The sequence below is a fragment of the Nyctereutes procyonoides genome, unplaced genomic scaffold (assembly GCF_905146905.1).
Source record: "Nyctereutes procyonoides isolate TBG_1078 unplaced genomic scaffold, NYPRO_anot_genome, whole genome shotgun sequence".
NCBI classification, from domain to species: domain Eukaryota; kingdom Metazoa; phylum Chordata; class Mammalia; order Carnivora; family Canidae; genus Nyctereutes; species Nyctereutes procyonoides.
The window spans coordinates 8,024,446-8,168,624 of record NW_026575046.1 but is presented as its reverse complement, the minus strand read 5'-3'; the positions used below and the strand labels follow the sequence as shown (position 1 = coordinate 8,168,624).

General features: G+C 33.3%; 1 pseudogene; it reads right to left on the bottom strand.

Annotated features, from left to right (window-relative positions):
* Positions 1-31,935: 31,935 nt before the first annotated feature.
* On the bottom strand, positions 31,936-136,804 carry LOC129509727 (GTP-binding protein SAR1a-like; annotated as a pseudogene).
* Positions 136,805-144,179: the final 7,375 nt, after the last annotated feature.

The window sequence follows — 144,179 nt, the reverse complement described above, 5'->3', positions numbered from 1 at the left end:
TTTAGAGAAATTTTAGACAATACCAATGAGAAGAAGGTATAGAGTTCCCACACACCATCTTCCCCCACACATGCATAGCTTTCCCATTATCAACATCACTCACCAGAATGGTACTCTTTTTTTTTTTAACCAAATATGACCTACATTGACACATCATAATTACTCAAAATCCAAGGCTTACCTTAGGTTCACTCTTGGTATTGCATACTATATGGTTATGAACAAATGTATAATATATATCCATCACTATAATATCATATAGAATATTTTTTATGCCCTGAAAATCCTGTGATCTATTATTTTTGCTTTCCTCCTAGGAAACTCTTGATCTTTTTATTATATCTGTATATCTGTCTTTTTCAGAATGTCACATAGTTGGAATCATACAGTATGTATCCTCCTCAAATTGGCTTCTTTCTCTTAGTAATATGCATTTAAAGTTCATCCATGTCTTATCATGCATGATAGACATGCATGCTTATTAGCTCTTTTTTGTGCTGCATAATATTCCATTGTCTGGGTATAACACAGTTAATTTGCTGATTCACCTGCTAATAGACATCTTGGTTGCTTCTAAGTTTGACTGAATAAAATCTATAAGTATCCATGTGCAGTTTTTGTTTGGGCATACGTTTTCAACTACATTGGGCAAAAATCGAAGAGTGTGATTGTTAGATCACATGGTAAAAGTGTGTTTAATTTGTATGAAATCACTAAATGTCTTCTAAAGTAGCTATGCCATTCATTGTGTACTCCCACCATCAATGTATGAGAATTCAAGTTACTACATATTCTCATTAGCATTTGGTGTTGTCAGAGTTCTGGACTTTGACCATTCTAACAGGTAATGGTATCTTGTTTTGATTTTAATTTCCCTGATGACATATGTATGGAACACCATTTCATATACTTATTTGTTTTCCGTATATCTCTCTTTGGTGAGATGTCTGTTAAGGACTTTGGTCCACTCTTCAACCGGTTGTTTATTTTATTATTATTTTTTTTATTGCTGAGTTTTAGGTTCTTTGTGTATTTTCACAAGTATTTCTTAGTTCTTTTCCTTTCCCTTTTTGTGCAACAGTTTTACCAGAGAGAGTTGGATTTGAATATTACCCTTTCCCAGGTCACTTAAGCTCTGAAAACACTCCAGCAGGTTATGCTCTAGTTAACCACTTGAAAAGACATATTTAATTAATTTTCAAGATTATGCTGATTGAGAAGAAAAGTACAATCAATAATATTCCAAAAATAATAATTAAAGTGTGAAGTTATATATATATATATATATATATATATATATATATACACACACACACAAATTGAATTAGAGGTCACTATTTACAAAAATAAGATATAACACCCTGGGCTTAAAATGAAATGTCCTTTTGAAAGCATTAAAACAAACAAATAAAACCAATAACAAAATGTTTTGCATGATAAAATATAAATGAACAATATTTTTTAATTGCTTCTGATTTGGAGAAAATGCTAAATAACTTTCAAATGATAGGCACCTAGAAACTGTCATTTCACAAAAGCATGCAGATTCTTAGTGAAAAAAAGAGTTTCATTATCTATTCAATGGGCTAATATTGAAAACATTCAGTTTAGATCAATATGTAGGTAAAGTTATTTTCAAAATTTATGATTGGGGTGTAAATTGCTAAAATTCTTTTTGAAAGGTAATATGGTAGTTCTTTTCTCCCTTTGTGCAATTATTTGTCACCCAAATATTACTTTTATTTATGAAAATCAACTTTAAAAATATATACATGAACAAGTGTTAAAACACCTAATCATAGATTGAAAGGAGGTTAAGTAAAGTATTTTAACAACTTCCATTATAAGTTACTGCATTGTTATTTTTTTTTTTTAATTTATGATAGTCATACAGAGAGAGAGAGAGGCAGAGACACAGGCAGAGGGAGAAGCAGGCTCCATGCACCGGGAGCCTAACGTGGGATTCGATCCCGGGTCTCCAGGATCGCGCCCTGGGCCAAAGGCCGGCACTAAACCGCTGCGCCACCCAGGGATCCTGCATTCTTACTTTTTTATAGTGGTATTACATTCACTACCTGGACAAAAATATAATAAATGCATTTTTAAAATATATATTTTATTATATAATAAAACAGAAATAGAAATGCAATGTAAATGAAATAAATTTGTAATAAATGTCAGGTTCCACTTATGAAATGATTGGAAACAGTCTAGTTGACAAGGGTTAATAATTAAGTCAATCTGTATAAGGAGCTCTCAATTTACAATAATAATACCAAATTAATCATATACTGTACTATCATAAAAATTGCAAAGGAAAATGAAAATATTGGTAAATTCTTTTCTTTCTTTTTATAAAGATTTTATTCATTTATTCGTGAGAGACACAAAGAGAAGCAGAGACATATGCAGAGGGAGAAGCAGGCTCCTTCTCCCATCAGGAGCCTGATGTGAGACTGGATCCTAGGACTCTGGGATCATGATCCAAGCCAGAGGCACTCAACCACTGAGCCACCCAGGTACCCCAAATTATTTTCTTTTTAAAAAAATTATTTAATTTAGAAAAAGAGAGGTCGAATTCATGAGTGGGGGGGCAGTGAGGCAGAGACAAAGGGAGGAGAGAATCTCAAGCAGACTTCCCACTGAGCTTGGAGCCCCATGGTGTTTCTTTCTTTTCTTTTCTTTCTTTTCTTTTTTTTCTTTTCTTTTCTTTTCTTTTCTTTTCTTTTCTTTTCTTTTTTCTTTTCTTTTCTTTTCTTTTCTTTTCTTTTTTCTTTTTTCTTTTCTTTCTTTTCTTTTCTTTTTTCTTTTTTCTTTTTTTTTTTTCTTTCTTTTCTTTTCTTTCTTTTCTTTTCTTTTCTTTCTTTTCTTTTCTTTTCTCTTTTCTTTTCTTTTTTCTTTTCTTTGCTTGCCAGAGTCTTTTACTATTTTTTAAAAATATTTCATTTATTTTTTATTTGAGAGAGAGCAGAAGCAGGGAGTGGGGCAGAGGGAGATGGAGAAGCACACTCCCTGCTGAACAGGGAGTCAGATGTGGGGCTCTATCTTGGTACCTGATCAGGAGCCAAAGGCAGTTGATTAATGAGCCACCCAGGAGCCCTTAGGTAAATCCTTTTCAATCTCCACAGAGACTAAACATCTTATTTATTATAGATGGTAGAGTATCTTTTATGAATTCCTGATGAAAGGAAATGGATAGTAAATAGTTAATGAAAGTCCAACTCTATGGAAGTAATGAAGGACTTGGGACTACAATTATATTAATTTTTAGTGAAATATATCTATCAATCTTGATTTTTATTTTTACTTCTAAATTTTTTTCCTTGAAGTTTTAAGAATTCTTTCAAGTCTAAACTTTGATAGTTGTATAAGTCCTGTTATTTGCTATAAACTAAGTGTCTTCTATATAATATTATATAAAATTAGAATTCTTATTTTTTGTAGTAAATCTTTTCCAAATAATATTCCTAGTTTGAACAATCTTTTGAAATAGCAGAAAAAAACAAACAAACAAACAAACAAACAAAAAAAAACAGACAAGTTTGCCCTAAAGATTTAGGTAGACAAATTCATGATATCATCATCATGTTATGAAATGCTTTCATAATGTGATACAGCTGGATGGAAGTTGAACATAAAAGGAAGTTGATTACTTATATTATTTTGATTTTCTAAACAGATGTTTCCTTGTGGTAAATCACATTTTAATAATAGAGAAGGAAATGAAAAATGTAGTATTTCAAGATACTTACCAGAATTTTGCCAAAATCATTTTCATCATTTCAAAATAAGTGTTTTACCTTGAAATTCACTCATTGAATAAATATTTGCATCATTACTAAACATCATTATTGACTTACAGAACTGTCTGTATTATATATTTGAATCACTCATTAATTCAACAGCTAATCACAATTAACAGTGTTACAAATCATAAGACATATTAAAGTAATTAATGGAATATAAATTAAAAGATGGCAAAGGATTCCAATAAATAGTAACATAAAATTATTTTAAATATTCCCTATAAATAGTTGCATTTCAGTTATTGTCCTAAAATTAAGATTCTTGGAAAAAGGTATTTCTGTTAATTTCCTTTATTCTAATCTTTTTGAAAGTAACAAATAAAACAAAGGATCTTTTCAATACTGAATTAGGGATATAGTTTGGTTTAGAATTAGCATGCAATTAGTAGAAATATCCAGAAAATATAGGCATGAAAATGCAGGTCTTTATTTACTGTGAAATAAAGAGAACTATAAAAGTACACAGTCCAGTTCTGGGATAAATGAGAAATTTCACTTTTTCCTAGTACAATTGTTTTTTTTTTTTTTTTTAATTTTTATTTATTTATGATAGTCACAGAGAGATAGAGAGAGAGAGGCAGAGACACAGGCAGAGGGAGAAGCAGGCTCCATGCACCGGGAGCCCGACGTGGGATTCGATCCCGGGTCTCCAGGATCGCGCCCTGGGCCAAAGGCAAGCGCCAAACCGCTGCGCCACCCAGGGATCCCCCTAGTACAATTGTTATATATCCAACCTTTTGGCTGAACTCTATGTTTATTTAAAAAGAGGAAAAAAATGCTCAGTTTCAATGGATAAAATCACAAATATAATGAGGGATTTGTGTGTTACTTTTTATCATTTAATTATAATTTATTTATTTTAATGATCTCCTAGCACATTCAACATCCAACAGAGTTCCCAGAGTGGTTATTGTGATTTTTCCTGTTTTTTAATCTTTTTTTTTTTTTTTTTAATTTATGATGGTCACAGAGAGAGAGAGAGAGAGAGAGAGAGGCAGAAACACAGGCAGAGGGAGAAGCAGGCTCCATGCACTGGGAGCCCGACGTGGGATTCGATCCCCGGTCTCCAGGATCACGCCCTGGGCCAAAGGCAGGCGCCAAACCGCTGCGCCACCCAGGGATCCCGATTTTTCCTGTTTTTAAGAGTAATATTGCTAATGTTTTATGATCATTACTATAGTCAACTACACACCTTTTTACCCCAGCCCATGCAACTGTTAGACACATAACATTGCTAACCGAAGCTTTGCCTTTTCCAACTTTCAACATGTATGTTCAACTATACACAGCATAATGACCTTTTGACCTCAAGGTATTTCAGTTCATTGGCATTTCTACTTTATTTACACTTTGTCTTCATTCATTTCTCATCTATTTTAGCATTTCTTGTCTATCATTTCAGTAATTATTTTATTGACATACAAAATTCTTATTCTCTCTGTCTTTTTCTCAAAGTTTGGCCTGAAAAATTTCAAGTCTTGGTGATTTCTTTTTTTTTTTAAAGAGCTTATTTACTTATTCATAAAAGACAATGAAAAAGGAGAGACACAGGCAAAGGGAGAAGCAGGCTCCCCATAGGGAGCCCGATGTGGGACTTGATCCCAAGTCAAAAGCAAACACTCAACTGCTGAGCCACCCAGGCGTCCCATGTCTGGGTGATTTCAAATCTTTAACTTTTGCTTATATTCAAACAATTTAATACTGATGTGGAAAGTCGCACAAAAATTTTGATGTTTTCTTCTATAAACTCAGAATAGGCACAATTAAATTGACCTGCAACTTTAGTAATCACACCTACTGTCTCTATATCTGGCTGGGCTATTTTTTTCACTTTCTATGGTAAGTTTTCAAATGGCCTTTAGTTTTTTCCAACTTCTATTTCCCCAGACTTCCACTCTGCCTCATAGCATACAACCCAATATGAAAAATGAAAGCCGTCAGTAACTTGCAAATCTCCCTGTTTTCAATCATATAAATCTTACTACATTCACACTTATTTAATCTCTTTACTTTTATTATAAAGGAAGAGCTCATCTCTACCAGCATCTGGATTTAACTCCTTCTTCCTCTTCAAGAAATTCTCAATGCTAGTGTCCAGAAACCTTGACAAGGCACTGTGTTAGTTAGTTCTCTCATTTTCTGTAAATTGTAGCTTTTATTTTTTGCTTCTCAATTTCTATTACTTTAAAAAAAACTATATGTCTCATCATTTTTATCATTAAGATATCAGTTATAATATAGAACAGAGACACTGAAAAAGTGAATTTAATTTAGCTTTGTCCATTAAATGGGAATGGTTGCAATACTCACCAAGAATATATAACAATTATTAACATATGCACCTAACATCAGAGCTCTAAAATGAATGGAGCAAACTTTGACATAATTCAGGGGAAAAACATGTTTACAATAATAGTTGTGGACTTCAAAACTTGACTTTCAATAATGCATAGAACAGATAGAAAAGCAATAAGGAAATAGAGGACTTGGATAACACTGTAAGATAATTATAGCTAACAAACATACTGAATACTCCACCCAACAAGAGTAGAGAACACATTTTCTCCAGTGCACATGGAACATTCTTTAGTATAGACCATAAGTTAGGTAACAAAACAAGTGTTAATAATTTTCAAAATACCAATTCGGCTGGCTACTATCACAAAAACAAAAACAAAAACAAAACAGAAAGTGAGTTTATCAAGGGTGGGAAGAAATTGGAAATCTTCTGTATTTCTGCTGGGAATGTAACTAGTATGACATTTTCTCAAAATAATAAATATAGAATTACTAAATGATCCAGCAAGTATATACCCAAAAGACAGTAGTGACTTAAGTAAATATTTGTACATCAATGTATACAGTAGCATGATTCATAGCAGGCAAAGGTGAATATATACCAAATATCTATTTGCAGTTGAACAGATAACCAAAATATGATATATACATACTAATGAATATTATTCAGACTTTCAAAAGAAATTATTTTATATATGCTGCAACATGGATGAACTTTGAAATATTATGCTCTGTGAAATAAGCCATCCAAATAAGGACAACAAATGTATAATTCAACTTACAAGACGTACCTAAAATAGTCAAATTCTTAGAGAGTAGAACATAGGTTACAAGGAGTTGGGAGGAGGTTTGGGGAAAACTATTGTTTAGTCATTTGGATGATAAAAATGTTCTGGAAATGGATGGGGTGATAAGCACATAATAATGTGCATGTACTTAATGCCACATTATTGTGAACTTAAATGTTTAAAATGCTTAATTTTATTTTATGTAAATTTTACTACAATAAACAACAGTAAAAATGACAGAAATCAGCAATCATAACCATTTATGTGTATTGCCCACAAATCTATGGGTTAGTTAGGCTCTTTTTCTTTTTCTTTCTTTCTTTCTTTCTTTTTTTTTTTTTTTTTTTTGAAGATTTTATTTATTCATGAGAGACACACAGAGAAGCAGAGACACAGGCAGAGGGGGAAGCAGGCTCCAAGCGGGGATCCTGATGCTGGACTAAATCTCAGGACCCTGGGATCATGACCTGAACCAAAGGCCACCCTGGGCTCTTCTTTGATCTTAGCTGGGCTCAGTTAAGTTTACCCTGTGAGTCAGAGATGACTTTCCCAATGTTAGACATACCTTCTCATATGTTGTCTGGTTGGCGAGGACCACCAGAGTGACATCGCTCATTTTATGTTATCTCTTATTTTCTAGCAAGCAAGTCTGGGCTTTTACTCATGGTGGAGAAAGGGTCTATAAAAGAAATTGGAAGTGCACAGTCCTCCTAGGGCCTGGGTTCAGAAATATAACATCTTTCCTACACATACTGTGTTAGTCAAAGTAAGTCACAAATATAGCTCAGATTCAAGAGATGAGAAACAGACTACACTTTGAGGACAAAACCTTTGAAATCAAATTTTGAAGAGATGAATAGAAGTAGTGTAGAATTGCTGCTAATACAATAATGAGAAGTCATCTTTTAGTATTTGGCTAATATATGACTTTGGATTTTAAAAAGTATTTTAATAAATAATATTCTCCTGCACTTATTTTACTACTCCTTTCCATTTTTACTATCAGGATTTTAACAGTGTTATGACAAGCAGTTCACTGCTCCTTTTATTTTTATGTTCTGTGGTAAGGGCTATTTGTTTATTTAGGATCAGCAGTACTGAATCATAAAATATCTACATTATTTTAAAGATTATGAATTCAGTTTATCCTATATCTTCTTAACTTTTTATTAACTTTTCATTTTGTGAAGTAATTTCCCAAGTTTATGTTTTTATAGAGATTTTTCATGTCTACTTGATTAGACTCTTATACACATTTATATCAATCTATATGTTACAGATAAATACCTTCTAAATACACTTTATATTATAGATAAATATATTAGAAATATAATGTATTTATCATAGTTCATATAATTTGTATAACATATTACATACGGAAGATATCATTTTTATTTCTATGTATGCACATGTAACTTATAATGTGAGCCCTCAAGAATTGACACTCAAAATTCTAATGCCATGCCTATTTTTAATTTGTTCTATTTTCAGTTCATTTTATTAGATACTATTAGGACAGAATTTGAGCAGTCCATTATGCTAGAGAATAAAGAGTTTGGAGAAAATGAATGTATTATTTTGTTCATTTTCATGGAGTTTTTTCACCCCAATTCTTCAAAACATAATAATGCTATTGTAGAAGGCTATCTATCAGTTGCCAATTTGCAACTTCAAATAGGCTACTCCACCCTTGGAATAACATTTGAGAAATACATAAATTACACAGCTGATATATAACCTATCCTTTATTGTATTAGAACATCATGCTATCAATCCACTTTCTCATTATTTTAAAAGAAAAATAGGAATGTCAGTCATATTTAAAAGATTTATCTCTTAGACTATTTCTGAGTTTAAAAAGATTTTTCCTATACTTTGGAAATCATATAGGATTGCATACGTTTGTGTTAATTTTATGTGTCCTATTCTCTGATCAAAACTTCTTTTGCTTCTCCCTCTGCCTGTGTCTGTGCCTCTCTGTAGGTGTGTCTCTCATGAATAAATGAATACAATCTTAAAAAAAAAAAACTTATGTTTTCCAAATGCTTTGCTTTAATAACTCAGTTGCATCTATTTCCCACATTAACGGCATTGCAATCCATTGATCCTATAAACTTTTAACTTCATCTTATGCTCTGGTATCTTCTCCATACTTATTCAGGTTAAATATATATATATATTTTAGTTTACCTCCTTCTCCCTCACCTCTTAATCTTGGAATTGCCCTTTTCTCTTCTCTATTTACACTTAATCCATTAAGTTTTCTTTAAAAAAAGAAAAGATTTATTTATTTGAGAGAGAGCAAGCACAGGGTGGGGAAGGGGTTTAAGGAGAGGGAGACAGTCTTGAGACTACGCAATGAGCACGGAGCTGGACTCAGGGGCTCGATCTCAAAACCCTGAGATCACAGCCTGAGCCAAAAACAAGAGTTGGACGGTTAACCAACTGTGACATCCAGGCACCCCCATTAAATTTTCTGATCTTGAGTGATGAGGGAACAGAAGGCTAGCTGAGGACGAAGCACAAACTGATACCCTGCAAACCAGCCTCCAGATCTGGGTGGGATATCAGTGACATTCCTCTGGGAAGCTCCAACTCTCTTAAGTTAATGTCTTGCTAGAGGGAAAAAACGACCTTAATGTGATAATGGCAAGGCCTCCAGTATCTGTGAGTCCTCTTTAGCATATGAAAATCTTTCTGAAACCTACCCTTTCCTCACCTCCCCCAACTCCCAAGTATATAGTCAACCATCCTTCACAACCTTGAGGCAGCAGCTCTTTCTGTCCATGGGTCCTGTCCCTGTGCTTTAATAAAATCATCATTTTGCACCAAAAATGTCTCCAGGACTCTTTCTTGGTTGTCAGCTCCAGACTTCACCCCACCAAACCTCACCTATTTTCCAAAACTATATCAAGAATCATTTGTGTATCAGTATCTTCCAGGTTTGTATTTCCAGTTTAGGTTTGTTTTTCCTGAACACCATATTCACAAATACAACTGTCTGCTTGATACTGCTGCTTGGATGAATAGTAAACATTCTGAAACACAGCACATCCAAACTGAACTTTTAATTTTTCGTGGAAACTGGCTAGTAAGCATCCATCCCTATCTCGAATGATAACTCCATCCTTCCATTTACCTGGGCCAAATACCTTGGAGTCATTCACAACTGTTCTATTTCTTCTCATCCTGTATCTACAAAGCATTAAGAAATATTGTCGGTTCTTATGTTACAACATATTCAGATTCAAACCACCTCTTGCTGTCAGCACAACTGGCACTATGAGTCAAGACATCATCAAGTCTGACTTGAATTATTTCAATACCTTTTTAGCAAGTGTAATCTATTCTGTTATTGCTTTCCTACAGTCTATTTTCAACAGAGAAATGAAAATGATTCTATTCAAATTCAAGTCATTTAGGGTCTTAGGTAATCTGGCTTCAATTTCCATCCTCATTATCCTACCCTTTTGGACTCTTACTACTTTCTCTGTTTCTTCCATATTGTTCTCCTTATTCTTTTACCACTCAAAACAACTCCCACCTTATGGCTTTTCCACTAGTTGCCTTCTCTGCCTGCAGTGATCTTTTCACAGATAGGATGCTGGTAACATCTTCCTTTCTTCAAGTCTTTGCTAAAGACTTGCATTATAATGATACCTAATTCTACATGTTATTTAAAATTGCAAGTGTCAACTGTTCCATCTGCCCAATCATTTGGTTTTCCCAATACTTCATTCCAGGTTCTATTGTTTTTTCATAGAATGTATTGTTTTCTAAAATACTGTATAATTCACTTATTTTCTATATCTATGATGTGTTTGTCCTCTCCTAAAATGTGAATAAAATCAATAGTGATCTTTAGTGTTCTGTTTGTTTTACTAATATATCTATACCAAGAATTTAGAACAATGAGTAAGACAAAGTTGTAGGTCAATTCGTATTTGTGGAACGGGACCTCAGATCTCTGATGGTGGAGCGCTGTCTAACTGGAATTGACATCAGAACTTTGAAGTTGGGGTTCCATGGGGTTGAGAATCTATCCTTAGGAAGGAGAGGGCATTTGTAATGAGGCTATATCATGTATATTCTTGTGTGGAGGCACAGCATTTGAATCATTTGTCAGTTCCGGGTATAATGGTTTTTAAAATTTATTTTATTTTATTGTAATAAAAGCACTTAACATGAGATCTAGCTTTTAACAAATTTTTAGTACAGTATTGTTAACTACAAGAACAATGTTGTACAGCAGATCTACAGGGCTTATTCATCCTGCATAATTGAAACCTTATGCTCATTGATTAGCAAATACAATCAACAGAGTGACTGGGCAACTTACAGAATGGGAGAAAAATATTTGCAACCTATATATCAGGTAGGAGTTAATTTCCAAAATGTATAATAAACTCCCAAACTTCAAAACAAAAAAACAACCCAATTAGAAAATGGGCTAAAGGTTTGAATAGAGATTTCTGCAAAAACAAAAAACAAACAAAAAACAAAAAAAAACAACCAACCAACCAACCAAACAAAAAACATATAGTGATTTGGATGACATAAAGTAGACAGGGATAGCACAAAATTCTACTTCCTCCTCTCACCCCTCAACCTGCCCCAGCAGTTAGTGCCTTCTATTAGTGGAAACCAAGAGGTATTCAACTGGCAAAGATAAATATGGTTTGTTGACATTTGGGCATAGCATCAGATTGTAGAATATACAAGGTGATTTTCACACGTTTGGGGTTGAGAAATAATACTTTAATTTCTGAAAAGATCTAGCTGATGAAAAAGCCAGCAATTTGAGTAGTCAAACCAAAAAATATAAGACAAAAGTTGGTGGAAAAAAAGCAGAGTTATTAAGGAATATTTACTTTGTGTAAATAATATACATGAATACATATTTTACCACACTAAACATTTTTTAATATTAAAAAATGTAAATACAGTTACTGTGTTCCCCAAAGTTCAGCACTTAACAATTCCATTCATCAGCACTGTTTTTTATATTCCACATTTAGCTTCCATTAAAGGTCAATATAGAATTTCAGTTTTAAGTCTTATGTTCTATGATTTTGAGCTTCCTAATGATGTGCTTAAATGTTTAATGTCATAAATATTTTAGCTTTATAATTGGTTTCAATTTTTAGCAGATAAACTGTACTTTTTTTCTGTCTGTATTGCATTTAAAAGGGTTTGAAAATTGACATATTATTTTTGATGAAAATATATCAGAAATAAAAAATAGTATCCAGAATTGACAAGAAACATGCATCCCCACATTGCACTACAATTAAGTGTTTTTATTCTTCATGCCTTTATTTAAGGAAGTTAATCAAACAATGTCAATAATTCTGTTTCCTGAACTATAATTAGAGATGTCCTAAAAAACTTTATGTTAAATCATCCCCACTGCAATTTTACTATTAAAAATTAGACTAGAAAAAATTGGGTTTAAATGTCATACGGTTGAGGACTGGTGGATTAATTATGCTATGGTGATGATTCAATATATATAATTTTACATTGCCATTATAATTAGTTTAAAAACATATTGCCAAAAAAGAAAACACTCATGCTAAAATATATGAAAAAAATTATAGAAATATGTCTATATATACCATTTTTGAAGAATAAAAGAATACATTATGTTTTTTTTAAGAATACATTATGTTGAACGTGAAATGGTTCCTACATTCAAATGGCATGACCTTCACATTGTTCAACCTAAGAGATAGCATATGAGAAATAGATTGATTAAATGTGATTGTCTTCAATAAATACTCTAAATTATCTTGTCTAAAGGCAAATTACTTGGGTTTAAGTACAAGATTGCTGATTATTCAATAGGATGCCTTAGTTTTCTCATTGTCAAAGCTAATGAGGACAATAGGACACATTTCATAGTGTAATAAAAAATGCATACATAGCCCTTAGAACAGTGTCTGGAATACATTTGCCTTTCTATATTAGCGAAGTATTTTATTTTTTCCTTTATTTTCTGCAATGGGCATATATTATTCAGTAATAATATTATTCAATAATCACAAAGTATTTTTAAGCATCAAGTAAGTATTTTAGCCATATAGTGTCATCAGGCAAAGGGAGCTATGGTAAAATTAAGTAGCAGAACCCACAATGTGATGAAGAAATGTATGATGTGGATCAAAGACTAAGGAATGGAACGGCTAGGACATATAAAATACCATTGCCTAGTTGAGCACAAACATGGGGGAATAATATGGTTAAATAGCAGAATCACATAAGGGATGTTAGTCTATTGGGTTTCTCAACCTGGAGAATAGCGTCACTCAAGGCCAGATAATTCTTTGTTGTTGTGGGGTTGCTTTGTGCATGCTTTAGCCACATCTCTGGACTATAACCACTAGATGACAGTAGTCCTCACCACCCACATGTTAGGGAAACCACAACTGTTTCCAGACATTGCCAAATGTCCCCTGAGGGCTTGGCAAAAATCATCCTCTTCCCAGCTGAGAACCACATGTAGACTGAAATGAATGTATCAATGTTTTCTGCAATTGAGGATAATTTTAATTAGTGATATTTGAGCAACAAGGTTGAGACTGAGAATTCTTAGAACTTATTTATAGATACTCTGATCTAAGAGATAACATTCCAGTTTGTATTTGAGACACAAAATGAGACCTGATACAGAAACCGGAACAGAAGCAATTCCCAAGTTTGTCCTTTACATTCTTACAATGAGGAGGCTATTCTTAAATATAATAGTTATTATTTGGAGATTTTGTTTGCATAAGTTTTCTCTTAAAGGCACAAATAATATGTCTGGAAGTGTAAGTAGATTATTATAAAGACATGAATGAAAGAACATTTTCAAGTATTTTTATAAATAAATATGAGAATTAAGATGGTTTCAATTATTGCCTATGTAGGCAAAATAATTTAAAGGCAATCAGCTTAATGGCTGTACATGCTACATGATGCATTTGCACATTGGGAAGGAAAATCTATTCCATACCATTTAAATCTATAGAAAACCAGAATAAACTACTAATTCGAAATACAATTTTTCACAATTTTTACATGTTATAGTTTATTTTCTCCTCTTTTTCATCTAATTTATGAGATTCATAAGTTCATAAATGCAAGAGAATTATACACTTGGAAATTAAGCAGGTAAGTTCTTTTAATCTTTCTACTCATGGCATTTAGTAAAATTCTAACACATTATGGTTGCTTAATAAATAGTTGTTTAATCGATTTGTTTTGTTGGAGAGTATGAACTCTGCCTGCTTAAAATTTTGTTGTTACCATGGGACAGCTGGGTGGCTCAGTGGTTGAGGGTCTACCTTTCACTCAGGGGGTGATCCTGGGATCCGGGATCAAGTCCCACATCGTGCTCCTTGTGGGGAGTCTACTTCTCCCTCTGCCTGTGCTTCTGCCTGTCTCTAAGGAATAAATAAATAAAATCTTTAAAAAAAATTCTGTTTCCTCTTAAAGTATGCACTGAACTCAAAATTATGTGAAAAAGTTTTCCTGAACTTCCTAATAAAGCAATTCAAAGGTTTTCTCTTCCATCCATTCTTCTTTAACTCATGGGCTATACTCTGGACATTTAGGTGCTTTGTACTGGTTCTCCTATTGATCTTATCATGCTTAGTCATTTTTGTCTAGACTTTTGTCATGAGACTGCCTTTTAACTTTTCCAATATTCTTATTTTTTTAAGATTTTATTTATTTATTCATGAGAGACACAGAGAGAGAGAGAGAGAGAATGAGTGAGAGAGAGAGAGGCAGAGACACAGGCAGAGGGAGAAGCAGGCCCCATGCAGGGAGCCCGACGTGGGACCGGATCCCGGGTCCCCAGGATCACACCTTGGGCTGAAGGCGGCACTAAACCGCTGAGCCACTCGAGCTGCCCCAATATTCTTATTATTCACCTTTATCTTCTCATATATTTTACCAAAATCCCAAACACACTTCAACAAACAGTACACAGATTATACATATATATGCAATATTGATTAAATATGAAACTGAAGATTAAAGTTTTTCTGATGAATCATCAGAAGACAATCTTTTCATAATTTCTTTAAAGTTGTATCCATATTTATAAAAGTCTATAATAGTCCCTGCTACTAATTGGAATATTCACCCTGGTTCTTCACTTCTAACTGGAGTTTTGCACATTCTATATGATTTTTTTTTTTTGGACCGATGAATTATGAGGCAAAGTGACAAAGAGGAACTTTTGGATAAATCTTAAGTATCATAGATTTCAGCTCACCTTTTTTGTTCTGACCCTCTACTGTAAGAGCAATATTTCTGAAATAGTGTTTTTTCTTATCTTATATCATAAAAAGAGAAGATATGTTGTTCTAGGTCAAGCCTAGCTCAGTTGAGCTCACAGAGCCCAGCAGACTGTAGAAGAGAGATAATTAAACAGAAAACCTCTTGTGAAATGAACATGAAATATTTGATGATGAAAGCATTGGAGTTTTGGGATTATATTTATACCGCAGGATCTACTGTAAACTAGCTAAAATAAGCCCCCATAGGATCTTTTAATATTATTTTAATATTCTAGAATTTTCCCTTCCTCTTATGTCATGATCATAAATTAAAAATTAGAAAAAAAATATAAAAACAACCCTACAGGCATTAACAATTAATTTATTGCTAATCATACATTTGATAAAGCATATGATATTTATTATACATATTTTGAAACACTGTTTCTGATCTCTATCAAGACAACTCCTATGAAGAATGTGGGTAATTTATTTTTCTAATAACTACTATAGATGAAATTCTCAAGTTTAATCCATAGATTTGCCCTTGTGACAAATTCAGTAATTTGAGAGCCAGTGTTAGGAAGAAAAACTCATTTCCAAGAACAAGACTCTGCTAACTTGCTTTTAGGAGAAATGAAATCATAAACTTGACCTGGAAAAAATAATCACTTAAATGATTTGATCAGATTTCTGATAGTATGGTTTCTCTCTACATCTTGTGTCAAATAAAACCTCCATTAGGGGATCCCTGGGTGGCGCAGCGGTTTGGCGCCTGCCTTTGGCCCAGGGCGCGATCCTGGAGACCTGGGATCGAATCCCACGTCGGGCTCCCGGTGCATGGAGCCTGCTTCTCCCTCTGCCTGTGTCTCTGCCTCTCTCTCTCTCTCTGTGACTATCATAAGTAAATTAAAAAAAAAAAAAAGAATTTAAAAGAAAAAAAAAACCTCCATTAACTTTTAATATGATCAGATGATAGCTGACTACAAATAATGAATAGTGATATTAGTGATACAAATATTTAGACAGTGGGGTTAAATAATTCTTGCAACTTTTTTTTTAATGGCTGATTTTGTTTTTCTTATCTTTATAAGCTCAGACTTTCTTCTTAACATTTTATAGCATCTATGTGTAGGTCTTTGAATTTCTAAATATTGATCACAGACCGATAATTTTCTCAGGTTTGGGAAGGACATTTATAACCTATCTAGTCACATTTTATTAAAGTAGAGAAGCTGATATTTGCCTTTGAAGGCATCACAAACCTGCTGTACAGTAGTCTCAAATGACTTGATGCCCTGGTCATTATGAAACCATCTTCTTTATACTTTGTAATATTCTTCTCTTAAATATACTTTCTTTGATATTAATAAACCCATTCCATCTTTTTTCTGGTTAGCATTAGCAACGCACATTTTTTTCTATTTTTTATTTTAAGTTTTGAATCTTTATATGGTAAGCTTTATGTAGGCAATGTACAGTTGATATTACATTCCTATCCAATCTGACAATCTCTTCCTTTTATTAGCATGTACATACCATTTATATTATTTATTTATTTATTTATTTATTTATTACCATTTATATTTAATGATTACTGGTATAATCGGTTTTAAATCTACTATCTTACTCTTTGGTTTCTAATTGTCCAATCAGTTTTTGTACTTTTTTTTCCTTTTCTGGTTTTGGAAGAAATAGATATTTTGTATGATCCCATTTGTTTTCTTGATGGATTATCAACTACAATTATTGTGTAGTATTTTTCTGTATATTTATAGAATCATCATTGTTTTCTCAGTCTAATTTTAAGTGATATATACAACTTTACATATATATAAGAACCTTAGAGGGATCCCTGGGTGGCGCAGCGGTTTAGCGCCTGCCTTTGGCCCAGGGCGCGATCCTGGCGACCCGGGATCAAATCCCACATCGGGCTCTCGGTGCATGGAGCCTGCTTCTCCCTCTGCCTGTGTCTCTGCCTCTCTCTCTCTCTCTCTCTCTGTGACTATCATAAAAAAAAAAAAAAAACCTTAGAATAGTACACAACTATTTCTCCTTTCTCAGTCTTTGTGCATTTGCCACATATTTAACCAATATATATGTAATATTGTCATTTTTTATTTAAATAGTCCATTATTTCATAAAAAGATTGTTTTAAAATCTTTATATTAATTTATTTCTTAAGATTTTCCAGTGCTCTCCATTCTTCTGTACAGAGCCAGACTTCCATCAAGTATGACAAGCATAATATTCCATGTGTATGTAGAACTTCCTTTATTTCTTATAGTTGGCGTCTAATGGTGATGAAAGCTTTTGGTCTTTGTATGTTTGAAAAGATATTTATTTCACATTTGTTTGTGAAGGTATTTTCCCGGGGTAAAGCATTCAAAGTTGCCTGATGCTTATTTTTACTTCAATATTTTAAGAATGTTATTTTATCATCTATCTTACATTTTCTTCAATGAGAAATCTGTTGGATACCTTTTTGTTCCTTCAGATCCAATGTCTCTTTTGTGTTAGCTGCTTTAAAGATTTTTCCTTTTGTCACTGTTTTTAAAGAGTTTGATTTGATAATTTTTTTTATGTTTCCTGTACTTTGGTTTCAAAGAGATTCATAGGTATATGAGTTTATGGCTTTCATCAGAGTTATCAACATTTCAGATGTTATTTCTTCATTCAAAAGCTAGATGAACTTTCCAGAGCAGTAGGAATAAATGCAAAGATTTTTCTAATTCCTCTAAATCAGTTTCTCATTCTCCAATGAGTCATCTTCATTAGCACTGAAAACTCAATTTGGGACAGTAAGCAACTAAATCCTAGTAAATGTTTTATCCATGGTATCCTACAGAAGTATGTCTCAGGGAAAGTTTGTCCAGAGGATAAAGTTGCAATATAGGAGTCAGGATTGAAAGTAAGGAATTCTGGGATGGTTTCATCTCCTGAAACATAGAGATGTGTAGTGGCAAAATGGAATATGGGAGGGGTTGAATAGTAAGAAAACCTTTTCTTCTTTAGTAAGCATTGCACTCTCTGCCTCTTCATCTCTCTGTTGCTTCACGTTTCTAGTGAAGACCTTGATTTCCACCTAGAGTGACCACAAATTTTCTTCCTTTCAAGTTAGTGTAGATTTGCCTCTCTGAAACTACTAACTGAAATACTTGAAAAAGAAAAGGAACTTCTGCCCATTCAGGATGAATCTAGGACAAGTTATCTTGAAAAGTTGGGCCTGAGGCAGCACATCCAACCGGCAAGAAAGCCCACTAGATTAAATATCGGTAAACATTCTTCCCAGTATTCAATCTGTGACTACCTCTCCAAACCCTCCTTATTAATAGGCAATACTGTTTGCTAATCATCTATTTGATTAACATGTTTATTGTCAATTTCCATGAATTTCCATCAAATAGCAATAACTGTTCTTAAAGACCCTTATCCTTCCTGTTTTGGAAATTTATGTTTCTTTCACCCTGTCTTCTTATCTTCAGCACCATAACTGTCAAAAACTGTGACAGGTGTGAAATTTTACTCCACTTGCAAGCTTACAATTTAACCTGTCATGGTATAATTATGTTGGTGGAAAACACAAGACTCCTAGATTATGAGCAAAAATATCTTTAACAGAAATAGCAGTGGCCAATGTATCAGCATTTTTACTGGTTCCGCAAGCCCCAGGGCTTTAAGGGTAACATAGAAAAGGAAAGACCACAGACACAGTGGATTATATTACAGAAGTTTAGAGAATTCAAATCTTTTAGAATGGGCAATAATATATAGTTGATTCTTGAACAATGTGGAGGTTCGAGGACCAAGCCTCTGAGCAGTCAAAAACCCACCTATAATGTTTGAATCCCTGAAAACTTAAGTACTAATAGCCTACTATTGACTGGAAGCCTTACCCATAGCATAAATAGTCATTTAACATTATTTGAATTTATATGTATTATATACTATATTCTTACAATAAGGAAAGCTAGAGAAAGGAAAATGTCTTCAAGAAAATCCTAAGGAAGTTTAAAAATTATTTATCTGTACATTTTATTGTATTTATAAAAAAGAAAATCTATTAATAAGTGGACTTGCACAATCCAAACTCATGTTGTTCAAGGGTTAACTACCAGCTACACTTGATTTTAGTTGTATTTTTGGAAAATTCCATTTATTTATTAAAATTGTACAAAAAATACTTGACTCCAAGAATGAATTACCATAATTTTCTAGTCTTAGTAAGCAACATTTCACACAAATGATTGATCATCCTATTTTAGATAGTCAGCCATGATCATTGCGGGGTGTCTAGTAATATTGCCTTCTAAATGATAGTAATCAAAAACATACAAAATTATAAAATATATTTTTTAGGTAGATGTAGTAACCCCACCTCTTCCTATTGTTCTAAAAGAACACACAATCTTTGCAATTCATAGAAATTCTGGGCAACATGTATAAAAAAAAGAGTAGTTGGAAAATTTTTAATGAGAGTGATCATTCTGGTAAGTCATGTTTTTATATTTCACACTTCTGTTATCCATATTGGTGGAGACTTCTATGCATCAGTACTTTCTAAATTGAATATCCATAGCCTTTACTATATATGATAATTGCTCATATATTGTATTGAATGATTATCTGGCCAACCAAATGTTCAAAGCCTTTATAAGATTTTTCCAAACCAATGAGGAGTCTTCTGCATTGAACATGCCTTTAGGATAGAATTTAAAATAGTTTCATTGATCCAATATGCTCTTCTATCTTGAAACACAAATGTACCTTCTACTTTGAAATATACTGTTTGGGAAAAACTAGATAAGAAGGAAAAGGAGGAGGAAAAGAAAAAGAAAAAGGAGAAAAAAAAGGGAGGAGGAAGAGGAGTTATCAAAGGTAATATGTATGTATAGAAAGGTACATGTATATATTTTGTTGCCATTTTCACAATTATTTCTGAAAAACATTTATAACTAAAGAGTACTCTTCCCCATAAAGGCTTATCGACAAATGAATTAGGAAATACAGAATACTAAGCATTTTCTTAGGCTCTATACCAGGCTTATAATCATGAATTTGGACACTATCATATTCAGTCTACACTCATACTTCTTCCTTTCTCCTTTTCAATCAACCGTCTCTCTCTCTCTCTCTTTTTAAGAATTCATTCATTCCCCTGAGAAAGAGGGTGAGTAGAGAGAGAACATGAGCAGGGTCAGAGGGAGAGGGAGCACGAGACTCCTTGGCTGAGCAGGGAACCCAACTCTGGGCTTGATCCCAGGACCCTGGGATCATGACCCACGCTGAAGGCAGATACTTAACTGATTCAGACACCTAGGCCCCGGCTCTCTCATTTTATGCTTGCCAATTTGCTACATTCTATCATGATACTGTGAAGTCGGGGACCATATTTGATTCATTTTAGTCATATTCCAGCCCATGGAATTATGTTTTTTGTTCAGCAATCATTAAATATATGATAGATTTAAAGTGACTGAAAATGCCAAATTCAAAATCTTCTATTTTGCCACAAAAATGTAGAATACCTTGCCAAATGGTTCCTCTCACCATCTGCCCCATTTGACTAATAGAGACACTCCAGACGATGGTCAGGATGAAAACTTAAACAATACTTCTGTGGCCAACATATGTGGTGAATGGAGTGCTTAATTTTTGCAGTTTACTCTTTTTAATAGAGCAATATTAAAATATATTTTAAAATATTTTAACTAGATTATGTTGCTTAACAGAGAGCTCATTAATGATAATATGCTTTATTTAAATAGAGTAGTTGAAGGACAAAGTAGGTTTTTATATCTATAGAGAGGAAACCCTGTGAAGAAAATAGCGTGACATGTTACATTCCCACAGAAAACATTAGACAACATGCATTTTCAAGAGGCTTCAAATGTCGTAACATAAATGCAGAGACACCCTCAATATGACTGTAGTGTCTTAAACCTTGTACACTAATGTTCACAGCAGCAGTATTCTTGATAGTCCAAAGGTAGAAAACAACACAAATGTCCATCAGCTGATGAATGGATAAGCAAAATATCTATCCATACAATGGAATATTATTCAATCATAAGAAAGAATGAAGTGGGGCACCTGGGTGGCTCAATGGTTGAGCCTCTGCCTTTGGTTTAGCTTGTGATCTTGGGGTCCTGGGATTGAGTCCTTCATCAGGCTCCCCGCAGGGAGCCTGCTTCTCCCTTAGCCTATGTCTCTGCTTCTCTCTGTCTCTCCCACGAAAAAATAAATAATATAAAATAAAATAGAAGAATGAAGTACCGCATGTAGGTGGACTCATGAAGTTCAAACCTGTATTGTTAAAATGTCAACTGTATTTACTATTTGCTCCAGTGGGAAAAATGATCCCTATCTCCAAAATCTGCTCACCATTGAATTTTCCTTGAAAAGATAGTCCAAAACATAGGGCTATCAGATCTTCACCTCAAAAGACATACAATATGTGAGAAACCAGGAAGAATCATCTTCCAACATTAGTATGTCTTAAAACTCACTAATCTTTTCTTTTTTAGTATTTATCTGTTTTAATCTCTTGCAGTATACATTAAGTATTTTTATATCTTCCATATATTTACTAAATATGTTCCATTTTTAGCTTCCCAAATATATAAAATAAAGTTCTAATGCCTCTTTGAATGCCTCTGTCTACTAATTTTGTCATCTGTGTTATTGCTGATCAGTTTGAGTTCATTGATTTTTCTCCTCGTTATGGATTTTATTTCCCTGCTTCTTTGCTTGCCTGTTAATTGTTATTGGATGCAGACACTGTGAATTTTAACTTTATTTTGTATTGATACTTTTACATTTCTATAAATATTCTTGACATTTTTTTTCTAGGACTTGGATAGACTTATTGAGAACAAATGGATCTTTCCAATTCTTGACTTTAAGATTAGTCAGTCCCAGAGCTTCATTTGTCTAGAACTAAATTTCTGCACTACATTGGCAAGGCCTTTTTTAATACTCTGACTGATGTTACCTGAATTATGAAGTTTTCTATCCTAGCTGTTGGCACTATTCCCGTTCTCCTGTGTATTCTATTTTCTGTAATTATTTTAGTTGGTCCTTTTCCCTGCTTTGGAGAGATTCTTCAAATACATGTACTGATCACTCCCCTGAATTCCTGAGGACTATTCAAAATAACCCTCTGCAGTCCCCTGACGCCTGGGCATCTCTCTCTTCTATGGTACACAGTCCTGTTTACTTTAGCTGCCTTGGCTTGCATACACTACAAGCCCCATCCCATCACCTTAGGGAGATTTCAGGGCTCCTTTGTTCAGTATCCTAGAACATTTTTCTAGTCCATAAACTGGGGCGTTTCTAAAGCTTACTTCATTTGTTTCAGGTTTTACAGGGACAGTTAGCTGTCCTTCATTTCCTGATGTTTGATATATTAAGCACTGTTGTTTTCATATTTTTTTTCCCATTCTTTTAGTTGTTTCTGGTGGGAGAGTAAATCTGGTCCTTGTCACTCTATCTTGACCAGAAAGTGAAATTCTAATTTGCCTTTTGAAAATTTAAACATGCCTTTAATACTAGCATCCAATGTTTCCATCTCTATCTAACAACTATATCTGTTATCAAGGTCAGAATTAATCCTTCCCACCTATAGACACGTGTCATATTTTGCATAGAATTGGACAATTTTATAATAATACTCATTAACTTGCACCATTCTATATTTAATTTGTCTTCTCCCATCTCAGTTTTAAGTATCTTCTGATATGAGGACAGGTATTTATTTATTTATTTATTTATTTTCATTTATTTATTTATTTTTATTGTCCACACAATTTGCATGTAGTAAATTATCTGAAAATATTATCATATTGAGTTAAGCGTAATCATTCATAATCAGTAGTTAGAAAGTATAGAAATCAAACCCATGGATATGTGACAATATCCAAATAATAAAGGAATATAAAGAATAAATTTGATAATAAACAAAAGTGGAGCTCCATGGTCTGAACCATTTGAGGTTTTTTTTTATCATTTTTATTTTATTTTTTCTTTTTTTAACCATTGAGTTTGTACTAATTTTTACCTGCATCATATGTCTTAACTTTCTAAACTTTAGTTTCCAGATTCCTTATTTCTAAAGAAAGACTAAAATACTTTATATTTTATAGTCACTTTGGATTGACAAATTAAGGTAATGCATACAAATAACTTAGCCTTGTTACAGAGGAATTTTGAATATATTCATGCTATTATTAGCAGGATATTTTGGGTATGAGTGACAGAAAAAAATAAGTAAAAATCATTTAAAATTCAGCATTGTGTTTTTCCCCTATCATGTCAAATCCGGAGGTCAGGAAGCTCCATGGTTAATTATTTCGGCAACTCAATAATGCCATCTAGGGCCAGACTCTCTATATTTTCACTGTCCCCTAGTTGCATGTGGGATTTCACATTTAAGTTTGTCTATTCATGTTCACAAATGGGTGTCACAGTTTCATCAATCACGTTCTTACCCGATCACATTGAATGGCAGGAGAAAGACTAATTTTTCCTTGTACATTTGTTCTTTGCAATGAGAAAAATATCCCTTTCTTGAGGAAACTCAGCAGATTTTAATCCATGCAGTATTGGTCAGAACTTCTTCGCATGACTATTCCTAGACCAAATGGACAAAAACAAACAAACAAAAACAAAAACAAAAAACAACAACCCTGCAATTTTCTTGAAAGGTATTAGACTCAGCCTTGGTTTAGTGGAGGGAGTCTAAAATCAAGTTTGAAGATGGCAGATAGGCAGGCAAGTTGTTAGTCACTTTTTTTTTTAATTAAAACTAAGTATATAGCAAGTAATAAAATCTTTCATTTAGAAACATAAAAAAATGGCAGAAGTGTATTGTTTCCTAACATTTTTCTGAATGCCAGTGCTTTTTATGTTTTTCAACCTAGCTTACTCATGATTAAAATGCAATGAAAATTATGTAAGGTAAATATGCATTGCTATAGTAATACATTTTTATTAAAATTTAATGAAAAAAAATCTGAATAGCACAATAAGCGACAATTAGGATAAATGTGCTTTGCTATGCATATACTTTAGTAAATTAAAAATAATCTTTATGGAAAATACCTATTTTTCTGCCTTGGCATGGTATTGCGTTAATACACTCAGGCTGCCATGATAATATACCACAGACTGTGTAACTTAAACAACAGAAATTATTTTCTTAAAGTTCTGGAGGCTGGAAGTCTAAGATCAAAGTGCCAGAAGATCAGGTTTCTCCTAAGTCTTATCTCCCTGGCTTGAAGATGGCAACGTTCTTGCTGTGTCTTCAGATGTCTTTTTCTCTGTAAATACATCTCCCTGGTGCCTCTTCCTCTTCCTATGACACTAGTCAGATTGTACTTGGGCTTCCCCTTTAATACCTTATTTAATCTTAGCCTCCTCTTTAAGGGTCCTATTTCCAAGTAAAGTCATGCTGGAGGTTAAAGATTCAACATATGAATTTTAGGAAAACACGATTCAGTCCGTAACAGTTATATGTACTTCTCTACGTTGACTGAAGTTGCTACTCATCCCTAATCTATTTTTGTGCCTATTTCCAATTTCCAAACTGTATTTTATTCATCTACAACACATTGTAAAGACAAAGGTGGGTGGGAGATTATATACTTACATTTCCTTAATCTAAGTTAAAAAAGGATATTTTTATCAAAAATATTTCAAAAGCACAAATACAGTTTAAAAAACTTTTCTCACCTATCAAAAGTCACTAGTACACACAAACTGCAATACTTTCCATCTTTTCATTACAGGTGTTATAATGGTGAGAAAGAGCTTTTCAGATATCAGAGTTTTTGTCTTCATAACCCCCATGACTACTAATCAGTCTGGATTTTTTTTCCCGACATTGTTATTTAATTTAAGGCATTCTGGACAAAGTGCTTGAAACAACTTTCTTGCAAAATCAATTCAGTAAGAATGAAATCCTCAAAATACACTTCAAAATGAAAATTATAAACCAGTGCTTTCTTCCTGACTGCATTCAGCAGTAAAATATTAAATGGAACATTAAGAACAACAATTAAAGAGCTTAGCTTTTAAGCTGTCTGGTGGTGTGTAAGATTTGGTTCTTTATTGGCTATTAGAAAAATTACCAAAGATTACTTTAGTTATTCTAAGTGAATACAGAACCGCCTGCTAAGCAGTAGTGACAGGAAGTACTTAATGAGGACTAAAAATTCTTACATTTTCATTCTGGAATTTTTTTTTTTTTTGTAATTTTTCAGAGTTGAGTTTTTTTAGTTTGAAAAAATAAAATATTGAAAGTATATACAAAATAAATCTTTACAACTAAATTGCTCCTCATCCTGGGAATGTTTGAAAAGTCATTTCTAATGTGTCAGTTCCAGGGCAGTCAATCACATTAAAATGTCCACTTAATAAGTCCCTAATGAATATTAATAGGAAAAAAGATCCATAGATAAGTATACTGCAAGAAAAACACAGCGGTTTTAAGACAAACACAACCCATAAGAAATAACAATGAGCTATAAAACAGACTATATGTGTCTTCTGTTTTTTTTTTTATTTTTTATTTTTTGTGTCTTCTGTTTTTAATAAATTGTACCCCCGAAGTGGAGGTGAATGATCGAAGGGAGAGGCCTTTCAGCAACCAGTTGCTTAGAAACACAAGACAGGAAGGATAACAGAATACAAAGTGGGGAGGAAAACAAACCGACCCAAAAAAATCCCAAAACTCTAAGTGCAAACTGCTGACTGAATGTGCTATAACGAAAACAAGGTTTTGTTTCAATTTGTCGGAGTTCTTTCTTTCATTCAGCAGTCTTAACTCTTCAAAAAATAACATGCCACTCTGGTAACACAGCCTCTCCTTTTCAGTCTCACGCTAAAGAGCTCTGGGATCAAGGTGATAAGACTCTTTATCGAGTGTTTTAGTAGTCTAGGAAGTGAGGGGTGGTATAATCATGGCCCTCCAGCAGTGCTGGGGTAAGAGAACCTCTACTACATCAGCTCCACTGGATCTACTTCACTGAAGTCTTGTTTCAATGAGGTCACACAACAGTAATTTGTTATGTGGGTCATGGCAGCATCCTTCTTCTAAACACTACAAAGAATGACTCCTTTGTCAATATAAATACATCCTAATGCATTTAGTCTCCCTGTGGGCTGTATTATACACTCGAGAGCTATCGTGCCACACACTGCCACTCAGCATCATAATGCCTTTTCATCTCGCCTTTTCCCCCCACTTTATAATAGAAGCGACTAAAGCACACACAAATAAAAGATAGAGGTTGTTTTCTTTTTAGAAAAAAAATATTTTACTTTGCAGACATTATCGAGGATGAACATCAGCCTGGGAATGTTCGCAAATGTATTTCCAACAACAGGATATAATACAACAGAAATATGACATTACGAATTCAAGTCATTCATATTTTCCCCACAATATTTGTTTCTGTAAATCTTTATTATTTCATCCTCATCCACATAAATATGTATATGTTAAATTTGGAAAATGGAAGCCTTAATTTTCCCACAAAATTGCAAATTGAAACAATATGATAAGCAGTGATCTTAGAATTACCTGAATCAATATAGACATGTCTTTCGATTGTTACTGGTTAAATTATTCTAAAATTCCTGTCTTTAAAATTCTTTGATTTTCTGAAATATCAGATTCAAATATTTTAAAGCAGTTAGAATGAATGTCTATTAAAAACTACAATATAATCTACACTGTGATGAAAATTTATATTATATATGTACTTAGTCTCCATTCTCCTCATCTGTTCATTCATAAAACAAAGACAGTTGGAGATTTCTAGAGTCTCTTCAAATATTTATTTATTTTATAGTATTTTATAGTACTTGTTTTTCTATATGATCTTCACTTAATAAACCTCCACACGGACCCCTCCCCCCTGAAAAAATGTTAACAAACACAGACTAACAGACACCTCAAAATGGATAGTGGACTGATTGGAAATGTTGGGTTTCAAATTCGTGGATATTATTCTATTCTAACTGTTCTCAGAAAAGAAGATTTGAGGTCAACAAGGCCAGGTTTTGAACTGCTTGTATGATGTAGCTTTCAGATGAAGAATGTTAACTCACACAAACTTTAAAACTGCCTTCCGCAAAAATCTGTATAAATAAATTTTAAAAAAGGCAACCTTATTCTCAATGGATCATAAAGCCTAGAGGCAAAAAACTTAGACAAGATGTTCACCAAAGGTCATCTGTTGTTTTAAGATTCAAAGATATTGTACTCTTCTTGTTGTTTGAAATCTACACTACATTTTAAAAGATGTAGTTATAGCAGTTATGTTTTAGAAGTTTGAACTTGAAAAATTAACCCCAATTTTTAAATATTCATTGATGATAAACTTTGGAAACAAATACACAGCACCAAGTAGCTATTTCTCTGGTTCTGTAGTTTGAAGGTAGTTTGAAGAGCAAGGTGATATGCATATGTGCTCACATTCTGATACTGATCACTCCCAAATATCTGATATTTGAGATTGATTTTTGATAATAGCAAAACTATCACTATTGAAATTTATTGTATAAGTACTTTGATAAGTAACTTGCAAATATGCCTTATTTAATATTCACACTTGCTTCCTGATGTAAATGTTATTGTTACTGACAAAATGCCAGACAGTTAAGACTCAAGGAGAGACCCTCAATCAACGTGGGATGGGAGATGGTGAATAAATGCCCTCCCTCCCCTTTTTGAAACAAATCTGATGTATATTCAATACAGTATATCAGAAAGTCCCTAGGAGGTAAGAGCTGTGTTATTAGCCAGGGAACATTATAATTACACAACCAATATTAATAATTTTCTATTATTTCTCTTTCACTTATCCCAATTCCTTATGGTAGTACCTGGAAACAACCTTCCAAAGACACTACTGGTAACATCATCTTTGACTGAAAGTCTACTTTTAGTAAATTTGAACTAGGATGTTACTATTAGAAGTGATCCTAGAAAGTACAATCTTGGTTTAAGATTTGAGAATTTCATTAGATAGTAGTAAGGATTCCATCAGTGGTAGTAAGTGGTTATGATAACCTCCGGCATGCTGCAATGTTATAGTTACTAAGACTCATCCACCTGGATGGATTGTTACTATTGACATACTATACTACTAAGACCTTTACGTAGGGTTCATCATGTAGGCATGATCAACTGTTAATTCCATCTGCAGTCCCACTATGGGGTTTGAGGAACTTCTAGTTTGGTGAACACAGGGAGGTGCAGAAAGAGAGGTGCAGCACCTGGAGAGGGCATGGAAGCTCTGTGCCTCATCCCATGGATCTTTCCTTATGTATCTCTTCCATTTGGATGTTCCTGTGTATCCTTTATCATACCTTTTAATAAAAAAAAATCCTATAAACAGTAAGCAAACTCTTCATGATTTTTATGAGATGCTCCAGCAAACTAATCAACCCCAAGAGGGGTGGGTGGGTTGTGGGAACCTTTGGTTGGTCAGAAGCACAGATGGGAGTCTGGACTTGTGATTGGCATCTAACGTAGGGAGGCAGGGCAGTCTTGTGGGAATGGCCCCTTAATGATGGGATTTGTAGCGTTTGATGCTATCTCCAGATTGATGATATCAGAAATGAGTTAAATGATAGGTGTCGGAGAGAGTTGCCTGGTGTGGGAAAAACAAAACATTACATCTAGCTTAGAAGTGTTGTGAGTATGGTTGCATTGTGGGAGTAAAGGAGAAACACAGAAGGAAGACTGAGATTTTCTTACACAAAGGAGTATTTCTACATCTTACAAGAGCTAAAGGAACATAATCTGAGCTAAGAGTGATATTAAATGATCCAGACCACCACCATGCCCTGCTCTTGTAAAGGGGGGTATATGAAAATCATAATTAACTTAGGCTGTTTCAAGCTCGCCTTATAGTGGATCTAATGAATGTATAGACCCACCACGAGGTCACTACCTTGGTTTTTGAGTTAATAATTTGATTAATATTCTTAGCATGCAGAACAATCTTCACATTGCTTTCCTAATATTTGTCAGGAATGTAAGAGGAGGACAAAAGGCAAAGTAAAAACCCTTTAAACTGCTTGTCTCTTCCAAGATCGTTGGCATTGCATAAATCAATGTTCTTGTTTTACACTTAAATAATCTATTGTATGATTGCAATACAGTTTGCATATCCATTCATCTGTGGAAAAACATCTTGATTGCTTTCAGTTCATTGTGATTATAAACCGACAAAGTTCCTATAAGCATGAACATACAGGGTTTTGTACACAGATAAGTTTTCATTTAACTATCTAGGAGCATGACTGTCATGTTATGTGGTAAATCTATGTTTAACTTTATAACAAATTGCTAAATGATGCTTCCGTCACTACAATTTTTAATTCCAACCAGTCATGAATAATACTTGCCAACATTTTATATTATCAGGTATTTTTTTTTTATTTTGGAACCATTCTATAATGCACAGATATCTCATTTTTTAAATTTACAGCTCCCTAGTGACAAATGATGTTGAGGATCTTTATATATGCATATCTGTGATCTATAATCTTTGGTGAAGTGTCTATTGATATCATTTATTCATTTTTGTACTAGGTAGTAAATTTTCTTGCTCATGACTTTTAACTGTTCTTTCTATATCCAGGAAAAATGCCCTTAATCAAATATGTGATTTGTAAATATTTTCTTCCTATCTATGGCTTGTATCTTGTATCATGAAACTGTTAACAAAGTATATTTATTAGTTTCTTAATATACTGTGTTATATGTAAAAATTCATCTTCAAATCTAAGGTCAAAGCAATGCCTCCTATTTCTTTTCCCATAAGTCTTATAGTTTTATATTTTATATTTAGGTCTATGATCTATTATGAGTTCACTTTTAGTGTAACTTTCAGCAACCATAGGTGCCTCACAGAACCTATCAGAGACTTCCTGGAAGAAATCACATTTAGTTCACCTCTAAGATTAATTAAAAGATTGTTTAATCTTAGTAACTGCATAATCAGTATATAATTAATATTAACCTAACTCTTAGGAAAGAAAGAGTCATTAATGGGAATAGGAATAAAACATAGTGTTTATCAGGATTAAATTTGGGGGGTAAGAATTTATTTGTTTATTTATTTATTTTATTTTTTAAATTTTTATTTATTTATGATAGTCACACACAGAGAGAGAGAGACAGAGACACAGGCAGAGGGAGAAGCAGGCTCCATGCACCGGGAGCCCGACGTGGGATTCGATCCCGGGTCTCCAGGGTCGCTCCCTGGGCCAAAGGCAGGCGCCAAACTGCTGCGCCACCCAGGGATCCCTATTTATTTATTTATTTATTTTAGAGGAGGGGAGAGAAGCGGGAGGGGGAGAAAAGGACTATGAGCTGAGCATGGAGCCCCTCATAGGGCTCCACCTCATGACTGAGATTGTGACCTAATCTGAAACAGGGACTAGGACACTTAACTGACTGAACCACCCTGGTGCTCTGGGATTATTTTTTAAATGCCAGCTTGAAACTGTAGCCAGGGAAAAGGATTCACTAAAGAACAAAGACAAAAAACAGAAAGAAAAACCTAAATTACAATAATGATCTACAGGTTAAAAATAAAATAAGCAAATTAAAAAAAATGATTTTAACAGTAAATTAAATTCAGCTAGAGAGAGAAAATTTAAAAAGTAAATGTCAGTTTGCAGTTTGGAAGAACATAAAAACATAAAATACAGAAAACTCATTAAGAGTCATAGTAGGTTGGGGTGCCTGGGTGGCTCAGTTAAGCATCTGTCTTCAGCTCAGGTCGTCATCCCAGGGTCATGGGATTGAGCTCTGCATCAGGTTTCATGCTCTGCCTAGAGTCTGCTTCTCCCATTTCCTCTTCCCTTTCCCCTAATCATGCTTTCTCTCTCTCTCTCTCTCTCTCTCTCTCTCTCTCTCTGTCTCTGTGTGTGTGTGTCAAATGAATAAATAAAAAATATTAAAAAAAAAGAGTTATAGAGGGTAGAGCAAAAGTCTAACAAATATTTAATTGAAACTCTATTAAGTCAAGAGGCAGGTTGGAGGCAGAACATAGAGACAATGTCTGAGGATTTTCCAGAATTGATGAAAGACATGAACTCATAATTCCAAGAAGCCAGCAAATCCAAAACAGAATAAATATAAATAAATTCATTCTTAGACACGTCATAATAAAACTCCAGACTACAATAACTAGTGATGGAAATAGGTGGGGTTGGGGAGAGAAAACTGATTAATTTTGTAGGAGGGAGAATTAAATTGACTATTGACATTCTATAGCAACCATGGTAACCAGGACTTAGACCAAAAAAGTTATTTCCAATGATATGAAAAAAAAAAAAAACCTATCTAGAATTCTATTTTTTATGGATACTTTAAAAATAGACAAAATCTAAAAATCTAACAGAAGGTAAAACTAATTAACTAAGAATGAGTCAGAGAACCTGAGAATGAAAAAGCTGTTGTAAAACAATTCTAGTGTGCATAAGTTTTCTTTCAATAATAATAACAATACCTAATAACAAAAATAAGATCTTTTGAAATTGTGGTTATACAATAGAGGTTAAAATTGGCATTCCTCTGTCACCTATTAATCCCAGGTTATTTCCCCCATTATCTTATAGTTGTAACTTATTTTTCACAGTCTTGATTTCTTTTCTTATTTTTCTTCTTTCCTTTTTTCTTTTTATTCTCCTTTTTTTTTAAGGATCAGTCCAGAGAAGTAAAACATTTTTGTTTTCAATGTCCAAACATCAAACAATATCCTGGGAAAGCCAGCAGAAGTCCTTGTCATAGCCTTGTCTCTTTAGCACACTGCTTGTGACATTTCCATGGGGAGGGCATTCAGCTCCTGCAGGGTCACATTCCCCTTTCCCGTGGTCTATCCCTAAAACCCAAATATCTCTTGGAGTTGTCTTCCCTGACTGCATCAGTTTTGTTGTTTTTGTTGCCCAAGATAAGGATTGGCACATTAGATGTTGTTTCACTGGTCATTAAAGCATTTAGCTCAAATCTGGTTTCCATGAGTGGAAGATGATCTACAAAATCTGCCAGAAAAACAATATCATTAATTGCTGGGAGATAATTTATCCAAACCCAATTTGCTTGCTCCTCTGCCCACCAAGGTCAAAAGTTGTAAAAATCATTTCTGGCAATTGTCAGCTCTTCTGATGTCAGATCTAATGTTGAAATATGTTGACCCAGTTGGTCATCAATGAATATGTGTAGAAGAGTGGTTTTTCCTGCATTGTCCAAACCCAAGAATATAAGTTTTCCAGATTTCTTGTAGAGTACTAGACCTGGAGCACACAATTGATCCACTCAAAGACATTATTAATACTATGGCCAAGGGGTTCCTCTGGCAGCTGAGGAAGGCTTAGACACTTCCTCAAGCATAGAGTCCAGCAGCACCCCCCCAGGACTCCCAACTATTTCTCTTTTCTTATTCTTCTAACCATCATGTTTTCCCTTGACAACCATTGAACAGATAATCCATCCAAGATCATATTCATTCAGTTTGAATGATCTTTTCCTGTGGTGTTGGTCACTCCATTTTATGGTTATACCCTTAATTTTGATTCATTACTTGCACCTTCTCAGAGATCTTGGTTATTGCACAGTAATTGAAACGTGGCTGTCCTCTACGATGTTGTTTTCTACGGAACTGATTTTTACACACAGGGACATTACTTTTCTAAGTGTTGATTAACTTTCAATTCCCTTCATCTGCTTAAGGAATAAAAGTGAATAAACTACTTGAATGTTTGCTGAACACATTCATCATTTCTATATATATAAAATAATAAATGAGGGATGCCTGGGTGGCTTAGCAGTTGAGTGTCTGCCTTTGGCTCAGGGCGTGATCCCAGAGTCCGGGATCAGTCCCACATTGGGCTTCCTTCATGGAGCCTGCATCTCCCTCTGCCTGTGTCTCTGCTTCTCTCCCAGTGTCTCTCATGAATAAATCAATAAAATCTTAAAAAATAAAAATAAATGAGAATGATTAAAACAATCGTATGTCATTAATTTGAATATAACATACATTTAAAAAAATCTGACGTAAGACTAAGGTTCTGCATACATTCAGATTTGGAAAGACTTAACTTTACTCCATCAGATGTCTCCCTTTGTTCATCCTATGTAGGATTTTCCTCTTTCTTTGCTAAAGATTTGTTTATCCAGGTCTCTCTGTGCTGCTTAAAAAAAAAAAACTGATAAAAAAGCAAAGATATGCACATTTGCTGCTGTTGACACTTTGTTGTGTATCTCTTTCTAATTTCCTGCCATCAACTCCCAAAGTGATCTATATCTTGGTAATTCTCTGAGACAATCTGCTCAAAGTACCATCTACAGTTTTAAAGATAAAGTCATTATTTTTACATCTGAGTAACAACAACAAATGACCTTTACACTTTTACTAAAACAATGTCTGATGATTACTGATAAGTTTTCAGTCAAGCCTACAGCAAAAACCCCTGATTCATGTTATAAAAGACTGGCTGCTTTGTTAATGCCATCAAATAAGGCAAAGAATAGGCAAATTAACATTATTATTTAATATGCCACTTGAATCAGGACTACAATAGCCCAGAAAGTTATGAAACATATTTCAGGACTCGTTGCAGTCATCTCACTCCATCCAAACAATAATCCTTTCCTCGTATTTCTGAGGGCCAGGGAGCAATTGCCCTTTTAGATCTGGAGAGGACTTGGGTAGTATAAGATAAATTAGATTCTTGGTTTGGTTTATTGACTTCTTTTTTTCCTCTTGTCAGTATCCCACTTATGCTCTTTCCTATTGTGCACCATTTTTCCTTCCTCTCCAAGGGCTGACCTCAGAAGACAGAAAAGAACAGGCTTTGTTGTAAGCTAATTAGAGAGGGTAGATTTCTGGGAAACTTGCTACAAGCATCACAGTAACTCTTGAAGAACTTTATATTTAACAAATATTTACCAAATACTTTATTATGTGCAGGGCTCTGTACGAAGTTCAATGTTTTTTTGTTCTTTTTGGAACTATGTCCAAAAGCTTGAGATGGTTACATTAAGTATGTCATATAACCTTAATAAATCTTATTCAAAAATCCTAGAAAACTATGTATTGGGCAGGTAAAAGACTGATATTTGATACTTAATATGGGAGCTGACTTCTTCTCTGTTTTCTTACTTAAAATACACACACACACACACACACACACACACTCCCATATATGCTCACTATACTCAGTTCTCAATGTCTTGACTTTCATTCCTAATTTATCAAATGAAAACTTGAATCATCAATTTGAAAATGTATTAGTGTACAATGACATGTAAATTTCAGGATGTCTTCTCTTTATATTTAAAAGAATAAAAAATAATAAAAAAATAAAAATAGAATAAAATTCAGTTATGTTTTAGGGAGTTGTTTATTTGGTTTTCGTTGGTTTAAATAATCTAATGGAAAATAACCTTGGAATTGAAAAAAAGGAAGAAAATTCTTATTTATTAGGAAATACAAACTTTCTGGGCTCTTAAACCAAACTATCATATATATTATTAGATTTTAACTTTATAATAACCTTTCAAGGTTATTATAGGTTTACGGAATAAACCTTGAAAGATAACAGAGTAAGTTGAGATTCTAGTGCGGTCTCTCTGATACTACACACGCACACACATACACATGCACACACACTCCCCCAATGTACCTACAAAATACAACTTAATATAATTAAATTATATAAATTGAAGTGTTATAACCTGATTTTGATATGTGATTATGGCCCAATGTTACAAAATCATTATTCCATTCCCCTTTATGTATTTATTTAATGATAGGGAGGAGGGCTTATTATGAGCTGAATTGCATTACCACCTCCTCAAATGTATATGTTGAAATCTTAGCCCGTAGCGCTTCATAAGGTGAGTGTATTTGGAGATAAGGTATTTAATTAGGTTAAAATTCTGGCACTTTACCAAGTTGAGAAGAAAAAAATTTTGGCAGGAATTTATTTTTATTTCCCAAGTAGTCCATTGAGGATATGCTCATTTTAAAGCAATATTATAGATCTTGTGCTTTCATATATTGTGGTTTTTTTCATATATTGTGTCTGAATATTATTAACTTTGCTAATATCTTGTTATGTGAAGATATAAAATAAATAAACTATATTAATCATCTATGGAAATCAATGATTATCGAGGTTCCCTGGAAGAGTTTTGAATAGTTATATCAATTTTCTAGAGGACAACTTAATTTTATAAATGATTTTTAAAGTTTTTGTTCAAATAATCTAACCATATTTATTTTACCATAAACACATCAATGTTTTATGTTACAATGTATAAAAGTTTTTTATCTGATTTCATGTATACAATACCTATACTTCCAAGTTTGCTGGGGGAAAAATGAAGTTGCTAAACTCAATTGCTTATAAAGAGACTAGTTATGTATTCATCTAATTTTGTGGACCAATCATTGAGGATTGTAGAAAACTGGAAAAACTGGAAATTGATCAACATATGTAAAGATATTTAGAGACACTTTTGTTTGGCATAGCTGGTCAAAATGAACACCATCATGATATGATCAAAGATATCTGAAGTCTAAATAAGGTCCAATGGTAATATACTTAGTGTCTTCACATAAATTAAGTATTCATAATTCTCTATATTTTCAATATGCACAGCAATAAAATATGTATTTGAAATTCACTCTTCTGATTTTATTTTCAATATGCTCCTGACAGATCTTATTTCCAGTATGATTAATATAAGTAATTCAGTTGGCAATGCCTGTATATCAGTAAATTATGAAATTAAATCGAGAATATATGCTATTCTATTATGGTAAAATACAAAACATCAGGGAACGAATATTTACATGGTGAATTAAAGTAGTAGAGATAGATAAATTTTACAAGATTTTTAGTTCAGATAACTGTGGCTAACACTTCATACAATGCATGTGTTTCCTTTAATCCATAAACTAAATGTAGAATGTAAACCATTATCTCATTGACTATGTTTAATTTGTCTTAACTCATTATTCTACATTTTATGTGATAACACAACCCAGCAGTAGCGACCATTTGACCTTCTGAGACTATAGTATTGTGCTGTCTAACTAAAAGTAGTAATAGACATTCCCTTTCTCTGGCTCACTAATCTGATGATGCATTTTTAATTTCATTCATTCTATTAATATAATGGAGGAATGAAGCTGGTTCTCTGCCTGCAAATAAAGTGACATTTAACGTTATGAAGAAATGTAAATAATAGGATTCTGAAATATAACTTGGAAGGTCTCCAAAAAGCTTGACCTTTCTAGGCTTAATGTATAAACAAACACCATGAGATTTTATTCTAAAATAATCTTATATAAGAAAATCTCAGTGCACAAAATAATAAAATTAATAAATCCCAAAATTTTTAACCAAATGAATGAATAACAGTTTAACTGGACTATTCTTTTTTTGTTTTGTTTTGTTTCCTAATCTCACTTTAAAGGTCAAAGCTAACTCAGCTTAATGGTTCAATCTTTTAGGGACATACAGAATGACAAAGTAATATTGATAGGGACACAAAGTTGCAGGAATCATACCTATAAAAGTGATGTAGTGAATGGGATAATTCATTTACCAAAATTTATGCCATTCTCAAACTTGTATAAATGGAAAGTAATAAAATAATGTTCGGTGGACAAACCATTACTATTTAAGAAGAATTTTCAGAATTCCACTAAAAGAAAGATGGTGAAATGTTTTGATCAAATTTAGCTTGTAGTAGCATTTAATTGCGTTGCTCTTTCCTTTCATATGTGACTTTTTTACTGGGTTCAAATGTGGACCTAAATACTAAAAGAGAAAAAAAAAAAAAGGAAATATTCTATAGTAAGTATAATGCACCACACATAATATATGTGACAAAAATCTATGTAAATAGAAGCTTCTTTCTTCTAGAGTCATTTCTAACATGAATGTGATCATAGGATTAATGAAATGCACAAATAAAATAATATCAAATATGGCTTTATATCTCACAGAATTTAAAAATATTTAGTGCATACTTCAAATCTGTAATGTACTTAACTCTGCCTTTCCTTTCCTTTTTTCATGATATAAAAATGAGGCATCCAGACATTTGGAAGCCTGTGTAATGCCATACAGCTGACGCAGGATCAAGCTCAGATTCACTAACTTGAAATATATGTACTATCAGCACCAAACTGGCATTTGAAAAACAAACAAACAAAAAAAAAAACCTGTCATTTGATATTCATATCTCATTTTCCTAAATTCCTCATTACCTCTCTGGTCTGTCCATTTTGGTTTCCTTGTAAACTCTCCTCATTTTATTTGATTTCTTTAAATCTTTCAAAGGTGGCGTGCCCATAAATCTTTCCCCATGCCCCACCTTTTTACCCACAATCCTATAGTTAGTCCTGGGAGATTCTCATCTATTTTAAATGACTCCTGGTATCATTTTAATGTGGAGATAGTTCTAACTTATATTTTAACCTTGATCTTCTCCTTAATGTGTCTACCTAGCAGTGATTATTATAGTATTGCTAATATAAGAAGATAAATATACAGAAATACATACACATATATATAGGTAAATGTGTATATGTATATTTGTTTTATATTTAGATGTGTGTGTATTTATATACCTGAGCATGTCCATGAAGTACATACAAATATATATTTTCTCTCTGGCCTATGCTTACTATTTCCTGAAACGATTTGTTCAAGAATGTCAAATCGGTTATTTATAACAATTAGTAGTCATATCATAGAAACAATAAAAAGCTCACAATCTTGAAAATTATCTGAGGGTGCAAGTTTTTTTAATTAATCTTTCTTGCTTCATTGCATTTAACTTCTACACCTTCCATTTTTAGGCATCATGAGACAGTTCACAGTAACTCTATTTACAAACTATATAAAATCATAATAGAAGAAAATGAGTCATGGAAATAAGTACACGTTATTCAGGATGGTAATAACTATCAAATATTATGCAAAATGCAGCAGATGAGTTTTCAATCATCTGATTCTATACAAAGACACCTTTTTTGATGAAGTCATCTGTGAACAGCAATTTGCTGAAACAAGGCATAAAAATGTCCTGAGAATTCACACACCTACCAAAATTCCTAATAGTACTAAGAATTAGGCTATGGGATAATATCCCAAAGGATACTTAGAGAAAGCCTCATTGCTTTAGTCATTTAAAACTAGGTTGGACAAATCATGGGGGAATATAACTGAGGAAATAATGTTCTACATTTCTTGAAGATGGGCACACTGATTTAATGGCTTTTTTTTTTCATTTTGAAATTCCATAATAATATGAAGCTTTCAATTCATTTTTATGTTCAGTTTCTGCAACTCTAGGGTTCACTCTGTAAATTATTATTTGTGGACATTTTAAGGAATGGAAATATTCTGAAGCTTTGTTGATAATTCTAAGAATGCTATCTGTAGTATCAGTTTATTTCATGGATTACTGATAATACCTATACTCCCAATGTTTTTACCACATTAACATCATAAATTTGTGACATAGAATGAAAGAAGGAGTCTATTTGGATATCAACTTGTCATATTTAGAGTTGTCTTTAGTTTATTTTTTTATTTTTTTTTAAATTTTCATTTATTTATGATAGTCACAGAGAGAGAGAGAGAGAGAGAGAGAGAGAGGCAGAGACAAGGCAGAGACATAGGCAGAGGGAGAAGCAGGCTCCATGCACCAGGAGCCCGACGTGGGATTCGATCCCGAGTCTCCAGGATCGCGCCCTGGGCCAAAGGCAGGCGCCAAACCGCTGCGCCACCCAGGGATCCCCTGTCTTTAGTTTAAATCTCAGCTTTTGCAATGGAGAAAGAATGCTATGTAAGAATATGCTTATCCTAAGTAAAGGAAATTATTTAAGGAGTACCTGAATTTATTAACCTTTCATTTGATGGCTAGAGGAAGGAAAGAGAAGCAGTAACAATTAAAATACACTAAAATCTAGGATGGAATCATTTATTATTATTATTATTATTATTATTATTATTATTAAGCACCAGGTGAGGGGTAGTTAAGTTAACTACTTAACTAGAAACAAAAAAGGAAGAGGGTACATTTTTTAGGGAAAACAAATATGTACTTAGTCCCAATAATCATAAAATCATGGTGTCGGTATTCTTTTTTTTGATATATTTTATTTATTTATTCATGAGAGACACAGAGAGGGAGAGAGAGGGGCAAAGACACAGGCAGAGAGAGAAGCAGGCTCCATGCAGGGCGCCCGATGTGGAACTCGATCCCAGGATCCCAGGATCACACCCTGGGCTGAAGAAAGGTGAACTTAACTGCTGAGCCACCAAGGCATCCCTGTGTCAATATTTTTGATGAAATTTTTCTAGTCTTTTTTTCTAAGTGGAATGTGATATAAATATTATATAAATGTTTACAATTTTAGCATATTAAAGAGAAATAATCTTTTATTATTTTTTCAGTTAGAATAATATTTTCTTAAGGTAAAAACACTACTTAGGCTACACATTACAATGGAAATGGTATTTTAACATCAGCTAGATGTGGCCCAAAACACTTTCTTTGATTCTAATTACCTAAGAGAATGTATTTGCTGGTGGAATTCTGGATTCTGGAAACAAATTAGTTTTATTCAGAAACACAGTACATTTTCTGCTATATACTTTTCTCTGCCTTTCTCATTCTCCTTCTTCTTGGCAGGTTAAGTGTAACAAGTTATCTTTTATTCCCTTGAGGAAGGCTCTATTCTTTTCACTTTTTCTCAAATTTATTAGGTTAGATATATGTTTTTTTTTTTTTAGGTTAGATATATGTTATCATTCTTTCTCTTGTCTTACCTATTTTATTTTATGGCACATAGAGTTGGATCCTATTAAAACCTAGGCCCTTTTGAATTATCATGGAATTAATTTTATCCTATCAGTGCTAAGTTTTTTTTTTCTGAAGGAAATCAAACAATTTTTACAACTCACCACTTTCGAAAGCTTATATAATATATACTCCAGTCTTGTTTTAGAAAACATTTAATGCTTTAGCACCTGTATTTGACTTTTAATAATCACACTTGATTTTCATTCCTTATGTAAAATTCTCTTAAAAACTACTGAACCAGTCTTGAGAAAGGGAACATTGATATTTATACATACATATATGAAGAAATCTTCACTTTTTAGGAATACTTTAATTATCACTAGGAATTTGGAGGCTGAACACTATGTATTAATTTAGTCAACAACACAGGCACTATTTATTAGCTTCAGATTGAATATGGAGTAGAGCATGCGTGGAGTGAAAAATCTCTGAATAACTTAGGATTGCTTATTAGGAATTTCAGGCCACAAAGTAAAATTTCTGTAATGTTTTCAGATAATTATACCTGGTAAAATGGGAGTGCATCCACTTCATTAATTTCATAGTATGAGGATTCTAAAAGATTATTCAGACTGGCAGAGGAAATCTTTTTATTTAATATATAATTGTAAAAGTGCTAGAGGTATTCCACTCTGATCATTTCTCCTAATTCTGTTTAATGGGTTTGAAGATTAGGATTCGCTGTGTCTCAAGAATTCATGCTTGGGGAACGCAAAATCCAGGCATTACTTTAATAAAAGATGGCCCATCTGCCTATGATATAACTGGAAAACCTATAAATTTTTGGTTGTACATAGACATTCTACTGCCAATTTTACCTAATTTTTAAAAAGATTTTATTTATTTATTCATGAGAGAGAGAGAGAGAGAGAGAGAGAGAGGCAGAGACACAGGCTCCATGCAGGAAGCCCGATTGTGGGACTTGATCGGGTCTCCAGGATCCCACTCTGGCCAAAGGCAGATGCTCCACTGCGAAGCCACCCAGGCATTCCTTACCTGATTTCTTCCACCCCGTTGTACCTAATTGCATTCTGGTCACTTTGGATAGTCTCCTACTACTGTGACCAAACTTTGCTACTACATGGGCCATGTGAAGGCAGCAGAGATGGGCCACTTTGGCATGAACATTGCTTTGAATTAAAAGCAATAAAAACTCAGCAGATTCAAGAAAAATTCTTTATCTCCCCCTTAACTGCCTTCTGTGCCAGGAAGAGAGCTATCTGCAGGGATTTCTCTTTACCTATGATATTTACTTATTTATTTAGAACACATGCAGGGAGGGGCAGAGGGAGAAGAGGAGAGAGAGAATCTCAAGCAGAGATTGAGACCAAGGCCAGGCCCCATCTCACAACCTTGAGATAATGACCTGAGCCAAATTCAAGAGCCAGAGGCTTAACTGACTAAGCTATCCATGTGCACCTATCTCCACCTTGTGTCCTTCGACTGCTACCTCTTTCCATAGCTCATATGAGCATCATGTTACCTCACTATCTTTGGAAGTTCATATCTATATTGATTCCCCTATTTTCTCCTGTTAATCAATCTCATACCAATTTGATTCTTAGTCTAGCTGGGAGGACCTCAAAGGGAAGAGAAAATTCTTCCTTCCTAAAACTACCCTGGAGCCTTAAATCTCTACCTGTGAGGATGTGAATTATAATGCACGTGAGGTTCCTAGAAAGAGCATTACATCTGGCTCAACTGAGGCAGAAATTACTGTATAGAAGGTTAACCAAATACATGGTTCAGAAAAAGGAGACAGAAGTCCCCTCTCATAGAATACAAAAAATTCTGTTTTAGGTCATGTCATTCCTCTCAATCTACTCTTCAAATATCTACATTTAACAAAATAAAATGTGCAATACTAATAATTTTATTCAGTCTGCATTATTGTTATTCTTACATAGAACAGGTTAAGAAAACACTATGAATATTCAAACTTTTGCAAACTCTACCTTAAATGTAAAGACACTGGAATCAATTAGAACTCAAGCCTTTAGCCACTGCATATTTGATTAAAATTCCTAAAGGTTATCCTGTAGGTTATTTCTTTTATAAACAAACATCCCCATATTTCTTTCACACACACATATAGATAGATGATAGATAGATAGATAGATGATAGATAGATAGATAGATAGATAGATAGATAGATAGATAGATCATAGATAGATTAGAGCTCCATCTTCTAGGCTAGAATGAAAGAAAAGTAATTTTTCCTAGAAAATGTTTTTTACTCTTGCCTGTAAATTCAAGAACAGAAAGAATATGGAAGCAATCTATGTGAAAAATCAGAGGAGGTAATAATCAGAGATTGTAAATGATATGAATAGGGTTGACTGTCAAGGATATATTTTGATCATTACAAGCTGCAGATCAACAGTACTGCTCAGTGGGGTGCCTGGGTGGCTCAGTAAATTGAGCTTTGGACTCTTGTTTTCTGCTTAGGTCAGGATTTCATGGGTTGTGAGATCTAGCCCTGTCTCCACCTCCAACTCTGGGCCAGCAGGGAGTCTGGAAGAACTCTTCCTCTCCCCCCCCCCTGCCCCTACTAGAGAGCATGCATGCATGTTCACACTCTCTTTCAAAATTAATGAATACATTTTTTAAAAAAGAAAAAGTAGTGTTCATCAAGTCATGCTCTTTTTATGATCTTTGTAAAAGTGAAATACAAAATACCCACTATATATCAATATAATATTTAAAGGCACCTTATTATCACTTAAACTAGGAGATTTCTAAATGCATAAGTTTTAGAGACAGGATAATTTGATAAGATGTAAAGTTACTATAATGATTAATATAAATATTTATCTCAGCTGCTTTTGGAAATAGAAACATTTTAGATGTTGCCAAATCACTATCAATAAAGTTTTCAATGATTTGTCCACATACAGAGTGAATATATGAAAGTATCCTTTCTTCGTATGATGTGTTCTTTTTAAAAAGATAACTTTAAAATTGCTTTTCAATAATGTAAATGGAAAATAGTACTTTATGATTCATAGAGGAGGTAAGTATTACTGCATGTAGTTACTGGCTTTGGTATCTATTTTCCTTTTGTTCTGTTTGTTCTTATGTTTTACATGTCCAGACAATTTTCTTAATATAAATTTTTATTTGCACATTAAGAACTTTGCTTTTAGGGGCGCCTGGATGACTCAGTCAGTTAAGTGTCTGCCTTTGGCTCAGGTGATGATCCCAAGGTCCTGGGAATGACCCCCACGTCGGGCTCCCTGCACAGTGAGGAGTCTTCTTCTCCTTCTCCCTCTGCCTGCCTCCTCTCTCCCTCTCTCTCTCAATCTCTCTGTCAAACAAAAAAATCTTAAAAAAAAAAAAAGAAAAAGAACTTTTCTTTTGGTTAACATAATCAACATTTTCCAGCTTATCTTTTTTTTGTCTAAATTCGTGCTATTATTCTGACATACTAACACTTATCTCAACATTTAATTATTCTTGAAGCATAATAAGAAATCTCATAACTCTTTTATTGAATGTCTGAAGTTGGTAGACGCATGAGGGAACATCTGTATAATTCTCAAGCACTGTGTTCCAGCCCAGCATGTAGCCTTCAGTACTTCTTGAATTCTCAAGTAGACCCCAGATGGTTTCCAAACATATACAGGTATTTAAAAACCTCACTTAAGTGATTACTAGGTATAGTCTAACCAAAATTAAAATTTTCAATTGCATTCAATTTCTTTTTCTACACACAGCTCTACCCGCAATTCAGACAAGATCTTTATCCATTGTTTGTTGAAGAAAAGCAAAGAGAAATAGACCTTATCCTTCACCTTTCTCATTCCACAGCAACCCCTGTTGTGCTAGATGCTACTTCTAACTCTTCTAGGGTGGAATTTTCAAAGGATATGATAAAAAGAAACATAGTTTCTTTTGACAGATGCTGTTGGAATCTGGCAATGATGTCTTCTATGTGGATGATACCCACACGTCTGTGGTCTTTCATTGCCAGCATGAATGCACACTAATGGCGGCCACTCATAGTTTACATTGACCCAGACCACCTTAACATTTCACTCCATGTGACGAACCCTACCCACCCGCCACCCACCACCCCCACAACCTGATAGTATTAGATGAGACTTCTGGGATGTAATTAAGTTGAGGTTGAGAATGGAACTCTCATAAGTTTGATTAGTATTCCTGTGAATCAGGAGAGAGCTTGCATACTCTTTCTGCCCTCTGCCCTACAAAGATGGATGGATATGAGAGAAAACAGTCTGCAGCTCAAAAGACAGCTCTCAACAGAACCCAAGTGTGCTTGCACTGGTTCTTGCATGTCCAGCTTCCAGAACTTTGAGAAATAAATTTCTGTTGCTTTCCAGCCATCCAGTTTATGGCTAAGCCTGAATGAAGATACCCATCATTCCCTTCAAAGACACCAGCTTACTTTCATCCTTCACTGGCAATTTTTTACATATTGGCTGGGAGTGAATAATGGATTAAAAGGGGGAGAAAAAAAACCCAAAATATTAATTGTGTCTACTTCTCAGCAAGTAGCATATAGAGTACTCTTACAATTTGTGCAGGTATGTGAGTCATATTCAGAGAGTATTCTCTTTTTTTTTCATACTTCAACTCACTTTAATGTTAATTATAGTACACTAGAAACAAGATGGCTTTTAAAAGGGCCAGAAAGAAAGAACCTTACTTTTATAAAGAGACAAAAATTAGATGGAGAGCAGACTTTTCAAAAACAATGGAATCCAGAAGACAGGAGAAGAATATCTTCAGCGAACTAAGAGGAAATAACTCTCAACCTAGAACTGGTAAAGATACTGGTAAAGGATGTTCTCTCTTTCTAAATGATTATTTTAATCCCAATTAGTTGACAGGCACTGTTATGTTAGTTTCAGGTGTACAGTTCAGTAATTCAGCAATTCCATACATCCTCTGATGCTGACCACAGATACTGTTCTCTGTAATACTGTGTTTTCCTAGCCAAGCCTATGAGTGACTAATGTTTTTCACTCTCTTTTTTTTAAATTTTTATTTATTTATGATAGTCACACACAGAGAGAGAGAGAGAGAGAGAGAGAGAGAGAGAGAGAGAGGCAGAGGGAGAAGCAGGCTCCATGCACCAGGAGCCCGACGTGGGATTCGATCCCGGGTCTCCAGGATTGCGCCCTGGGCCAAAGGCAGGCGCTAAACCGCTGCGCCACCCAGGGATCCCCTGTTTTTCACTCTCTTATAGTAAAAGTTTAAACATTTTCATATAGCATTTGTATAATTTCACAAAGTTTATTCCTGGATGCTATATTTTTATTTGATATCTCTAAGAATATTTACCATTTCTGATTTGCTAATTATATCCTATATAAAAACTTTAATTGAAGCTAATTATCTCTCCTTTTGTCAGAATGCAATTGGAATCTCTTATCATTACTATTTTTGCTTTAAAATTTATTTGATTTTGACCTTGGGGCCTAGCAGAAACAAACAACATATTCCATGAGCTTGAAAAATAGAATTGCATTTCTTATTATTAAAGATAGTTTTTTTTAAAAAAGATAGGTTTGATTTATATATACTTGATCAATTTCAGCCATTCGACTTGCCATGGGTTCAAAAAAATGGGTCAGAATGACTAAGAATTTATTTCTTTTAATATCTCCATATGGTTTCTGTATATTTACATTTTCATTTTTTAAGTGTATAAATTATGTGACATAAGAGCTCTTTTACTCTTTGGATCATCCTCTTAGTTTAAATATTTCTGAAACACTTTCTCTTAGATGCATCTCTGCCATGAATATATATGGATGAGCTATGTATTTAGCTAATCTCTAAGTCATCTTTTTCTCTGCAAATTTAAATTTATCCCATTTATATTGGTTAGAACAGCAAATATATTTAGTTTTGAGCATATTTTTATGTGAATTTCTATTTTAATGCCCTGGGGTTTTCTACTTCATGGTCTATAAATTACTTTTTCTCTATGAGTAATGTTTGTACTTAATATTTAATAATAGACTTCAAAGTTTGTACAACATATCCATATTTGTGCAACATGCAGCCATGTTCACTTTTTATTCCCAAATTGAGACTAGATCTATTGGCTTTTGTTTAAAATGATATAAAAATTGATAAACTTCTGTTTTTCCTTTTATGTCCTGACTTTATTTTGTTTTCACTTTCATTTTCCTGTTTTAGAGTGATAATTAACAAACATCCATAGGAAATCAAAATAAATTTTTACAAACATGTTTTTTTAACTTAATATTCTTTTAATGTAAATTCATTCAAAGAAGGTAAGATTAGTACCACTACATTTCATAGCCTCATTTGAGTTCTCCAGCATCTCCCCACCCTTCTTTCTTACTTTTGCTTTCACTTCTTTTTGTTATAACATTAAATTTTTGACATTTTCCTATGATAAATGTTTCTCTCAGTTATTTAACCTTGGTTCTCTCTGTTAATGTGCTCAGCACCAAGTGGTTTATTCTGAGTACCTTTGGAGATATTAGCTAGATTTTATTATCATGCAGATCTTTTTGTTTTGTTTTGTTTTTTATGTTTAAATATTTTATTATTTATTAATGAGAGACACAAAGAGAGAGAGAGATGCAGAGACACAGGCAGAAGGAGAAGCAGGCTCCACACAGGGAGGCAGACGTGGGACTCGAACCCCTGGTCTCCAGGATCAGGCCCTTGGCTGAAGGCGCTAAACTACTGGGTCACCGGGGCTGCCCAGATCTCTTTGTTTGTAAAGAAACATTCACTGTTGCCCTATTACCTAGGTTCTTGAATATTTTGAGAGTATCAATAAAAATTGCTTGGATACAAATTTCTTCACTTACACTTTTTTTTGCCTTGTGAATTAAATTTGTTCCAATTCTCTTGACATTGTGAGACCAGCTTGCTTACTGATTCTTCCCTCTTACTCACCAAAAGCACCAGCATGACCACATCACTGACCACACACAAATCCACAGAAACACATTCTGCGCATGTGGTTGATTATTTCATAACTATTCACTTACTTCCAATTTTAGTAACTTCAATAGGATATTACTCCATTTTTATATTTCTGTATTAAATTGTATGAAATATGATTACCCTTTCAGTTTAGATTCCCGGTGTTTATTTATAACCTTATATATTTCCCTCCTCTCTGTCAGTTTTTTAAGGATAATTTTACTCTTAATTTGGGTCATACTGGGATGCCTGGGTGGCTCAGCTGTTGAGTGTCTGTCTTCAGCTCAGGGCATGATCCCAAAGTACCCAGATCAAGTCCCACATTGGGCTCCCTGCGTGGAGCCTGCTTCTCCCTCAGCCTGCATTTCTGCCTCTCTTTCTCTCGGGTCTCTCGTGAATAAATTTAAAAAAAAATCTTAATAAAATTGGATCATACTGGGTTTCTAATTATTATAGCTTTCTAATTATGCTACTGTCTTTTATTTATTTATCTTTATTCATATTCACCACAGCAATGAAAAGACACTCCCCTCAGTCACTTATTCTTGTCATATGCATTTATTTTACTCAAATATTGGTTATAGAATTCATTAGTGAAAATGGGTTCCCTTATTTTGTGAGAATTGCTTCATTATTTTTGATCATCCACTGTACCAGTGAAGTGTCATTTTAATTCTCACTCATAAGTGACATGATTTTATTTTCTCTGAAGGTTTAGTATTTCTGTTTACAACTGGCTTCTGATATTTCTCAGTGATATCATTTGGTGGATTTCATTTCCTTTCACCTGTCTTGACATTTATTGGTACCTTCAATCTAGCGGCATAGGTCCTTCAGCTGCAAGAACTTTTATATTATTTCTTAGGAAAAATAATTTTCTACAATTTTGTTGTTGCTATCACATTCTGGAATACAAACAATTTTTAGAACTTCTGGACCAATTTTAAAGTATATTGTTTTTCTCTTACAGTTATCTTTTTGTCTTAGCTTTTGTTATATTTATTCAACCTTATATTACAACCTTGATATTAAATATTTTCCTCCAAAATTATCTGTGATGTGAAAGCTTAATTTTATTCTCTTAATTTTGTATTATATTCTGCTATAGTTTGATTAATAAAATTTCTTTCCAAATGCTTATATTTAGTCAATCCAAACTTTTTTCAAGTGTTCTTATGAATCTTTTATTTTTCCTACATGTCCTAGAGTTCTATTTTTAATGTATATACATTATTAATCACTTTCAGTTTTGGAAATTTTCTTCAATTGTCTGAGAATCTTTGAATCATAGCTTTGAGTGGAAATCTTAAAGCTGCATGAAAAGGTTTTTAAACATGGTAGCCTATGGTAGTATTTTTCTTCAGTTCCCCCCCCCCCCCCAGGAGAAAAGAAAAAAGAATGAAATGTGCTGCCATTACATTTGATGCCTATTACATTTCTTTATAGAAATAGAACATAGGGGTATGTGGTTGTGTATATGTATGTATATGTATTTGTGTGTGCATGCTTGCAGGGGCAAGGAGAGAGAGAGAGAGACAGAGACAGAGAGAGACAGAGAGAGAGAGACAGAGAGACAGATGTGGTGGGACAGGAATAATAATGGAAGCCAGGATTTTAACATGTTTCATTTCATGGCAAAAAAGAAAATCAAGATAAAATTTGCAATTACTCTTACAACCTAATTTCAGACCAAAATTAGCATCAATGTGAGAAAAATAAAGTGTTTCATTCTCTGTACTGTTTCATTTAATAAAGTGTGTTTGTGTAACTAGTATAATTGACATTTCTCCAAGTCTAGACATGATTTCTTCATGTAAAAGTTTCTTGTAGCTTATAAATACATACTACTTTGATGTATTTTTTGCCTTAAATTTTGCTTCCAGAAAGCATCAGTGACTTAATCTTTTTAGTTTTTAAATCATAAATTGTAAGCCAAATATATTTTTTAAATGTCTGCCTGAATGGAGGCATATAATATAAACCTACTATTCCAGCTGACTCACTCAAGTGTATCTTTATTTCATTGTGCATATATTTGTGATATATTGGAAGAGTAGTTAGTTTTGATTAAACATATCAGTTCTCAAGACAGAAATTACGGTCAAATTTTTCATGCCACATTAAAGAAAACAGATTTCCCTCATGATGCATGAATTGCAGATACTTAAATGCAAAAACAAGATTTTGTTGTTATGGTTGTCTGGAAAACTTGTGATATTGTATCATTTTAAATTCTTTCGACTCAGAAGAGTAATCAAACTACTGAGGTACAGAGCAGAAGATCTGCTGAATTAATATCAAAAAAAGGCAGCTGTATTTTCAGAAGCAGAAATATTCTAAATTAAGCCATATACAAGATGCTTACAAGATAGAAGGATAGGAGGTGATAGGGCTAATATATTTATTAATGGTGATTTCTTTTCTCAAGTTAATTGGATAGAGCTACAAAAATTCAAATCAAAACATACGACACTAAGAAGAATTGTAGAATGAACACTGTGTAAACCTCCTCCTCAGTCTTAGACTCCTATGCTGGCTTTCTGCTTCCACCTTAGGTTAACAGTAATAGAAGAGGACTCTCCTGCTAAGATGAAGTGAACTAAATGGAAATAATTAGTGGAATGAAATGGTATAACAACTAATTTATTTCTAATCCTTTGAATCTATTTTTTGCAAAATTGTAGTTAAAACTTCCTAAACAGCCTATTAGTCTCATCTCATTCTAATCCCCTGTACCTTACTTTTAACCCTTTGTTTTAACCCTTCACCACTGTCTTTTCATGCTTCTCTGGTGTTATAGCAATAGTCATAAGGACGGGTACAGCTTTTCCCTGCTACTTGAAAGCAGAACATTCCTAGGAAAACTTTTCATAAACTGACATGGCATAAGGCACAGACAGACATAATTGTTATTTTGTAAAAGTGAAAATCCTCTTTAGATTTCTTTCAGTTAGCAAAAACAGGTACCCATGTAGGTCTTTCGTAAAATTAAAGTGTGATGAATTGAACTTTCAGATAGTGGAAAAACCTGTAGGAAATCTCCATAACATTCAACTGAGAATGTTTTAATCATCAAGTCATTAAATCCTCCCCAATCACACAGCGTGGTAGGCAGAACAATGGCCTGTCTAAAATATCCACATAATTATTTCAGGAAATTTTGGCTATATTACCTTGGATGGCAAAAGGGGATTTGTAGATATGATTATTTGAAGTATGTTAAAACTGGGGCAGCCCGGGTGGCCCAGCGGTTTAGTCCCTTCAGCCCAGGGCCTGATCCTGGAGATGCGGGATCGAGTCCCACGTCTGGCTCCCTGCATGGAGCCTGCTTCTCCCTCTGCCTGTGTCTCTGTGCCTCCCCCCGCCCCCCGCCTCATTAATAATAAATTTTTAAAAATGATGTTATAATTGAACAATTATCTTGTATTATCCAGGTAAGCTCAATCTAATCACATGAATCCTTAAAAGGTAAGAACCTTGGCTGGCTGTGGTAAGAGAGAAATATGGTGACAGAAGAACGGTCACAGAAATAAAAGGCTGCTAGAAGAAGAAGACAAATGAAAGAGGATGAACCAAGGAATATGAGCAACCTCTAAAAGTTAGGAAAGGGAAGGAAATGGATTGCTTTCTCTCCTACAGCCTCTTGAAAGGAATGCAGCCCTGCTGACAAGCTGATTTTAGCCCAAGGAGATCCATGTCAGACTTCTGAGATAAAAAGCTGTAGGATAGTAAATGTATGTTGTTTTAAGCCACTAAATTTCTGGTAAATTTTTTTTAAAATAGCAGAAGGAAATTTGGTACCCAGAAAAAAATTTAAGAAGTAATCACTTGGTTCTTAGTGAATGAAGCTTTGAAAACAGTCTCATGATTGGTTTGGAGCTTTTTCAGTGTTTTTCTCTTCCCCTGAATTTTACTAATCATATTTGTATGCCACACTGGGCATAGCTAGAGGAAGTCACCAAAAGTTGAGTGAAATAATCAGTGAAGGACTTAATAAGATGTGTTTGATTTTTATACTTTAAAAGTTAACATAAATTATTTATTAGAGTTGAAAAATTACTCCTCAGTAAACATCCCCTTAATTATTATCTCTTGTGATTTTGACGACAATAAAATGGTCTATCAATATCATCCAAAGATTCCGATACATGATTGAATCTGGCCATTGGTGGCAATGGCCAGAAACTAGGAGTAGTGGCAAGTAGACCTATAATTAGAAAAAGACTCACCATATTCCTCCTCCTGAGCTGAGAATAAATTATTTGGACTGCATGCAAAAATAAGAATGTGGATGTAGGTAAAATATCACCATTTGATTTTGTGGAAAGAAAGAAGAAACAGATATCGGGAGAAAGAAGTTCTAATCCCAAATCTGTAAATCTGTCACATTTTAGCTGTGACCTTGAGAAAATCTCTTACATTTCGTGCATGTCTGTCTCTTCACATACAATATAAGGAATCTGCATTAGAAGGACCTAATTGTGGCTCTGACATTGTTTCCTTAGATCACACATTCTCACTATTAAAAGAGCTAAATTTGGTAACAACAACAACAACAACAAAGACTTACAGGGGTCAACATCCATGCAGAAAAGCATTTAGTCATCAATAAGAGGCTATCAGACAATTTTCACACTCTCACACTCGCTTTTCACAGTTCTCGTGAACTCCATTTCCTCTGTTCCTGGGTTAACTTAATAGGGATGCTCTTGGCTCAGACATAACTTTGCTTCCTTAGTAAATAATCTTATTTATTACAACCTGACTGTTCTCTCTTCTAAGTTGCACTGCACACTTTTCTCGCTCTGACCTCTTCATGTGGTAGGAGTTTGTCAAGAGACTCAGACACCATATATACACGTTTCAGAAGAAATGTACTGAGTTCACAAAGTAGTGGAATTTTTATTTTTAATTTTTAGTTGATTATTGCTGGTGTAGATTATATGATGTTCTTCTAGGTAGCAATGCTGCTAAACTTTCTAATCGGTTTCTATTAACTCTCAGTTGTTTTTTCTATATAGATAATTACATTACTAATACTTGCAGGCTTATTTCTTCTGTTAAAATATTTCTGCTTCTTATTTTACTTATACTAGCTACTCTAGAGCAAATAATAAAACAACAATAATAGTTAATAGTTGATCTGCTTATCTTTTGTTCTTCTCTTGTTCATATAACACTTGCCGTAGACTTTTTACATTATCTTTAACAAATTGAGAAAATCTTTTTTATTTCTAAATTGATGAGTTTTTTGAAGTAATTATATATATAAATATATGAATCTGCATACATATATATGTTTTGAATTTATTTTTGAAATAGAAATAGAAGGAAACTTTTTCTTTCCTGTACATATTGAAATAATCACCCAATTTTTAAATTTATTCATTGATAAATTACATTGACAGATTATTTAATATTGAGTTTTTCTTTCTTTGGGCACATTTTTCTTTAATCTTAGATATTCATATAAATTTATACACTTTGGAAATACTATTGACTACTTTCATTTTGCACATCTATTTTTATAGACAAAATGGTCTTTTAATTTCCTTGTTTTAAAATTAATATGCTTAGATAATTGTAGAATCATACTGTAAGAAATGAGATTTTTTGGTACCCTTTATTATTTCCCCTAGTGGTAACATCTTGCAAATCTATAGTATAATATAACAGTCAGGATGTTGCTTCTGGGATGCCTGGGTGGCTCAGCGGTTGAGTGTTTGCCTTTGGCTCAGGGCATGATCCTGGAGTCCCAGGATGGAGTCCCACATCTGGCTTCCTGCATGGGGCTTGCTTCTCTCTCTGCCTGTGTCTCTGCCTCTCTCTCTCTGTGTCTCTCATGAATAAATAAATAAAATCTTAAAAAAAAGGATATTGCTACTGATAAAGTCAAGACACAGAACATTTTTATCTCAGGATGGATTCCCTACATTGCTCTAGGAAGTCACGTCTACTTGTCTCCAATCTCTAATCCCTAGAAACCAATAGTCTGTTTTCGATTTAAAAATTTTTGTCCAGAGTGGCTGCACCATTTCACATTCCCACCAACAGTGCAAGAGGGTTCCCTTTTCTCCGCATCCTCTCCAACATTTGTGTTTTCCTGCCTTAGAGTTAAAAATAGACCTGCCCTAAGACCCAGCAATTGCACTGCTGGGAATTTACCCCAAAGATGCAGATGCAGTTAAACGCCGGGACACCTGCACCCCGATGTTTCTAGCAGCAATGTCCACAATAGACAAACTGTGGAAGGAGCCTCGGTGCCCATCGAAAGATGATGGATAAAGAAGATGTGGTCTATGTATACAATGGAATATTCCTCAGCCATTAGAAACGACAAATACCCACCATTTGCTTCAACGTGGATGGAACTGGAGGGTATTATGCTGAGTGAAATAAGTCAATCGGAGAAGGACAAACATTATATGGTCTCATTCATTTGGGGAATATAAATAATAGTGAAAGGGAATAGAAGGGAAGGGAGAAGAAATGGGTAGGAAATATCAGAAAGGGAGATAGAACATGGAAGACTCCTAACTCTGGGAAACGAACTAGGGGTGGTGGAAGGGGAGGAGGGCGGGGGGTGGGGGTGCCTGGGTGGCGGGCACTGAGGCGAGCACTTGACAGGGTGAGCACTGGGTGTTATTCTGTATGTTGGCAAATTGAACACCAATAAAAAATAAATTTATTATTACAAAAAATAAAAAAATAAAATAAATAAATAAATAAAATTTTTGTCATTTCAAGAACCTTATAAAATGGAACCCTACAGTATGTAATCTTTTGATATTTGATTTTTTCCCCCCATTCAACATAATTCTCTGATATTCAACAGGGTTGATTAACCTTGTATCAAGTGTTTATTCGTTTTTATTGCTAATTAGTATTCCTCTGTAAGACGGCATCACAGTTTAATCACCTGTTGAAGTATATCTAGGTTGTTTTCACTTTTAGGGTATTAAGAATAAAACTGCTATACATCTATGTACAAGTTTTCATGTGAGCCTAAATTCTCATTGTATTAGGATAAATGTTAAGGAATGCAATTTCTGGTTCATCTGTCAGTTGCATGTTTAATTTTTGGCTGACCATCTTATCATTTACATGTACGATGTATAAGTGAGGCAAGTTTTCTGCATCCTTCTCACCATTTGGTGTTGTCTCTATTTCTTATTTTAGACATTCTGATAGGTGTGTTAAAGTTTTTATTTTCCTAATGCCTAATGATGTTGAAGATCTTTTTATGTGTTTATTTACCACGTACATATGCCCTTTTATGAAATGTCTTTTCATGTATTTTGCTAATTAAACAATCAGAAATTTGTATTATTGAATAATAAAAGTTCTTTACATTTTCTAGATACTAATGCTACATAATAATCATGAATCTACAGATAAGAAGTTTAATTTTTACTTTCTGAAACAAAATTTTTTATGTACCCCATATTTGTTTTTGTTTTTGCCTTTTTGCTTTAGCTAAAACTTCCAGCATTACATTAAATAAAAGTGTTGAAGGTGGACATCATTGGCTTGTTCCCATTTTCTAAAGGTTTGTTCCCATTCTAATGGAGTAAATCATCTAGTCCCTTATTAAATGTGATATAAACTATATTTATTTTGTAAATTTCCTTTACAAAGTTGAGGAATTTGTTCCTTATTCCTATTTTCTGAGTTTTTTTCTTGAGAAAGTGTTGAGTTTTTTCAATTTTTATATCATTTGATATTATCATGTGATTTTTTCTTTTTAAGTTAATATCATAAATGATTGATTTTTTAATATTAACCAACCTGTATCTCTGTAATAAATCCCAAGTGGCAATAGCGTATAATGTTTTTACATATTACTGAGTTCGATGGCCAATATTTTGTTAAGAATTGTTGTATCTACATCCATGAAGATACTGTCCTCCATTTTTCTTCTTTTATTCTGAATGGTTTTGTGTCAGGGTAATAGTAGCTTCATATAATAAATAGGAAAGTCTTTTCCTCCCTTTCTGTTTTCTGGAAGTGATTATACAGACTTGATGTTAAGTCCTATTTAAATGTTTCTAGTTACCATAGGATCCAACATTCAGAAGAGCCCCACACTAAGTTTAATGCTCTGGCTGTCTCTCTCTTCAAATTAGCAATACATTTGGGAGGAGGGTCCTGTAATGTTCATTTTGCATAGGGGCCCCACAAATTTTGTAACCAGTCCTATATATGGTGGATAAGTATGATTACTGGTGAAGAAATACCTGACTTTTATATTAAAATATGTAACTCTTCCAGAAAGAAAATGGATAACTCATTTCTTAATTGGCATTGATTTGCAATAAATGATGCGTTTGAAAAATTTTCTTTGGTGTCTATTAATTTCATATTTATTGTATATCCATAAAATTATAGAGCTGTTCTATGTGTCTTTCCTTATTGATTTTAATAAAAATATAACAACATTGATACTAGATATTTTAATTTGCATATTTAATTATGCATGGGTTAGAAAATAACTATTGAGAATAGTAGATTGAGTCCACATTAATGTATGAATTTTCTCATTATAATAAAATTTAATTATAAGTTTGAATTATTGATTTCTTGCTTGGGTAAACTAATTCCTCCATTACCATTGGCAATGCAAACATATCATAATTAGAGGATAGAACTAGGTAATGGAGATGCGTCTCATCAAATAATTATACCTCTCAGTTTGATGGATTTTAAATGAGGATGGAGAAAATGATATCAGTTATAACAATATATTTTATTTGCTTAATTTCCTACTTATAAATTTATAAATAGTTTATATTATGTGAATGTTTTTCTTCTCAGTTATTCAGGTGAATAAAAGAGAAATAAATACATTAAGTTGACATTGATATTAATTTTAAAATATGAGTCTTAAGGGTTTATACATTAAATTTAATGTTAAGGTGATGTCAGCAAGACGGTTTAATAGGAAGTCCCCCCTATAGAAACATAATTTGTCAGTCATCCACAGAAAAAAAAAAAAAAGTGCCTTTGTGGGAGTTGACACCCAGGTAGGAGGTTGCAAAACCCTGGTGGAGCCAAAGATTAAGGAGGGTCAATGTGAGAAGGCAGGCCCACACTACAGTGGTAGGCTGATGATTGTAATGTCCCATCTGTGGACTTGAAGGAACCTTGTTCTATTAACTCTGCTATAGTCTCACTTGTTCATGGTCTTCTGATTAGCCCAATTCAGCAAGGGGTCTGGGAGGAACCACAGCTGCCAGCATATCCTGGAAATAAACCCACCTGTACACTTTGGAACAGTGTGCTAGCCCCATAAACTAGCCCCAGCCCTGCTGCACTCTGGTCCCAAGGCTGTCCCATCAGTCTGAGAATCTGGCAGAAGGAGGTCTTATTTACAAAAAAAAAAAAAAAAAAAAAAAAAAAAAAAAAACTTAAAACTAGAAGAAATATCTACTTCTTTAAGTACATAGACATCCACACATGGCTGCAAGTATTATGAAGAATCAGGCAAATATGACATCACCAAAGGAAACTACTATTGCATTTTTACATCTCAATTTGTACAATTTTATCTCTTCCTTTTTGTAAGAAATTACAATTGAAATACATTTACTTTCTTTTTTTTTAAGATTTTGTATTTATTTATTCATAAGAGACACAGAGAGGCAGAGACCTAGGCAGAGGCAGAAGCAGGCTCCCTGCAGGGAACCTGATGTCTTAATCCCAAGACCTCGAGATCATGACTTGAGCCAAAGGCAGATGCTCAAAAGCTGAGCCACCCAGGTGTCCCAACACATTTATTTTCTAATGCAGTTTATACCATGTCATAATATTTTTGAATAACTATATACTTATCAGAGTTTTTAATAGGCAAGAGATTATATGTTTTAGTTCTCTGTTTTATTTTATGAACTATTCATAAGTCACAATTTAGCTATGCAAAAAGCTGATTACAATAATGATGATAACAATAAAAATACATTCAGTTGAAAAAAAATATATGTGTATATATTCACTTTACAATATGCCAGTAACTATGCTGGGGATTTTGAGTATGGGGTATCATTTGACTCTCAACTACACCCATGTGTAATTATTATTTCAGTTTTATACTTTAAGTGTCTAAAACCTATTAAATAAGTTTCTATAACGCATATTTAATGGAATAAATCTATAACTCCATTAAATAGAATAACTAATATTACTCAGCTTTTATGTAGTTTGGAACCAGGGCTTATTTAATGTAAGAGGCATGATCTAAGCTATTTCATTTGTTTGTATTTAGGTGGATCATTCCTCAAGAGCTATTTCATGATTTTAACAAATACATATTTTCTCACTTAAGAATATTATCTTTATTATCATGTAACTCATAAAATAATGCAGATAATTTTCTTAAAACACTCAGTGTATCCAAATAAAAATCAGCCTCGGGGCAGCCCCTGTGGCTCAGTGGTTTAGCGCCGCCTTGGGCCGAGCATGATCCTAGGGACCCAGGATCGAGTCCAACATCAGGCTCCCTGCATGGAGCCTGCTTCTCCCTCTGTCTGTGTCTCTGTCCGTGTCTCTGCCTCTCTCTTTCTGTCTCTGTGTCTCTCATGAATAAATAAATAAAATCTTTAAAAAAAATCAGCCTCAATCTGTGATTTTTTTTGAAGAACAAAGAAATTTCCAGTTGCTAAGCCCAAAGTCTTTGTGGAAATATCTAAGAGGTAGAACATATGTATAATGTGTTTTCACAGTATTAAGTGTCTGGTTCTGATTGTGGTATGTGTATTGTTTTGTTTGTTTTTGCTAGGACAACCTTTGAAATAACATTTACATGTATTGGTTTATAATGTACAGCAAGTTCTCTTTTCTGATAGTTGAATATTTATTAGTACACATTTTATATCCATGTCTTTTTTTTCTGGATATCATGATTCTTTTTAATAGAGTGTACTCACTATCCCCTTAAGATTATTATACAATTATAGTTTTTAATCAGACTCTAACATGGAAACAATGGAATTAGCTCAGGGATATAAGAGGAAATATAGAAAAAGTTATTGCATGCATTATGTGACTTCTATTTTATTTCCCTGTGACTTAAAAAGAAAGCAACTTTCCCTACTCAACACTCACACACAAACAAATATAAAAGAATTTTAAAATTTGCCTGGCCATGCCTTAGTTAATATAGCTTGTGCATATGAGAGCCATGTGGGAATTTAAGATTGATTTGGGTTTGACTATTTAAAAAAAATAAAAGATGAATTTTAATTGATGTAAGTATAAAACTCATAGAAGTATTAATAGAAAGGCGGAGTAGTGAATGAATACTTCAAGGAGATATTAAATTAACATAGCAGAGGATGTACATACGAATAAAATAACACTAAATATTCTCAAAATTTAAGGTTTTAGAAAACTTTCCGGGCTACCTCATAAAAGGTTACCTTTGTAAGACCAACTCAGTACTGCAGGGGCAATTATTCTCTTTAGATACAAAATAGTGAAGGGGAAGAAAAGCTGATAAATGAATTTTTGTCTGCTTCTACAGCCTCTATGTTTTTCTTGTGTTTTTAAAGGGGTACAATGGGCATCGATAAACCACAAAGTATGTGGTAGATCATGGTCAATCTAGAGCAAATTATAGCTGTATTAAAAAATGGTGTTTTGAGAGCAAAATCCGTGTTTGAACCTGAAATAAATCCCAAGAGACTAACATAGAAGCTGACACAGAGCAAGCTTCATTGATATCTGTGCAGTACAAAATTGGAATAAATTCAAGACTGCAAATATCTAACATTTTACCTGTCCCATGAAATGTGTAATCTATGGAAATTCTTTCTGGTCATATCTCATTTTATACAGTAAATATAAACTTATTGTTAATATTAAAACACAACACTTAGATTTTTGCCTCTAGAAAATGAAACCAGCCAAAAATAACATGAACATTCAGAATTGTCCTCAGTCTTCAAATCACATTAAAACTAATTACTAGGAACTTGAAATGACAAGTGAATATGCTGTAATAGTATAAAGTTGAGAAAAAGGTTAGTTGATACATTTTTTCTTTCTTTTTTTTTTTTTGGGTAGCATAGAGAAAAAATAAAGTGATGACTTGTTACACAAAATATTTTCAGATACAAATTGTTGTTTTGAAATAGCTTTTTATCCCCCTAAAAAGCATTGCTTGAGTCAAATAGTAAAAAAAAAAAAAAAACCTCACAAAAAACAAAAAGCAAAATTTTAGAAGTGAGGTGGCCATAAATATATATGTCTAATAAATTTCAAGTAGAAGAACAGAAGTAGTTTGCTTTCCTTTAATAAAATTATATGCATTTATCTTAATTTGATCTACATTTTCTGAAAGTCTTGATGTGAATACAAAATGAGAAAAAAAAAACCACACTGATCTGTTCTGAGGAAAATGGATATTTGAGGAAAAGAAAAATATACTCCATGACACATAATACTTATGAAAGCAAAATTGCTTTCTTTAACTTGAAAAAAAAGTGCTGATGACTTACTACCTAGGAAAAACTCAGCGGGGAAGAATCATTAAATGGGTTATTTTTTCCTACTTCTGGAATATTGCTTGGTCAGTGATCTATACCTTATACCGGTATATACCTTATCTCTGCCAGCTAACAGAATAGTCATTTTATATTTTCAAGGATTAGAATGTTCAATCCAAATTAAATTTAAAAATTGATCCTGTTTGTATTCAAAGCTACTATATTCCTGCTCAAACACAAATCTCTCCCAAGGTCAGTGACCTCCATTGAAATGGAAATTTTTGTTTGCTCACTTTTTTCATTTTTTCAAGACTATCTTGGTCTGGATCACTTGTGATTTGGCTGAGAAAAAGAATGAGAAACATCCCCCCCCCCACACACACACACACAACAAAGGCAAAACCTTACCAAACAGTATTAACATAATTATCAAAAATTAGCATTTATTATAATGTACTAAAGCTCAAGTTTTTTATCAGTTTCTGAGAAGCAGTAAAATGTATTAATATCACTATTCTTGCAAACAAGAATAGTTATTGTGTTTAAAGGGAAAAATGTCATGTTCTCCACAATTTCAGGTTAACCAACACACAGAGAAATTCCTGCAAGCAACAGATGAGAAAATCAATTGGTAAAAATTTAATAGAGTTTTGTTGCATGCACTTTTATCATTTTGTTTTGAAAAACACACATTTCATTTAACAATATTTGATATGTTTTTCCTAGTCAGAAACATGAAATAGAAATTTACTCATATGTTTGAAGTTGATCATACTATTTTCCTGAGAAATAATATTAAATGTAGTTTTAGCTACTGGATTATATATGATTAAAGAACCAGAATATAGACACTTTGAAAATGTGTTGTGTGAAAGACAGGATTACTAGTCTATGAATTCAGGACTCACAGCACTATTACATATGGGACACAATTTTTTTTCTGTAATCATTTAAATAGTACAAGGTTGATTTCTATTTATATACCTTTTTTGAAAATGTGTTAATGAAAGCAAATGAATATTTACTATTTAAAATTCAAGGTAAATTAAGTTATACTACTTTTCAATAAAGAAGCAGATCCAATTTTAGATCCTTGTGGATATCATAATCACATAGTAAAATTCATCTTTCACCTTCATTCAACACAAAAACTATATATTTCCATTATTTACATGAGTGCATGGGCACTATTAAAAAACAGAAAAATGAAATATACACAAAAAACATTAGATTTAAAGTAAATGAGAAGAAAATACCAAGTTTATAAACAATAAACCTCTTTTCATTTGAAAGAGTATTCTTTACAAAACCAGACTCATCGTGCTTTTTAAGCTGAGTTCTGCAACTGTGCTCATTTTCAGATATATTAGTGATTTGTGTATTCCATATTCATGGACCATCCTCAAATGACAATCTTGATAGTAAAAATTACCATATTTTGCTTTTTAATTTTGCTGGTTGTGGTTGGGAACCTAGAATTTTTTTTTTTCTAGAAATAACTATCCCATGATTTGATTATCAGATAAACTTTTTTTTGTGTGTGTGATATTTAGGCAATTCTCTCTTAATTCCTTGATGCCAGGAATCCTCCTTGTCACTGACCTTAAACTGATGTCCATCTCACATAGGAAACTCACCTAGAAAAAACAGGTAGAGTACCTGATTATAGTAATCAATCACTGAAAAAGAAGGTAAGCATAAAATCCTCATGTTTTAACCTCTTCTGTCTTTTACGCCTTTAGACCTAACATTATCTTTACTTTTTTTTATGTCTCTTTTACTCATTTCTCTTCTCCCTGCAATATTTATCAAATCATTTTTGCAGCTATAATTCAAAGTCAATTATAAAAATAAACATATTTATCTGTAAAAAATCATATTTACAAACTATAAACTCAGTTTAACTCAATTCAACAAGTATTGTGTCTGTGTTCTTACTGTACGCTTGTTACATTCCCAAATAATCTGTTTGGGATTATTACATTCCCAAATATATCCTCAGATTATATTAATTTCCCTATTTCTAGCTATTTTAACTTGAGCAAAACTCAGAAAGGAATTCAATTAGAATTAACATTTACTGTACACCTTTTAAGCACAAATAACTATTTCATTTGTTGTTTTTTTAGCATCCCATTTAAACCTCATAGCAACCCTCAAGAGAGATACAGTATTCATGGAAAATTGAAATGCACAGATACTCAGTAACTTACCCTAAACTCATGAGTTTTCCACTAGAACATTTTTAAAATAACTGCTAATAGGTGTTTTGTGTATTCTACTAAAAATACTAACTATTTTTATAAATCATAAGCAGAAAGACCTGTCTCTTGTTATAAACAAAACAAAATAGGGCAGCCCCGGTGGTGCAGTGGTTTGGCGCCGCCTGCAGCCCAGGGTGTGATCCTGGAGACCCCTGATCGAGTCCCACATCAAGCTCCCTGCATGGAGCTTGCTTCTCCCTCTGCCTGTGTCTCTGCCTCTCTCTCTTTCTGTGTCTCTACGAATAAATAAAATTAAAAAAAATCTTTAAAAAATATTTAAAAAAATAAACAAACAAAACAAAATAAACAACACAGATGTTTCTCCAAGGAAGACTTACAAATGACCAACAGACATATGAAAAGATGGTCAACATCACTCATCATCAGGGAAGTGGAAATCAAAACTACAATGAGATATCATCTCATATGGGTCAGAATGTTTAAAATAAAAAAACACAAAAGTGTTGGAAAAAATATGGAGGAAAAGGAACTCCCATGCACTATTGGGAATGCAAGTTGGTGCAGCACTCTGTGAAACAGTATGGAGATTCTCCAAAGGTTAAAAAATAGAAGTACTCTACAATCCAGTATTCACACTACTGGGTACTTACTCCAAAAACAGAAAAACAGAAAAACAGAAATTAAAAGGAATATATGCACCCCTATGTTTATTGCAGCATTATTTAAAATAGGCAAATTATGGAAGCAACCCAAGTGTCTGTCCATTGATAGATGGATAAAGAAGATGTGATGATATATATATCACATATATATATATATATATATATATATATTCAGCCATAAAAAACAATGACATCTTGACATTTGCAACAACATGGTTGGATTTACAAATTATAACACTAAGTGAAGTAAGTCAATTAAAGAAAGACAAATACCATACAATTTCACCCATATATGGAATTTAAGAAATAAAACAAATGAGCAAAGGAAAAAAAAAGAGCAAGATAAAGAGAGACAACTAAGAAACATACTCTTAACTATAGTGAATAAACTGATGGTTACCAGAGGGGAGGTAAGTGGGTGGATGGGTGAAGCAGGTAATTAAAGAGTACACTTAAAATGAGGAGTGCTAGGTATGCATAGAATTGTTGAATCACTGTACTGTATACCTGAAGCTAACAAAACACTGTATGTTGACAATACTGGAATTAAAATTAAAAAATTACAAAAGGTAAAACATACGAAACCAAACCAAACCTGATAGAGCAGCAGTTGGCTAGATACAAGCAGGAAACAGGACTAGATGACTGTTGAAAAAGAAACCACCCACCACCTCTAGAACACAAACAGTCAGGGAAAACCCTGGGAATTGCATTCACTCTTCCCTATAATGGCTGCCCTAAGGTAACCTTTAGCTTCATGATAATACATTGATATTGGGGTTTTGAGACCCATTGTGGGGGAGCTGCCATGACAGTTCTGACAAAATCCATACGTGACAAAAGCTCTCCCTCCCCACCTGAGGAGGACCCCTTAGGTGACTGGAGGAATGTCAGTCCAGACAGTCCAGGCCATGACCCATATCTCATGCAAGCATAAAACATAAAACCTTGAACCCAGGTACAGTGGCCTCCTCTGGGCCTGCTCTCTCACCTTTGGCTTTTACTACTCAAATGCTTGCTTGCTTAAGAGTTTGGCTTTGAATTCTTTCTTGGCCAAACTCAAGAACCCAGGTAGAGGAACATGACTTGCTGCTAACAAAAGAAACAAACCAGAGCCATGATAGTCATTAAAGCAACAAAAGTAGATTTTAATCAGGACTTATTTTAGCATGGGGTTGATAGCCAAGGGAGACTATAAGGGGGCTAATGGATTGAAAATTACCAAGAGACTAGGGCAAGTCTTACTATAAACTGACTTAATAGGATTCTTGCTAAGGGCAGGCCAGGGTGATCAGCTATTACCTGGGGATGATGAGAGATGAGAGATTTGGTCAGATATTGAGGGTGACCAGATACCTAGGGTGGAGATTCTCTCCAGCCTGATTAGCATGATTTTTGCTAAAACTGGACTTTACAAGAACAGAAACAGAAGGTCAAGATTAGACCCAGTGGAGCAGAGGGCTCAGAGGAGGCAGGATAAAGTTCAGGCGAGAAGAAACTCTTTTTTGTTACCCTGAAAATCATTCATCCCTGGAAGGAAAATGTCTCATTATAATAATGTTCACAATGGCTGTGGGAAATTTGTTTTATCACAATCTTAATGCTCCAGTCAATGAAAGCCCCAGAAGACTCATTAATAATGGCAAAAATGTCTACACATTTATCTGACATTTACTTTCAGGTCAAACGTCCATTTGGATCTTTCTAAGTGATGTACTAATAGAGAGACCATAGTCAGATAACAGGGGACTGGGCTTAGACTCATTTACAATTGTTTTTTCATTATATTTGGAAGAAATCTACATGTAATACATTTGTATTTTCAACTCAGTGGTGAAATAAAGGGATTGAGGGAGTAAGCAGTGACTTTTTCAGGAGGCAAAGACTTCTTTTATTCTTCAGTGTAAACCTAATGAGAGAATCGCCTTCTGTGCATTACAGTGAAGTGAAGGACACCATCAATTCTGTTTACTCCTGTTGCAAGTGACTCCACTGCTTGTAAATAATTCATGATACTGTGTTATAAATAACATTTTATGTAAAAGAAAACCTTGCCTGGGTTTACTAAGCGTTTCTTTAATCTTTAGAAATATATCAACTCAAATAGCTTCCACCTTTGTGTATAGCCTTAGTTTAGTCTCATAAAAATGGCTTTCAGAATCTTCATTGTGAAAAACACAGAATGGCTCATTGTTGAAATATAGAGAACTTGTTGCATAGAGGTAAATTGGTAGGAATTCTGCCTTATTATTTTTAAGATACCTCAAGGAGAGGCAATAAAATGCAGGGAATATTTATCTGAATAATAGGAATAGTCAGGGGAGTCATGAAAAAAATGTTTATAGGCTAAATTTCATAAAATAAAAATTTAGGCAAAGGTAAACCCCCACACTTTCCAAAAATCTTGGTATTTTTTCCTTTCAAAAAAAATAAGTAAAAACATTTTTTTTTAAAGTTTTACTTTGCTTTTTTTCCTATTAAAATGAACTTCTCAAGGGGTTTCTGAAATTTACAGAGTAAAACATTTTTCCATAAAAATCATTTCCACTTTTATTAGATAAATATAACAACCACTGAACTCATAAATAATGCAGGAGAACATATAAATATTTTCATAGTTCAAAAATTACTTTGGAAAATCACTCTAAAAATATTGTATAAAACCTTTGCTTTCTGGTATTCATTTCATTCCTTTATTTCAATTAAGCCCTTCTTAAAATGTCATTAGGGTTCAGAGTTATCTAGAAAAAGGATATGTAAAGAAATAGTTGCATTTTGCAGCACATGGACTTATTATATGTTTCATTATATATTTATTTTACAGTTTAGATGTGTAAATACACATCTCACAGTTTGTTAAGGGATTTGACATTTCAAATATGTGCCTATCAAGAAACCAAGCTACATGAAAATTTCTTTTTAACATTTCTGTATGGCCAAGGCTTTCTAAGAAAGTAAACTGGCTAAAGGAATATTGAATGATAAACACTTCAAGTTAGAGGTAGTATATTTTCACAGAACCATTTGATCACATTCTAATGGCAGTATACACAGAACCATTTGCTCTCTTTCTCTCCTTCTCTCCTGATGGCTACTGTCTAAGAAGGTTCTATAAAAGCTCCAAGACTGATACATCGGGATTTTTTTTTTTTTTTTTTTTGTCTGTAGTATAGGAATCTTCCCTCTGTTTACACACTTGCTAGCCCTGGTTCCCAAATCCCAACCCTCACAGGTCAATATGGACTATCACTCCACTTATTTATTTCTTTGATTTCATTCACCAAAGTTTTATAGTTGCTCATCGCTGGCATATAAGATAGCAATTGAATTTCGTATAATAACCTTGTATCTTGCAACCTTGCCAGAATTGCTTATTAGTTTGAAGAAGTAAATAAATGGAGATATATTCCATGGTAATGGAAGCAAAGACTCAATATTGTCATGATGTCACTTCTTTCCATAGTTCTGTAGATTCCAGCAATCATTGAAAATTCCAGCATGTTACTTGTGCATATGGATAAATTGATTATAAACTTTACATGGACAGGTAAAATCCAAAGTAGCCAACATAATGTTGTATAAGAACAAATTTGAAGGACTGACACTGGATGAACTATTAGACTTATTGTAAAGCTGCAGTAATCATGACATAATGTTCTTTTTTTTCTTATTTCAAGTTTTTATTTAAATTCTAGTTAGTTAACATATAGTGTAATGTTGGTTTCAGGAATATAATTTAGTGATTCATCACTTACATAAAACACTCAGTGCTCATCATAATAAATGCCCTCCTTAATATCTATCATTTACCCCATCCCCCACCCACCTCCCGCCAACAACCCTCACATTGTTCTCTATTGTTGAATCTCTTATGGTTTGCCTCTCTCTCTCTTTTTTCTTCCTTCCCCTATGTCTATGTGTTTTGTTTCTCAACTCCACATGAGTGAAATGATATGGTATTTGTCTTTCTCTGAGTGACTTATTTTGCTTAGCATTGCAAACTCTAGCTCCATCCACAGAGGCTTTTGAAAAGAGTAAACAAATAAATAAAGAGAATATAGAGAATAAACAGAATATAGAGCCCAGAAATAGACCCACAGTAAGTACAGTCAACTGATCTTTGACAAAGAAACAAAGGCAATACAATGGAGAAGAGAAAGGTTTTTCATCAAATGATGCTGAGGCAATGGATATCCTCATGCCAAAATTACACAACAACAAAACAAAACAAAAAACAAAATGAATCTAGACATAGACATTAAACTCTTTCTAAAACTCAGACCATAGGAGTGATTTAAAATACAAAACTATAAACTCCTAGACAATAATATAGGAGACAACTTAGATCACATTGGTTATGGAGATAATTTTTAGATAAATCACCAATATGCAATTCATAAAGAAATAATTGAGAGATTGGACTTCATTAAGGTCAAAAACTTGTAATCTATGAAAGACAATGCCAAGAGAATGAGAAGTCAAGGCATAGACTAAAAGAAGGTATTTGCAAGACTCATGTGATAAAGGAATGTTATCCAAAATACACAAAGAACTCTTAGAACTCAAGAGTAAGAAAACAAAATTCTTAAAAAAATAAGGTAAGAACCTAATAGACACCTCCTTAAGAAGTATAAAAATGACAAATAGTATATTAATAGATATTCCACATCATATGTCATCAGGGAAATGCAACAATGAGAACCACGGCATACCTATTAGAATGGCCATAATCTAAACACAGACCATATCATATTGATAAAGATGTGGAACAGGAATTCTCATTCAATTCTGGTGGGAATGGAAAGTATTACAGCCACTTTGGAATGCAGATTGGCAGTTTCTAACAAAACTAAGCATACTCTTACCATATGATCCAGCAACTGTGCTCCTTTGTATTTACCCAAAGGAACTGAAAACTTCTGTCCATGCAGAAACCTGCACGTGAATCCTTACAGCAACGTTATTCATAACTGCTAAAACTTGGAAGTAACCAAGATGCCTTTCAGTATGTGAATGGATATATAAATGATGACACAGCAGGACAGTGGAATATTATGCAACACTAAAAATAAATAAGCTCTTAAATCACAAAAAGACATGCAGACTCCTTAAATGCATATTACTAAGTACAAGAAAACAATCTTAAAAGTCTATATATTACATGATTATAATTATATATTTTCTGGAAATTATATATACTTTCTAGAAAAGGCAAAACTCTGTATAAAGACTAAAAAGTTCAGTGGCTACCAAAAGTTTGGGGGCTGGGGTTAGAGATGACAGGCAGAGCACGGACAAGTTTTAGGGCAATGTAAACATACTGCATGATACTATAATGAAGGATATGTGTCATTATGGGTATTTTCCAGCTCATAGGATATATGACACTAAGAGTAACCATAATGCAAATTATGAATTTTGGTTGATTATGATGTATCAATGTAAATTTAAGAATTATAACCAATGTACCACTCTCTTGGGGGATGTAGGCAATGGAGGGATCTATGCATGTATTGGAGAAGTGAATACATAGGAAATTCTCCATACCTTCTTCTCAATTGTGCCATGAACCCAAAACTGTTTTAGAAAAATAATTTCAAAAAAAGAAAGAATTAGGTTTTGAGATATTATAGAATATGGATGAACTTTGAAAACATTCTAAGTAAAAAAAAAATACTAGTCCCAAAATTCCATGTATTATAGGATTGCATTTACATGAAATATAGAATTGGGAAATTTCTGTGTAGAGATAGTAGATTGGTGGTTGCTTAAGATTACAGGAAATGGGTTGAAAAGATGATGGTTGAAGGTGATAAAGATTTTCTTTTTTAAGTAATAAAAATATTCTAAAATTGACAGTGGTGGTAACCGCACGCATCTGTGACTATTCTGAAAGCCGTTAATCATACTCTTTTATTGGGATATATATTGACACATAACATTGTGTGAATTTAAGGTGTGAAACATGTTGATTTGATACACTTATATATTGCAAAATGATTACCACCAGTGTTAATTAACACCTCCATTACCTTACATAATTATCATTTCATGTTGGTGGTGATAACATTGAAAATCAAGTCTCTTAACAGTTTTTAAGTATAAAATACATATTTTTATTATAATCACAATGCTGTGCATTTGATCTTCAGAACTTATTAATCTTCAAAGTGCAAGTTTGTACTCTTTGATCACTATTTCCCCAATTTCCCCACGTCTCAGCCCCTGGCAACCACTATTCTATTCTTTGGTTCTATGAATTGGACTTTTTTAGATTCCACATGAAGTGAAATCATATGGTATTTGTCTTTCTCTGTCTGATTTATCTAACTTAGCATAATGCTCTCAAAGTCTACCCATATTATTCTGCGATTGGCAGGGCTTCCTTCTTTCTCATGACTAAATAATACTTATATATATTGGTGATGTTGAGCATCTTTTCATGTACCTGTGGTTATTTGTATGTCTTTTTTGGTAAGTGTCTAACTAGTTCCTCTGCCTATGTGTGAACTGTACGGTGACTTCTGTCTTGATAAAGTTGTTTTTAAAAATGGGAAAAAATGGGAACTTTATGGGATGGAAGAATGCGCACATTTGTGTCTCTCTGTATCTGTCTTACAACCATCTACTTATTTATATTTATATATGTCTATCTTTCTATCGTCTATCTACATATCTATCATCTATTATAAATATACCTACCTATCTCTTTATTATCTGTTTAAAATTTTAACTTTAAATACTTTGCCAGGCATTATTTCTTTTTTCCTTATGGAGTATTCTATTCTCGGGACATATACATTATTATTTAATTTATTAAAATTTGGTATTTTATTTACTGTTTGTTGCAATACCTAGCATTAAAGCAGAATTTCATTAAAATTTATTAATCAGTAAGTAAAGAAAATTATTATTAGCAATACCTAATGCAGTCCAATAATTATCCTTGAAGGCAAAATGGTTTACAACAAATGAAATACCCTTTAGACAAACCATTGTGTTTTTATGTGCTTCTCAATGATTAAATATATTTTATGCTCATGAATTGCTTACTTAATCATCATGAATTGTCATTATTTAGTCCTTCTTATGTGTTTTGTTGGCTTAAATAAACAATACAGAAAAATTACAGTTTTTGTGAACTCATAGGTTGCTGTGTCTGTGTGCAAGTGTAAATTTTGTGAAAAATTTGAATGAAACTAACAGCTGAAGAATAAATAGAAAGTCACAACTGGAACTATATTTCTTAGATACCATTTCACATTTTAAAAACATCACCTTGTTATTAATGAGAATTAGCAAATAAAATTAATATTTATGATGCATGAAGCAAAGGCCGTTAGGATATAGCAGATATGTAGAATCAGAGACACAGTATACATAGCACATATCTCTCTATACATACTATAGAGAGATAAAGGGAAGGCCTGAATAAAATTCTGTCACTGATGGTTCTTAATATAACCTTAAGAAACCCTTACTGGGATGCCTGGGTGGCTCAGTGGTTGAGCGCCTGTCTTCAGCCCATGGAATGGTCCTGGGGTTCCGGGGTGGGTTCCCTGAATGGAGTCTGCTTCTCTCTCTGCCCTATGTCTTTGCCTCTATCTTTCTGTGTCTCTCATGAATAAATAAATAAATTAAAAAAAAAGAAACTGACTTACTTTATTTTTGTGTATGAAATAGGTCTATAGTATGAAATTCAACCAGATTTTGTACATAAATGCTTCATAAACTGTCTTCCAAAAGTTAAGTAATGAATAATATTAAAAGGATACAATTGCGTGTGGCATTTACAAAAAAATACAATGATCTATCTACACACATACACTACATAGTTATACATTTGCCTATCATACATTTGTCTCTATATAGTATGTGTACTGGTATTTTCTCCTTTTAATAACTATTAATCCTTTTCAGATTTGAAGAGTTGTATGTTTGCTTTTTATCACACACTAATTGACAGATTTTAAAATTGTTATCAATACTTTTTTATCAATACTTTTTGATACATACATGTTTGGATGTTGTGTAGTTGGACAAACTTTATGAAACATTGAAATGATATATATTTGCTTTTATGCAAAATTATAACTAACAACCTATTTTTAAGGTGTAACAATGACTAAGATGCAATTATGTATAGAAATTCCATCATTTGTCCTCATCACACTATTGGTTTCCTCTTGAAGAAAATAAGCAGGCTAGAACTCTTTGTCTATTTGGAATATATGTATTAAATATTTATCATTTAATATATTTCAGGTGGAATTATATTTTCATATATTATTCATTTTGTATTTCATTTCTCTGCAATTACTGAATTTCTGAATAGTCCTTTTTTCATCTGAGTGGAATAAAATATTTAATCAAAAATGTATTTTATTCTGTAACATGTATCTGGGAGAATTTATAATCCACATTTTTATTATTGACTTCTCTAAGCCCTTTTGCTTTCAAAATGTTTTCTTTTAATTGCATCACCCTGTCTTTTATTTAACATTTATGATTAATAGTATTTTATTTTTATATGCTACTCATTTTACTTCAAATGTGTGCATTATTTTAATATAATCTTGGTGCAAACTTGAGAATTTGTATTTCCCCTTTAACACTTATTTTACTTAAATATATAAACAACTTTAAAATATACATAAGCTTTTTCCAAATATTTTGATGATTTGGAAAGAATAAAGTTATTTCAAAATGGCATAAAAAATTAAAAACCTATACAATTGTATTGCCAACAAAACGATCCTGCAAGCTCAGTCTGCTATATATAATTTTGAATGTTTGTTCTCTAAATAATTTCTTTAAAAATCGAATGATTCTCAGTTACCCACAATACCCATAGAAAAACAAAACCCACAAAATATTTTTAAACACCAGTTCTCACATAAAGTTATGATTATAAATTTATTCATTTAATTATTCTTGATCTAAAGGGTAAGCATATGCAAATCATCGCAAGCAAAGGTTGTATCTAAAAGTTACATAGCTTGAAGTTATTTAATACACATGAACTGAAATCTGCCTTCTTGTTTTAAATTAAAATTATTTTGATGAACAAACAACTGGCACACAAATTTGTTTACATTTTTTGGTTCAACTAATGCATTAAATAATATTAATACCCTGCTATTGGTATTGTTGACTCCAAGTGGCAATAAGCTAATATCTTCAGGATTTTCTATTTGTTCCAAAGCAGAATATTTAGTACTTCTTGAAGGATAACTTCCTAGTAATGAACAGAAATATTTTCTTGCATTCAAAAGCTTAGGCCTAATAATGATAAGGTTATACCTCAAAAAAGCATTGAGAGATAGGAGAAAAGATGAAAGGTATATGCAAAGCTTCAATGTTTTTTTCCCTCTTTTAATTTTAGTGCTTTAATGTTAATCCTCAAAGAAATTGTCATATCTCATTAAGGAGTATTAGTGAAGGTGTATCGAAAAACAGTGTAATTGGGAAAACATTTGAGTGAACCTTTGACATTTAAAAACATTCTAATTCGGTACAGGATGTCTGGAAACCTTGGATCTAGTCATGTTTGCCCCTAATTATCTGTTAGAAGAAGAGTTGCACTTGTGATTTTTTTTTCCTCTGACATATTCTTGTATTCCATTTCTTAATTGCAGGCTGCAGAACACTAGGACAAATGTGCATAACAAAGCTAGTATCTGTCATAGGAACTAGAGAATGGGAATTATTCTGCTAGTAGAATTGTGGGATCTGGAAACCAGATCAAAGTAAAGAAGATCTTCTTGAACATGGACAAGTCAAGATGCTTACTGATGTTTGATTTAGACAAAATTGCTTTCTAGCTTCCCTAAGAACACCTCTTTCCTTGTTGCTTGCACCTTCTAGTGGTGAAAAATCCATGTGGATCACATTATCTGTCCCACAATTAAATAAACCTCTCCTCTCTTTTTAAATGACAAACAAGAATTTCTGCTAAACAAATGACACAGAACCATACATATTTGTAATCTGCCTTTTTTAACCTTTATTTAATTGGTAAGAAAAAAGTCAAAATCGAGACTCGAAAATATTGGCAACTTCTCAAATAAGAAATATTACTCCACTGAATTAACTGTGGAAAAGAAATATTGTTCCACTGAATTAACTGTAGAAAAGAAATAGTATGAAATCCCTACACTGAAGAATTATAATGTAGGTGGAGACTGCTGAATTCTATGAGTGCATGAATGAGAAAAATATCGCATAATTTAGTTGAGTAATCTTTGATAAATATTTAATAATTTGGAATTTTACATACACTTATCTGAGTTACAAAATATTTGAATTATTTATATGTGAATTGGAAGTTCTACTGAACTGATATATTTATGAGAAAAAAAAACAATAGCATCTTCATAATTAGGGCTGAAAATTGTGACAATTCTATAGCTTCTAAGCTAACTTTTATATATTCTTTATTCTTAAAAGTCTCCTTTGTGAAACTGTTGTACATTCAGAAAACCTGATTATTTCAGATAAATATTACAATGATAACATAAATTTTAAAAGTCTGAATGATTGCTTAAAATATCTAAGTTTAGATATTGTTAATTGATTGGCCATGTTGTATTCCAAATATTAAAACTTGGCATCAAATACATGTAGACTAATCTAAAGAACTTAGTGGAAAATCATGCCACTCAAAATTCTGAAGAGATTATTTTGCATATTATGTTTGTTTTATTGAGTAACTTGTTTGTTAATGATTTAGCTACATATGCTGCATTCTGGGTAAAACAATGGATTTGCATTGTACTAACCAAAATGAAGTTGATTACTGTGGCAAACACTATGAGACATATTTTTCTAATAAATTAAAAAAAGAAAACTGTTCAGAATTACTATATTTACTAGTTTGAATAAGAGTTAAAAAATAATTTTTACTCAAAACGCTGCATTAATATAATTTAAATAAATATTAGGTAAAATCAACTAACGCTATTTAAATTTAATTATAACATCACATATTCTAATATCATTTATTTTTATTTATCATTTACATTTGGTCCTATAGTGAATTTCAGGTGAGCTGGTATCAGTTCTTATCTAACATCTATCTATCTATCTATCTATTATCTATCTATCTATCATCTATCTATCTGTCTATCTATCATCTATCTATTTAGAATCCCGATCAGTTCTATTTGACAAATCAAATAAACTTCTTGCTTGCTAATTTCTAATTTGTATCACATAAACATGAATTACAAGGTATTGAATCAACATTCAAATACAATCCCTTAATTTTCATTGGTTGATGGTTGCCTGAAATTTCTTTTAGTCAAAATGTTCCTTTTTCCTCTTTGTTTCTCTCTCTCTCTCTCTTTTAACCTCCTTGTATTTATTTGCAAAAAAAAAACCCTGAATGTTTCTAGAGATTTGATTTTGCCTGGTGAATCTTTGTGATATAGTTGTAATTGTAAATTAAAAGTCATATCAAGGGGTGCATAGAGGGCTCAGTAGGTTAAGCATCTGCCTTTGGCTCAGATCACAATCTTGGGGGCCTGGGATCCAGCCCATCTGGCTCCCTGCTCAGCTTCTCTGTCTCCCTCTGTCCCTGCCCCTCCTCCCTATCCTCTCCCTGCTCAGAGGGAGGGGGGACAAGAAAATACTGTATGTATCCATCATCATATGCAGTATCAAGATTTTTGGTGTTTAGCTCATTTTAATAGGTTTTAGTTTTCATTTATTTTCTGGCAATGTATATATTGAGAACTTTTATTGTTCATAAAGACACTGTGCTCCATATCTTCTTTAAGTGTAAATCAACTTCAATTTCTTTTTCTCTCATTTACTACTTGAAATTAAATTTCTTAAAATTTAATAAGGCCAATATAGCTCTTCTAGCATCCCAGCTGTAAAACTTTGTTTCCTTTATTTTATCATTGTCTTTTCCCTTCCCAAAATGTGCCTTCTTTACATACCTTCCCCATTTTCATTCTGATTTTTTCTTTTTACCTTGCTTTTCACAAAGCAAGGGAAAAAAAAAAAGCAAAGTGTTTCATGCTTACAGATAAAAATATAGATTAAGGAGAAAAAGGAGATCAAACAATTCCAGATTTGTTGTCCTTCCAAAAGTGCATAGGACATATCAGTTAAATACTAAATGAGTATGTCCTCCTTAATGATGTATAAAACTATAAGCAAAAGAATTCAATATGCAAGAAAAACTAAAGGAATTAAAATAATTAGACAGATACAAAAAGGTAAACTTGATATTCTAAAATGAAATGCATTTACTCTAAATTTAAAAATTAAATTAGGCAAGGAGAAGCAAATTAAATATTTGGAAAGCAGATATAAAGCCATTTTATAGAATGCAACAGAGGATTAAAAACTAGAAAATATGAAAAAAAAAAAAAGAATCGCTAGAAGAAGAAATAGAACCCATACTTCTAACTGGAGATCAACAATGAAATGACAGGGAAATAATGATAAATGCTTAATAAGACAATTATTGAATGTTGTCCAGAATTAACCAATGCAATGCATTTTTGAACAAAGTAAATATGCTGCATCTGAAAAAATGATAGGTATATGATAAATAGGTAGGAAGGAAGTTGTTATCTGTGGGAAAGCCTGTATTGTATGAATGGAGGTCTTAGTTCCTGGATTCCCAATGAAAGATTTACATGGGGATCCATGCTTGAAGAGACAGCCAGAAAGAAAATAGCAAGTACAAAAACAGTTTATTAGGGACAGGACACTCTCAAAATGGAAGAATGGTCACTTGGCCACTCATCAAGGTTAGTGGTCTTTTCCTTTTATATTTGCATAGTTTATGGATCATAGCTAGGGTGACCTCCATCTGACTGAGGTTGTTTCCAATCATCTAAGAGAAACCTCCTACCAGTTGGGAAAGAGGGTTTTGGTCCTACAAGGTTCTTGCCAGAACTGTCATGGCCTTTGGCCCCCACTGTGGGGGAAGCGGATCAAAATCACAATGTAATTATGTTATAATAAAGCTAGAAGTTACCCTGGGGTGGAGATCAAAGAAGAGAGTGCATGTTCTGCACCTGTGGCTCTTGGTTTCTCAGCTCTGGAGTGATGAAAGCCATAAGCACAGCATGTTAAAGACCACAAAATCAGGTTCTTGCGTCCTTAGGCTTCTAATGTGTCATCTATTTATCACTGCCTTTGCCTCCAGCTCTTGTCTAAATACCTGCCTACATTATCAGAAGGAAGTGAGTGAGGCTGGGAGAGATGAGGGAGGGATGGATGGAGTGAAGGAAAGAGAGTAGAGAGCAAGATGGAGGCACTCATGCCAAGCTGTGACTCATGTCAAGCAGTGATGCAGGCAGCCAAGGGCAATGCAGCTAGCTAAGACCAGCACAGGCTGATGACACACCCAGAACTATAACTAGCACAACCAGAGGAGGTCTACTAAGGTCCAAGATGCGTATCTTTATCATCTTTAAGTATCTTTAAAAAGCGGAAGGTTTTTCCAGAAAACTGTCAGACTTTCTAGACATTGAACCTTTCACATCTTACCACATCAAAACAGCAACTGCCGCTGAAGGTATGTGATCTTTGAATATAGTAGAGATCCTCCATTGCCTGAACATAATAAGCAGCAAGAACTGGACTGAACTGGATAAAGGCTTAATCTCTGCCCATTCACAGACTGACTTTGCATTTGGTCTGTTAACTGCCTCCCCCATGTTTTGTCTTAGTTGTGTGACTTGTTTTGTTCTTTGCTGCGTGTGACATGTAAGAAGCCAAGTTAAACATATAGGGAAATGTCATTGAGTTTGGAATCCTGAACTTGCTTTATAATTATGTTAATCTTGCTTTATGATTGACTAAAGACAACATTGTGGAAAGGCACAACTTGTATGTATGTCTTCAAGCATGTTCATGGCAGAGAGGGAAAGGAAGGATAGAGAGAAGAAAAGAAGGAACAAAGAGAGAGAGGAAAGGAAATCTGCATCAAGATTGTAAGTGGTTGTATTAGTTTGCTAGGTCCGCCTTACTAAAGTATCACAAACTGGGTAGCGTAAACAACAGGAAAAAGCAGGATGTTTATTAATTTGCTGTGTGTGTGTGTGGGGGGGTGGTTACACTTTTGGATGCTGTGGTTAAGAATTGGCCACTTATTATAAGACACACAGTGTGAAAACTAGAATGGTCTTTACCTTTCTACTTAAACTTATTTTTAAGATGAGTTCCCTTTCTGCTAATTTGAATTCTTGGGAAGCAGATGTTTGAACAAAGTTGGTGGTACAAGATACTTATTACACCTATTCTAGGAATAGGGTGTGGGGGTTGATCAGAGGAAGAAGTCAAACTGAGGGTGAGCCTGACAAGTCCTCAGTGTACCCAACAGGTAGCTCTGAAGACTGAGTTATGTTGTACCAAAGAAGTGGACAGACGTTTATATCTCTGCTTCATTCAGCAGCTCTGGGAAGAGAACAACTTCAGACACGTTGACTCTTTGAGCCATGACGTGAGGAAGTGACAGCTGGAGGATGCCTACTGACTATAAGACCCACATTTATCTGGGCATCCAAGACCTTCGTTAAAGGGTATGTAGGAAGCCTATCTCCTTATGTATTACACTGTTATGTCAGCTGCAAATTGGAGATCAAGTATCCAGCATTATCACTGCTATCTTGGACAATTTAATTATATTTTATTTATTTATTTTTCATTTTAAATTATATTTTAAAAAGAGTTTATTTATTTATTCATGAGGGAGACATAGAGAGAGGCAGAAACACAGACAGAGGGAGAAGCAGGCTCCATGCAGGAAGCCTGATGCGGGACTTGATTCCAGGACCCGGGGATCAAGCCCTGAGCCAAAGGCAGAAGCTAACCGCTGAGCTACCCAGTTGTCCCGACTGCCTATTTTTTTAAGACTTGTCTGTTTAGCAAGTGAATTGAGAAACAACATAATACAAGATTAGGAAATGAGAAATAGTAATAAATAGTAATAAACCAAAACACTTGTTATACAATATTCTTAAAATTCAAAAAATATCAATGGTTCAGTAAAAGAAAAAAAAAGTCACCAAAAGAAGTAAATGGCTTGCAAAAAAGATAGAGAAAGGTCTGCACCTTATTGAAATCTGGCCAAACACATTCATAAGAGAAACGCTTATTAAACGTCAGTGAGATGGCAGATTTTGGAAATCAGTTTTGTGAAGTAGAAAATATTTGTAATATTCACAGCACTGACAAGGGTTTAAGAAAACTGTTCTCTGATATATTACTGAATTATAGGAAAACCTTGGTAAAAGATACTTGCAGGACATTTGACAAGATATTTCCATGAAAAATACACTTTATGTTTTTCCTAGCATTTCCACTTTTAGGCACTTACACTAGTTATACACTTGTTTCAGGCACAAGACCATATGATGGGTAGATGTACAAAAAATGTACAGAAAAGAAATTCACTCGAAGGTTTACCATCATTTGAAAAACAAGGTAAGTTATTAAAAGAGCAAAGCATATTAATATGTAATCATAGACTAAGAGTTATGTTACTATATGCATATTCTACGGATTTGTAGGCATATATTAATTAAAAACAAGACACACTGTGTGAAAACTAGAATTGTCTTTACTGTTACTACTTAAACTTGCTTGTTTGTTTTTTAAAAGATTTTATCTATTTATTCATGAGAGAGACAGAGAGACAGAGAGAGAGAGAGAGAGAGCAGAGACACAGGCAGAGGGAGAAGCAGGCTCCATGCAGGGAGCCCAACGTGGGACTTGATTCCAGGTCTCCAGGACCAGGCCCTGAGCTGAAGGCAGGCGTTAAACCACTGAGCCACCCGGGCTGCCCATAAACTTTTTTTTTTGTTTGTTTTGTTTTGTTTTTTTTATATAAACTTGTTTTTTAAGATGAATTCCCTTTCTGCTAATTACATAGAACTTCATCTACATACAACAATTCAATTCCTGTTTTAAATTTTGTCATTCCATATATAGATATACATATATCTGATACGTTTGATTTAAATGTGCCTCAAAAATCGGAGAGCAGTAAAAGCATTTTTATAGTCTTTGTTGATTCTTCAGTTAATAACATTGCTGATGAAATCAGGTTTTATTTATATAAATACAAATTTTAATTCCAGCTAGTTTTTATTTATATAAATTTTAATTCCTTGCAGCGTTAAAAAATTATCAAATTACAAATAACGTATAAGTTAGTTATTAGTATCCGAAAGAAAACTACGTGTAGGTACTATATAAAACTATACATGTCTATACACACATATGTATTCATATATACACTTTATATGGTATATAATAGTATATGTACACTTTAAAAATGCATACATAGATCTAAATATATAAATTCATACATATCTGAAGGAAAATTATAAAATCGTTTAAAAATCCTCAGTATTGACAACTTTTATTTTTTGACTCCATATTATCTTTTATAAGACAATAAGATTATTATGGATGGAATTTATGTTCCCTTTGTAACAACAAATGCCATCTATGTTATATGTGCTCAACTGATACTTACAGTCCAAGTAGATTGCTTCTAAAATTTCTATGGAATATCTATTCCATAATAAAACATGGAGTATCTCTCAAGCTTAATCTACTTTCTAGTTATATTCTCATACGAGATGAAAATCCATTTCCTATTTGTGGACTCATTGAAAACTTTACAGGGAATGAAAGCACCAAGTCTTGCAATAAATATATAATGTTAAGTATGTATTATTTCAATTTAAAATTCTTTAATATAATAACTGACAATATTCTTTAAAGTCAAAGTCACGGGATCCCTGGGTGGCGCAGCGGTTTGGCGCCTGCCTTTGGCCCAGGGCGCGATCCTGGAGACCCGGGATCGAATCCCACGTCGGGCTCCCGGTGCATGGAGCCTGCTTCTCCCTCTGCCTGTGTCTCTGCCTCTCTCTCTCTCTCTGTGACTATCATAAATAAATAAAAGAAAATTTAAAAAAAAAATAAATAAATAAAGTCAAAGTCACTTTTCTTCAATCTGAATATTAGCCACTCCTAAGAATTAGATCATTGTTCTCCTATTAGGAAAATCCACTGCCTATTTCATTAAATTTTATCTTTATCTAGAACTTAAGTGGACAAAGTAAAGTCACGTTATGTCTTAAGAAAAATTTGAGGTAAACCCTTTCAGCAGTCTAGAAAGTTCATGATATGATTATGTATTCTTTATATGAGTCACAAAGACCATGATATTAGAATTCCCTGCACTGTTTTTTTTTCCCCTGCACTGTTTTGTACAGGGTCTTAGAGCTTGCAAGCACAAACTGAAGGAAAAAAGTGTTAAATATGGTAATAAAGAGGAAAGTTTAAATATGGTAAATCATACAAGACACGGCCATTAAATGTAAATAACAGTTAGAAAATAGTTTTTTGTCAGTAAATATTGCTTACAATCTAATTTCTCATCTACTTAACATCCAATGTATGGCTTCCACTCTCTTGGTGGGGTGCCCTTCTTAAAAGATAAGGCAATAACATAAAATGCAGCTCAAAATTCACACATCTTAGAGTTTATCATTCTATGGAAGATAACTGAGTTATTGATTATTGGAACAAAATTCAGTCTGTATCAACAATTTTATTTTTACCCGAATTACTGAAAAATGTTACACTGCAACTGCAAGGTGATACTCTATGCAAGTTTGTATACAGGAATTAGTTAAACTCTTATCACAACTAATAGCATATTGACAAAAAACAAGCAAAAAACAGCTTTATAGAAAACGTGCAACATGTATTATCACCTTTTCCTCTATTTGAAACCTGTGCTGTGATATCACCAGGAATGGTTGTAACTGCTATAAAAGAGAATGAGACAGAATGAGAGAGATTTATTGAATTAGTCACATGTAGTGAGATCAGTACATGTTTAACCATTGGTTTCAGACTTTTTACTTGCAAAGTCCCAGTCCAGGGTAGCTGGTTCTCCTATAGGTCAATAATATCTTATAATACACAAGCCATAAACCTTATTACACTGTTTTCAGGAGCCCTCTTTTTTTTTTTTCCCATAGGCTTCATGCCCAACAATGAAACCCAAGGCAGGGCTTGAATTCACCACCCTGAGATCAAGACCTGGGTTGCGATCAAGACACAGACACTTAAAAAAAAAAAAAAAAAAAGACACAGACACTTAAATGACTGAGCCACCTAAGTGCCCTGCAATAGCCTATTTTAATTATTTGTTTTTGCCATTAGATTGCAAGCTCTAGGATGGTATTATTTCAATTTTGTTAAATATTATATCCTAAATACTTGCACAATTTCTGATTCATAGTAGACGATCACTAAACATTATTTATAGGAATACCAAACTATTCTAACTGCATTTATGATTTGCTTAATAACATGAGACTATACAGTAAGGTGGCTATATTCTTTTTTCTGACAGTAAAAAAAGATTTGGAAGCAGAATATTTTTAAACTAAGAAGGTAAAAGTAAAGAAACTATAATATATACTATAGTTAGGTATTCCTGACTTTAAGTAAGACATCTTTTTCAATTTCCTTTTTTTTTCCATCTGTATAAGATGACTGATATTTCATATTGTCTTTTCTAATATCAAATTAAGTCTACACTTTTTAAATTAAAATGACTCATTTTTTATACTTATTTTGTATGATTTTTTATATTTGTTTTTTAAAAAACAAAATCATTATTTGTTCTGCCTCAGTTCACTTTTACTAAATCATAAAATATAATTAATAGATTATACTTATTTAGAATGTAACTATATCAAAATAACCCTACATTTTGGTTTTGCTCTTCTATATGGATCTATTTTTCTGTCATAGTATTTTGAATTTTTCAATGAAAGCTGTATTCTTAAAATCTGGATTCTTATTTAAAATTAGCATCTCTTTTTAATTTTTTTTCTTTAATAACTTTATTGTTTTCAGCATCAAGATTTGGGGGTGGGTAGTAGCACTCTTAGAGCAGGAGCAGGGGGAGGAGTAGAGGGAGAGGGAGAAGCTGACTCCTCACTGAGCAGGGAGCCCAATGCGGAGGTCTATCCCAGGACCCAGAGGTCATGACCTGAGCCAAAGGCAGACTCTTGACTGACTGAGCCACACAGGTGCACCTGCATGTGTTTTTATTTATTTTATTTATTTTTTTCCGCATGTGTTTTTAAATACACCTACGCATGCAGTAAAGAGTGGCTATCACATCCATTCACTGCAATAACACTCTTTTCAAATTAGTTAGTAGGCATATAACCCTTTTTATTTGTTTACTTATTTCTTAGGATTCTCTTTTTTAAGTAAGCAGAGTAGAAAAATGTCCTTAATGCTAAATCTCCAGACTGAAGCCTGAGGACAAGAAACCATTACGTAGGTTTCAGAGAGCCTATGAGTTATTTGAAATTGCAGCCACATTCTTGAGTATGTACCCTATATACCCATATTTATACTGGCAATAGCTGCTATCAAATTATCAAAGAGTTCCAGAAACTCACAAAATTAAGAACTAATGAACCACAGAGAGAAGAAGAAAAAAAAAAAGTGCTACTTCAAGGGATTCTTGGCATCTTTTGCAATAGAACCATGAGATCAAAGTGAAGGGTAATGGCAAGCATATATCTTTTCTGAGATGAGGAACACCTTGCTTCTGGACCATGACGTAAATACCGCAATGCCTTTTAACTTAATCTAGTCATCACTGCTCTTGTTTTGTATCGTTGTTTTTGTACATGTGCAAATTTGTGTTTCAAGTTTCTTACTTATTTCCCTTACCTTCTGTCCATGGCAAATATAGATATATAGCAATATCTGGTTACATTTGCTAACTGAAAAACTCACTTTTATAAGTGACGGATTTTTAAGTCTATGTTATGTTGTTTACCCTAAAGTCAAAAGCATCTATGAAAAAACTATGTTTTAAAAGGAATTATGTTGAAACTTGAGTTATGCTAAGCATGACCAAATGGAAAGGGCTGTCTCCTTATTTTGGAGGGTTTAAGACTTAATGTATATGTACATTCATAAATACTGATACCAGTATTTGACCTTAATTAAAAATTTCTGAAAGACTATTTTGAGTATCATTATTTTGTGTTCCCTTATAGAAAAAGAGTCAAATACATTTGGAAAGCACATGGCTGCTATGTGTAGACATTCATTCTGTGTACTCACATTTGTAGGTTTTCTTTTTAATACAAAGTTATTAGAATATTACTGACTATATTCTCTCTGTGACAGTTTTCATCCCTGTGACTTTGTTTTTGTTTTGTTTTGCATCTCTTAATCTCCTTTACCTATTACACTCACGCCCTCACTTTCCTATCCTCTGGCAACCACCAACTTTTTCTATGTACTTGAATCTATTTCTGTTTTGTTGCTATTGTTATTGTTCATTTTTAGAGTCTTACTTACTTACATGCAAGTAAAATATATGGTATTTGTCTTTCTCTGCCTGGCTTACTATACTTAGGATAATACCCTCTAAATCCACCCATGTTGCTGATGGTAAGATCACTTCCTAAAATTAAATGATATTCCCTTGTGTGTATATATTTGTGTGTGTGTATATGTGTGTGTGTGTGTGTGTGTGTATCTTCTTTTGTGTGTATATCTTCTTTATCCATTTATGTATTAATGAACATTGGAGCTGCTTCCAAAACTTGACTATTGTAAATATGCTCCAAAAAAACATAAGATGGTTATATCTTTTTGAATTAGTGTTTTCATTTTCTTTGGGTAAATATCCAGTAGTGGAATTACTGGATCATATGGTATTTTCATTTTTTTAATTTTTAAGGATTCTCCACACTGTTTTTCACAGTGGCATCAACAATTTATATTCCCACCAATAGTGTATGAGGGTTTCTTTTTCTTCACGTTCTCATCAACACTTGTTATGATTTATCTTTTTGACTCTAGGTAATCTGACTATTCAGGTCCTCTGCACTTTTTTTAAATTGGATTCTTTGGTGCTAAACTGTAAAAGTTCTTTATGCATTTTGGATATTAACTTCTTATTGGATATATCATTTGCACATATCTTCTTCAAACAAAAGTTTACTTTTTGTTTTGTTGATGTTTTCCTTTGATGTGCAAAAGCTTTTTAGTTTGGTGTAGTCCCAATCGTTTATTTTTGTTTCTGTTTCTCTTGCTTGAGGGCATATCTTGAAAAATGTTGCTAAAGTCCAAGTCAAAGAAATTATGGCCTATGTTTCCTTCTAGGAATTTTATGGTTTCAGGTCTCACTTTAGGTCTTTAATTCATTTTGAATTTATTTTTGTGTATGGTGTAAGAAAATGGTCCAGTTTCATTCTTTTGCATAAAACTATCTAGTTTTCCCAGCACAATTTATTGAAGAGACTGTCTTTTCACTATTGTGTATTTTTGCTGCTGTTGTAGATTAATTGACCATATAAGTGTTGATTTATTTTTGTGCTCTCTATTCTGTGTAATTGACCTATATGTCTATTTTTATGCCAGCAAATGTGCTGTTTAGATTGCCACATCCATATGTGTGTATTGTGTGTGTATGTGTATGTATACAATAGTTGGAAATCTATACCAAAATCTCTACCAAACTTCCAAACCTCCAGCCTTGTTCTTCTTTCTGAAGATTGTTTTGATTATTCAAGGTCTTTTGTGGTCACAAATTTATTTTTATATAAATTGCAATTGCTGAGGTTGCAAAGTATGGTGAACCTGGTTAAATGCTACATATATTTCCCTGTAGCTTATTGGTGGTTTTAAGAAGATCTATAGGGGTGGTGGGAGGGGAGGAGGGTGGGGGGTGGGGGTGAATGGGTGATGGGCACTGAGTGGATGAGCACTGGGTGTTATTCTGTATGTTGGCAAATTGAACACCAATAAAAAATAAATTTATTATTAAAAAAATAAGAAGAAGATCTATAGTAACCAATTTAATTTTGTATATTTGATTACACAGCTTTTCCATCTTATATTTCATCTCTTCTGTTGAAGAGGCTAGTTCTCTGTAGAACATCAGGAAATATACTATTATATTAGATATATTATTCTTGAGGCACAGAATAGTCTGTACCTAGAAGGTTATATTCATTTTAATCTACTGAGTAGATAATTTCACCAGAATCATTACTCTATACTTTTCATCAATAGAAACACTTACAAGATACTAATCACTATCCTAGTGTTTTGCATCAAGTATCTCTTTTAATCAGCATCATTAATTAAAAGGTAGCTGTTACTGTTACTCTCATTTTATTTATGAGAAAAGTAACACATGGAACAGTTAGGTGATTTGCCAAAATTTGACACTCTGGACCATGGCAGAGTTAAAATATGAATCTCAATTATTTTATTATATTACCTTATGCCCAAACCTTTTGTTCTTACTGTGGCCATACAGTATTTCTTTTACAAGAGGTCATGGATGACCAGAGAGGACAATAGGCATGCCCTGAAATCCCATTTGTCCTGCAAAGGAGTCATTCGGTTTTTAAAGGCTTTTAGTAGAAGATTTTTCTATTATCCCTACTTAAATGGTTTTTCTTGTTTTACCTTTTTCAGTGCATTTTTTAGTTTAATTACATTTACAAAATATTTGAATAAGCTTCAAAAATTAGGTTAGTTTTAGATAAACAGAGGATGGCAAAGATAGTTCAGAGAGTTCCTGTATCCTCCATATTCAGTGTTACCTACTGTTAATATCTCAGTTTGGCGTGGTACATTTGCCACTTAATGGAAAGCTAGTGTTACAAAATTATTAACTATTTCATACTTTATTCAGATTTCCTCAGCTTTACCAAATACCCCCCCCATTTGTTTTTCACGATCACATCAAGAATAGCATTACATTTAGTAGTCATGTCTCCTTAGACTCTTCTTGCCCATGGCATTTTCTCAATCTTTCCTTGTTGTTAATGACTTTGCCAGTTTTGAGGAGTACTGGTCAGACATATTTTAGAATATCCTTCAGCTCTCTCTTTTCTGATGTGTTCCTTGGGGTTATGGGTTTGGGAAAAGGAAACAACAGAGGTAAAGTGTGATAGAGTCCTTCATAGTAAGATATTTATTCACTCCTATTTTGCATTCTTTGATTATGATAACTAAGTAGAAATCTATGCAGAACTTTAGTCAGATTCAGATATATTGTGATTATCATTGACTGAGAAACATAGTATTATTTCTGTGAATGCACATAATTATTTTCAAAATAAGAAGAATTAAAAAATCATTATGAAAAAAAATCATTATGTATATTACCCAAACCCTAATAATACCTCCGACCAATCAATTTCTCCCATGTTAATTTTATTTAAGTATTTGTTGAATCAAAACATTTGGTTTGTCACCAACTTTCTAGCTTGATTGTCTAATTCCTTCATTTTTGGAAGTGTTCTAGTGATTGTATCTGGAGAGGAAGTGATTGATGAGCTCACAATGGGAGTAATGGGGATAATATCTTATAGGTGCAACTTGTTCAGCCTCAGAGTATTGTAGACCAGTACTGTTGATTTTATGTGGCAATCACTGGCAGGACAGAATCTTAGTAAATTCGTTCAAACTTAAAACATATCGGGAAGACAGAATGAAGAAAACTATCATGGAGAATAGATTTGGAAAACTCAACGCAAAATTTTCAAGATTAGAACAATAGTCAATGTTAAATAAGAATACATTGAAACTATATTACTATAGTCAACATCTAACTCACATCAAAATGTCATAATTAGATGATTTTTCAGTTCAACAATGATGTATCGTTTTCTATGTTTGTAATATTAAGTTTGTAATATTAAGTTCAGCCCTCCAACATGCTTAGTTTTTATTCTAAACCAACATTTATTTCTAGAAAGAATTCTATGTGTTAACATTTATCCATATATCAAATTCAATAATTATCCACTTTCTTAAAAGAAAACAGGTGTTTAAATATTAATGGCTTCTGTAATAAATGTCTTTTTAGATATAATGTTTATAATATCTTTCCTTTTAAATACGTTTTTCTCAAAATATACGGATAATATACCAACATACACACATACATGAAACAAATTTCTTTGAGTTTTAAATTATTGATTAAGTGGAAGACAAACAACAAAAGATCATTATTTGAATAAAGACATAGCTTCAAATGGCCACAGAAAAATGTTCATATTCATATTTTGAAGTAAAAATGTCTGTAATGATGTCAACTATTACAAATTGCCATAGGGCAGTCTTCAATGGAATTAGCAGAACCAAAATTAGAGAAGAAATTTTAAAGATGTGTTTATTTTAGAGAGAGAGAGCACTTGGGGGTGGGAGACTGAGAAAAAAAATCTCAAATAGTCTCCCTGCTGAGTAAAGAGCCTGATGGAGGGCTCAATTTCATGACCCTAAGATCATAACATGAGCCTAAATCAAGAGTTAGACACTTAAATGACTGATCCACCCAGACATTCTAATAGAAGAAATTTTAAAGCAGACTGAAGAATTGGAACCAGCTTTATGGAATATAATATGAATTAAAAAAAAAGATTTAAAAGATTTTATTTATTGAGCTTCATATTAAAATTCTCTGTTGGGCATCTGGGTAGATCAGTGGGTTAAGCATCTGACTCTTGAACTTAGCTCAGGTCCTGAGTTCAAGGTTGTAGTTCATGCTGGGCATGGAGCCTACTTAAAAAAATAAATAAGGAACAACTGTAATATTTTACTCAGTGCTAGCTATTCAGAGACTACTAATTGAGACATGTTTGTATTTCAAAATGTATCTCTCTACCTAAAATAAGTCATCTCTGCAATTTACTTTTATTTTGTCTTTTGAAACATTTTTCTTATTTATTTGACAGAGAATGAGAGCAAAAGCAAGGGAAATGGAAGGGAGAGGGAGAGGGAGAAGCTGGTTTCCCACAAAGCAGGGATCCCAATGAAGGACTCAATCCCAAGACTTCCAGGATCATGACCTGAGGTGAAGGCAGACACTTAGCCGACTCAGCCACCTAGGCACCTCTGCAATTTACCTTTAAATTTACTTCTGTGAAATAAGTATGAAATATACAGAAGATGCTGGCAAGATCTATTTCCTTAATAGAAAGAAAAAATAAACTTTCTTTTCCTTTTTTTTAAATAGAATTTTTACATCTACACATACAAAAGAATAGTTGCAGGGAGGAGGGAAGCAAATTGTTTTTCATTGACCCAAACTTGATCTTTTGTCAGCAATCTCACTGTGGTTTTCAACAATGAATTGTTGCCTTCCAGAAACATTATCTTTCAAAATATTTCAACTGGTTGTTTTTTTACTTTCACTTCAGAAAAATGTATGACCCTACTGACAGTAATAAAATAAAATCTGTAAAACGATCAGTGCCTATTTGATCTTAACCAAAGATTATATTAGCTGAATAGTGACTTGGTTCACTGGGAAATACAATTTATCATTCCTTTTGAAAAGTTAAAAGCAGGCAACTATATATAAAAGTGAACAAAGAAATATTTGGTTGGAAATTCATAACAAAATTGAACTCTTTGCCTTTGCACTTGTTCTCAAAGAAGAAAAAAATGATGTGATACATTTAATGTCAGCAGAGTTAAAAAAGTCATTTTTGGACTAAACATAAAAGATTTGAATAATTTTTGTCTGCTCATGTGATGAGAAAGTCAAAATAATCTATTCTCCTGAATAAGAAAATATTTTACATTATGAATTCTGAATATTCTATTTGGACTTTAAATAGTGGTGTTCTGGCAAAAGTTCAAAAACAAGCTCTCTCTGTAGAGGTGGAAAGAAGCTATGATTTTAGGATTTGTCAATTTTTATGATGAAAACAATCTATAGCTTACTTCAACTTGTCTATATGTCGTCACTAAATGAAAATGAAGAAGAGATGCTAGCAATAGGCACTAAGAGCCATTAGAAATTGTCTCCTGCTCAGATTTTCCTAATGGAACAGACATGAAATACTAACTAGGTCACTTTGGCATGTAGTAATCATCAAACATACATGGATTATTCTTTTCTATGTTTGTATTATGCTTATATAATCCCTTCTGAATATAAATGATTAGGATGTGCTATAGATCAATATGTAATGCTTTCAAATATATAATTGATAGTTTTAACCATTACTTAGTTCTGAGGGCAGCTTGCATCATCATCACAAAATGATTTAAAAGTAAGGTTAATAAGTATATCAACTTTTGCTTGGATATAATCTAAGGTTGTCCTTTCTAATGTTTATTACAGATTTGGGAATATGATTAGTGGTCAATTACATTGTGTTGCAACTTTCCTAAATAAATGGATGGCTAAAATTCTGCCTCTAGAGAATACTTTGAAATATTTACTTATTTAAGTTTACTCAGAGCTTTTTTTCTCTCAGCATTTTGCCTTATTTCCAAAAGAATCTTATTTACCTATTACCAAAAATATACTGTCCTTCAGGATCATTATAGGTGTTTTGCTATGAAATGTATTTGGAAAGTAGAATGAAAATAACCATCTTTCAGTAGAGTAGAGAAAAGAGAATGACTTCCCAATTTCTATCCTTTGTTTCTTTGAAATACTAGCGTTTTATGTTTTTCTTTGTGTGTGTGTGTGTGTGTGTGTGTGATGTTCAAGTTTATAAAAGTTAACTTAAGAGTTATGTGAAGAATTCCAGTAATTTATCAAGTCTATGAATCCAAAACCCTATTTATCTACCTATTGGTAATTAGATATAAGGTAAAATAGTGAATATTGGCATGATAATTATAAATGATATGCAAAGCAATTAGTCTTCAAAGAAAAAAGTATTTTGAAAAAGAAGTTGTATTTATAGTTTGAAAAAATTTTGAACTGATGGTCATTAGACAATAGTCATATTCTGGTGAAATTTCATTACTTTAAACCTCAAGAACATATAGTCTTAAAAGTTCACTGAGAGAGAAAAAAATAATAATCTACAATGGATAAGAAATATCAGAAACCGGGACACCTGGGTGGCTCAGTGGTTGAGCATCTGCCTTTGGCTCAGGTCATGATTCCGGGATCCTGGGATCAAGTTCCACATTGGCCTCCCCATGGGGAGCCTGCCTCTCCCTCTGCTTAGGCTTTCTCTATGTGTCTCTCTTGAATAAATAAAATCTTTTTAAAAAAGGAAATATCAGAAATAGAAATTTTTCACACACTAGATCTTTTGGACACTAAAAGGAAATAGCTGAACTAATTTGGAGGGTGGGAATTATAGTCAATGTTAATCCCAGCCCTCATATGTCTTTAACATAGATTCTAAGCTAGTAACATTTGTCTTCTTTCTATTAGAAACTATTCTAACTTCTTTACATAAGTAGATGTTAGTAGATGTCTGGGTGCAAAAACATACATCATACATGATATATATATATGTAACATAATAATATATAATCAATATATTTATTAATATATTAATATATAATTAATATATAATTAATATATTATTTATATATAATATAAACATATATAAACAGACACATAGATCAATAAAACAGAATAGAGAATCCAGAAATGGGCCTTCAATTCTATGGTCAACTAGTCTTCAACAAAGCAGGAAAAAAGTCTCTTCAATAAAGGGTGTTGGGAAAATTGGACAGCCACATGCAGAAGAACAAAACTGGACCATTTCCTCACACCATACAGAAAAATAGATGGAAGACCTAATGTGAGACAGGAATCCATCAGAATCTTAGAGGAGAACACAGGCAGCAACCTCTTTAACCTAGGCAGCATCAACTCCTTGCTAGATACATCTCCAAAAGCAAGGGAAACAAGGGCAAAAAGGAGCTATTGGGACTTCATCAGGATAAAAAGCTTTTGAACAGCAGAGGAAACAGTCAACAAAGGTAAAAGGCAGCCTATGTAATGGGAGAAGATATCTGCAAATGATACATCAAATAAAGGGCTAGTCAGCAAAATCTATTATTAACTAATCAAACTCAACACCTAAAGAGCTACTCACATTTTGCTTGAAGAAAAGTGTTCCCACTTCATACATAACATTGCCACAAATCAAAAGAGTAAAATCCATAAGTAAAGTAATTAAGCACAACAAAAAGTAATGAATATATAGTGACTAATAAGTGTATCTATAAAATAACGTGAGGTCAAGTAGCATCTAAAGAACTTAGGAAAAATATGAATATTCTTAGGTTCAAACTGCCACAAACTCTTTAAAAACATACAAAAGCCCAAAATTTCAATATGTTACATAAATTACTTATGGAATGAAACTGAATATTGTCATAAAACATTTCATGAATATGCAGTATTTTATGTCATTTCTGGAATTAACAACACACAGAAGGCCTTTTGATCAAAGTATAAAAACAAAGCTCCTTCTTTACTTATATTTTGTACATGTTTCGTTAACTCCGACATCTACATGCAATGTCGTAATGGTGACATTCTCTGGAATCGGATCGTTACTGGTGTAGGGCAGATCCATAACTTAGTATACTATAACAAATATTATGTCCTTAAAATAAATAAAGACATCAGGGTGCCCGAGTGATTCAGTCTGTTAAGCAACCAACTCCTGATTTCAGCTCAGGTCATGATCCTTGGGTCCTGGATAGAGCCCTGCATAGGGATACAGGCTCCACACTCAGCATGGAGTCCTTTGGGATTCTCTCTCTACTCTCCCTCTTCCTCTCCTTCTGCTTGTACATGCTCTTTCTCTCAAATAAATAAATAAATAAGTAAATAAATAAATAAATAAATAAGTCTAAAGAAAGAAAGAAAGAAAGAAAGAAAGAAAGAAAGAAAGAAAGAAAGTTATTTTATAGTAGATAAATACCTATCCATATGCCTTATATCTACAGAAAGCTAACTGGGTAGAAATACAAAGATTTAGGGAATCAGATCACAGACTTGTTTCCACAAAAGAGGTAAAAAACAAAGAGGGTGGAATAGTTACTGAATTTCATCTTAAGTGATAGTTTGGCTCACAGTGTTTTTTTATGGCGGGAACCATGTATCTCCACTAAAGTAGACAGAGAGTAGCTCAGAGAGAAAATGAATTATTGACAAACTAACAGAGTGTCACTGAAAATCATTTCAGGTGCTATCTTTATCATATTTTCTATAGGATCATTTCACTTGCTCAGTGGCAGCCTGCCATATCTTGACACCCAGCCTCAGCCAAAAGCACTTGACTCTGGAATTGGCAGTTGATTCCAGCTTCCAACTTCTCCTAAGCACACTCAGAGAAGCTTCACATTCAATTGTAGTCCATTAGCTACAGTCGCAAAAACACTATCCACAGCGTCCATTCTGACCCCTCCACACCCTTCTCCAACATCACTGTTTCCCTTTTCTGAACTCCTCCATTGCCTGACCTCGTTTTCTCCCCATTTTTTGGTCTCACAACAAAAATGGCAACTGCTTTGTGGAGTTCTTCAACATAGGTTACCCCAGTGATAATATTCTGATAGATAATCCTCTAAAATCTATGTAACTAAAATCCCTATATGGAATTAACATTTTGAAAGACATAAATTTTATATATAAATTATTTTTATATAATATATACATGTACATATGTGTATATATGTGTGTATATATATGAGTATATATATATACTCATATATATATATATATATATATATATATATATATACCTTTTTCTTGGTTGACATATAAACTTTACATATCATCTCTCCTAAAAAAATGTTCCTACTAATTTTCTGATGCAAACTCTTAAATTGATGAACAATTTTTCCAACGCCTAAGATTAGCTCCAAATTTTGGTCATTTCCTTATAGATTCTTTAATAAATTTATTTTTTTCCATGCCAAATATTCATTACTTGATCTTTGACTTGGAAAATCTGAGGGGCTCCTGAATGGCTCAGTGGTTTGAGCATCTGCCTTAGGCTCAGGTCATGATCTTGGGGATCTGGAATCGAGTCCCGAATCAGGGTCCTTGCAGGGGGCCTCCTTCTCCCTCTGCCTGTGTCTCTGTCTCTCTTGAAAAAATGAATAATTAAAAAAAATAGAAAAAAGATAACAGAAATATCCTACAAACTCACACTCATTCTGATTTGTCTCAAAAGGCATAGCTTAACCAACTGAAATTTTCAGGGATTAAGGGTTAAAAATAAAATTAACTTGTCTGCCTGATTTTTACTTTTAAGGATGGTTTTTCAATGATCAAATATATAGAGTAATCTTAACTCACATGACTAAGTCGAATTTATAAATGGGGAGAAAAAGCTTATGTCCAAATGCCAGATCATATCAACTATTTTTTAAACATCTGTGTAAAAAGGAAGATATAAAGTAAAATGCCGTCAGACAATATTACATTTTAATATTTTTGATATTAGAATTCTAATATGCTAAAAATATAGAGTTTGGTGCTTCTTCTTTTTTCTTTTAAATGGAATTCAGAGGGTATGTTTAAGAAGCTATGTCCAAAATAATACCAGCACTCATTTATATTCTGGTTCCATGCTTCAGAAACAAAAAATGATACCTGAACAGTTTATGCCAAAAGAGCTGAGTAACAATCTCAAATAAAATACGATATTATTTTGGTCTTAAAGACAATCTGTGTCTATAAATTTCTCAAAAATCTTTTAAAATTTGTTAGAAATTCCTTTTCAAAACTTATTCTTAAAAGTCTATCATCCCAAATATTGAAAAAATATAAATTTGACTATGGTAAATTAAAAAAATAAAGCCTCACTTAAACATATAAAAATAACTAACATTTAATGAATTCCTACAATGATCTCTGCACTCTATCAGCTCTGATTAACTTCCTTAAAATCTCTAAAACTTTCCTTATTTGCATTTTAGAATAAGAATTTCAATAAACACAGTGCTCTGAATATTATAATTGTGTATCACCATCTCAAACATGAAATGTAAAAATAGAAAGTGTTTCCCTCTCTTAGCAATTCATGTGTAAGTTAGATATTTACAGATACAATTTTCATGCAATAACTTTAACATATAATTTATACTAAACAATTAGTCATCTGTCATATGGTTGAACCTGCATATTAAAAAAACCTGATGTAAAAATGAGTCCTTTTCTAGATGATTGACATGTGAGCAATTCTCAGAGATCTTCATTGTGAAAATAAATTAAAAATTGTATATTTATCCTCCGTGAATTAATCTTTATACCTTCTACTGCTTAGGAGGCTCTCCATTAGCCACTGGAAAAATTTTCGAGTAAGACAAACTATCTGACTTTCCATTCTTGTCAGAAAAAAACAAGGAGACAATTACTTCCATGCATACAAACACACTTCCATGTGTGCATTCATAAACACTAAATATGACGACTACTTGTGATAGAGGCATGGTAGGAAAACTTAAGCCAATAGCGGAGAGTACATCGAAGAAAGTAAAGCTAAGCTATTGAAATGAATTTTTGATATTGCTATACCAAAAGTAGGCAGATGTTTTTTCTATCAAGGGCTAGGTAGTAAATATATTAAGCTGTTTGAGCCACACAGTCTCTGTCACAACTACTTAAAGCTGCTATTTAGCACAAAAACAGCTACAGACAACATGCAAGCAAATGAGCATGGTTGTGCTCCAATAAAACTTGATTTATGGATACTAAAATGGAGTTTCATGTAATTTCACATGTCACAAAATATTATTCTTCTTTTGATTTGTTTCAGCCATTTGAAATGTAAAACCTGTTTTGTGTGGCTCATGGGTCATCACACAACGACAGATGGCAAGTTGTATTTGGCTCATGTGTAGTCATTTTCTTACCCCTTTTCTATCTACTGACTCACGAAGGCTTTATTATATAGGTATGCATAAAAAGATGAAGAAATTCAGATAAATTGCCCATCCAGGAAGTTAAGTGAAAATTAATATAGTGGATCACAATTTCCTAGAACACTACTTGAATTAACACATTCGTTTAATCATTTATTCAATTAAAAATGATGCATTTGACATCATGTCCCTGATGCTGTTCTACATGCAGGTGTTATAGCAATACCCTAAACAGGCAAAGCCCCTACTCTCATGGAGCTTACATTAAACTACAGAATTGCTTAGTTTATGCATAGTTCTCACCCGGGTTCTCCCATAAGCGAGAGTAATAATATAGAAGAAGTATATTGAGTAAGTGGAAACATAATCCACTGAATTTCTTTTGTTTTATTCCTTGTTAGAAGAGTTATTCTTTTTAACCACAGATAATAAGGGGAAATATAGCAAACACGCTATAATATGCATCCCATTCAAAATTAGTATGTTTATATTTTTAATTTTTACTTCATTTATGTTATTTATATTATTGAAAAACTAAATTAAAATTTAAAAATTCCTTTTGTTTAACAATTTAAAAATTTCCTTCTGAAGAAACTACTATTGTGGTTTTTGTATGTACTGCTTCCAAAGCTCAGTTTTATCCATTACATCACATTATTGTGCTATTCATATGTATGTGTGTCATTTATTAATTATCCTATTGCTATCATCATTCATGTTATATGTAAAGTTTAAAACGTATGTATTATTTGCTGTGATTTTTATTCATGAGTGTGTTATAGAAAGTTACTCACGATGACATGTAGAAGTTTGCTCGGATATAAGCAATGATATGTAGTTCATCTAACGACAATTTAATTTGACTATTTCCCTGATGATAATTCTCGAATTATGCAAATAATACTACAGGGAATATTCTTAAACTTCTCAATTTGTGTACACTTACAAATTTGCAGCATGTATAGGTAGAAATAAAATTGTTAGGTTTGAGAGAGGTTGTATTCAACACTGCTAAATTTTACTGCTTCCCAAAATTGTATAATTTATACTTCTACTGATAATATATAAGAATCTCTTGCTCTACCAGCCTCATATGTAGGTATAATTGAAAAAAAGTATTTTTGTAAGTGTGATCCCTGTGAAATGGTATCCAACTGTTACATTTGAATGTAAATTTTAATACATTCACTGCTACACTCTTGAAAATTGATTTTTCATACATGTTTTCCTTATTTTTCTTTTGGTGTTTTATTTTTACCAAATATATAGAATCTTTTAATGTATTTCATATGTTCTTCATGAATGATGGAAGTACTGACATATACGATGCAAAATTTTTATCAATTCATTGCTATTTTTAACATTGCTTATATAGTTTTATGTTGTAGTAAAGATTTAATTTTGAAGTAAAACATTTCAATCATTTGTAATCTGAGATCAGAAAGACACTCTTCTTTTTTCTTCAATAGCTTTTAATACACATAAAATTTCTTTACATCTATGATTTATTTTTTATTTATTTTTTTAAAGATCATCTTTATTTATTCATGAGAGATACAAAGAGAAGAGGCAGAGACACAGGCAGAGAGAGAAGCAGGCTTCATGCAGGGAGCCTAACGTGGGACTCGATCCCTGGTCTCCAGGATTCTGCCCTAGGCTTAAGGCAAAGCTAAACCGCTGAGCCACTGGGGCTGCCCTATGTCTATGATTTAAAGTAATGTTTACTTTTTATGTAAAACAACTTTTTTTAGGGGATCCCTGGGTGGCGCAGCGGTTTGGCGCCTGCCTTTGGCCCAGGGCGCGATCCTGGAGACCCGGGATCGAATCCCACGTCGGGCTCCCGGTGCATGGAGCCTGCTTCTCCCTCTGCCTTGTCTTTGCCTCTATCTCTCTCTCTGTGACTATCATAAGTAAATAAAAAAAAATTAAAAAAAAAAACAACTTTTTTAATAAAACAAATTTTCTTAATTTATAGATATTCCCTTGATTTGTAAAAGCACCTCTCACAACCAAGTTTCCATAAATATTTGCATCTGATTATAGGCTAATGATTAATATATTTGCTAATAATTATACATTATAATTATATACAATTATTAGGTAATATTAATATGTAATAATTAGATATAGTTTTCCAGTTTCTTTAGATATGCCTTAACTATCCTTAAATAATTACACCACATTTTATAATCAACTTCTCAAGATCTTTCAAATGAATTAGTTATTTGGGTTGATATTTATTGAATTTTTGGTGATTGTATAAAACTGGCATTTTATAATACTTCTGGAACTTAACTAAAAAACATATTTATATCTCCTTTCATTTGGATTTTCTTTACATACATCAATGACATTTAAAATTCAGTTTGTGTATGGTTGTGTATAGTTGCTGGAAAATTTTCTCTGGATTGCATATAATTTGTGTCTGATATTTTAAGTTCTAGTGAATAGTAAACCTCCATTCAATATAATGTTTGACTCAGCCAACTTTTTGCAAATTCTTCATCAACTGTTCTAGCAGTTTTATTAATTAGTTTTATTAGTGGAGTATAAAAAATACTATATATTCTCCTAAACTATGCACAAGATTGCATAGTTTGAAAGTCTTGACATTTTCATATTAATACGGCATATATGCATGCTTCATTTATTTTCCATTTGGGATTTTATTGATCTGGTTTTGGGCTTAAGTATAATGTTGATGATTATATTAATAATAGTCATTGTTTACTTTATTTTTCTTAATTTATATAGTGTGCTTATATTTTCATTGCATAATATTCATGGTAGATTGAATTAGTTGTTCCCAAATACCTTCTTACTAATTGTAATAAGATTAGCACCCATGTCCATTCTCATGTGACTGACCTTTGTATATTGCATGAAGACCTGCCAATGGTAAAGGTCTCATCTAATCAGAAACTTTAAATGCAATTGTATGATTTTGATGAGCTCATCTCACTGTGTCCTTCACTACGGCAACAACATATCCAAGCTAATCCTGTAGGCTGCATTGCAAAATGAGAAGACATAGAGATCTAGATTTAGTCCACCTAAGTGAGACGCATCTGTATCCGTTATGTAAAAGCGATAATAAATATATGTCTTAGTGGTAAGCCATTGATGAATTTGGGCTAATCATTATTCAGCATTAATCTACTAATGTGATGTTTAAAAAGATGTTTTCAGGTGCACCTGGGTGGCTCAGTTAGTTAAGTGTTGACTCTTGACTTTGGCTCAGGTCATGATCTCAGGGTCATGGGATCAAGCCCCAGATCTAGTTCTGTGCTCTCAGTGAGGACATACTTTCCCTCCCCCTTGCAAATATATACTTTCCCTCCCCCTTAAGCCTTTTCCAATCAGCATGTTTTTTTTTCTCTCTCTCTAAAATAAATAAATCCTTAAAATGATGATTTCAATTGTTGCATCAATAAATAGTCTTCCTTAACTTTTTAACATTTTTGGGCATAAGTTTTGCTCTCGTATTAATTTTGGCACCATTATGAATCATGGCTTGAGTAGGGTTCACCACTGGACTTCTCAACAAGGCCCTCAAGTTCACTGACTGAACAGACATCCACTGGGTCCAACTTGCTCCAAGTTTTAAAACTACCTCCTTCCATGAATATAAATGAAAATGTACTTTTCCTCTGGGTAAGCCCAATTAGAGAATGATGGTCCATGATCTCACTCACAACTAGCTGTTAAAAATCCTTCTTTGGCCTTTATTTTTATTTTGGCAGTGCTAAACAGACTAAGTTCTAGCCGGTTTCCCTTCTTGCAATAGCCTCAAATAAAGTCTTCCCTGCCTATTTAATATTCCCCAGTATAATCTTTCCTTGGACATTAAGAATTATTCAAAGTTATCATTTCAATTAATATATAGTCTACCTTAGACTACATACTATAATGTTCTCATTCAGGACTACTAGAGAACACGGGATAAACTTTTAAAAAATGCATTATTAAACTAGTGAAGAGCTGAGAATGCAAGAAATCTAAAGAAATAAAATGTACAGAAAGTTAGTCCTACCTAGGTGATCAGGTTGTTGGCTATTGAAAGTGTCTGCTGAGTTTGGGAAGTTTGGGCTGATAGAGACAGAGGAAGTCTTTTAGAGTAATAAGAAACTATTACAGCTTTTAAGGCTCAATTAGCTGACATGATAGTTTGCAATTCTAAGGTATCCAAATACAAAGGTAGTCTTTATATCTCCTCCATACTCTATTTTCTCGAGTTCATGGTAGCATAAAAGTCTGGGGGACCTGCACTAAAAAGTAGAGATAAATACTTGTATTATCATGCCTAAAGCTCAAAATCTTGCAACATGAAGGGAACTATGATATGTAAAACATTTATTGCTCTCAAAATATCACAACTGAAGCTGTAACACAGAAATTGACTCAGTTAACCTCCTAATTGGAAAAAATAATAAGACCTCACCTTAACTGTCAGACAGAAGAATAGGAATTTTCTCTTTGTTGCCAAACAATATTCACAACATGTTCATATGCCTTTTATTCATTCATTCATTCATTCATTTTGAAGATTTTATATATTTTAGAGAAAGAGAGAGTGCAGGCAAGCATGCAGGAGCAAGGGGAAGGGGCAGAGAGAGAAGGAGAAGTAGACTCCCTGCTGAGCAGGGAGCATCACGGGACTAGGGGCTTGATCCCAAAATGCCAGGACACTGACCGGAGCTGAAGGCAGATGCTTAACCAACTGAACCAACCAGGCACCACCCATATGTCTTTTAAAAATGATACCCAGTATAAGATTAAAAAAAGAAAGACATGTGAGGAAGCAGGATAATGTATCCCAACATTAAGAGGAAAAGGACAGTAAATTGACACATTTTTTCTTTCTTTCCTGATATTATTGTGTTCGATAGTATTTGTAAAAATAAATATATGTACACACACGTACACATATGTACATAATTCATTCATATAATTTCTTAATGCCATATGTCTAATATCCACGTACTTTATAATATCTCACACTCCACATATAGTAATGGTAATTTTTAAAAATGTTTTTGTAGTGCGATTTCAAGCAAAGTGGAAATAAAGTAAATGCCCTTGATCAATGTTAATATGCTTTATATATTTCTAGTTAAAAGTGCATATTGCTCCATTATTATTATTCAGACTTGGAATAAGATATATTTTATTTTATTTAGATAAAAGCCTATTGGAAAAAAAATTAAAAAAAAACCTATTGGAAATGAACTCAGAAATAAAGCATAAGTCTGACCATTTATTTTTTTTATTTTTTTTTTTTAAGATTTTATTTATTTATTTATTTTTTTTTATTTATTTACGATAGTCATACAGAGAGAGAGAGAGGTAGAGACACAGGCAGAGGGAGAAGCAGGCTCCATGCACCGGGAGCCCGATGTGGGATTCGATCCCGGGTCTCCAGGATCGCGCCCTGGGCCAAAGGCAGGCGCCAAACCGCTGCGCCACCCAGGGATCCCCCTGACCATTTATTAAACATACACATTATTCCTGGATAAAATAAAATGGATAGCAGAATACAAAAAAAAAAAAAAGAAGAAAATTCAGGAGGGAGACTAAATAGTATTGTTTATCACATTTGTTTTAAACAATTCCTTTTTATTTCTACTAGTGTATATTACATATAATCCTAGATTAAGTATGAATTTGAATCCAGGGCTTCATTTCAATTATTTAATCATTAAAAGGTCTTGGTAATTGGAAAAGTGCATTCTTACTTTTAAGAACAAGAATAGAATAAATTAAAGAAAGAAAAAATTAAAGGGATAATTTTGAAAAAAAGCAAAAAAAAAAAAAAAGGTTTCTTGAGAGAAATGAAAATGGAAAAACAATATTCCAGAACTTGTGGGATGTTGCAAAAAAGAATATGTATAGAGTATCTATATTGTACATCTCACTTAACAGAACCCCACACAATTGGCACTTTATTTTAAGAAGAATTAAAATTCAATAGGAGAGAGAAAAAGGAAGAACAATGAAAGAACATGCTAACTAAAGGGACTTATCAGTGGATTTCTCTATGCCAATAAGCATATATAAAGAATAATGCTGGGATCCCTGGGTGGCGCAGCGGTTTGGCACCTGCCTTTGGCCCAGGGTGCGATCCTGGAGACTCGGGATCGAATCCCACATCGGGCTACCGGTGCATGGAGCCTGCTTCTCCCTCTGCCTGTGTCTCTGCCTCCCTCTCTCTCTCTCTCTGTGACTATCATAAATACATAAAAATTAAAAAAAAATTAAAAAAAAAGAATAATGCTTACATATCCCACCAATGAAGGTACATGGGGCAGAAAGTAGTGATAGAAGCTGACCTGAAATCCATATCAACCTTTTCCATTTATTTTTCATCACTCTTTTGATTAAGCTTAGATCAAATCCTATTAAAAAGATTACTTTCTCTTTTTGAAAAATTTCCTCACCATATAATTAAATAAATAATATTCCTTTCAATACAATGATTTATACACAATTGTTGTAAAAACTGACAGGTTTTTCTGATGATTTATTTGATGAAAGAAATATTTTTTTTTTACTTCATTGTCTCCATAACAAGATTTTCATTGTCCCATAGTTAGTTATCTTAGATTGGGAACATCTTGTGAACATTAGAAATGTCTTATATGTTTGTGTATCAACCATATTCACCATAAAATTTATCAGAATAAAATTGGATGCACAGATTAATACAAGGCATCTTTTTAATGGATCCAGTTGACCTGTTTCAGTCTACAGTTCAATGGTATAAGTTTATGTTAATTATGCTTGAATAAAAAAGCATAATTTAACATCTGAACTCATTATTATCTATCACAAATAATATTTTATAAGATATATGGATTAAGATGTGTCTACTTTCATCACCCTGTATCATTCTGAGCATTAAACATAAAGAATCAAATATCCATACTATTCTATAGATATTTAGTTTTTATGCACAATATATTTGTAAAGGGCAATTTAGAATTTTGACACAATTTTTTTTCTGTTTGTTTCCTTGAATGGAAGAAACATAAATCCAAACTTCTTTCATATATAATTATCTCTATATCTCAAGAATCAGAAATTTGCCATCAAACTCCAATATCACTTACTTATCTGATAAAAAAACCATACTTATTCATTGGTTTATACAATAAATGTATTTCTCATAAAGTTTCTGCTTTTTTCCATAAGTCATTTCACTATATTGCCAAATCTAATAAATAATTCCTACTGTGCAAAGTACAGCATGTTTGATTTATGAGAAGATAGTAGAACTCTGCAAAGTTCCTACTCTTAAACCTCTAATGGCACATATTTATTCACATTCCATTGGCTGAAATTTGGCCATATGGTCCTGCCCAGTGCAGAAATATAGTTTTTCTCTGTGTCTGCAGGTAGAAAGAAACACAAAATTCTGTTAACAGCTACTAATCTGTACCACAAGCTTTATGTGCAAAAATTAGAAAATAAGAAAGACTGAAAATTAAATTCATGTGTTGAGAATGGAATAAGCCAATATAGAGAAAAATAACTTTAATTAAGAGCAGAAATCAGTATGATAGTGATTTAAAAATGAGGTTCATCAACTGTCCATTTTCTTAAAGCTTTCAAATGAATAGGTAAAAACACAAAACACTGGCAAGATTGAACAAAAAATAAAATAAATAAAATAACCTAGGAATAAAAATTATTTGCAATAAAAATATTTTAAAACTTTAGATTTAATTATAATTCATAAAAATAATTATAACACATTTATTCAAAGGACCAATAATATTATATAAATACATTTATTAGCAAATTTATCAACAAATGCAGAAAATTTCACAGTGAATCATGATAAATCCTCAAGATATAGCAAGGATTAAGTATAGGACTAATATGTGTTTTATTGAAAAACCGGATAAGAATACTTTAGAAAAAATATAGTTTATAAATATGGATGCAAATATTTTAAATATAAATTGAGAGTACAATCATGGTTGAAAACCACTACATCTTTCACCCCTAGTTGTTTGCAATTTAGTACACAGGTACATTTTTCACTGGAGATTCTCCTTTCCTTTTTCTAAGGACAGCTCTGACCTAGAGTGAATTTTTTTTTCTTATGTCCAGTATTTTATGTGCCTTTCATGAGAGGGATTTGTATCATTTCAATTTTAGATATCCATATTGCTGATCTGGCCATTGTTCTTATTAAAGGTGTTCTGCTCTATTTCTTAAAATATAGACTGCATATATATTGCCTCCTTAAAGGTTCATTATTCAAGATTCTTGATTTGTTTGCAATTTAATATTTGATATCTCCATAGATATATTTATAAGAAACTTGTCTTTTTACATTCAAAATCAGGACCAAAGAAGACAGAACTAGCTTTCATCATTTGTCAAAAATTTCCACTTGCTGAAAATATTAAAGAAGCCAAAATCTTACCTTAGTTTTCTGGCCTAGTCAGTCCTACTGGAGTTGGCTACTTCAGCTCTGGGACTCATTACTGTGGAATGACTGATTTCTTGTCTTCAGAAAGAGGGCTGAAAAACAGGAGACTGATATATGGTTACTTAATACCCTCCTTTTATTTATTAAACTCTGGAGCTAGTTTATGCACATATCCTGGACAATTTTGTTAAAGCTGGCAATTATCAATCAGAATCTATATTTAGTTGGATCTCTGATGGTATTCGTTTCAGTCTGAGGCTCAGCAGGAAACAGCATTCTCAAAAGGACAATTTAGAGAGATCTGAGAGAAGATTAAGGAAAACAGCAAAGGATGTTGAAGCATTCGTGAAACAACAACGGTGAGAAGTCAAAACTACTACTGACCTGAAGAAGCCAGAGGGAGGAGAGAATGAAATTACATGGGCCCAGCAATTTCTGGAAACTCAGAAGTATTTTCTAAGACGTGGCAAGGGAATGTAGCTCTCCTGGCATTGATGCAAGACAGGAAAGAAACAGAAATAATAAGCAAACAGCTAGTTTCCACTATTCAGCAGGTGTCTACACATAACTGTACCAGAGAACAAAGTGTCCACATAGCTGATTCCGTAAAGAACATCATCTGGTGGGTACTGTGCAAGGCAAAGGAGGTAAAGAACAAATCTTGAGATCAAAATATGACTAATCAGCCTAATTCTCACAATGTTGTCATCAGACTACGTAGGAGTAAATCAGTTGCTGCATAATTTTACTTGGTCTGGAGGTTGTTCTTTTTTAGTAATATTATGTAAGAATGGTGTGTCACAATGTAGTATTGGTAAATAATACAAATAAAGGTAAATGTAATGTAATAGTTTAGAAATAGAGGTCAATCAATTTTCAACAAAAGCTCTAAGCTAATCCAACAGGGAAAGGATTACCTTTTCAACAAATGTACCAGAACAACTGGTTTACTAACTATAATATGAATCTCAATACTAATCTTAATTAAAAATTAAACTGAAGTGGATAACGGATCTAAATGTAAAGAGTTCACAATAAAAAACTTGTAGAAGAAAGCAAGACAAAATATTAGCGACCTTGAACTGGGCAAATATTTCTTGAATAAGTTACAAAAGCATTAAGTATAAATTTGAAATTTGACAGAATAAAAACACATTTGTTTTCCAGAGGACAATGGTAAGATAAAGAAAAGATAAATTTCAGAGTGGGAGAAAATATTTATAAAACAAATATTTAAAAAATATTTTTATCCAGAAAATATGAGCTCTTACAACTCAATATTAAAAGGGATAAAAATCCAAATTAAAAAAGAACAAATAATTCAAACACACATTTCCCCAGAGAACATACATAGATGGCAAGTGAGCATATATAGAATTTTAGCTATCTTATATATTAGATAAATGCAAATAAAAGCCAGAATGAGATACCAATATAAATCCACTTGAAAGGCAAGAATTAAAAAGACTCAAAGACTCATAGCACAAATATTGGTGAAGATGTTGGGAAAACAAAACCCATACCTTTCTAACAACAGAAAGGAGACTAACATATCTAAAGAGTGCCAGAGGAAAACAAAAAATGTTTACAGAAAGGAATGGAAAGTCACTGGAAGCAAGAACATTTAGAACATTCTAGCTCATTGTAAAACTGTTGGTTGTTACATTTTATTAATTAGAAGCCATACACAGTTGATCTTAACATTTTTATAAATGTTTGACTCTGGGCTGCATAATTTAAAGGTTGACGAGTGGTGAGTAGGAAAAACATTTAGGAAGCTACTGCAGTAATCAAGTTGATAAACATTTGTGATGAGGAGCAAGATGGCAGCAAAAATGGTGGCTAGAAGTGCTGAGATTCTGGATGATAGAAACAATAGAGTGTGCTAAAAGAATACAAGCCATACATGAAAAACAGAACAGTAGCAGTGATAAATCTATATTTTCCCCCACAGAAGATGGAGAACTATAGAAGTTTAGTGCTACCATTTACTGAAATGAAGTAGGCTACAAATGTATAGGCTTCAGTGTGGAAGAAAGATCAAGTTCTGTTTTCTTATGCCCAGATCCGAAGTATCTTTTAAGCACTAAATGGAGTAGTTGTGTAAGTGGCCTTGAGCTTAGTGTACATTTCTTGAGCTTATTTGATAATCCCAAAAGTAGACTTAATAAACTGCATTTATCAGCTAGAGATGGCATGTGAAGCCATAAGACTACATGAGATCATTAAGGAGTGAGTGAACCCTTCTTTATCACTCGACCATTTGGGCATTATAGAGATGAAGATTCCTGATAGGAGATACTGGAATAGCAAAGTCATTAGGAACAAGATCTAGTGTATGATCATATGAATGGATGGTTGACATGAGTTGAAAACATCAATTTAGGAAGACAATATATCAAGGAACTGAAAGAACAGAGCTTTGAAGTCATTGTCTCTGTGGCACTCATCAATAATTGTGATGAAAGTAGAGGTGGATGAAGTTGTTATGATTTAGTATCTAAAGTTTTCAAGGAATGGGTTGGGGTCTAGATTTGGAGTCTATAGATAAGAGAAATGAAAAGGAACTATGGCAAAATATGCTTATCTTTTTCCTAACCTGTCTGGTCTTTTGTTCAGTAGGCTGTACATTCTTTGGCTCTTGTCAGGCAGGTCATTGGCTAATATGCCTGGTCTCCTTTAGAGATGAAATTTTGCATTACGATTTTGTGTTTTTATAAATCATAAAATGTGAAAACAAGTGTAAATATATTAAACATTAGCAGATAATTTTTATCAAAATATATAAATCCTTGACATGCTTTCTTAAAATTAATTTATTATTTTTTTTCAAATGTAATTTATTGCCTAACCAAAACAAAAATTTCAATCCCAACAATACCAACAGATCATGGTTACTTGCAAATGTGATATATCAACAGAATGTAAGCATTAATGTACTATATTATCAATAGCGTTGTGTTGTTACTGACAAATTAATGAGCTAAGTATTCTCTAACTACATTACTGTTTTACTGTAGGATATTGGGCCCTATACATATCAGCTATATAGAAGTATTTTGTAGAATAGAAAAAAAAGTCTGCCTTTTGCTGGAAGTGATTTTTAATCATAGCTCAAACTTTTTAATATTTTGGAGAAAAAGAAGCATAGAAGTAAATATTATGTTCTTTCAACGTTAAATAGGCAAATGAGATTTCTGAGAAAAAAGCTCCAAAAATAAAATTCACATTTAAGCAACATGGACATTTTTCAAATGCCACTAACAGCTGAATATAAATATATTCATATAGATGACAACAAACAAAATCCACAATGAAAAAAAATCAAGGAAAAGTCTCTGGTGTCAGAATTTAAAATATAGACCTGATAAATATAATTAAAATCTTCTTAAACATGCAGACAGCACAGGCTCCTGGTGCATGGAGCCTGCTTCTCCCTCTGCCTGTGTCTCTGCCTCTCTCTCTCTCTCTCTCTCTGTGTGACTATCATAAATTAAAAAAAAATGCAGACAGCAAAAGTGCATCATTCCATTTTTATAAAAACAAACGTTGGTTGTACAATTCTGGTTGTACAATGGTTGTACAATTCTGTAAACAAAAATATTGAATTGCATCTGTCAAATGGGTAAACATTATGGCATGCAAATTATATATAAATAAGGCTGTTTAAAATATACCTATGTATATTTATATATAGGTATGTATATATGTATATATCTATAAATATGTAAGTGTATACATGGACATATATGTATATCATATATGTACATATATAAGCCATCACAAAAGTTGAATATATGACCAAAAACATTTAGAACAATCTTTGTAAATACTATACAGGGTGAAAAGACACCAGTGTGGTTAGACTTCTATTGCCAAGGGGATCTAACAACAAAAAGATGACATACACACATACACAAAGGTTAATCTATACAGTTTATATTCTACTGGTGGTTCATGTAGTGTAAAAGAAATAAATAAAAAATACAAACAAAAGAACAACAAAAACCCTTGATGATTAATCTTACAATATCTTTGCCATAGGAGCAGAAAATTGTAAATTCAGAAGGAACACATAGTTTGGAAGTGAGAACCATTTTGTTCTAGCTTTGAAATGGAAAAATGCCTTCCAGGTAATTATGGTACAGATTCTTTTATTTTTTAATTTTTTTAAAGATTTTATTTATTTATTCATAAGAGACACAGAGAGAGAGACAGAGGCAGAGATATAGGCAGAGGGACAAGCAAGCTCCATGCAGGGAGCCTGATGTGGGACTCTATCCTAGGATTTCAGGATTAGGCCCTAAGCCTAAGGCAGACGCTTAACCACTGCGCAACCCAGATGTCCCAGTACAGATTCTTTTAAAAGTAAGGAGCTTTTACAGAAAAATGAATTCAAAATGAATTAAGGACCTAAAGACCTAAATGTGAAACCATAAAACACCTAGCAGAAAATATAGGTAGTAATCTCTTAGACTCGGCCTCAGCAACATTCTTATGGATATGTCCCCTCAGGCAGGGGACACAAACACAAATATAAACTATCATAACACACTAAACTAAATGCTTTTGCACAGTGAAGGAAACCATCGACAACAACAAAAGGACCACCTACTGAATAGGAGAAGCTATTTGCAAATGATATATTCAATGTCCAATAAGGAGTTAATATTCAAAATATATTTTAAAAAAACCATACAACTCAACACTATGAAAACAAATAGTCTGATAAAAAAAAAAAACAGAGAACTTGGATAGACATTTTTCCAAGGAAGACATACAGATGGCCAAAAGACATGTGAAAAGATGCTCAACATCACTCATCATAAAAAAAAAAGAAAAACGTAAATCAAAAACCACAATGAGATATCACCTTACTCCCATCAGAATGGTACTATCAAAAAGACAAGAAATAACAAATCTTGGTGAGGATGTGGAGAAAAAGGACCCCTCATGCACTGTTGGTGGGAATGTAATATATGGTGTAGGTACCGTGATAAATAGTATGGAGTTTCCTCAAAAATAATTAAAAGTAAAAGTGCCGTACAATCTAATAGTTCTAGTACTGAATATCTACAAAAACAAAAACAAAACAAAAACAAAACAAAAAACAAAACACTAATTTGAAAAGGTATATTCACCTCTATGCATATTGAAGCATTATATACAATAGTCAAGATATAGAAGCAACCCAAATGTCCATTGAAACATGATTGGATAGAGATGCGGGATACATACATATATATGAGTATCAAATATACATTATATGTTTTCATATTATACATATAATTATTAAACCGTAAAAAATTATTTTTTTTCATTTGCAACAGTATGGTGGATGTAGAGGGTTATTTTAAGTGAAATAAGTCAGAGAGAAAAAGACAAATACCATATGATTTCACTTATACATGAATTCCAGAAAACAAAATGAACAAAACACAGAAACAGATTCATAAGTAAAGCAAATAAACTGGTGGTGGCCAAAATGGAGGAAATGTGGAGATGGGCAAAACAGGTGAAGGGGTTTAAGAGGTACAAACTTCCCTTTCTAAAATAAACAAATCAAGAGGATTAAAAGTACAATATAGAGAAAATAGTCAATAATATTGTAATAACATTCTATGGTGATAAGTACACTTATCGCTTACCATGGTGAGAACTACAATAATGTGTAGAATTGTCAAATTACTATGCTATAATCCTGAAACTAATATAACATTGTATGCCCGCTATTCTTCAATAATAATAATAATAATAATAATAATAATGCTTTAAAACCAAAAAAAAAAAAAAATGGAAATCAACGTTGAATAGCCTAGTCCTTCCATGTTCTAACTATACTATGTGTCCTCCAGCCCCCAGCCCCGCCATTGGCTTTTATTTTTTCTTCACTTTAATGGCCTCCCTCAGTTTCTGAAAGAGACAGTAGCTTTTTATGTATTATCTAATGTCATCAATTCATAGAATATTTATAATTAGTTAGGATCCATGAAAAACTCTAACACCCTAACATCTTAAATAAGATATAAGAACAAGTTTGCTATATTTTCAAATTTGAAAGTTGTAGAAATGTTCATAAGCCTAGAGCAGTTAACTAAAATAGTTTATATGTTTGAGGTTTGCAATATTTTTGGGATTTCTCAGCTTTTTTAAAAGAGGTAATTTATTTTCTAATTTTCAATACATATTAAGTGTCATTAATATAATATTCATATTTTTGCATTTTAACAAAACCTATAAACTTGTGAATTTTGTGGTAATTCTTCTCAAAATCTCTTTAAATTATTGTATGGTTTCTGTTCCCACTAGGTTCACTGACTCATCCTCTCAATTCTTCCATATTTCCTCAACATTGCTTCCAAAATTTGTCTTTCTAACATATAATTTTAATTCCAAGAGATCATAATTTAAATACCCCCAGGTTTTTTTCATGCAAAATCCAAAATATTAAACACAATGTGACCATTCCTTGGTGAGATTTCTGCTAAGGTCTTTGGCCCATTTTTTAATTGAGTTGATTTTCTTGTTGAATTTTAAAAGTTCTTTTTATATTTTGTATAACAGTCTTTTATTTTGCCAATATTTTTCCTGGTCTGTGGCTTGTCTTCCCATTCTCTTGACATTGTCTTTCATAGACCAGAAGTTTTTAATGTTAATGAAATCTAGCATGTCAATTATTTCTTTGAGAAATTGTGTCTTTGGTGTTATATTTGAAAAATGCACCACCATCCCAAAGTCTTTTAGGTTTTCTCCTATGTAATCTTTTAGGAATTTTGTAGTTTTTTGTTTACACATAGGGCCATGACCTATTTTGAGTTAATTTTTGTGAAGGGTGTAAAATGTCTAGATTCTTTTTCTTTTTCTTTTCTTCTTTTCTTTCTTGCACACTTCTGCCCAATTCTTCATAGATTTGTATTTTAAGGATAGACCATTTCAATGCTGTGATATGTTATGGTTTATTTTGTCAATGTCTTCTAAAGTGAGCTTTTTTTTTTCCATAAGAAACAATGCTGTCTTTTTAAGATAACATTTCAACATATATATTTCTTTAAACAGTAATCCTGAATTTGCAACACACATCATTTTCAATATTAAAATAGCAAATAAGGAAAGAGGCCAAGATACATATAAGAATTGAAGAATATAAACAATTGAATAAAATATTCAATCCCAAGTACACAATTTTAAAGATATTATTAAATATTTGATTTCTCTATTATTTTTATGTTGGTGAAAGTTGTAGTGAAAATTGTCAAGTGACTTGAATTTTTCTTATTTGTTAAAAGCTTTCTCATGTGGAAAGTTGTCCTACATTGTGTCAAAAGAATAAGCTGTCAGATTGCTAATGTTTAATACATTCTGAGAATAACTGCCATGTACTATACTAATTTGACCTTTTCAGAACTGCAAATTTGATTGGATGGACAATTTTTCTCCTATTTAAAAACTCAAACCCCTGTTGGGAAGAGCTAGAATGACCATCTGTTGAAATTCAGAATACTAAAAAGGTTAAAGTACACAACCGAATGCTTCAGAGGATATTTCATAATTAAATTTTTCCATCTTATTTCCTGTCAAAAATTATGAAAACCTGAGATGATGGTATGAATTCAGTTTTCATTATTCAGAAAAGAAAAAGTAAGGTGAGCATGTTGTACTATTAGGTATTATACTGAAGGCTTATATAAAAATGTTTCTTAGTTTTAAGATGTCAAGGATTACTCTGAAACATGACCACCTTAGCACAAAAGAACACTTCATTTCAGTTCAGAATGACATTTAGATAAAGGGGTGAAAAAAGTTAATATTTGTCCTTCATCAATCCTAAGAGTTTAAATCACCTGTGTTTTGACATTGATCATGTGTAATTATCATTTATACTATCTCAGAAATTTAGAGTAGGGGATATTTAAAGCACAACAGCTGATATAGCAGAAATCATAAATAATTAGGTTTATTTTAAAAAAATGCCAAGGCTGACTTTTTTTTTATAGAATTATGTCTTATACTGGGCTGCCAGAATACAGTACCATAGGCTGAGTAGTTTATACACAACAAAAATTTGTCACACTTCTGGAGGCTGAAAGTGTGAAATCAGGATGCCAGTGTGGTCAGGTTCTGGTGACAGACCTTTTCCAGCCCTCCTTGTATCTTGCTGACTTTCATTTATCTTTGCCTTTTCTAAAGGAACTAATCCCATGAATGAGGGCTCCACTTCCATAAGTTACTTACCTTCCAAAAGCCCTACCTCTTAATACCATCACAATAGGTATTAAATTTCAATAAGTGGATTTTGTTGGAACGTAGACATTAAGTCCATATCATATTATATAATCAGTTCTACAATTCAAATATGATTTCTGTACATAATATAGTAATTACATATGAAATAGCATAATTGTCTGAATTTCATAAGGTTTTAAAATGTATAAATTATTGATGGAATTTGAAGGCAAATTTGGTGAATATAATTTTTCCATTAAATAAATATAATTGAAATGCTATTCAATAATATGGTAATAACAGATGTCATTATATATGCTGAAAAAAACAAACTAAGCAATATAAACATTTTAGAAAAAAATTGAAAAGTTATAGAAATATTGATTTTAATTAGCAATTAGATAGCATTCCATTAATTCCTGATCAAAATATTATACTTAGCTATCACTTATAAAAAGTCATGCTGAATTGTTTTGTCCCTTTTTATATCCAATAATCCATCATCTACTTAAATTGTTCATATTTAAAAAGGAGATAAAAATAAAAAATAGCCTTTAAACAAAACACTCATACATCTGCTGAATTAAAAAATTAAATATATATTTAGATAAATATAATTCATTAGTTATAAATAAAAAGATTCCAGAATGCAATATCAAAATTGACCCAAGAAAGCCCATCTATGTGCATATACACACACCCACGCACATTTCTTCACAAGAAAATATATAAAAATCATTCTTCAGACTGCTCAAACACATTGTGTCAAATTGAGTATAATAGTTCTTCCTATCTGATATAATTGTTAAGAGACTTTGTGTGATTCTTAGGAGAAGGTGATAAACAGAGAATAATTAACTGAGATGAAATGGATTTTATGCATGTATTTTAACCCATGATTGGAAAATCTCTAAAAGACCATTGACCTTGCCAATTTCATCCTACATGAGACAAAGATACAAGAATAACTTAATTTCAGTGTGGAAAGTAACATTTCCATTTCTAGCAACAGCAACATGTCAGACTAAACATTACATTCAGACTACTATTTTAAATACATAGAAATGCTGTATAAAATATAGATTAACATATTAAAACACATAATGAGTTTAAAGAAGGAAAGATAAACTTCTAGTTGATAAAAAAAAGAAGTGCATACTTAAATTTATGATACATTGGCAGTGAGACGGGCGGTAATAAGTCAAACACAAAAGTACATATTGCAGAGTAAAGGCTGGGATTTTAATGCTAAACCAGGCACATAAAAGAAATATATTCTTGAGAATATAAAAAGGAGAAACTAGAATTGAGGACAATAGAAAAATTGATTGGAAAGGAAGAGGAGTGAGAGAAGGAGGAAGAAAAAATGTATATGATTATATGTAATTAATATATTAGTCCTTATAGAAATGTAAACAAAAAATATTTTATCAGCTTATAAAATAGCAAGATATACACATAGCTATAAGCTTAAATTCTATATTCAAAAAGTTCAAGAATAGAAAATACATATTAAAATCTATTGAAAATCTTTTTTAAAAAAACTTTTTTTTTTTTTTTTTTTTTTTTTTTTTTTTTTTTTATGATAGTCACAGAGAGAGAGAGAGAGGCAGAGACATAGGTAGAAGGACAAGCAGGCTCCATGCACCGGGAGCCCGACGTGGGCTTCGATCCCGGGTTTCCAGGATCGCGCCCTGGGCCAAAGGCAGGCACCAAACCGCTGCGCCACCCAGGGATCCCCCTTTTTGTTTTTCCATTGAAAAATCTTTGTTGGGAACAGAGAACAGGTATGCTCCAGAGATATTGGGGTTTTAATGCAAGACCATCACAATAAAATATCCGAATAATGTGAGTCAAATGGGGTTTTTGCTTTTCTAGTGCATGTAAAAGTTATGTATACACTATTTTGTAGTTTATATAGTGTGTAATAGCATTATGTGTAAAAAATAGTGTTTGTACCTTAATTTTTAAGAATATTTTATTCATAAAAAATGCTAACCATCATCTGACTCTCAGGGAGTCATAATCTTTTTGCTGGTGGAGAGTTTGGCCTCCATATTGATGGCTACTGATTGATCAAGATGTTGATTGCTGAACGCTGGGGTGGCAGTGGCAGTTTCTTAATTAACAATCATGTTTGCCACATCAACTGACTCTCCTTTTACAAACAATTTCTCTGCAGCATGTGATGCTGTTTGATAGCATTTTACCCAGAGTAGAACTTCTTTCAAAATTGAAGTCAGTCCTCTCAAACCCTACTGCTGCTTTACCAACTAAATTCATGTAATATTCTAAATCCTTTGTTGTCATTTTAGTCTTCACAACATCTTCATTAGGAGTAGTTTCCATTTCAAGAAACCATTTTCTTTGTTCATGCATATGAAGCAACTCATCTGTTCAAGTTTCTTTCCTACAAGATTGTAGCAATTCAGTCACATTTTTCAGACTTCTTGCTATTTTCACATCTGCAGTTACCTCCTTCACTGAAGTCTTAAATCCCTCAAAGCCATCTAAGAGGCTTGGAACCAACTTCTTCCAAACTCCTGTTCATTTGATATTTTCACCTGTTCCCATGAATCACAGATGTTCTGAATGGCCTCTAGAAAGGGTTATCTTTCCAGAAGGTTTTCCAGTTACTTTGCCCACATCTCTCCAATGAATCACAATGCCAGCTCTAGCCTTACAAAATGTATTTCTTAAATAAAAGACTTGAAAATTGAAATTAACTCTTGATCCATAGGCTGCAAACTAGGTGCATTAGCATGCATGAACACAACACTAATCTCATTGCACATCTTCATCAGAGCTCTTGAGTAGCCAGGTGCATTGTCAATGAACAGGAATATTTTGAAAGGAATCTTTCTTTTTTTCTGAGCAGTAGGTCTCAATAGTGGGCTTAAAATACTCACCAAATCCATACAGATGTGCTTTCACACAAGCTTTGTTGTTCCATTTATAGAGCACAGGCAAAGTAGATTTATCATAGTTCTTAAGGGCCCTAGGATTTTCACAATGGTAAACAGTGTTTAACAGCATTTCAATTTGTGAAGTTGTGAAGTCATCAGCTGCATTAGCCCTTGACAAAACAATCAGCTTGTCCTTTGAGACTCTGAAGCCTGAAATTGTCTTGTTCTCTCTAGCTATGAAAGTTCTAGATGGCATCTTCTTTCAACACAAGGCTATTTTTTTCTACATTGAAAATCAGTTGTTTAATATAACCACCTCTACTAATTATCTTAACTAGATCTTCTGAATAACTTGCTGAAGCTTCTACATTGTTATTTGCTGCTTCATCTTGAACTTTCATATAATGAAGGTCATGATCTTTCCTTAAAGATCATGAACCAACCTTAAAGATCATGAACCAACCTTTGCTAGCTTTACATTTTTCTTTTGCAGCTTCCTCAACTTCTTTCAGCCTTCATAGAATTGAAGAGAGTTGGGGCCTTGGCTCTGGACTAGGCTTTGGCTTAAGGGAATGTTGTAGCTGGTTTGATCTCTCCAGACCACAAAAACCTTCTCCATAGCAGCAGTAGTGCTATCTTACTTTCTTACCATTTGAATTTACTGAAGTAACACTTTAAGCTTCCTTTAAGAACTTTTCCTTTGTATTCATAATTTGGCTATTTGGTGTAAGAGGCCTAGTTTTTGACACCTTCCCTAAGTTTAAGCTTAACCATCACCAGCTTTCTCTCTCTCTCTTTCTCTCTCTCCCCCCCCCCCCCCAACTATTTATTAGCCAGAGAGAGAGAGAGAGAGAGAGCGCACAAGTAGGCAGAGTGGCAGGCAGAGGGAGAGGGAAAAGCAGGCTCTGAGCAGAGAGCCTGATGCGGGGCTCAATCCCAGGATTTGGGGATTATGACCTGAGCCACCCATCCAGGTGCCTGCATTGCTAGCTTTCTATTTAAAATGAGAGACAGGTGAGTCTTCATTTCACTTGAATACTTAGAGGCCATTGTGGGGTTATTAATTGGCCTAATTTCAATATTGTTGTCTCAGGGTATAGGAAGGCCTGGGGAGAGGTGGAGAGACATGGGAACGACCAAAGAGTGGAGCAGTGAGAACACACATTTATTGATTATTGATTAAGTCTGTTGTTTTCTATGGGTATGATTCGTGATGCCCCCAAACAATTACAGTGGTACCATCAAATATTGTTGATCACAGACCACCACAACAAATACAATAATGAAAACATTTGAAATATTGTGAGAATTACCAAAAGGCATCAATGAGACACAAAGTGAGCAAATGCTGTTAGAAAAATGGTGCTAACAGACTGCTCAACACAGGTTTGCAACAAACCTTCAATTAAAAAAAGAAAAACAAAAACAAAAAACACAGTATCTGTGAAACATGAAATGAGGCATAATAAAATGCAGTATGCCTGTAAAGATTTACAAATCCAAATAATTAATAATACTGCATTTAAGTTTTGTATCAGAGTTTCTAAAGGGCCATCCACTGTAAAATAAAAAAAACATGTATAGATATGAAACAACACTTTGCTTATACAAATAGAACAATATCAGCTTCAATAGTGGGCAAGGTCCATAAATCTAACAGTTTTCACAGGACAATTTACCTGTGTGGATCCCTCCTGTTTTTTAGGAGAAAGACAGAGTCCACTCCCCATAGAGGGCAGATACCATAGTGAGGTGGCCCAGGTGCCATCTGACACTCAAACTTCAAGTAAGGACAAAAGAACATTCTTTGAGCCTGAAACAAAGAAAGATATTCCCACACAAAGTAATAAACCCAGCACAGGCTGTGTGAACTCTTGATCTCCTGCTAAAGAAAGTTCCAGGCCCTTATGCATCTGAGTGCAAATGAAAGAAGGTACATATGATTTTACCTTGTCCAATACAATGTATTTAGTTTGGGAAAATATTTTTGCTTTATTAAAGAGAAAATTAGACTATCAGGAAAAAAATCTCAAATCTTATTTTCTACTAATGCAGATTTCTTTTTGTTATTATCTCCATATTCAATTATGAATGGAAGAAGAAAAATTCTCTCCATGTCGTAACTACCTCTATTTCCTCTGAGATCCTACTCTATCAATTATCTTTTGTCTCGTTTTTCTTCCTTTACTACCTTTCCACTGACACATTCATTAATAGTCTTAAGATAGAGGAGATTTGGGGATATAGCCACATTTTTCACTTTCCTTCACAGCCAAATGATATTTGTCTACCGCCAAGACTCAACTCAACCACAAAAATCCAACATATGAGTCCCACAAATCCACTATTTTCATTAAATTCATTCTTTGGTGGTAATTGGTAAAGTCATATGATTTAGTTTTTATGCTTTTAACCTCTTCTCTGCGCCTCACAGATAAATAGAAATGCTGACAAGAGATTCAGTATCAGACCAATTAGATTGCTTAAGTAACGGATATGCCAGGCTTATTTCCAAAGTGGCAAGTGCATAATTCAACATTTGTCTAATAATTTTATTCTTTGTTGGTGTCACCCATGTGCCTCCTATTTATGTGTATATATAAAATGGGGCAATCTATCTCTGTATTTAATAGGCTATAGAAACACAAGGATAACCCCACACTTTAAAACCCTCAAACAGCATTTGAAAGGATAATAATAAAGCATAGGACAATTTTTCAGTAATGAAAACGTTGAAGTAATTCACAAAATGTTTTTGAAAGTGTTGAGAAACTGTTGGCTAAGTCCCTGAAATTCCATAATAATTACATCTGCAATCAGATCAATTACTGCAGCCTTATTTAACACTGATTTCAGCAGGTTGTAGGGTTCTAGTCCCAAACAATTTGGTTGGGGCCCAGATACCAGAATTGGAAATGTGTACTAAGGAAAGCCAAATGATGTGCTTTAATAAGCTACGAGGTGCACGGGCATATATCCACTCATCTGAACGGAATGATCATTCTGATGACATCAAATAAGTGGATTGTTCTTGAACTATTGGAGCCAACTCAATTTGCTCCATTATAATCACTTATATAATATCTGTAATACAGCAGACAGTGTAGAGGTAATTGTCATTTTAGGATTTGTCCCTGATTCTGCAACACATAATTTCAAGGAAATGCCCTCTAGGTATATACTAAGTGGCATGTGGTTTGATCTATTTCCAGAGGTAATTAGACAAGAAATGTTTTAAATATTTAGAAAACAATTATCTGGGACATGAAAATCTTTTTTTTTAAGCAACTTTGTGATTGAATAACAACAATAAAACTTTAGAACTATACTATTTTATACACAGGCATGCATTAATTGTTTTATTAATATTCTTTAAATAATTTAATATATATTTTTGAGATATTATACAAAAGACTTTTAGATCTAATTTGGTTTTTCAAGTTTTTAAAATAACAACATTGTTCAATCAATAGCTTACTAGTGATTTTATAGTAATCATTTCATTGAAGAATTGCCAGGAAATAATAAAGATCACATTAAATGTTTGGGAAAAAATGTATTTGAAGTATTTTGTGTTTCAATATTTTTGAAAGAAAATAATCATTGTGGTGACTCATATTTAACTTATTTTTTGTTAAATGTATAAATTATTTATTTCTGTAAATGCACTTATAAATTGACTTAATATCTAACATATACTTGATATAGCTTAGAAAATGCAAATTATAAAATTTGATTCAAAATAATATTTGATGATAAAACATTACCATGAGGGGTATTAAATGTTAAGTAGTATTTCAAATCTAGATATGCTGTGCAAAATTAGCATTAAGAAACAATTTTCATTTGTTTAAAGTGTCAGAAGTTTCTATCTGTATTGTAAAAAAAGAACTATCATTTTTCTATCATTACTATTTCTGTCACTCTAATCATCATGTGCACAAGAATTTTGGCTCTTGATCAGTTATTGGCATCATAAAGTGTATAAAGTATCAAGAAATCTAAGACCAAATTCATATTATCTGTGAAAAATTTTCTTCATGGGTTGTTAACTTTAGAAATTGATTTTCTAGAAGGTAAACTTCAAGCGTATAAGATACTTATTTATTTTTTATTGGGGTATCCCTAACACCTAGAACAGTGTGAAGCTAACGGAAAGGATGCCCTAAATAATTTTAAATTATTTTAATTTAAATTTTTTCAATTAATTTTAAAAGAAAAAAAATCCCATTATTGAGTTGACTTATAATTATTGTTTAGATGATTGTAATGTGATTTAAAGAACTGCACAAATTATGAATTGCTTATATCTTACATACACATCATTAAAACTAACATGACTTTATACATTATAGAATAAAATAGTAGATAAATGTATGTAAATATTTATTTTATGTTAAAGCTTACTTTCTTTGCAAGAAAAGTGTCTAAAATATAAAGTTAAATATTACATAAGTTTAAAGTGACCTGTTAGTGTCTTGAGCTATAATTCATTCTTAAATGTGGAATTAAATATGAAAGATATTCATAGTAATGTTTTATCACTTAATTTGATTATTTTTTCTTTGAATATCATCATTATACAAGGTTCTCTATGTTTGATGGGCCTGTATAATATGAAAGCTATATAATTTTGTGAAAAGTCTTTCGACTTTTGGAAGCTGGGAGTTGATGTATACACTCCCAAGTTCTCACTGCAATTTAATATGATTAGTTTACTATTTTCTCATTTCATTTTTTTATAAGTCAAAAACTATATATATATTTATATATATATAATATATATGCTTATCGATATATTAAAACTAACATCTTAAAAAAACTAACATCTTTAATGATGACATCAATCTGATTTTTAAATGTTTTAATTATAAAACATGACACACATAAGATATAGTGTATTAAAAGTATTTAGGTAAAAGAGAATTAACAAGATAAATACACAGGTAAGGCAGCCCAGGTGGCTCAGTGGATTAATGCCTCCTTCAGCCCAGGACGTGATCCTGGAGACCTGGGATCCAGGCCCATGTCGGGCTCCCTGCATGGAGCCTGCTTCTCCCTCTGCCTGTGTCTCTGCCTCTCTCTCTATGTCTATCATGAATAAATAAATAAAATCTTTAAACAAATTTTAAAAAGTAAATACACATGTATCATCTACAGATTAAAGCAATTGAAGCCTTACATGTGCTACACACTGATATACTTTCTTTACACAATAGATTTTACAACACATATTCATTATTTCCGTTCTTCCAAATGTTTCTATAAAAGAATCTTGGTATATTTTTTTCTGAAATATTCTTTACTCATTATTTTTGGCATATATTCTCTTTAATAAATGTAGCTCTATTTTATTATTTTTCATGACCTTACCTTATAATATTACTTTATTATTTCCTTGTATATATTTTTTTCTTTGCTATTAGAAACGATACGTTATTGTGAACACCACCTAGTATTTCCTTAGGAGATATAAAAGTACAATTGCTTTATTTATGTTTTTATCATGTTCAGATTTATTTGTTAATGCCTTATTGTATCCTGAAGTATTTTTTGCCAAAGCATAGGCTTACCAATGTTATACGAACCTTCATTGGTTTAGAATCCTTACAACACTTGCTTTATTTCTTGGTGTACTGAGTCATGTATCATTTTATGTGACCATACTTACTTTTATTGTCTTATGTATATTATTGTCTAATTGAAAATTATGTAGCATTCTTTTGGCTTTTGTTTGAATAAGCATTTTTCATTTAACTTCAGCAAATAAGTGACATGATATTTATATATGTCTCTTTTAAATAGCATAGGAATAAATATTTTGTTTTATAAGGTTTGAGACAGTATGATTTTGAACTGAAAAGTTAAGTAACTTTGCTTTTATGTGATTTCCCCCATCGTTTGATTATTTTTTGTCTTATTTGGTGCTCTTTGTTTTGCTTCTCTATGTTTCTTGCCTCCACTTTTATGAGTTGATAATTTCCTCCATTTGATTATTTCCTCTTTAGAATTTAGAATTTTGAATGTTTTCACTGTACTTTTCTTCCAATTTGCATCAAATTGGGAGCTTCTAGTATAAACAAAGGGCCTCTGTTTGGAGGTGGTTCTTCTATAAAGGCTCCAAAAGACATCAGTATTTTCTGCTGATTGTAAAGCTGGAGGATTTTCAGAGCTATCCCACCAGGAAGCTCAGGAGAAAAAAAGGGTGGGAATAGCACCAAACTAGAGCATCACAGACTCCTCTCTCTTACTGATGTATCCCCTGGATAGATGATGTTCATTTTTTTTTTTTTGTGAATTTGGTCAATTTCCACGGTTCTGAAACGGTTACGATTCACTGTTCTGCCAGTATTTTCATGAGTTTGGAGAAAGCAAACTCACCAAAATGCCACTCCTACCATTCCAGAAATCAAAATCTTCCCTTCATTATTAACAAAAGATTTGTTATTTTTTTCTGCCAAGTATTATACCATACACGGTAGTTGATTATTTGATGAAAAATTCCAACAAGATAAATTGATAAAGACATTATAAAACATGACAAGAAGAGGCTTCACAGTGTTCCTGAATGCCACAAACTATCCTTTTTTTTCACATAAATCTACATCACATCTACAGATACATCTATCTATATCTACCTATATCTGTAGACATAGATATTTCATATACATTTGTCAATTTTTTTAAGAAAGTGACCACATACCAGGCATATATGTTGGAGAAATAAAGAGAATACAAGAAATATTAAGTGCAATCTTGGAAGATAAAAAAAAATGATTATCAAGCTCCCTCCCACTAAAAAGATAAAAGGCATCTTAAAAGAATAAATTTCAACTAATTATAGGAAGTCAAAAATTTTTAGATTCTGGGTATGTGTGTGTATTCAAGTGTCTTGGAGTGACCTGGAGTATTATAATTTCTTTAGCTACCCCAGTTATTTGAATTATTCACTGTATCCAATTGCCAACAAACAACAACAGCTTCGACGACAACAAAACTGATGGCTTCAGTTATACAAACCAGATGTTAACTTTGCATAGCTGGAAGTATTATACCAAAAAGAAAATCTTTCCTGGTCAGTAAAAGCTCTCTATAGTATGAGCTGCTGTGTTTCAAACCAATTATTTTTTAAAACACATGTATCACTTTATAGATCTCCATTTGTTAGCCCTACTACACAATTATTTTTGCTCTTGTCTCCTAAACACTGACCAGAATAAGTTTGGGTATGCCAGCTACATATTTTTTTTTATTATCATTACATTACATATATGGTTGAATCAAATCAAACTGGACAAATCATCTACATTTAATTATAACAATCTTTTGTAGAATGTTAAATTCTTTCACTGATAGAACCATACAGCTATGCCAAAATGAATCAGCCTTGATAACCCAATCACCATCATTTTAAGGAATTTCCATATGTTTATGAATAAATTTTAATAATCACTGGCTAAAGAAAGTGACATAGTTTATAGCCATGTTATATTTTAAATAACGTGCTCTGAGATTGCAGGATACTTTGGAGATGCTTTTATATAATGATTTAAACTTATTAAGAGCCTTCACAGTTGAAAAGGTTACATTTATTTAGAGTGTATTGTTCCAGTTATCAATGGATTGACTCAGCTCCAAATTCAATCTTTCATTTGATCTTTGATAATGGAGCTGGGTGTATACTATCTCTCCTTTGTATCCAGAAAAATATTATCCTTGTTGTCAAATGGTAAAGTAGAGACAACAGAATTTTTTAAAAATTTTTGTTCCTTTTTTTCTTCTAGTATACTCATCTAGTTGTGCCCCCCTCACAGTGTGTGGCTTTTTCTATCAGTGATTCTCCAGCCAGCAGCAAGCTGCAACTCCTCAGGAACAACTTCCCCCAGAATACACATCCTTCTTTCATAGTTTCTAGTGGTAAGTGGCATCTCTGTGTGAATATTTTAGACATATGAATTCAGTGAAACTCCCAAAGTCAGCTAATGAGTTATATGAGCTCCCTATCCAGTTCCCTATCCAGATATTTGCCAGTGATGACATTCTGATGGGTCAACACCCCTAACACCTTTTCAAAAGTCCTGATAACCTTTTGGCCAGACAGCCAGTTACACTAGTGACTTGTAAGCAAGTTAGCTTACAAGAAATTTACTGGCTAATTTCCCCACATCCCAGAAGGCTTTTCTCTGCTTACCATAAAACTCTGCAGCCTATGGAGAGGTTGTTGCTGAGGACAGCCCAGAGACATGAACTGGGTGTTTACCACATTTTACCCACTGAAGTCTGAATCCAAGCTTTGGGGAACAATGTTTTCCTTTCAAAATCCTCCCTTTCTCGGGTAATTCATTCAGCTTTAGAGCATCCTTTAGAGTTGCTTCTTTTTCTCTTAGACAATTTCCTGTTATTTAATCCCCTATTAATATTTGCCTATATTAAAATTTTCCTCTTTAAATTACTGTTTTGTTTCTGTTTAATGGAACTCCAAATAAAAGATAATCGATAACAGAAGTAGTCCCTAGAGATTGACACAAAAGATAAGGTTTTTGGAAATGTTTTGGTCATGGTATTTGGCTTGAGTGCAGTGCTGATCTCTTTGTTTATAGGAAATAAAATGTTAGTGATCTATTGTATCATAATCAATCAAGCTATCATGTGTGGCTGTTTGTGATGAAGTGCCAACTAAAGCACAGACTTTGGGAACCCAAAGAGCTACTGCATTTGATCCATAAAGCAATAATGATAACTATAAAACCATATTATAGAATAGACTCTCCTAGAGCGCACAAGAGCTAACAAAGCAAAATGGCAAGTTCAGGTCCATCAATTTTTTGATCAAGCCATGGTGTGACAGCCAGAGATCTTCCATGACAGTCCTAAAAGAATGCAGTATTCTTATAGACACAGGAAAAATACTGCTGAAAACAAAATGCAAACTTAACTTTGAATGTTACAGAATTGAAGCTCAGTTGAATTTACAGCCATACCAAATTTTTAGTGTGAAATTTAGGCCATCTCTTGGTAAATAATTGGATCCTGAAAGCTGTAATAAAGACATCTGGTTGGGCTGAGATAAAATTGACAGTATGAACTCCCAAGTCACTCCAAGACTCATTTATCAGTAGAAGTAGTTTGCCTTCCAGTGTCTGACAAGATTAGCTTTCTTCTGCTCAAAAACCCTGGGATAACCTCAAGTAGGGAGAATGTAGTGAAAGGGGATACGATTTCCCTAAAGACCTACCACAAACATATTCTCTTGCCACTAGAACTATGACTAGAATAAAATGTATCATTTCAAGGTATGTATAATTTGATTCAAAAGAAAAAAAGCATATAAAAACCAAAGGCATTAATAAATATACGAGTGAGCAGAGCGCCTGCATCCATGAAAATCTCTGTGGCTGCTCCCTTTTGTATGCAAGAATAACTGTAGGGGATGGCACCACTGAGATCAGCTTGCTAATTCCGATGGAGATGGATGGAGTTTCTTAAGTGGAAGAATGCAAGTAGCAACACTTAACTATCAAAGCAAGCATGCAATTATTATACTAAAAAGGGCTGCAGAGGTAACTGGTAGTCATTAGGCCTTGGCCCACAGATACCTTTGTTGTTGGCTAATTGATCATGACGTCCCTAGGGATGATATAGAGGTAGTCTACTAGAGTAATTCTTGATGTGTATGTACAGGAAAACAAACACATAAAGTTCTAGTAGGCAAACCTGACTTGAGTCATCACAGTAGAAAACCGTGGTTTCTTCACTAGCTTGCAGATGTGCATCAATTCAGAGGACACTGAATCAGGGAGGTTGGTTCCTCTTGAAATAGGATCCTGCGTCTATGGTGTAAGTCTACACTGTGAGTCTTACTCAGAGCTTTCCCTAAAGGAAACATAGGAGAGGTGACAGTGCCTTGGGGAAAAGGAAATTCTTTAAAAAAATTCTGGGATGATGAGACACTAGCTATGAGTTAAAATTGATCCCTGGCCATTCTGGTCAAGACGGGAACATGCTGCAAAGACTGTTACGGTGGAAGTTATGAAGTAAACTTCCTAGAAAGATAAGTTCTGTCTTATAGAGACCTTTCTATGGTGCTATGTCTCCCACAGACGGAATATATGAGTCTGAAATTCAAGGGTAGGAAATGGAAGTCATTTCTCCCAATTTAACATTTATTAAACAACTTGTTGATCATTTTTTTTTCTTTCCATTACAGCAATGTTGGGCTTTGTTTTTGCTGTTTGAATGTCTTAGTATCCAAGGAGAGAATCCTTCCACTAAGGGACACAATAAAAGTTCTGCTGAATTGCAGGATGATACCAAGCCATTTTTGCTCTTTATGTCATAGAACCAACATGCAGAAAAGAGGTTTCTCTACCAGCGTAATTGATTCTGAGTATTGAGAGGAAAGTGGGACAAAGAGCACTATGACTGGAACCCAGCACATTCTCTGGCGTCTCTTACTTTTTTCCATGTCCAATAGTACAGGTCAATGGAAAATTGTAGCAGTCTCCCCAAAAAAGGATATTTGAGGACTCAGACCATTCTTTACTTGAGGTTTGGATTATTCCACTGGGTGAAGAACCTCAACCAGTGGATGTTTTTGAGCAGGGTAGGGAGAATAAACCATCTATGGTGGAATGGTGGAAGAAGAAACCATCTATATTGATAGTTTCCAATTAAGGCAATAAAGATCACAGTAATTTTTGATATTTTTTGCTTTTTATATGCATGCATTTATTTGTTTTAGCTGAGCATTTTTTTCTTTATTAAAAAATTTGTGTAAAAGTCTTGGTAAGTTAACTGGCGAACTAGTGTTAGGGAACAGAATGTTTGGTGGGATGAGACTGATAGAATTTGAGGAGCGTCATATGGTCAATAGTGGATGCAACAGCTTGGGGCTGAGAAAATCATTTTTGAGAAAATGATGAGAACTTCTTCATTAATAGGGAAAGTAGCTGTATCTTTTTAGGTGTAAATATAGGTTGGTTGCTTCTATAAGGAAGTTTAAATATGTGTAGACGGGTACATATGAAAGCTGGGTAATTGAATAGCCAAAGGGGCTATGTTAGGAATTAATTTATTGCTTCCCTGCTCTGTGACAATGAGATTAGGCCTTGTAAATATTTATTTATTTATTCATTTACTTTTTTTTTTTTTTTTGTCAGCCAGTACAATGTTAAGCCTTGTCAGTAGTGAACGCTAAAATGATTTTTTCTTTCTGGCTGCTGTAGTGATGTGCTGTTTTAACCTGTGCTCCTACAGAGTTGTGGTATTATCTAGCACTGTTCTGGTGGCCAGCAGCAAGAGGCACCTCTCCTTTGTTCTCCCAGGACACCGTTCCCCAGCTGGCTGGTTTCCAGACATAACTGGCACTTTGGCAAGAGATGAGTGGCATTCCTAAGGACACCACAACTGGCCTGCCTTCATTTTCCAAGTGACAGCTTCTCAAAGAGTCAACACCAACTCCCCCTCTCCAATTCCAACTCCAATATTTCCAGAAGCTTCCTAGTGGGTTTAGTCAGTGTTTTCAGCTGGCTCTCCAGCAAATCTGGAGCAAGTGTACAGGCAGCTTGCTCGTGAATTTTATTATCTCAGCAGGTGGTTCTCCACCTGCCAGCTATCAACTCTGGCCAGAAATAGTAAAAAATGTCTCCACCTTTCTGTCAGCTCCAACCACTGTCTTCAAAGAGGTCTAATCTGATACTCTCATCCACTCTGGGGAGTCTTGCCTTCAGTATGTTACTTTCTTGGTTATCTTCTCTCAGACCTGAAGTATCCTTTGACAATTCTCTCCCTCACCTCACACACAGACTCAAGCAATTTATTGTTATTCTAATCCTATTAATAACTTTTCATATTGAACCTTTTTGTTCAAATTATACTTTATCTTTCTTTATTGGATCCTAATTAATATACCAAATAACTTTTTGCAGAATTTACAGAAGAACTGATTAGATAGAGGTTGGATGGCACTGTATAAATGATAGTATCTCCAGGTGTGGATTAATGCAATTGTATGCTTCAGTGGAAAAATTATGTAATAGTGTTTTAGAATCTGTTTTTCATCTTCAACGTATTGTTTGTTGCCTGCTTTTCATCTTTTAGTGAGTCTACTCTCTGCCTTTTATATTTTCCAGAGCTATTATCTAATTATTTAATTTTTATGCCCTAACTTATTAGTTTATATATATATTTTTTAATTTCAGTATTTGTCATAAAAGGGGATGGCTGTAGCATGTATTCAGTATGTTGTCTTAAACTAGAAGGTATGGTGGATACATTCATGAATGTGTTCATTCATTACTTACATGCTTAAAAATTATACATTTAAAGAGTAAGTTTACAAAATTTCAGCCTTCATTTTCTAAATTTATTTTTACATACTGTTGTAATTCCGGAGTTTCACATTTCAGTGATTTTAATTCATAGGCATAAGTTTTTAAAACTCAGCAAACACTTGTCATAAAACACTCTAGTGTATCTACGAAAAATGAGTAATAATTTTCTCTATGATACCTTTCTTTTCCCTTTCCTAATTTATCTATTTATTGCCCTTCATAAATAGCATTTCTTTGTTATTCTTTGAATGCCAAATGACTACAATTTAGCTTTCTTTTATATAATATCTTGATAAGTTAATACTCTAGTTCCAAAGAAAATTTGTGTTATTCCTTAAGCAATCCATCCTTGTGTCTTTTTTGTCACCTTATGATTGCATTTATCATCCTCATTTGGAGAGCAAGGGATTAGAATTATTCTCTCTGAAATCCATGTTATTTTCTATAGCACTATTTTCAAAGGAATTGCTGATAAATGTTATAGCTTGTTATTTTTAACATTGTATTTCTGTTCCATGAACTTTGAAATAGAAGAAAAGGTAGCAAATATTTATATCATACTTTGAAAGGCAGTATTTATATAACTGAAATTTTAAAGAGTTTTATTTAATCAATGGAACTCTTATTAAATGTCAATTTGAGTATTGAATATTTCATAGTCAGAATTAAAGCAGAGACTGTTAATAACAAGGGAGGTAAAAAAGACCATAAATACTACTTATGATTATGTTAAGTAAAAATATTCTTATCCAGTCAATTTTTTCACAATATAATTAGCAATAACATTATTTTCAAAATTATCTTAATGGGTAATTTGCTGTCTTTTTTTTTTTCAATGAGAACATTTCTTTTTAGAAAATATATTCAAGCAAAACTGGTAGTACCTGGCTAGAATTCACTGCTGGTCCCTACTTAACTGCCAAATTTCAGTTTCTTCATTTATAAAATGCTAGAGATGATGCTCATTCCTCAAATAATTATTTTGAAGATTAATTAAATGATTGCATAATTTTATAGCATAATTCTGTCTTTGGTAAGCCCAGCTATTAGATATTTCAAAGAGTATTTTTAAGGGAATTTTTTTTTTTTTTTTTTTTTTTTTTTTACCGATAGCTTGTCAAAGAAATGACAGGACAAGATGAGGCCTAATGTAAAGCTTTTCAGGGTGAATTTAAGTGCAAACATATTTACAAAAGTCTCTTAATGAAATATAGTGTGAGGTTGCTCAACCTATAAGGGATTCTGGGCCTGATTTCTAAGGAATAGAGATTCCTTACAAATGAGCCTACAGGTCGAAAAACAGTGGGAATGTCTTGAGACAAAGGGGATTTGATCATTGTTGCAAATAATGCATCCAGGGTAGAGGTTATGTTGTTACAGGACCTCTCTGGCATGTGAATCTGTACATAAGTGCAAGGGTTGTGAGACTGAGGAATGTCAGTGTTGACTGAATCTTTATGACATATAGAAATAACGGACACAAGTGATGCCTTGGAATTGGATCTCTTGGGACAACAAATTTCCTTATGGTCCTTTGACATTTTATAAAGGATGACTGAAGGAAATTCGACCTAAATATCTCTATTTGAAGAAGAGCAATTGCAATCATGCAAAATGATACCACAGAGGCACATAATATGGTGACAAGTTTACACACAAATTTGCAGAAAAGCAGCCTTTTATGGTTCTACTTAGGCCTCTTGAGCCTTAGGACACCAGGGTTTGTGGGAGAACACTTTTACTTACTAATTAACTCATTTTAGTCTCTTTGGGGTTTAAAAGCCTTTTTTATTCTGTTCTGTAACCCTGTCTCATGGTGAACTTCCAATTTTTCTTTCTGTTTGTTTTTTGAAGTGCATATAAACGATAGCAGGGTTGTCTGATTTTGTTTGTCATTGGAGGGTAATGTTGCCTTTTCAGCTTTGGTCTTTATGTCGTCTCCTGTGTAGTCCAGGATCCCCACTGGAAGTCAGATAGTCTGGTCAAATCCAGATGATTTGAATTCTTGTCCCCTGTCGAGAGAAAAGTTCAGTTGTTGCTATCTTTCCATTGTTGCTAACTTATCCAGGACAGGTTTTGATCCCCCTTCCCTTAACGTGTTTGAACAGCACACCTCTGAGTGCACACATTTCACCCTGCTTTTGAATAAAGACTAGCCACTTATTAGCTTTTACTATCTATTGCCAATGCCCTTCTCCTGAGAGCTCTCTGGACATTGGCCTTCAACTCAGGGAACTTCATCACTCACAGAAATGCCCATTTTCTGTACTGATTACACACCAGAAAAATCCATTAAGATTTAAGTCTATTGACTCATTCCTTTTTCCTCTCTCTACCCATGCAAGACAGCTATTTTTACATTGTGTCAACTACGCTTTTGTAATAAGACCACCCTGATTGACACTAATGAATGTTTTTGGGGTTTCAGTTACCATCCTCTTCAGAATTTAAATTTGCAGGTTCTGTAGCCAAGATACAATCAGTCTATGACTGTGTGCTTCCCTCCTGATCCGTATCATTTCTCACCCTCTCAACTCAGAAGAAAAAGAACAGGATTTTCTCACTTCTTGAGAAAATAAGGGCTACTCTTTTGATGATACATTGAAATTCAAATAGGCTTGGCTTTTGTATAGAAGCACTAAATATTTTAAATATATTTTTTAAAAAGCACTGTTTTTAACAATGTATAACCATCAGTAAGTACTTCAAGGGCTTTCTAGGGCCGTGTTATCTAATACACTAGTCACTAGACTAAGTGGCTACTGAGTAATTGAAATGTGGATTGTTCAGATTCAGATGTGCTGTAAGTATAAAATGCACTACATATTTTGCAGATTAATGAAAAACCTATTGTAAAGTATCTCAGTAACATTTCATATAGGTTATATGTTGAAATTATTTTAAAAATATATTTGATAAATGATTTTAATGTTTCTTTTTATTTTCAAAAAAAAATGTGCCTTCCAGAAAATTTAAATTTATCTATATGGCTCACATTATATTTCTATTGGACAGTGCTGTTCTAGGAATTGAAATGAGCCATCTGTGTGCCCAATCTGGACATTAACTCCTCATTTCTCTTTCATTTCCTCTATAACAAAACTAATTTCTCCTGTGGCTTCCTTTGGTAGAATAAATAACTGGAAAAGAGAAAGGCATGCTAATTTACATATGTAACATAAGATACACACATATATAACATATATATTCAATTTGTATTATTATTTTTTCAACTATAAGCACAGAGACTTTATGGGCACCTGGTACTAGAGATTTCCCTACAGAGTTTCCTTCAGGAATTTGATCATATGCTTAAGGCAAATGGGAACTAATGAAGGAGAATCATGGTTGAAAATGTTCAGTGTCACAGCTTGAAAGACAATAAGACAAGTGAGGAACTTATTGGCTAAAGATGTTTAAGATCTTGGACCAAAGCTAGAGGATATGATTTTTATATTTCACTACTTATTTAAATATATTTTTATTGAAGTAAAATCTATATAACATAGAATTAACCATTAGTCATTTTAAAGTGTACAATTCAGTGCCATTCCTTACATTCACAATGTGGATATAATGTAAATGTAGACTCATCACCCCTATCTACTTTCAAGACGTCTCTAAAAGCTTTTGAACGCAGGCAAGCTCCTGCTCATCAGGATTCCTGTTCTTTCATGGGAGCCCACGTCATCCATAATCCTTAAAAATGATAGCAAATTCTTTATAATTTATATTTCTTCTTTAGTTATTTTTGGTAAGATAACTATTTGGTGGAATATCTGTGTGATACAAACTGAACCACCGTTGTTTACGATATCCACTTATTACTTTATGGACATCTGTAAGATAAGGGGTGAGACCCTTATTTTAATACTAATATTCATAACTTTTATTTTCTCTATTTTTTTCTTATTATCTTACAGGCTACACTTGATCTTAGCCAAAAGGCTGAGAAGCGATATCTTACAGGCTTATTAATTTCATTTTTTAATAGACTGCTTTTACCTTTGTTGATTTACTCTATTGTATGTTTGTCTTCTCTTTTATTGTATCCTTCTCTAGATTTGCTTATTTATTTTCTTTTTTCCTCAGGTTTTATTTCCTTAATATTTTTCTAGCTTCTTGAAATAGAAGATTTAATCAGTAATTTACTTTCTATCATCTTCTCTAGTGTATACATTTAAAATTAATCTCCCTCTTATTGGCGACATAACTATATGCTGCAAAAGATCATATGTTATGAGTTATCATTATGTTCAAGTGTTTTCAAAATTTCTACTTTGGTTTATTATCTAGTTCATTAATTACTTAGTAGTGTATATTCTTTTCCACCTGCAAGTGGTTGTTTTCTAGTTATCTATTTGTTGGTAATTTTTAGATTCAATTCTAATGAAACACAAATGATTTCAACATTTTGAAATTGTTAGTTATTAGCTTTATGGCCCAGCATATGGTGCATCTGATAAAGAGTGGATGCCCATGAGAAAAGAATGTGGACACTATAATTTTGTGTAAAGTGTTCTGTGTCAATTAGGCCAAATTTGTTAATTTTTGTATAGATATTGTATAACTTCATTGACTCTTTGGTTAATTCTATCAGCCACTGAGAGAAATATGCTAAAGTTCTCCCATAGAGTTATATGTGTCAAATCTGTTTCTCTTTTTCTCCATAGATTTTTTTCTTTCACATATTTTGAATCATGTTACTGGGTACATTCAGAATGTTTACATATTACAAAGGTACCACAATAAAGATTTTAGAGAGACTACAGAAAGACATCTTCAAGATATTGAGCTAAGATAGCTTTTTTAAAAAAATGTTATGATAAGCACTGACTGTAGCAAAAGAATGGACTATAATAAAATTAAGACTATCTGTCCCTCAAAAACCACAATTAAAGGAGTATAAAGACAAACCTACCAAATTAGGAGAAGGTAGTGAGGTTCTTATATCTGATTTTTTGTATGTAACAGGAATAAGAAAAAGATAAATGAATGACCTGCTAGGAAAAAAAAAAAAAAAAAAAAAAACAAGTGACCAAAAGACTTCACATAAGATGATATTCAATGGGCAGAAAAAAAGGTGGTCAATTTCATCAATTATCAATAAAATGACATAAGTTTACACATACAAAAAAGGCTAACATGAAAATAAGTGCTACTTCCAAGTACTGATAGGAGTATGGAAATACAGCAACTATCATGCATTAATGGTGAGAGTGTAAATTTGAAAATCTACTGTGAAAAACTTGTGGAGATTATTTCCTAAAACTGACTTGATGCAAACCCTATGGCTCTCTAATGCACTCCAGAACAAAATCCATACATTTGTCAATTAAAGCATATGTGCTAGAAGGTTCGCAGCTACGCTATTGAAACAGCTCCCCTCCTCCTGCAAAACAAGATCAAAATCAAAAACAAAGCCTAACTGCTCACTAAAAGTTCAATGAGCAAGAACAGTATAGGCCAGTGAGGAGCGGTGTCAGCAAAAGAGTAGCGCGGAAATTTCCGGAAATTTTAGCGCTTGTCCATCCTGAAAACATCAATTTGAACAACTAATTGTGCAAGAAAATCCCTTCCTAGGAAAATCCCTTCCAGGGGAGGGATGGGGTGAAGCTCCTGGGTGAAGCATAGAAATAAAGAAGGGGATAGGACAGAGAGACTCATAGGCTCACCTTACCCCGTGCACCCCCCCGCCCAGCAGGCCCGCCAGGAGCCCACCCTCAGGGGTGGGAGTCAGTGAGGGGCGCCCACCTGCCCAGGGAGCCCCGAGTCGGGCCGCCCCGCACCAGGTGGGCCCTGCGGCCGGGGCTGCTCCCTGCGGGTGCCCGCGGCCTGGCCGTCCTCGCACCTGCCGGCTCCTGAGCCCCAGCGCCCCGGGCTTGGTCCCCCCAAGCCCGAGGCCCCCGCGGTCCCCTCTCCAGGTCCTCCCAGTGCCCCAGGCCCCCAAGGACCGGCTCCAGTTGCCCCAAGTGCCCCAGGCCCCGCGGCCCCTGCTCCAGGTCCCCCCAACGCCCCAGGCCCCGGGCCGCCCCTGCACCTGCGGCCAAGGGTAAGTGAAGGTCACGCTCTGGCCGCGCAGACGCTGTGATAGGGCAGTGGGCTCCCTCAACTGGAGTTTGCAGGTTGAGAGGACAGAAGTGTCAGAACTACAGCTGCAGCAATGTCCATGCACCATATGAAAAGGTAAATCATGACATCAAAAGGGGAATACGGGGGAAAGGAGTAAAAGGGGCAGCATTTTTGTATGTGATGGAAGTTGAAATCGCCACCAGCTTAAAACAGTCTGTTATCTGTAAGATGATTAACATATGGCCACTGGTAACTGCGAGCATAGAGCCACAGTACACACCCACAAGATAAAGGCGAAAGCACCAAAGCGAGGAACTCTGGAAACTGAGAAGTAAACAGGCATACGAATGTTTATGGCATCATTGTTCATTACGATAAATCCCTGAACATAGGAAAATGGATCGTCTCTGTAATACAATGACATAATCGAGAATAACAGTCCTGGCATAAATCTGTATTTATATCATAAACAAAACCATAATTTTGAGTGGCAAAAGAACATTGTATAATTGCATGTTTATATATTACATACGGAGATTTGAAAACCCACACACACATTGTATGCAAAGGTAAGCGATTCATTTGAGACATTAAAACTGCATTTATCATAGTAGACCACTCTGATAAGAGAAGGAAAGGAAAGCAATTGGTACAGGATTAATCTGGACTTAATTTCTTCTCTAAAGTTTCACCTTCTGTATAGAAATCATAATCGACTCAAATTAAAAAAAAAAAACCTGAGGAGATTATGACTCTCGTTTATGGGTACATGAGTGACTGTAGTTTATTTCTATGGCCAGAGACTAGTATTAGGAGATTTACATACTAGTTCTTATTCTGTCAATGAAAAGTTTATGAACAGGGAAAGTATTTAATCTGTGTGGTAAATTTCCTCGTGTGTAAAATGGAGGACTTGACTTCCATAATAAATAGTGCCCTTTCCTACCCTATCTATACCTTTTTACCATTCTATTATAAACATGGGTCCCAAATACATTCCGAGACCCATCAACTGAATGCATATAATACCACTAAAACAAACAAACAAACAAACAAACAAAACAAACACTAAATCTCACATTCATTACATAGCTCTTTTCCTTGCTATTCACACAGCCAGCAACTATGCATTTAGAACCTTAAGTGAAATTAGGTTGTAGCTATGGGTGAAGAAAATCAGTGATTTTGTTTTAGTGCAAAAATGCATCCATATCTTATGCAGCAATAATCAATTAGAACATTCTTTTACATCTGCAAAACTCTGCTCCCGTCTTTGCTCCTGTAGTGCTTCCTAATCCAAGACCATCTTTGTGTCATTTCAGAGCAAACAAAATATAAAATTTACACATTACATAAATACATTATAGTTTTAGCTTTATATTTTGCTATACATGGGGTCTCTACTGAGTTTGAGAAAATAAAAAGAGCACTATAGATTTTCTTTCTCAGAGGAAAGATTTATACACCTGTTGTAAACTCAAGCTGGTTTAGCATCTTATATAATAATACATGGAGAAAAATATCTGTAGCTTGTGCAGGAGTACTAAGCTTATTTTTGTGAAATATCACAGAAACATTGGTCAAGGGTAAGATTGTAAATTAATTTCATTATTTGTGTGATGTTTACATTTATGTGTCAGCTTGTGCCATTGTAGCCAGATACTGGTCAAACAATATTTTAGATGTTTCTCTGAGTGTTTTTGGTTGATATTAACACTTATGCTGGTGGACTATGATTTAGCAGATTGTCCTCCATAGTGTGGGCAGGCCTCATCCAATCAGTTGCAGGCATTACTGAACAAAAACTAGCCTCCCCCCAGCAAGAAGGAATTCTGCAGCAACGAGCCTTTCGACTTGAACTGTAGCATTTTCTGGGTCTCCAGGCTGCCAGCCCACCCTGCAAAATTTGGACGTGCCAACCTCCTTAATTGCATGAGCCAGTTCCTTAAAAACAATCTCTTTCTGTGTATCTAAGTCCTTTTAGTTCTTTGTTCTGATATTCGGGAGAAGCCTGACTTACACATCTTATGAAGACCTGTGTCTAAACTTATTTTTCAAAGCATTGCTACATAATGATGGAAATTGCGACACATTGATTTGTGAAGAAAATTTCTTAAAACCATTAAGCTTCTTTATATTGTCGCAAGTGCAAGTTTTTATTTTCTTCGTCACTCATGATCAGTGGTCTATTTGTCTCTTCTCCTGAGTTCCTGTGTAGATATCAAAACATGAACAGGGGAGCAACCTCCAGAACATCAGACTGAAGAGCATAATGAAGGTCCCTGACAGGAGCATGCCAGTCCCTTGCAGACTGGTGTCAAACATAGGCAGGGCCATCCGGAGGTTTAATTCTCGTCTGGGAACCCTTGCTCTCCACAGAGAAGGGTAGTGAGCACGGAAAAATTCTAATGTTATTCATCAAAGTCCCTTCATACCGAGACCTCTCAGACTTGCCTAACCTTAGAAGGACATCCTGGTTTTGGCATAACGAGCAGTGTCTATCATTGGGAGTGTGGTGCATGAAGAAATGGGCATCTTTGTAGAGGCAAAGCCACTCAAGAGTAATAATGTTATCCTGGCATTTTAGGTCTTGTCTCTAAAGATGTACTATACCACAGATATGGTCATTCCCTTTTTTTCTTTTGACTGAATTCATTATTTCCTTATTTCTAACTAAATAATTAATACAGGTATACATGCCCCATTTAAGATCTCTTATGTGCTTATTTCTCTAATGTAGAGCCTCAAATAGAATATGTTGGTTGAAAGAAATATAATAACAGACACTGATTTCCAAACTTTGCTTTCCAAAGAGGCTTTATTAATTTACATTCATATTGACTATGTGTAGAATTCCTATTTTATTCATACTCCAATGAGCATTGGATCTTAACAACTACTTACATGTGTGTCCAGGTGGTGGGTAAACTATGCTTCCTTTCCCTTGTTTGTTTTTAATTCCATTTCCCACATAATATAATATTTCTCACTGATTTCGAAAGGCAACTGAATTAATTTGGAGAAGCCATTAGTTTTACCCCTGTGCTAATCGTTATTCTCTTGACAAATAACATATTTTCTTTTCAATTGCCATCCTCTCTCTCTCTCTCTCTCTCTATATATATATATATATATATATATATACATACACATATAATATATAATACATATATAATATGTATAATGTATATATAATATTTATTGGCTAGTATCATCATTAACATTTTCAATGCCTCCTATTCTCATGGAACTCACACTATAATTAAAGGGCTAGGAAATGAATAAACAATGTATCAGAAAGGAATAAGGACTAGGAGAAAGGATATAGTGGAAACAAAATATGTTTTGATGGTGCTATATTATAAAGGGTCCTCACTGAAGGCTTTCATGATATGGTGAAGTTTCAGGAGAGGCCTGAAGGAAGCAAATGTGATCCTGATGCAGAATCATAGAATTATCAAGTAGAAGGGAGTCCAGTAGCATCTAGAACATGCGCAAAGGTCCTGAGGTAAGAGACTGTTTGATGCATTTGAGCAACAGAAAGATACAGAAGGATAAAGAAAGTCAGAGTAGCTATGCAGTAGTAGAGGGAAGTGGAGTATGATTTTTTTTAAAAAAGCTTTTTATAATGTGCTTTTTCTTTGTTTTTAAAATAGGAGTGCATCCTTAGTCATGTGCTGATAAAATGATCTAAGAGAAGCAGTGTAGAGAGAGAATTTATGGCTTAAATAGGCTATTTTCTGGGGCACTGCTTGAATAGGTGAAAAGGGATGGGACTGAATGTAAATACAGGTGTTTGGCTTAGCAGAGAGCACAGATAGTCGCCCTGGGTTAACAGGAGAGAGAACGCTGCATCTGCTCAAGGTGTATTATACATTCAGAAGTGCATACATAGGGCCATTCTCCCTGGATTGATTCTGTAGTCTCAGTGAAAAGGGAAGCAATGGCACCAGCTAACAGGAAAGGGGGGAGAGTGTTGGGGGCTTAAAGACATATGTAAGGCTACGAAAGAATGATTTAGGAGAGTGAGTAAATTGGTAGACAAAGGGAACATAATAAAGTAACACTGAGGGTCCAGTGGATTGTTGGTCAGGACTTGAAAATAAGAGTAGTCAAAATGATTATGTGTTTTTCTCCGATCAGATTTTAAGATCTGGGGAAGGAGGGAGTTAGATTAATAAAAGCCTTTTGCTTAGTTGTTCTGAGTGTCACCCTTTTTAAAAATATAATTTGAGAATTTGAAAATATAGACCTTAAAGTTTATCTTCCTCTGCTCCTTCTACATCATTTCCATGATTGTATGGTGGTTTCTAAGTATCTTTTAGGCATTCCCTTTCAAATGTGGCCTTTTCCCGGTCCCCAGTAATTTGCCAAATCTGTGGTTTTTCTGAGATTTGTTTGCACCTCTGAATGGCAGGTTTTCAACAGAGCCTTTGTTATTATTCCAAAATCAATTGGCTCTAAAGCTAGAGATTGTAAAAACCTTATGACACACATATGCAAGAACCAGAAATCCTTCACAGTCTTGGATTGGTGCCCACAGGTAATGAGTTTAAATTTATCTCTCAGGGGTGAGCAATAGCATATTACTTCAAAGTTTTAAATCAGGTGGAACTGCTCTGCACTCCCACTTGAATGACTGAAAAATGCAATAGTTGATTGACAGACTTACCCTATGTGGCGTCTCAAAATTAGTGGAGGTCACTGTCAAAGGAAACGGTAGTGACTTCTCATCCTTATGATTCATTGTGGTGTGAATCATTTATTTCTTCTGCTGAATACAACAATGCCAAGCAATGATTGTCCAGCATTGATCTGGGCAAACCCAGAGATGACTCGCACACTGAGTAGTTCAACTCCTTGTAGAAATCTTCAGTGATTACCCCCGCTGCTATCAAACTATTCCCATCCTTTGTAAATCTCACCTGCACTTTACAAGTTCAGGTCCAACCACATAAGGGGTGTAGGTTTTGTGTTCCTTGAAGTTTATTCATGTAGAGGGGGGTCCACCAAAATAAATTAGAAAATACAACTAACATTAGACATTTTTAAAAACTGTTAAACACCACAGTCATAAATTAAGAATAGTTGTCTAATATTTGTACTAGTTAACTACCCAACACACTTCTAGAATAATGCTTGGCAACATACACTTTGATACCGTCTTCCAATAGAAACACAATTTTAGTCATTTTCTATACTTAGAATAAAATGTTACTGGAGGTGCTCAACTAGCAGGATTGATTAATTTGTTTTCATTATTTCTAGTTAAGGAGTTTCCTCCAACTTTTTGCTTCATTCTTGGTTAGGTCTTTAAAAGTTTTTTTTAATTTAATTTAATTAATATATAGTGTATTATTAGTTTCAGAGGTAGAATTTAGTATTCATCAGTTGCACATAATACTCAGTGCTCATTCTGTCAAATGCCCTCTTTAATGCCCATCACCCACTTAGGCCATCCCGCACCCGCTTCCCCTCCAGCAACCCTCAGTTTGTTTCCTATAGTTAAGAGTCTCTTTTGGTTTATCTCCCTCTCTGTTTTCATCTTATTTTATTTTTCTTTCCCTTCTTTTGTGTTCATGTGTTTTGTTTCTTAAATTCCACATATGAGTGAAGTCATATTGTATTTGTCTTTCTCTGATTGACTCATTTCACTTAGCATAATACCCTCTAGTTCCATCTACCTTATTGCAAATGGCAGGATTTTATTCTGTTTGTTGGCTGCATTATATATATATATATATATATATATATATAATATACCACATTTTCTTTGTCCATTTGTCCATTCATCTGTCAATGGACATCTGGCTTCTTTCCATATTTTGTCTGTTGTGGACATTGCTCCTATAAACATCGGGATGTATGTGCCCCTTCAAATCACTATTTTTGTATCATTTAGATGAATACCTAGTAGTTCAATAGCTGACCAGCTCTATTTTTAGCTTTTTGAGGAACCTCCATACTATTTTCCAGACTGGCTGCACCGGTTTGCATTCCCATATTAGTTAGATTTTAGGATGATATTCTATAGCTTGGAATGTATGGCATATACAGAATGTCAACCTTAAAAATAAAATAACCAGTTATTTAAGAACCAAAAATGAGAGCCTCCTTTTAATAGAGGTGGGAGGAAATTGAGAGGTGTTATTTTGAGGAAAAGTTCACTAAAGGAGAGTGAGAGTTCAGGGGTGTTGTGGCTTTTCATTGGTTGAGTTGTGAGAGCTTCTCACGGGAAGAATTGTTGACCTGTACTTGAGTCCAAGCTCCTTTTGCTCCACCCATGTTCAGTCAAAGGTAACTAAAGTCTGTAGACCTCGAAGGAAGGTGTGTCACTTCTTTTGTCCTTGGGCCAGTTGATATTTGCCTACAGGAATCTAGTCATGTCTTTCCTACAAATCTTAAACAGCATAGTCAATTCTGTATGTACTTTCTTATCTCCTTAGGTGAGGTAACTTTAGGGTAAAAAGCAGATTTTGCAAAGCTTAGCTGTAATATGCCTATGTGCTAGGCTAAGCAGAAGTTTCTTAGCTATGAATCACAGCAGCAAGGGAAATAGAAGCAATACGGAGTCAGACATGCTAAGTATCTCCTTGCTACAACAAGACAAGGAGAAAATCTTCCTTCTTCCTGCTGGGATATGTAAAGTAAGCTGTGATGAGTGATATGTGAGTGAGAACCTTTCCTTCATTTCTTCCTGACTCCCTTCTGAATTAAGTTTCTTTTATTCATTTTCACTGAAACATGCTACTTCACAGACAGACCTACTAACATTTTGTGGTAATGATACAGTTGTGTGCCCTACAAACACAGAATATTTTTTTTTTAGTCAAACAACTTATATTGTGAAGCAATATGTATCTCTATACAGATATTGATATATAGATATTTAAAATTTATAATTGTGTGTCTTGAATCATCATTATATTCTGTCAGCAGAAATACTCTTTTGTGACTGGGTAAAATGAAAACCACATATTCTTTTGAAATTTTGCACATCCAAAAAGTTTTTTACAGACTAGAGTCAATTTAAGCACAATATCTTGGCTTTTCTTCAGCTAACCACAAGTTTTCAGTGCTTAGTGCCATGGAATACATATTTTGACATGATCGTGAGTCAGACTCTGTCCTTTTATGACTCTAGGTAATTTATGAGACTGGATGTTATATTCCCAAGACTGTTGCTTTAAAGGAGAGATAAGAAAAAGTCATAGCTATAGGAGGAGATGATTCTGATCCACATAAATATATTCCACTAAACTGCTAATAAGTGCATCTCTAATTTAACGTGCTCTTTATCATCTACCAAAAATTCAGTTGCCATGTTACGCTACCAGACAATGGGAAGCATCATGTAGAGGAGTGATAGTGGAAAGAGGCAAAGATTCTGATAAAATATACTTAATATACTTTACATATTTTTAAAAGAAATTAAGAGCAGTAACAACAAAACTTCAAAAAATAGTATTCCAGATTCTCTAAGATAAAACTAAAGTGTCCTAGCTAAGCTTGTCTATATTTATTTTTTTTATTTTCTGGATCAAGCAATTTAATTTTGTCTTTTAAAAATTTCATTCCATTATGTTCCCATTCCTCTCTATTTTATATTTTCATGGTCCCCTATGCCTGTCCAAAGAGTTTCTATTTTATCAAAATTCTTTTTTTGGAGGTTGAATAGGCCACAATACAAAATATTTTTCTCCCTTAAATGTTGTTTTTATCATTCATTATTCTGTAATTATTTACTTTTTTAAACTTTCATTCCCTGTGAATCCATGTTTTAATGTTATCTTTAAAAAAAATTGGAAGTATAGGAGCCACTTTCTTAACACTATCTCATCCCTCAAGATACAAAATCCCTACTATTAATCTCCAGTCTTTCATAAAAGCTATCCTTTGTAGTAACTATATAGAATGTAATTTTTGATTGTCAACCAAATAATTATGTCTTGTTATCTTTTTTCTGTATTTTATAGATTTTAGTTAAAATCTGTATTTATGTTCTTGTGTTTATTCTGCAACACTAAGATGACAAATACAGTGCTGTAAATACATAGAAAAAAGTAGAAGATGAACATTAAAAACAGTATTTGGGTCACAGAATAGAAGAGATAAAAGTCAACACTTCTATTTTAATTTTATCATCCCCACTTTACTAGCGCGGTTCTATAAACAACATTTAAGTTAACTTACTTATAGGCAGGTAGTCAACATCTCTAAGGCTTTATTTATTAACATATAAAATGGAACTAAGAATATGGGTTTCATAGGATTATTTGTAGAATTAAACGGAACCTCATTTCCAAGTTTCAATACAACCTTTCAGTAAATGTTACATGTCATTTTTCTCCAAGCCTTTGTGAAAATCATAACAGCATTTTTATTTTACATGGAAAGATAAGACAATATATGCTCTAGAGACATAAAAGTGATGTAGAGATTTTCGTACTAGGCTGGTGAAAGCTGTGAAAAATATAAGCAAAAGATCCACATTCAATTCATGAATGTCCTATATGCCATTCATGGATGGCATAGACACCAGGGTTTAAAAAAAAATTCTACTCTGGAATATGTTAAGAGAGAAGTTTATGAAGAAATAAGGCTCTAATGGCAGGGAGGGCATGTGGTTGGCTCAGCTGGTTAAGCATACAGCTCTTGATTTTGGCTCAAGTCAGGATCTCAGGGTCATGAGATAGAGTCTCATGTTGGGGCTCTGCACTCAGTGCAGAGTTTGCTTGAGATTCTTTCTCCCTTTCCCTTTGCCTCTCCCCAATTGAACTCTCTGCCTCTCAAATAGAATAAATAAAATCTTAAACTAAAAAAGACATAAGGCTCTAAGAAAAAAAAATGGCCAAATACTTACTTCTTAGAGTAATATACGTGTCTTATTCTTTGGGATTTTAAAATTGGCATAAAATAAAATAAAGTAAAATAATAACAAATATGCCTAATTTATCATCTACTAACTGCATAAATAGGTAGAGAGAGATAGAGAAAGAGAGAGTGGTACGCTCTCCCCTTATTCTAAGGAAAGTGAGAAAAATGAAAATTCAGTATTTGATACAAATGACTGGAGAATGTGTAGGTCTGGAAATAAAACTTGAGGCTTAAAGTTCCTACAGGTAGAATGTGAGCCCCACTGATCTTTTTTTCTAAAACTACATGTTCCCTATATGTCACATATTACCTTGATAGGTTTTTCCCTAGTAAATTAAATTATCTTCATATTCTTCTTGTCTTTTTGGAATTAAATATTCTCATATGCAGATAGGTCATTATTATGTCATTTTTACTTTTAATCTTATATTACAACCTATGTTGTCCTCTACTAATGACCCATGGAGCATGTTATGGTAGGGAAGATGCTTTGGGCTGTACTTGAACAGAGTTGTGTTTAAAACTTGGTTTCCACCAGTACCTAATTTTATTACTTTGAGTAGATTATTTAACTCACCAAATCTCAGTGACTTCATTTGTGAATGGTTGAAAGTTATCCTAACTACATTTGATGTAGATATATACTAGAAGTATTTACAAAGGTGCATATAAATTGTTGAATAATGGCTATGTAACTTTCCCTTATTTCCCCAACATTATTTACAAAAATACATTCTTTTTTTATAACATCAGAAACAGTGTCCTTGTTATAGTAAGGATTTAAAAGATATTTTCAAATGAATGAAAGAATGAACCCAGACACAATTATAGTTTAATATCTAGAGCTATTATTAATCTGAAAATAGACTTTTAATTCTTATGCATAGCTGATCTATTATGAAACCCTGATTAAGGTGTTATTTAAATTTGAATTGTGTGAAATCTTTAAGAAATTAAGATTCCTCTTAGTCAAGTTTACTGGAGAGCTTTATTATTTTAGAACTAATCGCTGTCTAAAATGTTTGATTTTAATCACCTTCTTTTAAAAATATAGGAGAGATACTGTTGGAAAATGGATTGTGCATATCTTGTCTTCTTGAATAGATTATGTAAATAAAACATAACTCAATAATTTATTCTTCTTTGGATGAGTCAGTTTTCATTATGAATATTAGTTTTCATGACTCAGTAATGTCTAAAGGACTTGATGAAACTTATTTTTATCTGTTAAAAATGGCTTCAGAAACTTGTGCTTTAAAAATTTTGATAGTTACCTTCTCATAAAGAATTTTGTTTTTATAATCTGTTGCATCTGATGGTATATCCCACTTTAGCCATTACATGAGACTATAGCCAGCCTCTTCGAGTTATTGTGTTTTTCATCTATTATAATGAAAGTTAAATAGAAAAAAAATGGAAAAAATTAGTTATAATACTGAGATAAAATTTGAAGAGGCTTATTATAAGTCTCATATCATGGCCAAGTGGAATGCAAAATTGAGTTTATCACTTCCAATAAAAGAAATTCAGAAGTCCTTATATTCAACTTCTGTGTCATAACCCATCCTACTCATATATACATATGTATTTTTCCATGTTGAAGATCATGAAAGATAAACATGTTTACCCATAGTACTATATTTTGTGAAATAGTAAATACTAACTTGAAAAATAATTGATATTTTTGTATAATTTTTATACAGTTGAACACAAATATTTACTTTATTTCAACTTGTATTAGGTACATATAACCCTAGAGTTGTATCATAGTTATTATATTTATTAATACACATATATGGAAATGTATTTTATCAGTTATTTTACGGAAAAGAAAAATATCATAATTATCGGTGTGATTAAAATAATAAATACTAGAGAGAATAATAGCATTGATTTTCTATAGCCATTGTTAAATCTATTGTAGAATTATAATTTATTCTATTAATTTTTTTTTCTGTTTTAACAGGACTTCATTCCATATACTAGCTGTAATGTTAAAAGAAAAAATTACTCAACTAACAAGAGACTTGAGTAAACTAGTTACTTACGAAGCATGACCTTTGGCAATAATTTAGCTCCTCTTTGCCTTCTAACTTTATCCTATTTATCCTATCCTATAATTCAAACATGTTAATAGTAAGAATCACGAGCTACATTGTCTTATTTGTATCCAACTGATATTATTTCAAAACTGATGACTGAAAAAAAAAACACACTGATGACTGAATTTATAGTAGTTGTAGAAGCAAATATGACAGCTTCATATTTCTACTTTCTCATCTTCTGTTTGCAACATGAATTTTTAAAATAACTATTGATAAAGACAATTTAGATATCAGGTATATGGCCCTACCCCATGCCTATTTTGTTTTTGAAAAAAAAAATTATTCATGAGAAATACAGAGAGAGAGAGAGAGAAGTAGAGACACAGGCAGAGAGAGAAGCAGGCTTTCTGCAGGAAGCACGATGTGGGACTCGATCCCAGGACCCTGAGGTCATGCCCTGAGCTGAAGGCAGATTCTCAACCTCTGAGCCACCCAGGCATCCTGCAAGCCTAATTTTTTAATTCTTTTTCATTAATTTAATGAAAAATCACAGAGTAAATTATAATGCAGAATTTCTTTATGGTATAAAGGACTGGATTATAATATTTATTTTTTTTTCCTAAAGAAAATATTGTTTATTAAAAGCACTGCTTTGAAAAATGTAAATGTTTGCATTGGGAAAGTATATAAAATTCTTAATGTGAGTGAATTTGCAAAATCATATGCTAGGGGAGAGAGAGAGAGATGTTAAGCTTCCTCACAAAATCTGATCTAATGATCAGCTGGTACCATATTCCTCAAAAATATAGCAAACATGTATTTATCATTTGGAACATTAATTTATATAGATATCATACTTATCTAGGTAACATAGGCTCAGAAATAGGCTAATTTATGAATTCATTTTGACCCAGTAACTATATAAGTTAGAACAACTTTTTATCCATTGTAATATCTTGCAGTTAAATACTATACCAATTTATGCCCTTTATTACCATACCAATTTATGCTTCCCACCCACCCCACCAAATTGAGAACATTATGAAAGCACGGGTGAGAAAATCTCTGAACTCAATTTAGTGACTGAAATTTTGTCTTATTTTAGCGTTTTCAGTCATTGCACACTGAAATACTGTGAGATATTTCCTGGATTTCCTTAAATATTTTTCCATGGGGAACACTGAGATTAGCCTTCATTTT